We start from the raw sequence: 144,179 nt of genomic DNA, 5'->3' as shown, positions 1-144,179 counted from the left end.
TGATGCCGTTCGCTCGGTGCCCCCAGGCGGCTGATCTGCCAGCAGTGAAGGGGTTAAGAAGCAGGGATAGCCCTCTTTTGTCTCTGCGGCCCTCTTTGCCATTGTTGTGGTGGAATTGAGTTCGGTGCACCTCACTTGACCACAGCAAAGCAATAAAATGGCCTCTAAGTGCTGTAGCCTCCGTAGTCCTCTGATGTCAGCTCTCTTCCAGCTTCTGCTGCTTTATTTTTTCCTTTTTTTTCCCCATGTCTCTGTGTGCAGTGAACAGGATGTGCACGTTTACTGTACGTTGTTGCGTTCTTATAATCACCATTTACTGTACTATTGTTAAAATAGTCTCACAAACATGTTCTCTGTTGAAAATGTACATTGCATAGGAAATTACTGAAGAATATTTTGATCATTTGCATGCAAACATAAAAAACATATGGTATTATTTGAATAAATACTAAAATAATATGTAGGCCTTATTAGCTTTTATCATGCACATGATTTTAATTTTAATACATTAAACCGAGTCTTAATTTTGTGTTTTTAACACGTTGTGAGCACATGGAGGGAAGTCCCTGTCGTTCTTGCTTTTTGAATGAATGTTTCCTGAGCTTTGTATCTACGCACCGTTGTTTTTATTGTACACTTTTCCTTTAGGTGCTATTATTACCTGCAACATCGATGCAAATAATATGCGTGATAATTTTAATTGTCAGGTTAAGGCTGAATTATCATAATGCATAGTGTTGGCTGGTGGTGGTGGTGGCGTGTTTGATTGCACAGATGATTGTTTATAGCCGAGTCCCACCTCTGCAGACATTGTAATTAAAAAAGAAGATATACTGCACGTGCGTCTGTCGCCATCCCATCTCCTCTCGTCAAATGAGCGCCTGGCGTCGCGGCGAGCGTGTCGGCGTGGAGTTATGAAAGATATCTGATTGGATGAATTATAATTGGCACTGTCTCCAGTTTAAACCGTTCGTGCCGTACAGACTGAATATTACACCACACTACAATCAAGCCGACACATTGTCAGGGCCACAGCTATTGCAGCTCTGTTATTCCGTTCTATTCTAATCTGAAAGGTGTCTCTGTCTCCTGTGCCTTTGCCTCACCCTCCTCCTCCTCTTCCTCTGCCGCTCTCCTCCTCATCCTCATCCTCCTCCTCCTCCTCCTCCTCCTGAAACACGTGTGATTTCCTCTTTGGGTCTCACTGTACCTCCCAACAAATGTGCTTTCTCATTTTCCCGGTGTTAAATGAACACACATGAGGACCTCGGTGCCTCCATAATAAATTGATTTCAGAGAGGCAGTCACCCACACAGCAACACCAAAAACTGGATATGCACTGTGTGTGTGTGTCTTTAGCCTGAGGAAGAGGCATGCTCTGTTCTCTTTATCTCTGTCTGTCTGTCTGTCTCTCACACACACATCCACAAATGTATATATATCCAGTTTTAGAGTATTTCATGTTAGCGTGCTCTTCCTGCTGCTAGTATTATCTCTACCTGGTTTGCGTTTTAGCACCCAGCTGCTGCTGCTGGTCTCAGAACAGCGACGACGATGGCGTCGCGGCGTTAACATATTGGACACAGAGCCCTCTACAGAGCCCTCTACAGAGCCCTCTACAGAGCCCTCTGTGGCTGTTTGGTTTTCACTCTGACGTTCACTGCCACGGAGCAGAGATTTGGTTGAGGCTGGAGGGGGCGGGGCCGGTCCCATGGGGCTGACACGGGGCTAGACGGCCGTGACAGACTGGTGACCTCGGCTTTGTGACGTCACCTGCCTCGTCTGGTCGCCATGGCGTTCATTTTCCCTACTGTTTAATGAATGAACCGGCGCAGGCTATTTTTGCAGCTATTGATGATGATGATGATGATGATGGTGATGATGATGATGATGGTCTGTTTAATACAAACACAATAAGTCGTTATACTGAATTACAGCAATGGCATGAAATTAAAACAGCCTCCAATTGTTTAAGGTTTAATTAAAGGTTACATTTACTTCTCCATTTGACTCTTCTGTTTTACTCAGGTGGTCACAAATAGAAAGTGAGCATTGTTGTGTGAAGCGATAAAATAAAACACACCCTGGCCACAAATCGGAAGTCAGCCTGAGGTAAGAGCTGGGTTTTAAAAACGGATAGAACAGTTACAGCAGTTTTTCTCATCTTTACATGTCGAGTACCCGTTCTTTGACTCTGCTCTGCATTTTCTCTCTTCAGCTACCATTTTATTCCCCCTCAGAGCAACGTTAAAGCACTTCCCGTCTAGAGCTGCACTAAATCATGTGTATTTGATTGAAGTATTTCTTAAAAAAATGCCTTAGAGATTAGGTATAATCTGGGCAGCATGTCCTCAGTAGATTATTGCACTTGCAACACAGGCAAAGTGCATATCTATCTATCAGTGGGAGCGTGGCTGTAAAACAGGATTCTCTTATTGCTTTTTGTTGGAGCCAGGTGTTTCCTCGTGTTGGATCATGCCCTGATAGGGTACAAGAGGCCACATGGCAGGTGAGAAGTGAGGTTTTTATATGGTTAGCTTTTTGTCTTTCTGGCCACGAGCAAAGCTCAGTAAAGTCGTGTGAGCGAGTGGATTAACACAGGAAAGGAAAGAAGCAGTGGTGTGTTGTTGCTGTGGATGAAGTGTGTGTCTCTGCACCAGGAGCAGGACAAGTGTGTCTTTGCCTTTGTTTACACCAGAGAGAATATGGGTTTGGTGGAAAAAGAGAAGGAGAGAGGCTGTTGTCTGGGTGGAGGAGGAGGTGGAGGAGGAGGAGGAGGTGGGGAGGGCACAGACACCAGGCTCATCACTTCCTTCCTTTACATAGTTTTTTTTTTGCGTGTGTTCCCAGAGTTGCCATTATCAAAACAACAGTAGAAAGAGGAAGTGTTAAACTGTGACACAGGTCACATGAAACTAATGCATGAGAACTGCATACAATAATGAAGTTATAGCACGTTAGACACTTGCTGATTGTTAACCTTTGTCTCATCTACCTGCTGGATTCACTGAGCAGCATCTAAAACACTGTTTTGACCTGATCACTCCTCACACTGTGCAGACCGTTGGCTCTGCATGTGTGTGTGCGCAATTTGGTAGACGACGGTTTATCGAGTTGCTTCCTGTCTTCCACATAAAATGACTGTAAAAAAAAAAAGAAAAGAAAACAACAGCCTGACACCTGCACCCTTTTGCCTGTTGAGCCTTAGTCCTGTGGTGAGGGCAAAATGTTGCTCTCACACGACAGATGGCTGCGCGGCCCTTTGACAGGAAGCCTGGCGACACTGTTTCGCAATCTCCCAAGAAACAAGAACCAAGTACCCACTCACTGCATGCTGTGTAATAGATGCCAGCTCGCCTGCAGTGGGTACAAGCACACGGTGGAGGGAGGGGAGGGGAGAGGAGGGGAGTGGAGGGGGGGTACCCCGGTATAAGTGGACCCCCGAGACTTCCTGGAGGGGTAGAGGTGTGGCGAACGTCTGTTTTGGGCATGGCTTGTGTCAGCCTGTTTAGTGTTTGCCTGTGAGGGCATTTATATGCAAATGCTAAACAACCTATTGGGCTGGCTAATTACAGCAGGGCTTTTGTGTGTGTGTGCCAGGCAGTGAGACGCAGGGTGTTTGGAGCATGCCAGGCCTGGACTTCCCCTGCTTGTTTACTCATTGTCTTTCCTTATTACCCCCTCATTGACACTCCCCTTGTGTGTGTCTGTGTCATTTGCCTGCACGGTGGCTCCTCCCCTCGTGGTGTCGGAGTTAATATAGTAGATTAAAGAGGCAGCACTCTGTCGGCCCTGTTTACTTCCTCTTTCATCTGGTGGCCCAGCTCAGCTCTGGTAGCCGCGTCCCTCCTGGAGTTTCAGTGTGGCCACCACCCTTTCAGGAGGGTTACAGGCTCGTAGTATACTGCACACCTCCTGCAAACTAATACTCAACTAATTACTTTGGATGATCAAAATGCATTTAGGTCATGTTCTAATGCAATGCAAATTTATGAGCAGGCAGAAGGAAATATTAACTTGTAGAGTCAATGACAATCATTGGCTGGGGACAAAGGTGCAGCTTCCTTAACTGTTAAATATGAATGTTTTCTTTTGGTCAGGAAACTGAGGACATGGACAGCAGATGCACTGAAAATACTATCACACATTATACTTTTTATTTATAAAGCCAATGTCTTAAATATACATTTTCAGTCACTTTTCATGTTTCCTCTTGTTGCAGACAGAACGGTCTAGTGTGTAGTAATCAAACCACGATCGTGTTTTTGTGGTTAAAGGTGTGAATCATACTTTCATATTTAGAGAATATTATGAATACTGCAAGTTAGAAAACATGCACACACTGAGTGCATTCATGCATGTGCGTAGGTGTGTGTGTGTGTGTGTGTGCATACACTTTACAATTGCTTGGTGTAACTTAAGTCGTTGCTCTTGTCTTTTGGTTTGTTCAGAGTGAAGCCTGATTTATTACAAGCCTGCACACCTGGATTAGTTGAGGTGGTGCAGTCCTGCTTTTGTTCCACGTTTAAACAAAATTCCCTCGATTTTACAGGAAACTGTCCTTTTTTTTTTTTTTTTTGAAGACTTGGTGTTTCCACATTGTGTGAGCTGCTCAGCTTTATTATTTGCTCGTCCCTTTCCCTTTCCCGTGTCCCCTCCACAGTGTGTATTCTAAAATCTCTGCTGAATACACAACCATATCAAACTGGCCCGGCTACATTCCTGTGACATCGTTTGCCTTGTACTAAAACAAAGAGAGAGGAATAAAGCAAAAGCAGGGCTTACTGTTGCTTCTCACGTCTGTTTGGTTTCGTAGTTAGCTACACACTTGTGCCTCATTAATATGCCAATGCTCTGACATACATACAGTAAATCCTGATACACATTAATACATATACACATAGAGAGAGAGAAACATGGCCGGCCAAGGAAGACCAACTGGATCAAGGGGCATAAGTCAGGGAGTCGTGGTACGTCGTAGAAAACAGCTGCCCCCTCGCTGTCGCTGCTTCTCACCCCAGCCTGACAGCAGCCAGAAATATGAGGCCTCTCCAGACCTCTGTCCTGGGAAACAAGGACAGGACAGCACACACACACACACACACACACACACACACGCACGCACACACACACTCAGAAAAGCTTTTGTCTCTGCTCACTCGCTCGCTCTCGCTGGCTCTCACAGACACACAAAGAGCAGAGAAAGAAAGCCATTTGTCTATGCTCATTCACTCATTCTGCCACAAATAGAAATCTTCGTTTCACATATACACTCCCTCTGCCACCGTCACAAAACCATTAAATTATCACATGCTTGATTTCTTTTTATTGTCTGTTTGTTAAACTCTTTCATTAGCTGTTTTAGTCAATTTGGTGCAATTTGTCTGTCAATCTTACTCTCCGTGGGCCTTTCTCTCCACATCTCAACATTGTGCCTGCTCCCGCTAAGACCCAGGCCTCCCTTAACACTGTCTGACGGCGCCCTTTCTTCTCCCGTAGCCTTGTTTCCACCTTTCCTCACCACACGTCTGGGATTTCTCCCCCTCTGCTCTGTTTCTCCAGCATGTTCAAATTCTGACAGAGAGTCGAGAAAGGTATTCAGCTGCCTAATCCGGGCTCCCTCTATCAGGAATGTTAATACATGTGATTGTGTGACCCGCTCAAGCTCAGCAACATCTGCAGGAGCCTATGGCGTGAAGCCCCCCCCCCCCGCCCCCCCCAGCCTCACACACCCACCCTGCCCCCTGCCTTTGAGCGTTCACCCGCTGCTATTATTTCATTGTTTCACTTCACGCCTGTGACTGGGCGATGCAGTTAACCCTCTGCTGCTCAGGCCTCCTGCTCGCTGCAGTCGTGATCCAGGGGGTTTCTGAGCACACGCCTTCCTCCTTTTGCTCATCTGGACCACGACATGTAGCTCTGCACCTCAGCACACTGTTTACTCGTGCATTCCGCAAGTCGTGAAACGTATTTATGTGTGTGTTCATGTAGGTCAACCTAAAAGTGTGATCTCTAGTGAGTTGAGGCATAATTACAGGAATTTGCCTCTGTGTGTAAAGCCCAATTTATACTCCTGCGTAAAGTGCTCTGTGTAGGTTACGCATAGTCCTCTGCGTCGTCTCCGACTGCACAAAATATTTTTTAAGTGTCCGTCACTCTCCGTCAAGGGACAACGGAGACGGCAGGGGCTGCGATTGGTCCTCAGGACAGGCCGAGATAACGCTGCTGCCGGCTCACAGTGCGCACCAAGCGTCCACAGACGCGGAGCTGATCACCGCCTACAACGTCGCTGCCAAACTATAAATACGTCATATCTCATGATACACACAGCACATGTTTAGACTCTAAATGGCTAATTTCTCTCCTCAAATGATCTTAAAACTGCGTTCCGTGACACAGAAAAGTGAGAAACGGCCACCGTTTCAATGTTATTCAGCTTCAACAACAACAACAACAACAGTCTTTCTCTCTCGGACGCCATTGCTCACTGTAGCCAAAAGCACAACAACCTTGCGTAGCGACCCCTACTGATGGGGCGGGAAATTGCAGCGCGTATCCACGTCCATGGCGCAGAACTGTGAAGGCTGGAGGGGTCTCCGTGGTTACGCAGTCGGAGAAGTATAATGAGGCCTTAACTCTTGAACCTGATATAACAGAAGAGCTTTCTCTGTCACTGTGACACCAGTAAAAGGAACACTCTCTGACGCTGTGGTGTTGGTCAACGAAAACTTTGTCGTTAAATTGTTGCCGTCCCTCTTTGCCAGGTATCGGAGTTGAAAGGCATTGTTGTTGGGATTGTGTCTGTTTTCAGAAAGATGAATTACTGGTAAAGCACAACTGACAAAGTGAATCTGTGTCAGGCTGGAGTGCTGCTGATTGAATTACCCTTCTCCCCAGCCTGTGTTCAAGCTGCTCCATGCTATAGACGAGCAATGGGACAGATTGGTTGTCTGTGTGTGCTTCGCTCACGTCCTAACATTGAATTATTGAATTCTTATGATTGTTAGATCTGTTAGATTTCAGCACACGTGTAACATGTTTACATATTCCACATACATTGCAGTTTTAGACGATCATAACTGGCTTTAAAATGAAAGTCATTCTTACCTGATGGATAGAAGTGAGACTGATGTGAGTTTGGCAGTAGAGGCAAAGTGAACGCTGGAGTTTAAGTGTGTAAAAAATGCGACTGTTGAATGTTGAGTTTGCTCACTGCCTCTGTGGTGGATATGTCAACACAGACGCTTCGCAAATGTAACACACATTGAGAAACCCACACAAATAGTGCTGAGCTGCAGCGTCTGTAGTGTTCACGAGGAATCCACGTTCAGTCTGTGATCATGTGGCCATTTCTAGAAAACACACACACACACACTGCAGATTCCCCTCATGTTGGAGCGGTGATTTTGTTAATAACACAAAAACATTTGTTTTACTAAGCAGGGCCTGTGTTACTATGGCGATGTAAGGGATGCATGTTACTTTACTTACCAACAGAAAAACTCCACCATTTCTGTTCAACTCTGGCTTGTGTCTCAAACTGCTTCAGATCCAAGAAGCTAAAAAAAAAGAGGTTTCCACTCGTCTCTTCCTCTCATCTCTGCTCTTTAGCTTTGGTTTTCTTGTCGTGCGCTGAAACAGATTGTCGTACAATTCAGCAACAGTAAAAAAAAATTATGATTTCCCACATCCCTCTGCTGCTGAATGTCATTTCAGATTTTTGTATTTATTCCTCTAGCACACAATGCAGCCAGATAATGATTAGTTTGTCCATCTGAGCACAAAAAACCCCATTATTTTTTAAATGAAAGTGTATAATTATTGTAATGTGTACGAGGGTGTGTCTCAGTGAGAGTGGTTATAGCTCCTGATGACTCTTGTATAACAGTGAGTTGCTGTTTTTTATTGCTCTCATCTGGCTCTTAAAAAAAAAATGAAAACTGAATTGAATATTTATGTCACAGACAAATGAGCATTATCTTGTGGTTAGAACATATTTTAGAGGAAAACTTGTAGAAAAATCAATGATATATTTTCTCAGCTTTTACTAAATTAAAGTCCTTTCAAGATGTTGAAACTGTTCAACTAACTCAACAAATCAATTCTAGGAGTTAGAGAATGTTTAAAGTTTGTTTTCCAGTTTCCCAAATAAGTCCATGTGTATTTCAGTTTAACGTCTTTGGGATAACATTTTTCTTGTCCCCTGCAAAAATGATTTAAACTGAATATGAGCCACAGGGGAATAGAACATGTCTCTACTATTCCAGTTCCCTTGATGGCTCATTGAAAGGGATTGAAGGATATATCGCCAAAAAAAAATCAAACTCCATATGTGAACAGGCCGAGTATGCATTTACATCCAGGACAGCTCGTGATCATCCGTTCTGTACACACACTCTGACATTGTTTGTAATCCGTACATTGGAGGTACGTCCTGTAACCGCCACAATAAGATATCGGTGTTTGATTAAAATAGCAGCAGATTACAGCTCTCCTGTTCCTTTGTTTACAGACATGTTGCAGGGTTTTCGAGACAGTTTAAAAGGAATGGGCTCTGCAGAGCCAAATTGGATCTGGGTATGTAAATACTGCTCTGATGTTTAATGAGAAACAAAGTTAGCTAATTATAGCAGCTCTGAGAAACATGAGGAGGACAGTGGGAAATGTTTCCATCACTCCCCAGCTCTATAGATTACTGCCTAATTGCCTCAATCGAATCAGGCGGAGACATTAGCCAGAGAGGCAGAGAGTGAGAGAGAGAAACATGGGGATGGGGCTGATTACACATATCTGTCGGTGGCTCTTAAGATAGTCCAGCAGAGGACCGGCAAGTTGTGCTTCCTGACATAGCACGAGCCTGTCTGTCTTCTGTAGCCTGCATGTCTCCAGCGTTTCTCGTTCCCCTCCCCCCCCCCCCCCCCGTGTGCTGTTATGAAGGTGAGGATAGCAGGGTGCTGTATTCTCTCTTGCCACGCCAGCCAGCTGCAGAGGTGATTCATGCTCCCATGCGGAAGTTTTTCAACTATAATTATGTACAGTTCTGACACTTGTTTATGCCTGATTTTACCAGACAGCTTGTCCACTAATGGCACGGTAGAGTGCATAACATCCTCCCAAACATTTGTTACAACAATATTTTTCTACCTTATTTTTTTTTTTTATGTGGTAATTTTAAATACTAGTAGGTGCAGTGCTATAGTTTGGCCGACCTGTCGAGAACCTGAGGGCAACTGTTACTTTTCCTCTGTCAACACATTTTATTTTATATCATCTCCTTTAGCGTGAGAGAGTGAAACCTGAGGCAGCAGCGTTTCCTTCAAGTGTTTTTAAGAATGATGCACATTTGCCTCTTTCCTCTTATTTATTATTTATTTCTCTATAAAAAAGATGATGAGGCAGGAAACTGACATGTTTACTTTCTTCAGCCAATTCCTGTTAATGCTTTTTCAGGAGTAAATAAGGAGACTTTTGTGTATATACGACTGGTGCATTTGTGGTGGTGGATAAGAGGCTCTATTGGCTCCGTTTCATCCTCGGAGCACAATGATATTGAGGTCAGCTGTCCAAAATGATCTCATGTTAAGGAATCGGCGAGTCAGCAGGGTCAGAGGAGAACCGCCATGACGACACTTTCTCCACAGTGATAACGCCGCTCTCTTCCCTCCCCTTCCCTTCCTCTACAGGGAAAGAGAAAACAGGAGTCTGAAGCGTATCTGTGCCCTTTTAGTCTGCACCAGAATGGCACTGCCTTTGTCTCCTCGTAGAACCAGATACAGCAGTCAGGTGAAGTTGGTCTTGCTTAAGATTAATTGGGCCTTTTTACAATTACTATTCAGGGCTGCGCGGCTAATCCTTCCTGCTCCTCGTTCCCAAACAAACATCTGAACTGCTGAAAATAGCCAACAGAAAACAGCTTTTTCCTGGAGGTCATAGTCGTCACTGAAAAAAAATCCCTCTCTCGAGTTTCCCAGACAGGGTTTCACAGGGCACGGTGTAGGATATGTGTGTAAGAATTCGGAGCGGGGAACCCGGATCCCAGCAGATTCCTTTTAACTGTTCCGTTGGGAAAGTGGCCACTGTAAACAGATAATGGTGCTTGTGCAGAAAGGGCCGGAAGTGGGAGGTATTACGAGTGCAGACGTTTACCATGAGCTCTCCTGGTGTGAACCTCTGCAAAGTCACAAGGCAGTGATTGAGTTAGTCTTTTTGCATTGATGCTGCGGCCACTGGGTTCAGTGTAGGTAGACTTGGCTTCGAGCCTGCAGATAAAGCACTAATCAAGTTGGCTTGAAGTGAATATTGTTGGAGCATATTTAGCAAAGCTTCCACACTGTGTCTGTGTTGCTCACCAATGTCAAGTGAATGTGTGTTTGCAGTTTACAGCTGCTGTCTTATTTTCTATCCTGAAATCTTTCACTTTCTCACTCGTTCACTACTTTCCCACCCGTTTACCTCTGTTTCTGTCTCTCTCTGTCTTACACACTCACATGTTCTGGTAATTTATGGCTGCCGGGTCCTTGATCAATTGATAGCAGGGAATCCTTTGGTAAATAGAGTTTTAGACACATTGCCAATAGACCTGGGCTATTGATTGGAGTGTAAATTAAAAACTTAATCAGGTCTCTGAGATAAGATTTATCTCTGCCCCGAGCAAATTACAGGGCTGACTTGGAGACATAAAGACAGGCCGGTGGGCAGAGGGAGCGCTGCCCTTTCATGGTGCTTGGTCCTGCCAAGATTCTCCGGTGTCTTCCCCGTTTGTTCCACTGCTCGGTGCCATTCTCTACCAAGGTCTGAGCTCCTTTCTGTTCTACGAACAGACGATGAAGACTTTAAATGAGACATATTGGACGAAGGCTTGAGTTGTAATCGAAAACAAAACAAAGAAAACACAGTTGAAAACATCTGGTCGTCATATTTAACCAATAGTCCTTGTGTTCTGTGGTGACTTTTTGAACGGCTGACCCATGTAGGAAGTAGTTTTATTTCTTCATTTTGTTCTGTATCACAGTTTGTCTTGTTCTCTCTTGTCAATATTTCTCCCTCTTTCTCACTTTATGTTTAATCACGTACTTTCATTGTTGTCTGTGATGAAATATGTAAATCATTTCGTGCAGCTTTTATCTGTTCAATAATATTCTCATCTTGTTGGGGTCATTTTACACCACGGTAAATTCATACGCATTCATATGCACATGTGCTGTTGTGTCTATATTTTATATGTATTAAGACAATCTTTGGGATTGCTCATTGATCAGTGTATGGATTTCCACAGTAATTGCGGAGGGGAAATTTTCTCTGTCTCTACTCTTCTTCATTATTAATATTGGGAAATGGGTACACATTTAAAATGTCTCTGAGTTTAATTTCATTTAAAAATAACGAGAGCACGTTTAATTCACGGTGGCTTATAGAGAGTGCACACGGAGGGTTTTCCTCAGGTTTCACAGATAAGAAAGACTCTCACTGAGGATCCTGGGATCGGCACCTCATAGGTATCCGTCTGGATTTATTTTTAGTCAGTAATTAAAACATATACTTTTTTTTTTTCTTGTAACTAAGGCTGGTATTAGGCTCCTCTTGGGGATTATAGCATTTCCCATTATCTCTGCTTATAGTGCTCATATGGAGAAGCCGTAGAAATGACATTGACCCAGAGACAGAGGCAGACAACAAGAGAGGAAGATGGAGGTCGCAGAGGTCACAAATCCATTAGCAGATAACCATAAAATACATAAATATGAAACATTTGCAACACCCCGGAGGACGGTATGTTGGTAGTAAATATATGGACACAACATTTTGGGTTTGTGAAGTGCTGTGTCAGTGTTAGAGGTCCCCAAAACAGCCATGCAAACAGTGCAATCCAGTGGCAATATAATGGTGGCCGACCTCTCTTTTTTGTTTAGTTGTGGGGGAGGCTGAGACCGTCAGTAATAGGTTTTTTTTGCCCGATAAGCCTAGAAAATACTCGTTTAGTTAGTGAAAGTGCAGAGGGATCCTGGCCTGATAAACCTGCTGTTTCCTTCTGTAATACCCAACAGCTAAAATCAATAGTTGGGATAATTCTCCCGCTAGTCGTCCAGTCTCCTTTATCTGAAGCCTCTCTCAACCTGTGGGTGGTGGTTAACTGGAGTATATCCCTCTTTGTATATTAGAGGTTATATCACATGCAACTCTGCCTTTTGTCTTCACTGCTGTTGCAGTGGTTCATTCCTTCTGTCCACTATCATTTTCGGACATATAGTTCCTGTCACTGTCATGGTGGACGTGAAAGTGTAATCACTCTTTTTTGCATCCTCACAATAATAGACTGACCCATGATCATTTCACTGGCATAGAGGTGCTCATAACGTGAGCTGAACGCTCACCTGTCAGTGCAGGTGTTGTCTCAGAGTGAGTGCATGTATAAAAGTGGTGGGAGGAAGTGGCTGTCGGCGCTAAATTCAGCCCTGCTAAGAGCTCTGAGTTCTGTCAACACAAGCTCTATGTTCTGACACGGGAACCTGATTAGTTTTATAAATACAGCCCAGGTAGTGCTTCTGACACAAAAGGTCTGTCATAGGTTCAGGATGAAAGATGCAAAAATGATGAACCCCCAATCAGGGTTTAATGATAAACCACGCATTTTACTGAACGTTTCATCTCCGAGATGATCCGTCTTCTCCACGCGCGTCTGAGGAGGTGAAGTTGTGAGCTGTGACTATGATAAACACAGAATTCCCACATGTCACACTGTGTCACTGTAGCCCAGTGTTATCATTTTTGCTGGCAGGTTCTCCTTGAGTTAGTTTCTCTGTAATCTCTCTGGCCATCGCGGCAGCGCTGTAAAATATGGCCTCAGGTGTTAGTAGGCAGGGTGGTTAGCCTGCGACACCGTTACCTAAAGTGCAGTGTATTAAAAAGCAGTCAGGGCCCTGGATCACAGTATATCACAGGGGAGAGGCAGCGATAAGGCTCGCCTGCTCGCCCACAGATCAATGAAGGTTACTGACATCATATCACAAAGTGAAAGCGAGCAGTGCACCCCGAGCTATTTGTCAGCACCGGATCGCACATGAAAGAGGTGGAGGGGCGCGAGGACAAGACGGGAGGATGTCAGGGCCCAAGCCCCTCCCCTCTGACCCTGACTCCTCCTCCTGGACTGTGGTGGCTCACATCTGACAAAAGATTGACAGTGACAACTTTTTTCTGGCACGGACGACCACATGAGCCTTTTGTCTCTTGTTCTTTGCATGTCGCGTTCACTTCCTTCCTCTTTACTGCTCTATAATTAAAGGTGCATTATGTAATAAATCATAAAATCCTCCTAATATGTCACAGAGACTCAGGAATAATGTTCATATAACAAACTGAACTCACCAACAACAACAGTACAGACAAAATATTTGCATTAAAATATATTTTTTGCAGACTGCAAATCATGTTTATGTTTTGAAATCCTGTTTTGGCATGTGGCGACACCTACCGCCGTCTACCAATCATTGCAGTCAGTAGAGTCTCAGCTGCAGAGCAACCATGGGTTGAACAGTTACGTCAGAAAACGAAACCTAAAAGACCTTGGTATTTTGAATTTGAATGTAGTAACTGTTTTTGGCCACATTCTTACATATGGCACCTTTAATTATATACGAGTATTTTTGAGGTCGTTGACTATCAGTGGAATTGTATGGTAACATTTTAACATTAACATGGTAAATGTTAGACTTTGCTGTATGTATGTATTTTACATCATAAATTGCAGTCATGCGTGTTAGTTTAGAAACAGACAAAGTGTCTGAGACAGAAACACAAGTTTGTTTTCTGCACCGTACTCTTACTGCACGCGTAAACCCCATTTTTCCTTCGCTCTTTCTTCAGCGTTATTGGTTTATTGCATTACATATCGTAGAGTCCCTATTCTCTTCACTTATGTCTACATTAGCATGGTCGTATTGAACTGCGTGCACGAGTAAACGCGCTTTTTGCGTGTCCACGTGTAGGAGATCATGCTTCTGGGTACTGTACGAGTTCCATTTATCAGCTGCCTGGGGCACAATGTGGAGGATTTCCCCCAATGGTTTAGTGCGTAACTGCTCTGTCAATACAAGCTTGTCAAGGCTGGGAGAGAGAGTGTGTGTGTGGGGGGAAAAGGCCCCTCAATCCAAGGCACTGAAGCCACTTATTGAGCAGCCAATAGCTATTTACCTCTTGACGGTGGCAGGCGGAGAGAGGGGGCCCGGCCCGGCAACAGGGACTCTGTGGTTCATTCCCCGCTCCACACACCAGGGTTTGACTCCTACAGGCTCACCGTGAACCAAAGCCTATCCTGAGCCAGGATGCAGACCTCGTGGCTCAGACAGGAGACAGGGAGGTCTGTGTTTATGTGGAGCAGGTTGTCCTCTTCTGGCTCCTGGTCTTTGCAGGTCCTGGCTGTATGCGCAGCTTGCTGCGCATACAGCCCCGCTTCCTCTCTGGAATCTCTGTGTTGACAGAGAGCATCTGGGCCCTGGGAGAGCTTCCAGCCTGCTGGGTCCTCACATGTACACATACAAAGAGGGATGGGTTTGGGGGGTGGGGGGGTTAGAGAGTAGGTTTCTATGAATACATTGTATAGCGACTCTTAATATAAATACGTACTTTGCTATGTCTACTGACCTGTACCCTCGGATCTGCCTGTCGCTCTCCTCCTTTCACCACAAGAACCAAAAGATGGTATGTTTTATGAATGAGTGTTTTGATGGGTGTTTCTTTTCATCCTCACTTACTATGGTTCAACAAAGAAAAGAATGTTGTCAAGGAGGTGTTCGTCTTTCCTCTTCTCTTTTGTTTTCTTAGTCCTTCTTGTTCTCCTGAAAATCCCCCTTTTTTTTTTTGTGGGCTGAGCAAATCCCCGCACCGTGTGTTGGAGTTATGGGTCGCCTGTCAGGACATGTCCCATATACCTGAGTCACAGAGGGATTAGTTAACCCTCACACTACTATTAAGGAAGAATCTGCCAAACTATGCACAGCTGGGATTTAGCTATGAAACAGAGCAGAGGGAAAAGGAAGGGGGGGGGGGTTAACCCTTACAGTGTAAAACGTGCCCCACATCAGTTCATTTCCACTGGTTTTAACATCCATAATGTATTCAAAGTGTATTACACTGAAATGAAAACTCAATTTTGCTCAGAGTAAGCCATACAAGAGCAGCGCGGCGAATTGTCCCGCTGTTAGAGAACAGCTGTGCAAATAAAGCGAGGTGGAAAAGAACAAGAAATAACACATTATATCAACATTTAACAACAGTCGCTCTGTAATCTGGTATTACTTCCACAAGCAAAGGAGAGACTCTTGTTAGGCCAAAGTGAAACTTGGATACTGTTGTGTCAGGAGGAAGCCAAGTGCTTTCAAGAGGTTCGCCCCGAGATTTGAAGGTCCAGAGACTCATCTTAATCCAGGAGGCTTGTGCTTAATCACTCTTGATGTGCATGTGAACATGACCTGCTTCAACATTCCAGCACTGACCATACCAAGTTCAGAGGACCAGGGCAAGGCTGAGTAGAAGGGCAGGGGTGAGTGGAGTTGGGGGGTGGGGGGTTTGGCTCCGGCTCGCACTAATTGGCTGCCAGGCTTGTCTATAGAGCCTGGGGCAGAAGGAATACCCTCCACCCTCCACCCTCCCAGTGTCTTCCGACCGTCCTTTTCCAAACTCCCTTTCTTTCCCCCAAACCCTGCTCTGTTCCCCACAACTCAGAATGTGTTTTTTTTGCGTGCGTGGTTGTGCGCGCACATGCGTGTACGCGCTACACTGTGTAAGCTGGCACATTATTAAGGGGGAATTCCTGTGAAAGAGAGAAGTCGAACAGAGAAGTGTCTGTCCCCGAGGGTCTGTGGTGGGTGGCATCCTCGCATTCTTCTTTGTGTGTGATTCCTGCCCACAGTGACTCCATGTACGTCTCTGCTGCAGCCAGTGTTGTGTTACTGGCTGATGGCACATCCGACGCCTATATGGTGCACGAGGACCCCCCCCCCCCCGTTGTGTGCTGTGAGTTGAGTTCACTCAACCTTTATTGTGGAGGTATGAGAAGACTTGGAAGTGTTTTTTAGAAGCCGGGCTTTGGGAGAGGACATTGAAAGGATTTGGCTGAGGCAGGCAAGGGCTTTGCAACAAGGCAGTCATCCAGAGTGACAGAGCACAAAGATGGAAAGGAAAAGACGAGGGTAATAGGAGCAACAGGGGATTAACAAATGAGAAGTCATGACTTGGCATCGGCAAGTGTAGTTCACACACAGTCGTACACACACACACACACACACATGCACAGACACTTTATTACAGAGAGGAGGCTGGCACGCTGTAACATTTTGCCAACGCATTGGCGAGAAGTGCAGGCTGTGAGTATGTCTCTTCCTGTTTTGTTCCTGTGTGTGTGTGTGTGTGTGTGTGTGTCTGCTGTAGAGTGGTTCAGGTGCGGTTAATGTTGGCACCAGATCTTCAGGCCCGCGGCAATAAACAACAGAGCAGGCAGGAGGCCAGATGCAACTCAAACGCACAAACTTTTAACCTCTCCCTCAACTAATCCCTTGCCACACTAGTAACTCTTTTTTTAAACTCATTCTTTCACCTCTCACTCTTTCTCTGTTCGCTCTCTCTCCTCCCACTGCCTTCTCTTCTCCCTCTCTCTCTCTCTCTCTCTCTCTCTCTCTCTCTCTTCCACTCTCCTTTTAAGAGGAGTCAGTGTGCTGACCTCTAAATAAAGGCTGTAACACTACAGCTGTTACCAACTTCAAACAGCCAATGGCTCAGAGTGGAGCCTGTGCGGGTGTTAGGGGTAGAAATAATGTGCCTATTAAAACTAACTTAGAGCCCTCTTTACTCTCAAGGCTCCCTGGGTCTAAGCTGACCACACCAAACCAGGCCAGATACTTAGCACAGCTCAGTGGAGACAATCACGTTGCAGCCGGCCTAACCCTAACCCAGTGTGAGATAAAGAATGAGCTAAGACAAAGACGCCGTTCACTTTGAGTTCGCGGGATCAGTGTGATTTTCCACTCTTTGATATTGAGATTGAAGGGCAATAACAAAGGGCCACCTACGCTTTCCTTGCAACGGGCGCCAGTTACATCACTGGACTGGACATCACCCAAAGTGGCCTCATGCAGACGCACCGAGGCCCCCGAATGGTTCGCCAGTGGTTCGCTCTCCATCAAACACCAGGCTTTTATGTCTCTTTTTTCCTGGCACACACACACACAACGGTCAAGCAGGAGAGAACAGTGAGTTCATGAAGGGCACAGTTCATTATTTTTTTTTTTATTTATACAAATGAATGTGGGCCGGTCACAGTTGTTGTTAGCTATAGATTTAGATAAACGGAAAACGTTAACCTCTGCATTCGTGGAACAAGTTAGGCTGACAAAATCCAGGTCTGCTTCACAATGAATCATTCACATCAAGCACATATTAATAGAACTTGTAAAAATGGAAGCTGTCTTTTATCCAAACACTTTGAGAATGTTTTTATGATACAAGGACTGAGCCAGAACCAAAATGGAAAGAATCAGGATTAGTCACCCCACGCCTATGTCTGTGGGGGTAATAATCGCTCTTATACCCTGACCTGCCCCCCCCCCCCCCCCCCCGACCTAAGTAATTTTTAAATTTAGACACTCAGCGTTTGACTCATTTCTTTAGAGATCTGAGCGTTGCCCCGTAGGCCCAGCTGTGTTGATGTGTTTCCACTGAATGCTGTTGTCTATCAAAGTTCATACTTTCCTTGGGGCCTAAGGTGCATATAAAAATATGGAATAAAACATCGCAGTGCGGCATGAGCACATTGTTTATTATACCGTCATGCAGTTTTTTGTTTTTTTTTAAACACAGACGAAATAATTCAGTAGTGAAACTATGTTTGTAGTCAGCGTTAATCTAAGTTAACACCAACCGCTGTCCAGTGACTGCTGTAATGATGTCACAGTGTCTCATGAAATGAGATGTTATAACCTGGTTATTATGACATTGGTATGTCACACGTGTTGCATATTAGTTACTACATCTTCTCGCGAACGCTGCTGCTCGTATTTAAAGCATTATTATCGGCGAGCACTCCTTTTTTTTTTTTTTTTGTGCACGTGTTTTGCGCCTATGTGTCTGTGTTTGTGCTTGTCTCTTGAGAAAAAAATAATTACAAGTTGTACAGGTTGTTATTATGAGCCTGGCCTTCCCCCCTGACTGCATGGCTGCAACAGGTTAATTACACGTCTGATATTGGTGATGTCACCGTGTTGGCGACGTTTTTCGCAGTCGTGCGGACGCGGACTCACCACGAGCTGAACTCAGGTCTCAGTGCTTAGGATTTGAATGTTAACCAAAGAGAGGCATTTTTTTTCAGAGCTGTTTTTAAAACCTACCACAGCCAATCATCTCGTGTCTCAGTGTCTGACATTTATTAGAACTTTGCTAACATGCCTGTCCAAAACATACAACTGCAACATGAATGAACTTGTGCCAAAAATATACGGGAAACATGTACCTGTGTTTGTGTTGTGTAACATGTGATTCTTCACGTGTCCCCTTTGACCTTTTTCTGAACAGTTTCAAATCAACACAGAGATTTAAAAGTAGTAAAAGTATCAAAAGACACACGTTGCTCTCGTTGGGGGAAACTAGTTTAGTTTAAAAGTACTAGTAAACCTGAAATACATGTAGAATGCATTCCACGGTGAAGTGCGTGAATGAGGAATGGACATAACATTCCTTATGGAACACCTGAGAGCTCAGGCGGATGGTGACTGTAAGCGAAGAGAACGCTGAGTGCAAATCTCTGTCGACAAGCTGTGCCTTCAGTTCTGCTCCACCTGGAGAATGTGTTACTTAATGGGCCACAAAACTGCCCGAAGACCACTGCTCTCTTATCGCTGATATTAGATGACCCTGCAAAAAAACAGGAATCCATCACGAGGAATAAGACCCTCACAGAAAAGCAGGATTGGAGGCTTTTCTCCTCTTCTGTGCACAGAGGGAAAGAATGGCTGGTAATGTTATCTTGTTCACAGTTACAAGAATCCTGCTTGCAGAGGCTATGGGTTTCGAGTTTCTAATATGTATATAAAGTTTCACTGCACAATGGATCTTTTGTCTAGTGCAAACTGAACACTCCCCCTCCTTCTTTTGCTCCTTTCTCTTGTAAAAAAATGCATTCATGTTCTTGTGGGACTGCGAGGACTCAGGTTTCTGCTATCTTTGTGTGCCATGTCGTCACTCGCCCCCGCGAGTTGAAATGTGCATCTTTGCACAGGCAGGCGCACTGCCAGGGCTGCTTCCAGCCATGGATTAGGGAGAATCCAGGAAACAACGGACTCCTGACAAAACAGCAGCATGACAGGTAACTGAAGTTGCACTGGGGAGAGAGAGGAGGCAGACGATAATTACAGAGCTTTTTGTTTTCTGGGCACTCTTAGCTGGCTACTTAAGTGCCTGATCTGAAATCTGTGCCTTGTAATTACAGTAGTGGGCCCCATTAGGGCAGAGGTCTTGGTGGGGATTATTCTCGTTCTCTTCTCTCTCTCTCTCTGCATGTGTGTGTGTGTGTGTGTGTGATAGAGACCTCCCCACCTCCTCCTGCGTCATGTAGAAACCACAGCAGTCAGAGCAGAAGGAGGAGCAGGAACTAGCCTTCCTCATGTCTGTGTGCAAAGAGTCACACTTGCACTTACTGCCGCATCCCAGAGCCACTGAGCTCATACTAAGACCTCAGTCAGAGCGTTGTACTAGTAGGGAATCAATTTATTGAATGAAGCGCCTCTACTATGCTGGTTTAGCATGTGGCTAGTTGTTAGCATGTCAGACAATACATTCCAAGTATTCCTGCCATCTATTAAGTTTCAAAAATATCCTATTTTCTTTCGCTGACGGAGCATAAACAAATCCGTCTCCACGTCAGTCAAAAAAAATGTCTGTCACAGTTTTATTCTTCTGTTTACCGGCTTCATCTATTATTATTACCTGAGGTGGAAACTTAATGGCACATAATGCTCAGGCCAGTTTGAATCCGATTCTGATCCGTCTAAAGGTTTATGGGGACTGTATATATGTTCCCCGGGGGTCATATACCTTACCCTAACCCTTTACCCTGGAGCTCCACACCCAGGCTTCCACAAAGTGGGGAACATAAGACCTTTTTTGGGAAAAACGGGGAACATAGGTACGACCCCGGTTTATGCAGTAGTAGCTCAACTCCCAACTGTATTAGCAGGTCCGATATTTAGGAATTTACAATATCAGACGTTTACAAGTATATTAAAAGTCTGGGTTTAGTCATACTAAACACAATCATTTCTTTTTCTAATGTCATGTAAACATATTGACCGTGTCTGCCTTACCTCCTCCCTCCTTCCTCCTCCTGCTCTGTAATACCTTTGCTCCTCGTGCTGACACTGAGAGATTTGTGTTGATTATGACAGGGTTGTCACAGTGATGAGTGTACAGCGTGCCGTGTGTCATGTCGAGCTGACGAGGGCTTTTGGCCTAAACACAACCAGAACTGTCAACTGCTCGATGGAGCGACGCCAAGAGATTTGCTGGTGGAATTCAGAGGATAAAACCTCGGTGACACTTTGCCACATGAACGTACTGTTTTGCCACCAGAGAGAGAAATGCAGGAAAAGGCAAGGCAGAAGTGGTCGTGTGACTTGGAGCTGGGCTTAAAGTGGGTTAGTGTAGAAAGGGTCATCTAATGCCTTCATCCTGTAGGAACTGAAACACAGATATCACAGTCACCATGAGATAGATCCTGCCTCTTTAAGCTTCTTGCCTTCCCTAATAGATTCTTAAGCACTGGCTCTAGTGCATGTTAAACCAGGATTACCCAATCAATTATGGTCAGTACAAACAAGGATTACTTAAAACAGTACATTTTTCTTGTTGATGGGCTAAAAGCAGAGCAAATGGAAGAAGCAGCGCTGCTGTTGATGTGCAGAGCGAGTCACGATGGGGTCATGATGACCCCAGACATGGGCACCACAGGGAGGAGATGAATCCCCATCTTTATCTAATGGGACGATTCAGAGCTTCGCAGAGGAAGCACTAACGTTTGCAAAATGTCTCTGCTCCAGTTTTGTTTTTCACCGTCAGCCCGTGGCACATATATGCTACTCTCAAACAATTTCAGCAAAACGCTGTGTGCGTTTGTGTGATGTGTTAAGAAGGAGAGTATTTCAGTGGGTGTGGAGTCGCGAGCGAGTTGACCAACCCTCAGACTCGCATACTCGCCCTTTGTCTGAACTCGGCTTTTGTTTACATTTTAATCACAATCAACAGCTGTAACCTCCTTCACAATACCCAGCAAGTAAGGACATATATATACTCGCCAAACCAGATCCCTGCGCTCATGTGTGTCTGTGTTTACACATTTGCTCTCTGCTGAGTGCACTACCACACACTTCTGAGATACTTCACATATCCAACCAGAGCTTTTGTATGTGAGTCCTGACATATCAATAAATGATTCTTATTTGAAAAGGATATGCAGTAGATCTCTGCATATGTCAGCCTGTCTTAAGAAAACAGAACATGTTGAGAATGCTTTAGTATCTTACCTCTCTGTCACACTCACTCCCTCCCTCCTTCCTGCTCTCATTTAGTTTTCCCCGTGTTGTCAGTCAGTGCTGAGTGACGGTGACTCACAGCCCTCTCCTGTGTAAAAGGTCAAGCAGGCTCCTTGGAAAGAAAGAGTTGGCTGTCTTTTTTGAAAACAACAGTTCCCAGAGCAGCCAGTTTGTCTATCAGTGGGACATCTCTGATCAGAATACACCGTTAAAGCTGGGGAAGGATCTTAGTCACAGTCGCTTTACATGGTCTATGTAATCATTTTATTACAACAGTCAGACAAGAAAAGAAATACGTGATCAAAAGCTCGTGTTTAGAATCGCATCTTTCTAGCATCACGGATTAAAGGCGCCATATGTTAGAATGTGGCCAAAAACGGTTCTGACGTAACTGGCAACCCATGGTTGCTTGGCAGCTGAGACTCTACTGACTGCAATGACTGGTAGACGGCGGTAGGTGGCGCCACATGACGCCAAAACATGATTTCAAAACATAAACATGATGATGATGTTGTTGGTGAGTTCAGTTTGTTATATGAACATTATTCCTGAGTCTCTGTGACATATTAGGAGGATTTTATGGCCTTTAGTTGCTTTAGATTTATTACATAATGCACCTTTAAATTGTTATCATTTATATAGTAAATTATACACATCTCTCTGTCTGGTTTGGCAGCAGACAAATAGTTTGAAACACCACCTGTGTTCAGACTATGAAACGCTGCAATGCTAAATGCTAGTTTCCTGGTCCCATGAACACGTGATTCACCAAATAAATGGATTTAAATGCGATTCAGAGGTGAAACAAGCGCCTCTCCCCCCTTGAAAAAAGTGACTGTTTGTCCCCGTTTTTGAAAGGAATCTTGCTTAATTAAGAAGCACTGAGAGTGCACAGATAGCATTGCTTAATTAGCGTAAGCTGGGCGCTGTAACCAGATCCCCTGCATTAATGACAACACAGTCGCTGTGAAAAGCATCATTGTTCTCAAGATAATTGTCCTTTTAGTTAACGCGGCCCAGGAAGGGTTCTCCTTGTTAGACGAGCTGGCTGGGACCAAGGACAGCCGGAGGCTGGGAAGCGACAGGGACTGATACTGGCCCAGTGCCCGATGTGACAAGCCCACTTGTGCCCTCTGCTGAAATCCCCTTGGTATGCGGTGGAATTGGCTGTCCCCAGGGTGTGGCACCGAGGGGGTTGGTCATTAATTATATACCCTGAATCTTAACGAATGAGGAGCAATCAATAAAATAAAGCAGATGTATGCAAATAGCATGCTGATTATACTGCCTAATGACATGTCATGTTGTTGGCAGGGGAGAGCTCAGGGAATAAATGTGAGGAAGGAGCCGGAGCTACAAAACGAGTCAAAATGGCAGTTTTGTTTGTGTTCAGATGCATAAACATTCAAATATTCAAGTATTTTACTGCATGTTTTAGAGCAGCATATTTCGTGTGTTGTGCTATGGACCTGCACTGTTTCATTAGTGTGTTAGATTCAGTTTCAGATCTTATCAAAGTAGTTTTATGTTTCTCAGAGAGACAGGATGCAGTGACTGTCAGCCAGGAAATGGTGTGAGAATCAGGGGTTGGGTCAGCTGGAATTTGAGCGAGATACAGTAAAATTTGGTGTAGGGGTGTTAGTGGCCATGCTGTTGGAGGACTGATAAGAGCTATAAGGGAGAAGAGGAAAGGTTAGTTCACCTGCGTGGAGCTCTGCTCCTGCACTGAGATCTCCATTGTATCCAGCCAGCTGGAGCTGTTTGAAACTCTATACCTGCCTTTAAGCAGAGGGAGGGCAGCCAAGAATTAACTGCTGCCTCATCCTGGCAGCCGTCAAGGATGCTGTCTGCCTCCATTCAAGGCGAGTGTGAGAGGGCACTGAGGGGAGAACAGAAAGGGAAGGGAAATAAACACTGCTGGAAATGTGTGTCACATAAACCGAAAACAAAATGGGGAGTTAATGGGAAAATATCGTCCTCTGGTTCTGAGCTTTTCTACGTATAATAATAGAATAGAAAAGTGCACATCTGCACTTTGTCAAAGAGAACATGGCTCATATTGGTCAAGTGTCAGTTTCATGGCCCAGCTGTGGCTCAGTTTGGACTGTACTCTGATAAACACCATGCAGTTCCCATTAGCATGCAATGAAAAGATTTCATATTGGTATAAATGGATCTGTCGTCAACATAGAAAAGGTCCATATTTGTTCTTAATTGACAGAAACACTAGCACTAGTTAGTTTGTTAACTGATAACCTGCTCATAATGTGCCATATTTTATTGCCATGGTGCCTATAGACCCAAGGTTGGATTACATCCCCCCATATTCTTCAGATGTTCCTCAGTACAGTGAAATCCAAGACCTGGGGACTTCAGGAGGCCAGGACAGTCCAAGGAGAAGCCGGGGAACAGGTGGTGACCCTGTGCTGCTCGGGAGTATATTATTGACCAGGGTCCAGTGGACAGATTGATTACTTTATTGTATTGCCATGAACCTCAGTGGCCAGAGACCTCTGGTTGACCCTGGGCGGACAGAGCATCGCAGTGACCCTCACCTTAGCTAAAGAGTTATGTGGCTTTGACCTGGTCCCTAATGGGGAGGTCTTGACCCGCTCAGCCACTCAGGCCTCAGCACAGAGCTAAAGTGGGCCCACGTCTCTCCCTCCGTGGTGTCAGGCTCGGTAATTTAGAGGCTGGGGGGTAGGCCAGGGTCCTGTGGGGGCCACGCTGTTTCTGGACGGCTGTGTCCTGATTTTAGACCTTCCTCTGACCCACCGGTGTTCATTGTGTCAGCAACGTAGGCCCGAGCAAGCAAAGATAAGTTAATTAATCTTCACCAAATTACACAAAAAACTGGTGGGAGATCGATATATCTATCACATGTGCTCACCTCTACCTAATGGTTGAGATAGATGGGTCACGGCGACGCGGGGTGATATTTTAAATGCAGCATTGCAATGCTAAAAAGGTTTACTACACGTGTATGAATCAGTAATAATTTCAAAAAAAGGTGTAAATAAAAGAGTTTTATCGTTGTCTACAGGCTGTACTTTGACACAGTCAGTAAACCTTCTCTGTGCAGCAGTTTTCTGGGCTGGAAGCCACGTTGACTAACCTTGTGGTCTGTATAAACAGGGAGAGACATCAAGCAATACAAGGGAAACATCCTTTACTCTGGTAGAGGCTGTTTCCTCTACCATCACTTCCTACTTCCACTTAGCTGACAGACAGAATATCTGTCAGGCAGGTTTTTCCTGTGCACCGCATACTTTTTTTTTTTTTTTTTTAACGTTGTCAGTTGTTGCATCCCATCAGAAAACAAACCCCCAAAAAACATGCCCTAAACAAGCTGGGTAAATAGTGGGTTGTGTAACGTTTCTCTCCTTTTACAACCTCACACTGTCTCTTCATCCACTGCCGCTTTTTAATTTATTCATGTTTTTTTTCCACTGGAAGTTTCCCAAAGACTTCCATCAAACGATGTATTGTAAGAAAAGAACGCTTAAATGTTTGAATATCATCATCTTATTTTTTTAACAATGTGTGCACATCACATCAGAGCCGCTCTGCACCTACAGAGTGAACAGCAAAAAAACATATTCTCACTTTACAATGCAGATTTATTTCTCATCGCCATTTTTTTTATTGCTTGTTTCTGCCCAATAAATAGCAGGCATGGCTGCTGAGTGGAGAGCAATTGATTTACTTTCTGTTTGAAGTGGATACTGTAGTCCTGTTCAAAGCAGAAAGTGAAGGCCACTTCTCTTAAAAGAAGCAGTGGCGAGGAAAACCTTGTTGCATTACATTTCGTTTATGTAAATGAACTGTCAGCGTTGGCCATCGTCTACCTTCACTAGTTTAATTCCCATTGTCAGTTCACATGCAGCGATGCCTTTGCAGCCTAATGAGACAGTGAGTGATTTGTAGTGTGAGTTTCAGACATGGTTACATGTATGAAAAAGTCTAATTTTTCAGACCAATCAAACTAGGTTCAGGAGGTCGGTCAGGGGCAGCAGATAAGGGTTGGCAGCGTGTTTCATAGGTGCTTCCTTCATATCTGCTCAGAGAGGGGAATTAATTGCAGGTGTTGTAGTTAATTACCAATAATCGTATGGGAAAATCAGGCAGGAAAACCAATGTTCATATACGTATATATATATATATGTGTGTGTGTGGAAACATTTCTTATAGTCAATTAAACACGAAAGCCATCAACATTAAGCAGCTTTCATTAAGGCTCCGTAGAGCATTTCTGATGCATCACGCTCCACCACCCGCCCTCTTCTTAGTGTGTCCCAATTAACGCTCAGCCCCATTACATTGATTGGGAGAGGTGTATTATTGGTGAGGTGGGCCATGAGCGCATTGATTACGATCGACTCGCCGTGTGAGCCATGGGAAAATGTTGAGCTGCAAATTTTTCACTCCCAGCGGGTCTGTTGAAAAGAGAATACCCGTGGACACGAGGCTACTGTGTATGTATTTATCGTTTAAGTGTGTTGTTTATGTATGTATGTATGTACACTACCATTCAAAAGTTTGGGGTCACTTAGAAATGTCCTTATTTTTTGAAGGAAACGACTATTCTAGGTGCAAATGTCTGGTTTTTAATGGAATATGTACATATGTACACATGTATAGAGGCCCATTTCCAGTGTTCTAATGGTACATTGTGTTTGCTAATGGCGTTAAAGGCTATTGGATGATTAGAAAACCCTTAAAAACCCTGAAAACAGTTTTGCTGCTTCTTTGACCAAAGGGCAAAATTATTATTTTGACTAAAAATCATTATTTCTAATCTTGTCAATGTCTTGGCTATATTTTCTATTCATTTTGCAACTCTTTTGATGAACAAAAGTCTGACTTTTAATGGAAAACACAAACAAATTGTATAGGTGAGCCCAAACGTTTGAACGGTAGTGTACATACAGTATGTTGTACGTATGTATTTTTGTGTATTTGCACATAGAGGCGGCTGCTCAGTGTTGTGACAGGTTTTACTATTTGGGCTTTTATGTGGTTTTCAGGACGTAATAGGCACACGCCACTCCTAAACTATATTCTTTTGGGGGCACACTCTATAGAGGTGTCATGTTCCCCCCACATCTAATCCTCTGTAACCTCTTACACACACACACACACTTCAAGCCAGTCAAAGGGCAAACCACTACCCCACCTCCTGAAGGTGCACCTGGCATCTGTGAGTCCACTCCAATTACATCTCCCCAATTACAGGTTATGAACCAATTAGTCACCCTCTCGTTTTACACTGCACCCATCACTCTCCCTCCTCATCGCTTCGATATGGAGCATCTGTTAGAGATGGGGGCAGAGGGTCCTCTCATCGTTGCTGGTCAGTGTTGCTCAGGGTTGAGATTGCATACTGATGTTTTTTTTTTTTCTTCTTCTTCTTTTTTTATGGGAAGAGATAATGGTTGACGTGTAAATACCTCACCCCCGAGAACAGCTGCCCAACAAACTCCAGCATGTACGTGCACTGTAAGAAACATGTACCAGGGATAATTTGTGCTGTCAACTTGTAATTTGTAGTGACACTCAACTTGAACTTTTCAGGGTGAGCCAGTTGCTCTTGCTCTAATTCTCACCTCCTCGCTAACAAGTTTCTTTCTGTTTGTATGTGCGAGGAGGTGACCACAAATGTGGATAAACACGTTCAGACTCGCACACATGATTGAGTGGGTATCTTTTATGTTGTCATGTTATGTGTTCTTTCTTTCTTTCTTTTTTTTTTTTTTTTACCTTCTCTTTCTATGTGGTGTGTGTGTTTGTGTGGATATGCTGAGCTTGGGTTAGAGTCATAGCGATGCCTGGTACACTGGCACAACAGCCTAAACAGACACTTACAGTTCCACAGCAATCATTCATTTATATAGTATGTTTCTGCTATTTAGTGCCACATGTTTATGACAGGATGCGTGTACGTTCACACACACACTCTGCTGCGTAGTTTGCAGCTCGGTGCCATGTTTTGGCTGGAATACTTACAATTTCTATACAATTTCTTGTATATGGGATTGAATCATCGCTGTCAAAGGCAGAGTTGAGATGTTTTGTCTGCAGTATCTGAACATTCTGTTTCCTTTTCGTCTTCTGATAATAACACATTTCCCAGCACAGCATTTATCTCATTTACTGACATGCTTTCTCAACGTCAAAACAATGACATTAATAATTTATTGTGTATTAAAGGCACCATATAGTAAGAATGTGGCCAAAAACTTTGAGGTTTCGTTTTCTGACGTAACTGGCAACCCGTGGTTGCTCGGCAGCTGAGACTCTACTGACTGCAATGATTGGTAGATGGCGGTAGGTGGCGCCAAAACATGATTTCAAAACATAAACATGATTTGCAGTGTGCAAACGATTTTAATGCAAATATTTTGTCTGTACTGTTGTTGTTGGTGAGTTCAGTTTGTTATGAACATTATTCCTGAGTCTCTGTGACATATTAGGAGGATTTTATGGCCAGTTGCTTTAGATTTATTACACAATGCACCTTTAAATGTGCATTTCATTTCCAGCCCTTGACCATATCCCGGGATTTTGACCGGCAACCCTCCGGTTACAAGCCCCACCTCCTTCCACTTGGCCATCGGGCTGCCCGTGTTGACGTGTCCCCCTTTGACTGACTGAATCAATGAACGTTATGTGTCAAAGAAGTATGGCCGTGGCCCTCTTCACATACTGGCTTTTTCCCTGTGAGAGGCATCTGTCATTGGCTTGAGCCCCTAATCCTGAGGCTAATTACCCAGCAATGTAAATTACAGTCGGGTTGAGCTCAACATGGACTGGGCTCACTGTCCGCCTCGCTCCTTCATTTATGTGTTCTCTCTCTCTCTCTGTGATTCAACCCTGCTCTTCACCTCAACGCTCCACTGTGACTTTTTTAGCTATGAAGAGCAAGGCATCAGCTACACAATCCTGCAACTTAATCCCATGCAGATGACGTCTTTATCTTCAACCTTTAGTTCCCTTTATCTCGTTTTGCCGTGTTGTTCATAGTGATTTTCTTAGACTGCCTTTGTGACTTGTGTGAGAATATATTTCATACTCGAAAGTTGAAAGCTACAGCATAGACTGGTGACGGGTTGGGAAAACCTGAGCTCTCAGCTGCTTAAATATGCTTTCACGTGCGCGATGCATCAATGATGTGTGCCTGTCTTCTGAGGAATGTGTGAGTTCTCTTGCGTTGTTTGACCTTCAGACCCCAGACTCGCATGACTCAGATTCCACACACACACACACACACACGGTAGCTGGGTGCATGTAAAACATATAATGTGCTCACACAACGTGCACCCAGCTGCTTTTATGCCACGCTCGGAGATGGAACCTCTTATTATTCATAAGCTCATATATCAGAAAGCCCAAAGACAAAATGACAGCAAATGGCCATAAAAATCTGGATTGTTTTGAGGCTGTTGATCCCGATAAAGGATCCGTGTAGTGTGGGTGCTCCAGTGTTCCTATGCCCAGCCTCGGTTGTGCTACGCTGTGCTCAGCAGGCAAACCCAGCTGGGGCCCAGATGTGGCAACCATGTCAAGCGGAGCTGGAAGGCAGGCGATAAGAGGCCGATCATAGGCCGGCTCCTCGGTCTTGGGTCTGCTCCACAGCGGTTCAAACTAGATGTTGCGGTTGGTGCGATCTGAACTCTGACAGCCCCATGTCATGCTTAATGCCTCACTTCCCAAATACAGCTCAGTGGGGCTGATTTATATCTACCAGGTGCTACAGTGTGCGAGCAGCTCTGGGATGAGAGGCGGCATGTGGCCATTTCATTAAGGCAGATGAACAAGGGCCTACAGTGTGTGAGCGTGACAATGAAGGGGCAGAAGGCTGGACTTTGTCAAATATAGCTCCGCAGCACTGGAGCTGTCACAACACTCAGACCAAGCCAGGACTGGGGCGGAAGAGAGGGAACTTATTAACAGAATCCTCATTTCTTAAAATATCACACCAGCTTTTGCTTCCCCCGAGCTTCCATTCATCTGGTTCCTCTGTCTTTTTCCTTTTAGTCATAGATGTTTTGGATTTTAAAAGCACTACCAGGCCATTGGCCTCTGCCTCCATTAACGTGCCTGGACCAAATGTCACATATGTACTGTTCTATTTACATTTCATTACTAACATGTTGATAGATCTCGATAAACTATATGACAAGCCCGTTCAGAATGAGCTGTTTTATGCGACTTTCTTCTTGTACAGGGTATCCGCGGGGTCTTAAAAAGTCTTAAAAAGTCTTAAATCCAATCATTTGAATTTAAGGCCTTAAAATTTCTTATTTTTGAGGATGCGATAACAACAATAACTACAACACGGAACTAAAGTAACCCACCTGTGCTGCCCGGGGACAATTTATCGAGCACCAATAGCTAGTGTGCTGTGCGAGCGCCGCGGTGTCTTACAGCTTAGCTTAGCATAGCAGCGGAGAAAACTTAACGAAAGCCCACAGCTAAGCCCAATTGCAAGTTCAACAATTTGTGGTTCCAATTTTCCTTCATGTCTTTAGTACTATTTTGCCAGTATGGATTTGAAATGGGTCTTAAATTGTATTCATTATGGTCTTAAAAAAGTCTTAAAAAGTCAATGTCAATGTTGATTGGAGGAACTGTCTGAGAGGTGGAACCTGAGCATTTCCGTATACAATATTATAGCATTCCCTTATTTCAGTTACATGATTTTTGCATGTCCTTGTTTCAGTTGTTCTGTGAGTTTCCTCTGTGTCAAACCAGCAAACGTCTCTGGCCTGGACCATCACAATCCAGAGTTGTCCATGGCTTCTGTTGCCATATGTTAGTTTTATTTCAGCTGCTGTGCTGTAAATATTCTTTCTTTCCTGTTGCTCGTTGGCACAGGCAGGCACACGCCTTTCAGCGATACAGCTCAAGGGTAGACTTTATCCATTAGGAACTGCTTCATTGTTTAGAACTGTGCTATTCTGCTTCCAGTTTCTCTTTTAGTTTGATGGCAGCCGTTTCCCTCTCGTGTTAGACCGGCTTCTCTGGGGCTCAGCTGAGAACTCATATTTGGTGCACACACACACAAACCCTTAGGATTACAACTGCAGCAGGAACCGTCTTGTCTTTCAGTCGTATTTTATCCTTTTTTTTTTTATTTCCCGCCGAACTGTTGTGTTTTCCTTCACACGCGGGTCTCTGAACACTCTGGTCGGCTCTGTCGGTGCCGAGTGTAGCTACAGAAATGCTATTTGATGTTCCTCGCACACTTCAAGTGCAGAGGTGTCGTTCAGCATTGCCCTCCAGGCCACCGTGTTTTACACTTAACAAGTTGTTTTCTTTTTGTTTCTCTTCCCTTTTTTCCCCTCTGTTGACAGTCCCTCATCACTGCTCCACCCAGAAGGAATGAACATCACCTTCCAAGCTCTGCTCCCCCTTTAAGATCTGATTTATGTGTTCTGTTGTAGTATAAGTGTAGGCTTCCAGTTGCATGTAAACCAGTGCTCGGCGGGTTTTGTCTTCATCATAATGAAAACTCTCCAAGATCCCGATTCAACGTCCAACATTCAGTTTTCTCTTCTTGGAAATGAGAGTCATTTGAATGTGATCAATGTAATTCCACACGGAAGATTCCATTCAGTTTATCACCAACAAAGAATCCTGGTTTGCCACAGAGCACGTGGCAGAAGTGGCTCATGTTGTGACTAAGGCTGGCTTTACACGGCAACGCTCCCGGGTGAATCCGACAAAACGTTTGATCAGATGTGCCTTTCGTTTAGACGGCGACGGCGTTTTTGGGGCTTAAAAACGCAACAAAAAAAATGAACCCACCCCTCCAGAGTGGAAATCTTAAAAACGCTCCTCTGTCGCGTTCCCGTCTAAAGGGTTGAAAACGCAAAAGTGTTTTCTGAGCTGCTCACGCTGGCACGACGCTGAAGTTGGCACCACATTCGACACTATCCTCCTGCACGCGTTGACGTCAGATCCATGTGCAGTACAGACAAACAACAACAAACATGTCGGATTCGGTCCATCAGTCGCACATACAAGTCGCCTTAGCTGCTCTGATACCGATTTCAGCAATTACGCCGAGTTAATGTTGTGGTTTTTCGACTGTGGGCGACTAGAGAGAAGTAGAAGGACGTTTCAGCGCATGCGCGCGCTCCTGGTGTTGTTGTATGACAGTGCCACCTAGCCACCTGGCATGCATACTACATCAAATTCCACACACTTTTGCGTCACCGCGTGCGTGCAGATTTCCACCCAAAGACGCTCGTCTAAACGCGAAATAAAAAGTGGGAACGCAACGACACTTTTGCAGGTTTGTGTTCAGATCGTTGTCGTGTAAATCTAGGCCTGAATGTGAGCAATAACTGGAGACGTGTGCTTTTATGTGGCATAAACATAGCAACATATACAAAGTCAGTGATGTCCACCGAGGTTAAGGATTAATTTCGTATTAATAGCAGGGCCGTCATCATGTGTGACTCTAAACCATGACGTGTTGTTTTGTTTTGTTTTTATAGTTGGCAAATATTCCCTCTCTTTGCTTTGTTTTCCAGTGTCTCCACATTTCTTACTCACTTCCTGTTTCAGAACTCAGGGCACATTATTTTCAGTTTATTAACTGTCATGATTCAGCAGGGGAAGGGGGCAATAGAAAACACTTTCCCCCTGAGGTTTATTGTTTAAAACGGGTGCAGTTCTTTCCCAGGATAAGAGCTTCAGCTAAGCAGAGAGGAATTTAGGCCAGGCCTCGTAAAAAAAAAAAAAAAAAAGAAGTATTTGTGTAGCAGAAAGATTTGAGCTTTTCCTTTCTAAATCTTTGTCATTAATGACTTTAGCAAATGTGAAGTGGGGAGTGAATGCTTTGGCTGTGCATGGTCTTCAAAGGAACCCTCTAATTATTTATCCAGGATATCCTACTCTAGAATTAGAGGCCAGGTCACCATTGGCTTTCATGCCTTTTTTTTTTTTTAATTTCCACAGAATGGTTTGACGAGGACACCCTCTAATCCCTGTTCTATGTACATAGTGTGTGTGTGTGTGCGTGCGTACACTCGCACACATGGTCGAGCATGTGTACACACAATCATCGCCAGTATGAGACTTTTCCTGAGACAATTCCTCAGTAAAAGACATAGCAAGTTTCCATTTTTCCACACATGATGCTGCATGACTTTGCTCATCTCTGCTCTCAACACAGACACCGTTCATCCACATTACCAAGGTTTCCTGGTCATTTGGCCTTCACGTGTAAAAAAAGAGATCTTATCACCGTACTCAAATTTAGACGCTAACCAACACTGGTCCTAACCCTGTAAGTTCGTGGCTCTGCACTCGCTGTTTCACACTGAATCCACCCTGTAGTTTCTCATATTTGTGATAGATGTTCTCCTTTGTCTTGTTGTAGCTTAGTTCAGTGTGTTCGCATATGTTGGAAAAGAGCGTGTCCCTTTAAGAATGAGCTGCAGTGGATATTTATTTATTTTCAGGTGCCAGTCAAGCCTGTGTTTTACCAGGTGCACGACTGGGTCATTACCCAGGTATTAGTTTTCCAGATTACAGAGAAAGGCCCAGGATTATAGACATGTTATCCATGTCCTGTAAGTGAGGCCCAGTTCTGTGTTACTTTTTTTTTTACCAGGTTGACGTGAGCGTTCCCTTTACTACCGTCTCCCTGTCAACACAGGTTCAGTATGGTGAGTGTGTTGTGGGCTATACCATACGTGTTTGTATGCAGTTGGAGGGTGGGGGGCTGTCACTTTTAGCCGAAGCCCATGCTGGACCTCTTATGGTCTCGCCAAAACATTTACGTAAAGCCCACAATTGTGATAATAAAGCTTTTTATCATCGGGCTCTCGATCAATAATGTGGCTTCTTAAGGTTTAATATTTCAATGGTATTGATCATTTTAACAACTGTGTCTGTGGTTGACTTGCCTTAACTGCAGCGCTGCGGGAAGGTGTGTGTGTGTGTGTGTGTGTGTGTGTGTGTCCTCTCAGGTGCTAGTTTTCCAGCTCTACAAAAGCAGAATATTCCTATATTCTATATTTCGCTGAGCCTTGCATTCTCGTGTTCTTTAGCGTTTGTACTTTAACAGCAGCAACTTTTGCAAATAAGTTGTAGTCATTAGTTCTCTTAACCCCGTCTAACACCCTCATCCTGTTACTACAGAACAAACGGAATGGATTGAGTGCAAACATAAGCTCTAAAAGCACTGTAGTTAGCAGATTTTTTACTTCCATCCTCTCTTGAGGGAACGTCTGATTCCCACAGATATAAACAGGGGAAGATTTGATAATTAGTAGAAATGGAGATCCTGGAGCTCACAGACTTTGATCAACACATTTCCCCTCTCGTCCCTGACCTTTCTTTGGACATGTGTCTTTGGTGCTCTCACCTTTCTATCTCAGTCTCACTCTCGATTTGTCTTTTTTCCCTGAGAATCAACACAAATACATACCGTGCACTGTATGTACACACATCTTTAAAGATATTTTACATTCAGAAACGCTGTTTTTAACGTTACAAAATCTTCCCAGGGATCACGATCAGTGTGACTCTTTTTTTTTCTGCTTGATTAGTATCAGAGTGCCAAACAGAACAATACACAAAGTCTCAAGTGTCCTCTTCGCCTTTCTGCATTCCGCACCATGGGAAAGTCAGCATCGCATGTTAGTATCTGATGTCCTGAGTCAGACTGTTGAAAATCATTTAGTATCCGTGTCCGCTGTCCATCTAACTAATCTGATAACTCCCTCTCTGTCTTAGCGTGTGTGTGTTTAGCAATTTTACAGACACCCTGCTGAGTGTATACTGTGTGTGTGTGAGTGTCTCTGTGCACTGTGTTGCCTGGAGGCAAATGTTAGTCTGTGCCCGACAGCCCTGTTCTGATTATACATCAATACTTTAATTCCAAGGATAATTTATGCTCTTATAAATTACAAAAGCTTTCTAAACAAACCACACGGGAAACTGATACAGTGCAGCATGTCAATATGCTTCGGCGGTTCACATTTGTAATTGAAATAGTATCACTCTTTAAAATCTCACTGTGATTTTTGGCAAATGTTTTTTCCTCGCTTTACAAAAAATATTTAAATGGAATGTATATTTTCTGCTCTCACTTTATCAATCCGCTCTACTGAGGTTTGGATAAAAAAATGATATGCAAACCTTCCTCACATTTGTACTCCTGGTGTTCCACTGTAGCCCCCCCGCCCCCTCCCACCACCACCACCACCCATGCTGGTTGCTAATTGGCGGGAGACTGGGAGCTTCCTGCTGTGTGTTCGCTGCTTCCCTCTGGTTCGCCACCCCACCAGGTCTTTCACCAACACTCGGCAGATCCCAGTAATTAACCCACAGCTAATTAACTACTTCTAATTACATCAGCCTGCTGTTTCTATCACACCCTTCAAAACTGAGGAAACGCTCCCGTGCCATGTGTAAATCCCTTTTGACTGGTTTTGGGAGTTAGCTGAGCTCCAGTCAGATCATTTAATCAGACCAGGCCCTGTATATAAGTGTATGCACAGGGCCTGACCACTGCTTTGTCTCAAATCACTCGTCTTTCCCTTCTCTAACATTGCATGGATTACCAGAATGTAATGTTGTTGTGTGAAGGGTTAAATCATTCAAGGTTCTATTTCAAGTATGTTAACAAAGGAGGCAATTGATACTATAAACAAATCAATTTAGTCTTTTTTCTGGCCAGTATTGCTCGTTCCAAATTGTTACTAAAATTGAGTGCTGTGAAATTAAAACAATCAGCTCACTGCCTCCCGGGTATTTGAGTTTAACTCGAATTTTAATCAGCAAAAGAATATTTTAGCCGATATATAATCTTCAGTATGTGTTTCCAATTTAGCTCGGCGCACACTGTACACATAACACACGACTATAGCATGATATTCAGTACCTCGGGTCTCAGGATATGGTGCTTATGACTGTTCCTCAAGCTCGTACAGAGATGGATAAAACAGCTTTTAAGTTTTTTGCGCCGTTTTCATGGAATAAGTTGCAGAAGCAGCTCAAGCTTCAGGATCTAATAACTCTTAACGAATTTAAGGCTGTTGTCATGAGTTTGAAGTCGGACTCCATCGGAAATTGTGAATCTTATTTTTGATTTTTATGTTTTACTACCGCACTTAATACTAAAACTTGTATTTTGTATTGTGTTTTATGTGTAACTGTGTTCTGCTGCCCATCCTGGCCAGGTCTCTCTTTTAAAAGAGATTTTAATCTCAATGAGACTAACCTGGATAAATAAAGGATAATTAAATAAATAACCTCTAGGTTCTCAGTGGCTGTGACGTGACAAAAAAGCTGCATGTCTCAGTTTTGCAATCTGAGAAATGAGCCCAGACGTGGCAGTGAGTGACCCTCTTTACTTACGCACACTCGTGTAAACACACAGCGCTGCTCTTCCCCGGCTCAGACTCAACACAGCCGTGGCTATTTCTGTTCCACAGACTGATAGCTCCCACTGAAGATCATTGATTTTACGGGAAGCCCTGTTTACAGGCTGAGTGCCATCGACCTGAGGTGACTTTTTGCCTCCTGCAGTTGGAGCAATACTGGAGCATCCTTACATCTGAATTAGCAGATAGTGGACAGAATGCTTACAGCACGCACGAGACAACATTGTCTTAGATGGTTAATTATCTCATTTATAGCGTTAGAGATTAAAGACAAAAATAACTTTTAATATCATTGTTGTTTTTTGACTGCAGTGTTATTAATATTATCAAAAGAGCATTGATGAAGTTAAATATGTGATTAGTTGTCAGTGTTGATAGCCAATTATAATTGCATGCATTTATTTTGTGTCATTATCGTCTTATGACCCCATTCTGCTGCTGCAGGTCAGAAGCACACATTCACGCTTACGTGTTGTGTAATTATATATATACTCGAATAGTAAAAACCTAATATACAAGAGCAGTAGGAGACGCTCGTACAGCCATTTTCTAATATAAACCTCCACACTGTAAGAACACGGTGCTGAAACTATATTAACTGGGCCGTGTTGGGCATTTAAATGGACTTAAGTCACAGTGTGTATTGCATACGTGCCCTTTATTGGGGATTAATTGGAACAAACCAAGGAGATAAACATGGGCCTCACTCTGCCTCAGGACTACAATGGTTCCCCCATCAATGAGCATGTCCCCAGTGCAACATCAAAGGCCTTCCCCTGCTTTATCAATAAGAACCCTTCCTTCCCACATCTTCCTGTAACTTGCTTAGCGTTCATGCCATTGATTTTCCAATAAGCGCCCCCTTACCCTGCGGTGGCTGGCCAGGCTCAGTGATGGCTCAGAGAGGCCAGACACAGACAGGCAACATGACAGAGGAACAATTGAAAACCAGGTCTGGTTTACCGTTCCGGGGTCCTCTAGGCCTTTTCTGGAACAGTGGCCTTCCTTTTTAAAAAGGTGTTTCCTCACTGCTGACGTGTGGTTGAGAGTAAGGACCAGGGCTGCCTGATGCCCATAGCCCAGTAGTATTTGTGATAAATCCCTCCGGAAACCCATGGAGGGAAGGGTTCTCTGGGGGTTAGGGCAGGCCTTCAGGCAGGTGATCGGGCACACTTATAATCAGATGGGTTCCTAGTCTTTAATTCCCCCCACAGTTGGCTGGTTAATCTCACCTAATAAATGGACCCATAACTTAAAACTTATCTCATTTTCCATCCCTGCCAAACGATATCCAGACCCTCTCTCTGACAGTGTTCATTAGAACTGAGGCCTTTTCACGAGGTCCAGCCTTATCTGTGTTGTTACGATGGTGGAAGGAGTTTCACTGTGACTTTTTGTGTGGGGTTTTTTTTTTTGTCATAGAGAAAAAGAAGGAGCGGGGAGATCTTGGCACAAAGCCTTTGAAGGCAGGTGGCAGCAGGAGTGTGAGTTGTGCAGTCAGGATCTGTGCATCAGCATGTTCTCCCTCAGATCAGCTCAGGAATCCGGCCCTTTCTTCTCGCTGATTATCTCTTATTGTCGACTGCAGCCTGTTTTGGCTGCTTACAGCCTGCGTATTGTCAACCGAGTGAGCCCACATTTAGAATTCTGATGGAGCACATGTGCACAGGCTGTGGCTGAGGATCATTTGTCTTATGCGTTAAGAATGCCAGTAAATATTTTGGTTTTACATGTTACATTAGCGTTCTTGTTACCGCTGAACAGTAGTTACCTTTGCTGGGCTGCTCTATCACTTTGATTTGTGGTTATCAACACAGTCGGGACACAGAGACACCGGCCTCTTCCACTTCCCCTCTCCTTCGACCGCGTCTCTTTGTCTGTCTCCCGACTTGTTTAGTGCCTCCCAGAGATTAAAGCTTTTCCTGCTTTAAACAGGTGTCACTGAGCCAGGCAGACCTTCCAGAGACAAACAGCGTTGTATCAGTTGGTCCATCTGCGACTTGCCGACTCCAGACAATCCCATTGCTCATCAGTAACCACTGCAGGTTATTGAATTACACCATCTTGATTTTAAGGGCAATCCTGTTTTCTGTAAGCAGTGTGCACACCAAACTGGCTCAGAGCTCTGATCAAGAGTCGTTGTGTTATCCTGTCTTCTTCTAATTGCTTCAGGTATCTTACGGCATTAATGGATGATTAGATACCCCGAGTACAGTGCACTGTTCAGGCTCATCAAGGCGGAGGTGAAAGTAGAGAACTTTAGAGGTCATTGTTAATGAGCAATCTACACGACTATAGTTGCACGCACGAGTACAGGGTTCGCAGGTTTGGACAAGAGAGTGGAATCTTAAAAGCTTCAAATGCACTTGCCCCTTTTTTCAACGGAGGATGTCATTTTGGACAAGTCGCACACACTTCCTGCTTTAACGCATTTCATTTTCTGGAGTTTATTCACGTACTTTGGTCGAAAGGATTACTGTCTGTTTGACATGTGGCGTATTGTTCTTGTTTCTTTTTTTTTTTCCACATTACTCTCACTCTCCCCGAGTCCATTTGTGTGAAATGGCTGTTGAGCTCATAGCCTCTTATTAATGGAGCGGATAATAAATACAGACCAGTAAGGGCTCGTATCCCCTCACTCAATATGGCAGCCATCTCTAAATCATGTCTGGCTATATAAAGCAATCTTGTTAATAAGCCAGCCGGTCTAATATCTTTCATTTTATATGCAAAGCAACACGAGGGTCACTGGGGTTAGCAGCTGCAGTGTGTAAACAAAAAAGTCAGATTGACAACACTAACAGCAGACGCCTGTCCCGCTGTATTATTGTACTAATATTTACATTGTTTTCGCCGACATGTTTTGAATTTCTTTAAGTTAAGTGATTGATTTATCGTCGTTGTGTGTCGTTCTTTTCTTGTTTCCTTTTCTCTCAAGTACAAAAGCACATGTTTGAAAGTGGAGTGTGTTGTGTTTATTGTAGTGCGTTTAGCTGCAGAGGTCTTAGGTATGTTGTGTGGGAGGTGAGCTTCATCAGACATTCATGAAGAGGCAGACAGACATTATCAATCTCTCCTCTCCCTCAGTGGTTATTATGTTAGGGCATTGGGGGAAGACTCCATTCTGATCACAGCCCAAATTTGCATCCCTAAGTAAATAAGTAAATAAATCAAGTGCAAGCAGTGAATGTGCTAATCAACCGGGACATGGCAGTGAGCTCGGTGCCGGGAAACTTTGCTCATGTAATATTCAGTGATGGTGGGTTAAAGGGCAGCCCGGAGTTATTGGTTTCAGCCCGATTGCCCCCTTTAATCAATGTTGGCTGCATCCCTTTAATAAAATTATTAGCTCAGCAGTATCTTGTGCTATCATTTTATCTCTTCTGCACTCTAAATTGCAGCCTGTGTTGGGCCTCTCAGATGCTCGGGGCATGGCTAGCTCCCGAAAGCTCAGCTCCCATTTATTATTTCAGAGGCGGAGGACGGCTGGAGTGTTTGAAACCAGGCTGAGCAGAGAGGTTATTGGATGTGAGATCTAAACACAGCTGCAGTGTCCCAACCCAGCTTATGTATTTTGGGCTCATAGAAGCGTATAGAAACGTATTTCAATAATTATAATAATAGTGTTTCAATAATGCACATGTGTTATATTCTTCTCATATGGACTCAACTCGAAGACAGAACAAACACTGTTAAGAATTTCTCTATTTAAATGTCTGTCCCTTTTCTTCCAGTTATCTAAATGTACACTGTGCTGATGGGTGGCTTCTCAGTGTCTAATTATCTCACAAGAAATCTATTTGATCCATTAAGTTAGGCTGTTTCTCCTTTTTTTCTGTCTGCAAGTTAATTAAAACGGATGTAGGATTTCTAGAATATAAGATTAGGGGTGTTGTTTGGAAGGTGAAGATAAAAGATGGTACCTTCCTGATATGGCAGGAAGATGAATCATAGATGGCTTATTATCGCTTGTCTCAGGCATTGTGTTTAAGTACCTAATCTAGTGAAATGAGCATGGTGTCATGTTTTAATTGCATCTTAAAACATTTGTCTCATACCCTATACACCATGTGTTGATATTGTTTACCAAAATCTCCTATATATTTTGCCCCGTTCATGTATTTTGTATTTCTGTATCATTTCTTATAATACTTTTAACACTGAAAAGTGTCAACACAGCAAAGTAAATGATGAGTTATGTGTGTTTATGTATAGTTTATGCAAGACTGTGAGAAGTGAACAGCAAAAAATGCAGCAACAACCTCTAACCTCATCTCATTTGTGTCTCTGCAGGCCTGGATGCGATGAACGCCTCATGTAGGCATCAGCATGGACAGCTGTGAGTCTCCCGTGGTTTCTGGGACAGACGATGGGCTCAGCTCCTCCCAGCAGCAGCAAATACCACAGCCCTGGAACGATCACTCTAGCTCACAGGTCCCTTGTACCAACCAGGCTCCTTCCCTGGACCCTCTTTCTCTTTCTGCTCCCTACCCTTCTCAAACCCAAAACCCGAGTGCACCTCATGACGGGATAAGAGAATTACAGTCTCATCATCATCATCATCAGCCAAAGCAAACATCGTCCCAGACCCACGGTGATAGCGCTGCCACAGGCCAGCTGCATCCCAGAGGAGAGGGTCTTGAGGAAGAAGAGCAAGAGGGAGTGAGCTGTGGTGAAGAGGAAGAATCCGAGGACTTAGATGACATGGAGATTGACAGCTGTTTCCCAAGTCTTCAACCCTTCCCTGGGGTGCCAATGGCTTCGGGTGGAGGGGGCATGCCCACTCTTCTGCGACATCAGCCCACACGACAACAGGGAGCACCTGAGAGTGGGAGTGAGGAAGGAGATGAGGAGGATGAGGAAGAGAGTAGTGATGTGGAGAACCTAGCTGGAGAGATAGTCTACCAGCCAGATGGCTCGGCCTACATCGTAGAGAGTCTCAGTCAGTTGATCCAAAGTGGTGGGGGCATGGTGCCCGGCCTGCTTCCCACAAACTCTCTTAACAGTGGCGGAAAACCGGGTGAACCTGCTGGGACTTCATCCTCGGTCTACCCTCAGATCATCAACACGTTTCACATAGCCTCGTCCTTTGGGAAGTGGTTTGGCAATTCAGACCAAGCTTTCCCCAATACCTCATCTATGGCAGGCCTCAGTCCTGTCCTGCACAGTTTCCGTGTCTTCGACGTGCGGCACAAAAGCAACAAGGATTACCTGAACAGCGATGGGTCTGCCAAGAAGTCCTGTGTATCCAAAGATGTTCCCAACAACGTGGATTTCTCCAAATTTGATGGGCTAGCCCTTTATGGCAAGGGTAAGCCCATTCTTATGTGTTTTCTCTGCAAGCTGTCCTTTGGCTATGCGCGTTCCTTTGTCACCCATGCCGTCCATGATCACCGCATGACACTGTGTGAGGACGAGCGCCGGCTGCTAGGGGACAACCATGCATCTGCCATTATCCAGGGCATTGGGAAGGACAAAGAGCCCCTCGTCAGTTTCCTGGAACCAAAAAATAAGAGCACTCCTTTGCCATCTACCCTGCTACCCATGAACTCTGGCCAGAGCTTCTATGGCACATTTAGTGGTGTCCATCTGGAGCCTGGAAGTAGTAGTGGGGGCAGCGAGACTCTCCTGAACAAAGACTCTGACTCTGGCCTCCAGCAACAGCAGAAACAACAAACCCCACTAAGCTCAGTCCTCTCTCTTGGAGGGCTGAGCATTCCCAAAGCATCCTCTCAAACCTCATCCCCAGGCTCTGCCAAAGACTCCAATGCCCTGCCCAAACAAGGAGGGAGAACAGAGGAGGCTGTTGGGAAAGAGTTGGCATGTAAGGGAGAGGATGGGGACACCGATGGACACGAAAGCAAGGCACACCTATCCAACCAGATGGTGGGTTTTGAAGAAGAGGAAGAACTGTTGCTAAGGCAGGAGGAAGACGAGATGGACGCAGAAAGCAAAGGAGTGGCTTGTGGTGGTAGCAGTAGCAGCGGCGGTGGTGAAGCGAGGGAACCAGCTGTCTCAAACCAAAGCATTTCCAAATCTCCTTTATTAATGCCTAGTAATGCTCTCCAGCATTCTGCCTGCACCTCTGTGGCCAGTTCCACACTCAACAGCAAAGCCCTTGCTTCCACTTGCTCCTCTGTTAAGGAAGAGGGTTCAGCTGCAGACGGTGGGGGGAGAACCTCAGAGCTCCCTCTGAGCTTTAACTGCCAGGGGCCCACTGTCCCCTTGGCAATGGCGGCAGCCGCCGTCAGGAGGAGCGAGGATGACGCTGCTGGCACCTCCTCCTCACCTCTGTCCTCCAATGCTGCTGCTGATGAAAGTGCCAATCGAGATAGTGCCACAGCTCCAGAACCAAATGATTGCCCAGCAGAGGGTGAGGAGGAAAATGGAGCCCTTCTGCACCATCACCACATGCACCACCATCTTCATCACCTCCACCCTTCATCTCATAGCCACGCGCTCTCCCTCCAAGGGGTCTCCTGTGATATGACAGGAATGGGCGAGTGTTCACAGAACCATGGGTCTGGTGGACTTGCAGGAAGTGGGGTAGAATGCCCTAAATGTGACACTGTCCTGGGTTCCTCTCGCTCCTTGGGTGGTCACATGACTATGATGCATTCACGCAACTCTTGCAAGACACTGAAGTGTCCCAAATGCAACTGGCATTACAAATACCAGCAGACGTTGGAGGCCCACATGAAAGAGAAGCACCCAGACTCTGGAGGCTCCTGTGCTTACTGCAGCAGTGGTCAGAGCCACCCTCGTCTGGCTCGTGGAGAAAGCTATACCTGTGGATACAAGCCTTTCCGGTGTGAGGTGTGTATCAAAACCTTTGAAATGTTTGCTTGCATTAACGCTGATTTTGTGTTTATTTATATGTTTTGTAATGTGTGTAGTTAAATACAAATTGTTGCATATTTTATAGGTGTGTAACTACTCCACCACCACGAAGGGCAACCTCAGCATCCACATGCAGTCGGACAAGCACCTGAACAACATGCAGTCACTGCAGAACGGAGGCTCTATCGGCTCTGCACAGGAGCAGGTGTTCGGACACACCCCAGGAGGAGTGGTCGCCGTGCCGTCAGTGACCCAGGCCAGTAGCCATCACCCACCCCACCACCATCCAACACAGTCCTCCACCCATATGGCTGGACCGTGTGGGGCCCCCTCCCCGACCAAGCTGAAGAGCAAACCTACGTGGCGATGCGAGGTATGCGACTACGAGACCAATGTGGCACGGAACCTGCGCATCCACATGACGAGTGAGAAGCACATGCACAACATGATGCTGCTGCAGCAGAATGTGACTCAGATGCAGCACAGCCGGCTTGGCCTGGGAGCCATGCCTTCACCCTCTGAGGCTGAGCTCTACCAGTACTACCTGACCCAGAACATGAGCCTTCCACCAGGCCTCAAGATAGACCCAGCCGGAGCCGAGGCCCAGTTCCTGATGGGGAGTTTTCACCTGGATCCCAGCATGGCTGCCCTGGCTCCTGCACTCGGTGAGCCCCATTTTGTCTCTTTTGCTCTGAGAAAATGCCCTCGCTGATCAGTTTCACTTCATCTTGATGCCGAATCCTACAGTAACAGTAACATAATTTACCTTGTGATGATTCAACAGCAGGGATATTCACACATTGCCCCTCTTTGCATTTTTGTTGTTGTTTTTTCAGCTGCCTTGCTTTCTCATCCATTCAGGTTTACCCAGTGAGCTTGACTCACTGAGAGAGAGAGAGAGTAAAAGAAAAACATATCCATTTAGCCCATTTTCCACTGGTCAAAAAGCTCATTAACATCAGCCTCATTACCAGCCTTGGGTAAAATGGACAAGTGTTTATCGGCTCTTACCACGATAGGTGGTAATGTAAACATACAATGAATGTGTTAGTGTCTTCTTCTTCTATGACTCTGGCAGCCTGTTTGCTTAGTCTGCACCTTTCCACTATGGGGTTATGACGCATACTGTTCATGCAGTGATCTAAAACTGTTCAGTTGCCACCGAATTTGAAAGAGGAACTGAAGTGAAAGATGGGTTATAAAACATGGTAACTGCACTACATATTATTCTTATTTGCTGCTTTTGTCCCACCTCCTTGTTGTCCATGTTGAATCCATGATGTTGAAAATGACTCATGGAGGAGAAACAGAAAAAACGGCTTTCTCAACTGCCTTTTTGATTTGCCACGGACTCTCTTCATATTTTAATACTGATAGTGTACATGAGTGTAGTGCCCGCAGACTGCTGCTGAATGTCACTACTGGAGTTCTTCATATTTTAATTGCAGCTATAAATTTTATCTTGGTCAAAGAGTTCTCAACATTGGGTAATTCAGCAGCATAGCAGTGTTTGTGTTGCCAGTTACTACCACACAGTTTGTCTTAAGCTGTCACTGGTTCAAAAAACTAAAAATAATTGACTGATATGACTAATTCTTTCTTACGTCTTCTGCCATCTGGTTCATTTTCCTCTGAGGTAGGTTGTAATAAGCATGTTACAAGGGAGGCACTGATTACACAGTCTGGACCCATAAACTGCAGTGGTGTCATCCTCTGGTGCACTTAAAGGAACTTTAGTTTGAAAGGGTATCTCCCTTTAGGAGATTTAAGGAAATAAAATTAGAGTTGCTCTTTTGTGCTCCCACAATTTATTTTAGATTTTTGAGTGTTTTTTTTCCCTTCTTTTTCTTTTTTTTTAATATAGCTGGCAAATGTTGACCTTGCGTGATCTTAGCCTCCTGGAAATCCTTGTTTACAAGACTAGACAAGATAAAAAGGTTGTTGTAAAGAAGACAATCGAGACATTCATTCAGATTCCAATTGTTGGCACATTTTTGCCTGACACTTCATGCTATTTTTGTACGACTATGGATATGAGTTGACTTATATATCTTCACAATGTTGTGGTTTCAATATGCAAGAACCCATGTGGAAATGCAGGCTCTACAAATCATTGTCTTGGTCTAATGGCCTATAGCTAGAATTTAGTGAGGAACGAGATCCAGGTCCGTGGTAAATCATGGAATCTGCGTCGTAATCGAGCATGAGAGTCGGGCAGAAATGAGAGATGTAAGGTGCAGGAAAGGAAAGGACAGGAGCGGGATTGCAATTGGCCATGTGTGCACATCTGTGTGTTTGTAAGAGAGCGAGAGTAAGGTGCTATGTCTCGAGAGCTGGGTCTGTGACTGATTTCAGAGGGCTTCTCAAAGGTCTCCCTCTCCTGGCTATAAAAACTCAGGTAATGGAGAAAAGTCCAGAGCAGGCTGCATACTGCAGCGATAAATAAAAAGAGGCTGCTGGAATTAATTTAGTGTAAAGCCAGGAAGGGTCACGCCTGCATGCTCAGTCTGGGCAGCGAAAGATTAAAGATCAGCAAGCAAAAGCAAAAAAAAAGCACTTGCCGCTCTTACCTCATTTTTTTTTTAGCATTCATTTTTAAAGTCACCCTAACCTTTGTGCTTAGCCTACTCTCATAGAATATGTGTTTGCACCTTTTTTCCACCTTCTATCTGTTAGACGTCCATGATGATTTAGAGGTAATCTGGAGATAAAGATGCAGAGAAGTGGATTGTTTTGTATTATCAGTACAAGAGTGTTGGACACAGTAATGTGTATTTTGGAACTTCTTAGTTGTTCAGTAATGATACAATAACTTGTGGAGTTGATTTACAGACAGGCCATGAACATGCACCAGCCCAAACGGACAATATCTATGTTTATTCTCTTTTTGTCACCATGGAAAACTTTCTTCATTTCCACGCTCAAATCGAGAATAGCTGCAGCCCCATACATTTAACCATGCACCATATCCTTGATGCAATATCATACCAACAGTCAGAGTAGCAGCTTCAGTTTACTCAAGATATTATGAGTGGCACAACAATGATTTAATTCCTAAGAAGAAAAATCTGTGCTCACTAACTAAGCATGATGAAATAATAATGTAAATCACTGCAGTTAATTACTACAGGTTTAAGTGCTCTCTTTGAACATGTGTAGACTGTAACTAATATCTTTGACATGATGATAAACGTATGTGTGCAACCATCTAAATACCTTTCTTTACTCTTTCCACTCGCCCTTCCCCTCTCCTTGTTTTCCCTGCATGTTCTAGTAGGTGGCGAGCTTCCCATGGATGTGCGGCTGGGAGGTGGACAGTTGGTGTCCGAAGAGCTAATGACCCTCGGAGAAAGTCTATCACAAACCAGCGATCCCTCCCTCAAGCTCTTCCAGTGCGCCGTGTGCAACCGTTTTACAACTGACAACCTGGATGTGCTCGGCATGCATATGGGAGCTGAGCGGAGCCTACCTGAGGAGGAGTGGCGCGCCGTGGTGGGCGACTCTCACCAGTGCAAGTTGTGCCATTACACCACTCAGCTCAAGGCCAATTTCCAGCTGCACTGCAAGACGGACAAGCACGTGCAAAAGTATCAGCTTGTCGCCCACATTAAAGAAGGAGGCAAAGGCAACGAGTGGCGCCTGAAGTGCGTGGCCATAGGGAACCCCGTACACCTGAAATGCAACGCCTGTGACTACTACACCAACAGCCTGGAGAAGCTGAGGATGCACACTGTGAATTCTCGTCACGAGGCTAGCCTCAAAGTCTACAAGGTTAGTGCTTCTTTACTGCACCCACCACTCAACTTCATTTTCATATTATGAATGAATGAGCACACAAGTGAGGAGATGTAAAATGTGTTGCTAAAATTGTGCACATCGTAGCTAAGCCGCAATATGTTGGTGCTGGTATATTATTGTACTAGTGACTGTGGAATATTTGGCATAAAATATATACTTGCAAGTATTTATGATCCAGTTGAAGTTTCATGCAGTTTTGTGTCTTTTTACTCCTTCCCAAAATACAGTTAAAACACTCTAGTGCTGCCTTTACCATTATTCTCTCCCAAATAATTGAATGATAGCTTTCTTATGTAACTATTGCCTTCCCAATAGTCATAGAACAGAAACAGTGCTGCTGTGAGAAGAACATGGCAGGTGGAGCTGGTTCGGAAGCTCAGGGCCTGAATCACTTTGAGACGAATGAAGAAGTGTGAGGAGACAGAGGTTTGGTGCTAATACTCCTCGGAGCGGGAAAGGCTGAATCGTTCTCGACAGCTGTATTGATTTTTGCTGGACTTGGAGCTTCACCTTCTCCTCTAATCATTCCATAATAGCCAATGGATGAACACTCTCAGAACAAATGGCCATAAATCTAACAGGCCTGATTCCATTTAGGTGCCTATCCTGTGTGTCTGTGGCTTTGGCCACTCTGCACTTAACCCAGACTGGCATAGTTGCACACAGACATGTACATACGTACAACACACACAAGAAAACATACTAGCAACACACTCCTCGTAAACCTACACCGCACACACACAAACAGTGAAAACTATTTGAACAAATGTTCATTGACACTAAAGTGCCTATAGAGTGTTACTATATTTCAGGGTGACTTGTTTTTGGAAAGGGGTTAAAATAAAGGTGCTGCTTCAAGTTGTTCAAGTGAAGTGGCCCCTCTGAGAAAGACAGTGTATTTAAAACCATCCATCATTATGAATGGCTCCTTGGATCCACGGGCCGACATGTTTCCTCTCCACAGGGCTGTCCCGAAATAATTGTAAAGGAGAGAAATCAATATTCAGAGCTTTGTTTAAGGAGAAGGTGGGATTCACAGCGTCTGGTCCAGCTGTTGAAAGGACAGGGTTGTTGTTGATGATAGATAATGCAGTTTGGCTTCTCAGCCTTTGGTTTGCACCGGGACGACAGAGGGCACGGAAGAACGTTTATTTTTGGATACAGCGTGAAATGTGCAACGTAAATTGTGAAGTGTCAACTCAGTTGTGAGCAAAAAAAAGTATAGTAAGATATGGTATTGTTTTTCCAGTAGATGGTCATTCTCTCTTGGCCTTAGCTGTTGAACTTACTGGCCCAGATTCCAATGACTTTAGACCAAAATAGACGAGCACTGACACGCTTCACACCTTTCAAGGGAGCAATACAGTAGCTTACAGTTTGTATAATTTTATATTTACACTTTCCACTTAACTGTAAGACCAAATGGCCCCTTTGGCCATGATGTTTTTTATGAAAGCGTAGACGTGTCATACAGTGGGCTTAAATATGCACATCCATGATCCTTTTTTATGACTTAAATGGCTCCATGTTTTGATCTTCCGGGTCAGGATGTGTGCATTTGTCCAGAAATTACCTGCACACTCAATCCAAGAGCTCTGCATTCCCCATAAACTGTCCTCATCTCAAAAACAGAGATGTTTGAGAGCTGACATGAATTATTACAGTGCTTTATAACTCACAAATGTGATTAGCGGACAACAAGTACATGGTTGTAAGTTCTCTTGGCAGCACTTGCTCCGCGACTTCACGATGTCACTGTATCTGTACTGTGCTGGATTTAGTGTCCTGGTAAAGATACTGACAGACAGAGAACCCACACTGGGCCACAGGCCTGTAAACCCAACTTCGTATATTAGGCAAGGACGAAAAAAAGGGAAAAATCACCATTCATTTATTCCTCCCCGAAGAAATCTGATGCAAATAGCACCATTTTTAACCTTTTGGGGGAGAAAATAAATCATCAAGTCAGCATAAACAGGCTGTAAGATGTGGGAGATGCTTGGGACACTTCACCAAAATCAAACTGGTTTGCATTAAACAGGCCCTTTGTGCGCACAGCTCCATATAAATTGGAGCCTGTAATTACTGGAATTAAAAAGGAAGGTTTAAACTGAGGGCTAAGCTGGATGGGATAATTTGAGAGTCTGTGGTATGCGGCCCATATTAGGGCTTTCTAAAAATATCACCCCCACCAACCCATGTATTGGAATGTTCCAAAAGACCACAGAAAGATCCAGCAAGCCGTCCTGACCGCATGGAGCAGCACACAGTGGGGGGTGATGCTGTGTCCGTCCCTGTGCTCTGTTCGAGTTACCCCTTCTAATCACGACGCTCTGCCAGCTCACTGTTGCACTCTCTAACGCTCACCCTTTTTTTTGCTGCTCTGACGATAGCAGGACGGTCGCCCGTCCTTTCCAACAGTGGTCACTCCTAAATACAAACAGATGGATTTTGTTGCAGTGCAGATGACCTAAACTTTAGTTTGTGTGTTGTTTCCTTTCTTTCTTTCTTTCTTTCTTTCTTTCTTTTTTATACACATATGTCGCTCTCGCAAAGTTTTAGCTCTCACTTTACAGCCGTCCACATGTGAATACGATAGCCCTTATAACACTAACAGTGAGCCTCAGGGCTTGGCTATGTGCTCGTGTGGAGGTGAGATGAGTGGCACTAATCCAACTTTCAGGCCTCGGCTTCTCCGGCCAGACAGAATGGGTGTGGCCTAACCAGGCCCGGCCACAGGCCTCAGTTTCCAGTCAAGGGTTGGAGGAAAGGGGAGGAGCATGAGGGACTTAGCTGGCTACCTTCCTTGTCTCGGGGGCTGGTGCAATTGGCGGTAATTGAGATTGATTGGATGTTATTTTTCCTCTTGCAAATGTAGTCCATTAGCTTGGCACATGCATAATCAGTTTAGAACGCAGTTAGCTGAATGTAATCATGTTCCTCGGTGTCTGCTAGCACAAAATCCACTCCAGATGCCGCTTGGCCATGGAAAGAAAGGGAGAAAGTGCCGCCACTATCAGATGGGGAATCTGTATCCAAGAAAGTCCTGTCACCCCCCCCCCCCCAACCCCACCCCCCCGTCCTGGTCCCGCTCTATTGAGCTCACACATAGCTGTACAAACTTTTCATCTATCTCCCTCACTGCCTTACGCAGTCAGTCACATATGAGAGCAGCAGTTGGGGTCATACGCCCTGTACTTTTGAGTGCACTGACTCTGTGTTAAGTGGAGCCCATTAGCAAACGCAATACATCTGTATCTTGGATGTAGTTACTGCTCTTATTTTACCCTTCAGTGCAATACAAAAGAATTGGTGAGGAACACTGAGGAAAAGCAAATGTCTACACTGTGCAGAAAGCAAATAATCACAAGGAAACATAATAGAGGGGGGAAAAAAAGAGCTGTAATGTAAATGAAGGGATTAGTGGTTACATGAAAAGGCATTAAGGTGTTTCACTAATGATCCTACTCAGCAGAAGCACTTGCTTTTCAAACTCCGGAATGCAGAGCGTGATGACCTCTTCCCGTTAATGATCGTAACGACCACGATTGACTTCAGTTCTCCTGCATGTTATGTTGTAGTTTTGCAATCAAATAAAGCACATTTTCTAAGTTAGACTTTGGAATGATGTCGCTCTTCATCCCTCAGGCAGGGTTAGACTTATCTGTGCCCTCTCTGAATCGCTTGAACACTTCTAGATTGCCCAGGTTACTTTTTTGATATTTTCTTAGTGGTAATAGAATTTGGCTAGACAAAGTCCAGATTGTCTCTCTGCCCAAACGTAAAAAAAGACAAAAATCACTGCAGATAATGTGAAATGTCTTCTCTCTTAATGACATAGTGTGGACTCCCCGGCCATGCCCACTCACCCAGCAGACATTTCAAAGTACAGGAGGAATAGATGGATGGAGACACACACACAGGAGGATGGGGGGTGTGTGTGTGTGTGTGTGTGTGTGTGTGTGTGTGGGGGGGGGGGGGGGGGCGGTGGACCAGGAGGGTTGGAACGATAGATACTCTGCTAATTATCATGGCTAGCCTATGATTGTTCAGTAATAGTGCTCAGTGGGAAAGGTTGCAGCAGTTCCAGGAAGAGCTGAGCTCTGATTTACTGGTACTACCGCTCTAATAAAGCGCTTGCTGCACATCCTGGGAGACAGCCCGTTCTCCCCTTTCACATGCACAAGCATGTGCATGCACGCACACACACACTCACACACACGCATGTGCACGCATAAACACACACACACACAAAGCAATCTTGAAATCTGAATTGCCACAAAATGACAACATACGCCTGATGAAATGTATTGTTTTAGTTGCTCAAAGAGAACGTCCTAACACACGAGACGTGATATAGACGGTGTAACATCACACTGAGGAAGTGTTTAAATTCTGGGCCCATATAACACCTCCTTAGTCACTGCGGTCAGAATCCTGACTGCTTTGCTTGGTGTTTGTGACAATGGAGGAGTGGCGTACGACAAAATAACAAGGGTGGATTGGAGAGAAGGGCTGTCAAACAAATAAGGGAGGGGCCAGTGGTGCCTAGTGTTTGGCAGTGTGCAAGAATTTCACAACTCTTATAGCTCCCACCCCTTGAGAAGGTCAGGGAAAAGGTCGGGCTTTGACCCTTGGCACAGCTGCTGCTGCTGCTGTTGCTGCTGCTGCTGCTGATAGTCGGAGCAACAGCTCTGTCATGGGTTTTAACAGATGAATGTTTAAAAATGACAGTGGGAGATAGGAAATATAAAGAAGTATGGGTTTTGACAGAGAGGCCGGTCTTTTACTAGCTTTTTTTCCAGTGGTTGTTTACCACTGTAACCAGAGTTAAAAGGACCCACTGCATTACAGACTGTAGGTTCTCCATCCTGTGTCTGTGGTGGACACAGATATGCACCGTCTGTATTCTGTAACACAGGGCAGAAGATAATGAGATGCATTAGCTGAGGGGGTGAAGATTCCTGGTCATGGTGTTGATGTTTTGTTTTTGTTTTGTTTTTGACAAGCACAGCAGGTGATCGCCAGAACATGCAGATTGGTATTTGGGAAGGAAAAGAAATTGGAGACAAGCTCGTGTCAATTTTTTTTTTTTTTTTGACGAGAGTTTAGCATACAAGGCAGAGACGACTTCCACTTTGTGAATAGCAGGTGGTTTTGGCTGTAAGCCAGAGCTGCATATTGGCACATTTTAATATGTTGCTGTGCTTTAAGCAAGGCGATATATTTAGATTTATTTTCCTTACTTTTCTAGACAAAAAAACAACATTATAAAAATGACCGTACTATGTAAACATGCAGATTGGGGATTAGGTTAATTGGACACTCTAAATTGTGAGTCTATGTTTGTCTGTATTTTCGAGGTTCAAGGTTTTTTATTTGCCATTTGTGCTTAAACAGACACATTGGAAATATTGTGCGGGTTCTGCGAGTCAGTTTTAAGAAAAAGGAACACAAACATAAATATAAATGTAGAGCACAATCTATACAGAGTATGAAAATATTAAAATAAAAGCACCTTTATAAGAGAGAGAACTGCAGTATTGCACTGGGATGTATTTTGCACATTTATCAGGGATTTATTTTGGCCCTGATAGCTTAGTGACCTGTCCCGCGTGTTACGCAGCCTTTCACCCTGTGTCAGCTGGGATTGGCTCCAGCCCTCTTCAACACTCATGTGGTGGGTGAAGTGGTAGAAAGAGAATGAATGTTGCATTAACAATCTGCAGTTCTCTTTGTCTAGAGAGAGGAGTGGAGGTGAGAGGAGGAGGTTTGGAGGCTTAAACACAACACAATGTTGATGTCTCTCCTCAAAATGACTAAACACACACACTATACCCACAAAAGACTGGTGTGATGGTGAACCAGTGGGATATACCTGATGTTCTCCAACAACACTGGAGAACTAAACGCACTCCTCTTTCCTCTTTTTTAAAATCTTCACCTTAAAAACACATTCTTTACTGTAATTGTCCACACACTGAATCTCGCTCCAATATAAAAGAGGACACATAAAGCTTTCCAGGCTCAAATTTGTCCGATTTCTTTTTTAATTTCCACAAATGGTAAAACAACATTTTTCACTTTGAAGTAGGAGATGTGGACATTAATGTGAGAGTAATTGCATCTTGAAGAAACTTCTGTCTCCACCACCCAGAGGGTCTGTGTGTCTAATCTGTGCTATAATCTGACTCTGCCTGCCTCTATCTTTTAAAGATGATATTACAGCTAATCAGTCAGGGTCCTGTCTTTTATTCTTTTTTTATTATTATAATTATTACCACCAACACAAAACCCTAACTGCAAAGAAAGATACCATCCTTTTCGACTTGTGCGTGAAATCAGTGTCCTCTGCACTTTCCTATAAGCCGATCACACATTTGGTCGTCATGTAGAAAAATGAATTTCCACATAACTGCCATTGCATTTACATGCACAGAAATACTTGGAGGTCAGATTATATGTGACTGCCAGACACAAGTATTTATTATTATCATCATCATCATTATTATTATTATTCATTTATTTGAATTATGAATATATAACTCCTGCTCCGTTTAGTAAGTCTTTAGGCCAAATGGCCAACATGTCTGTCGACCTATTGCCACCACACCTGAAAGACTAACCGTCACAGTTGGCAGGTAAATGCTGCTTTGATGAGGCCAGATGGCAGCTCCTGTGAATCTATGTAGCTGCTAAGCTGAAGGGATGGAGAGAGTGAGGCAGGCAGGCTTACCGGCTCTGTGCCATCAATACATCAGTGGCTTAGCCACCAGATTAATGGCCCCCGAGTGGTCGGGGCCACAAAACTACTCCACTGCTCTGAGGTCTGTGTTCAGCGGAGCTGTACATGAAAGCAAGTTTGGGTGAGGAGACGGATGAGGAGCAGGGAGGAGGTCTTAGGTACCAGGATGAGCACACGGGGACCTGTATTCTGTTTGGCTTCGGACTGCAGAGTAGAGTCATGGGACCGATAAATTTCAGAAGATGATGGATATGTGGCCCTTACTGGTGTTTTATTCCCAGAGACGTGCAATTTTCTTTGTCTATGTCCAAAATAAAGTTTGAGAAGCTGTAATATCCCGGCCGTACTGAGCTGTTTTCTACCCATTATACAAATTCTGTTTCTTTTTAAAAAACAACATACGGTGCATTTGACAGCTCTTTTACTAACTAATACAACCTGTTGTTTCCGGAAGCAGAGTTTAAAAGTTGTGCTTAATTTACAGTCACACAGCAATTTAAATTGCCCGTAAGTGTGCAGAGCTTGTGCTGTTTTTGTTTTACTTGGCTTTTTTTCTTTGTTTAAACAAATCTGCCCCTGAGGTCTTTCCATTTCGTGGTGCATCGATTACTGTTGGATTGCAGAACTTCAGCAATTTCTCGCCGGGATTTCATTGGCTGCGTGTTGTTAATGATGGGTCAGATGGATTTCGATGCCTCTAAGCATGATCTCCTCAAAGCCGCTCTTATTAGACGCGGTTATGTTGTGCAAAAAAAATCTGAGTTCAAATACTTTGCACGGTGAAAAGTCACTTAGCTTTGAATCTCTGTAACTACTGTCAAGGTTTGAAAAAAAGGTTTAGTTTGAAAGAGTGAGGCCTCAGAGGCCTTTTTTTTTTTTTTTTAAAGTGCCAAGAGAGAATAGCCATCTCTTCCTGAACTTCACGGAGCCGGTTGTCCATCCATGTTTCACCTAATTGCTGCGTGCAGGAGTCTAGGGTTAGAACTGGGAGCTGTAAATCTATCAGTGCTATGCAGACAATGTTTTCTCCAGATGTAGAAGAAAAGATTTCATCCTTTTGTAATTAAGCAGTGCAGCCCAGGGTGTCATGTGGTTTTTACTGGGGGCTCTGGAAAAGATCATTTTTGCACCTTGTTTTCTCATCATGCCTTTTATTCTTGAATACAAAAGATGGATGAAGTGGAAAGATCAAAATATATAAAAACACACTAGCAGAGAATAGAATCCCTTGTTTAAATTATTTTATGGAAATTACAAGGCAGTGATGTAAGAGGTAGTGATTTGGAGTGTGGGGAGGAAACACTTGGGGATAAAGACATAATATTGGAACCAAGGCAATTACATATCTCTACAGATGAAGAATATCTGAGAGAAAAAAAAAAAAGGTTCTTTTTTAACCCCAGGAATGTTCCCAAATGTTATCTTTCCCACGGGTGCCGTCTTCTACACCTGTGTTCTACTTTACTGCTGCAGTGAGAGAGAAGACGAGTGAGCTGAGGAAAGTGATAGTGAGTGAAAGAGGAGGAGACAGCTTTAAGAGTTGGGGACAAGAATGCTCTTCAGTTTCTCAAGGGCACCGATACTTTATGGCCTTCACATTCCTTCATGACAAACCGATGCCCAGAATAGAAAGAGTGGTGATGAGGGGAAAAAAAAAAAAAAAAAGTTTAACTACCAAGGCTTCAATCCCCTCAACCAAAAACACCATCTCAGTTCCTTGCTCACCTTTACCTCACCTTGCTTCGTTTATGTGGCAAACCTTCGGGTCACGCTGATTTACTTTGACGATAACCAAAGCGAGTGAAAGCAAACGACTGAAGTGCAGGCTTTTGTTCAGTGTTAAGGCCACATGACTGCGTAATCACGGAGACGGAGGGATTCGCGCTGCCCGATCAGTAGGGGTCGCTGCGCAAGGTTGTTGTGCTTTTGGCTACAGTGAGCAATGGCGTCCAAGAGAGAGAAAGACTGTTGTTGTTGAAACAGTGGCCGTTTCTCACTCTTCTGTGTCACGGAATGCAGTTTTAAGATAATTTGAGGCGAGAAACTGGCCATTTAGAGACTAAACATGTGCTGTTTGTGTTAAGATATGACGTATTTACAGCGATGTCGTCGGCGGTGATCAGCTCCGCCTCTGTGGACGCTCGGTGCGCACTGTGAGCCGGCACAGAGCAGCTATATATCTCGGCCTGTCCTGAGGACCGATCGCAGCTCTTGCCGTCTCCGTTGTCCCGTGACGGAGTGACGGACACTTATTTAATATTTTGTGCAGTCGGAGACGACGCAGAGGACTCTGCGTAACCTACGCAGAGCACTTTACGCAGGAGTATAAATTGGGCTTTAGCCAGCACTTTCACACATTTGTGTTTTATAAAAGTCCTTTCAATCTCACGTTGATTTACAGTAGACTCTTTCCTCTGAGATCCTCCTCAGAGACTCAGACAGTAGAGGAAGTCTCCATGGCCAGTGAAGTCAAAGGCTCACTCCCAGATATCATCCCTCACTGCCTTCCCTGCCAGCGCCACTCATTTTTTTTTTTTCAAAATGTCACCACATTCCATCAACACTAGCCCTAAAATTAAAGACTGCTGAATAATTCAGACTTGGCTCCTTCCTTCAGATGGCCCATGTCTGTCAATAGATAGGAATTTTTTCTTAATTTATGCTTGTTATGTTGGAATAGTCATGTTGAAATAATTTGAGGCATAAGGACCGTCTGTGCAGCTACTGTTTAAATGAGGATTCTGGGGAGCTGTTAAAGTTTGAACATGGAATTGTGAGATGATCTGGAATGCAAACTGTTATTCAAATGATCAATGTATTCATTTGCAGACTGAAAGGAGGGAGGGAGGGAGGGAGGGAGCAGCAGAGATATTATTTGTTGATCTTTCAGGAGTCGGGGTGTATTAATTTTGCAGTTTTGAGAGACACGGTGACCCAAATTTATCTCTCTTTCTCACGCACCTTAATCATTATCATCATCTCACAGGAAAATAAACTGCCTTTGTGCTCAGTAGTGTTCAGACACATCTTGCTGTGTCTCAAACCTCCTTTTACAGCAAACTTCAGAGATGATTCTGTCCACACTGATTGGCTGATTTTGTTGGATTATCTTTTGGAGTTTTAATTTTCCGAGTCATCGTATCACCTGTGGAGTAAATGAAATTGAAAAGAAAACATGTCTGCTGTGAATTTCATTCGAATAATGTATCACTGAAGGATTGAGTGGTCATATAGCAGAACGCTAACCACAGGAGTTGCATGTAGTTAAGAAGGATCTGTCGTTACATCTGGAAGAGAGGTTAGGTTGAGGTTTATTTTAAACGAGAGATCCAGCAATGGCGTGTTCCCAGTATTCAACTTTTAAATCATTAAACATGATGAAGCCATCTCCACAAAGTCGGAGGTTTATATACGAAAATCAAACGCCATCTGCCATCTCTGATCAGGAGCAACAGCCATCAGGCCAGGGTTACCAAGGCAGAACAGGAAAAGCCATTAACTGCCAATCACTGCATCGATCGACAAGCCGGTCCACCACCCCTCCCTACCCTGTTACCCCCCCCCCCCACCACCCACCCGCCCTGCCCACAGACACACAGATTTTAAGTGTACAGTGCACACGCATATCGACACACACGCGTGTGCACACGTCGTTATGTATGCCACCCTCTTTCTCAGAGACAGAGCAGGCGTTTGGGGCCCGATGCATTTGTCTCTCCCACTTCAGCCACTGTTATCTTTTAAATGATCTTGAGTCTCGATTGCAGGATCAACAGTCTGTTCAGTTTAGATAAAGGTTGTCTTAGTGAACCCAACGCTTGCTTGAAGCACAGTTGAGATGCTGTTCAAAAGACGTTTCCTTCGCTGCATAGGTTTATTCTCTCCTCAAAGAAATGTCTTCTTAGTGAAGTCCGACGTCGGTATCAGCGTAGACTCTCCGTTCTGTTCTGTTCAGCCTCCTTCCTGCGTTTTTTGGAGTCAACCCTCAGATAAAAAAAGGGAACTAATAGAGTCTGTGAAGGGCAAAAAGGGGAAAAAAGAGATTGATTTTTACCCCCCTCTCCTTTTTAGATGGTGTCACTAGAACTTACTAGGTCATTAGACGAATATTTACCTACATCCCAATTTAATAGAGATGCTGTATATCAGAATGATCTGGATCAGAGGTCAGGACAGGGGGGAGCAATTAAAGCATATGGATCCAGAAGCTGGAGGAGCTGCCCCATTGTGTGTGTGTGTGTGTGTGTGTGTGTGTGTGTGTGTGTGTGTGTGTGTGTGTGTGTGTGTGTGTGTGTGTGTGTGTGTGTGTGTGTGTGTGTGTGTGTGTGTGTGTGTGTGTGTGTGTGTGTGTGTGTGTGTGTGTGTGTGTGTGTGTGTGTGTGTGTGTGTGCTGTAGCCACAAACAGATAGGTGAGCTAAAATGGAGGCAGAGGCAATAAGTATTGAACATGACTGTTCTTAATTTATTGAGCTTTGTTACTGATGAACTAGTGATATACTAGTAAGGAACATGGCTGTGTGTGTGTGTGTGTGTGTGTGTGTTGACATTCATGGGTGTGTTCATGTTTGTGTACAGAAAATCCACTAACTCATATTGTACTAACTCAGATGTCAAATTAGTGATGACTGATGTTTGGTTTTCTTTATATTTTCCTCCACCAAAGAGGTTTTTGGCCACGGTTTTCTGTGTTTCTATTTTTGTGAATGTAGTTTATGGCACAAGAAGGAAACGCTTAGTTCTTCTGAATCCAGATCCGAATTCGGAAATTTATTTATTTTAAACAATTGTCAAGCTTACGAGATAAGAGGTTTCACTAACACTGTGGGAAATCGAGCAGCCTTGGTGGATGTTTGTGTTCTCAGAGTCCTTTCTCTTGTTTTATTTTGTATTCATAGAAAAGGTGCCGCCTTGGTTGGTTTGGTAAGGTCAGCCTTCTCTCGGGCCACACAATAGCCAGAGACAGAGCAGATATGATGGATGTGGCCTGGGGCCTATACGCTCACTCTGCATCTGCGGTGGCCTCATCCACACATCAGCCACAGGGAGGGGTGGGTGGGGGGGGGGGGGCAGAGATACAAACCAGACCAGCCATTTTCCTCGTTCCGCTCATAAATATTTGTGTGGCTGATTTATAAACAGCGGAGCAGGAGACGAGATCAAAGTGAACTGTAACGCTTATATAAAACAGGGGGGGCTCTTTCACGACGCTGCCCTCCACACCATGCCCGTACCTATTAAAGGCAAACGCTATATATCACGAGGCATATTGGCAAGAGCAGTGAACGGCCACTCACATTTAGGGCTCGTTCTCCCGGCGGCTGCGAGCGTAGTTCTTATCGCAGCACCCTCCAAGGTTCTCAAACACAAGTTAAAGGCCATCAATATGTGTTATAGCTAAACCTCAACCTGCTCTCGGCTTGTGTAAACTCCCCCGAGGTCAGTGGCTTCTCAGATGGATTTTTAAATGGCTTCAGTGATGCCGGGGCAGCCGTATTAAAACGTTGCGATGCGATGCAAGAGTCACCGTGTCCTGATCCGGGTAGAGCTGGGCTGGACACAGTGTAGACGGCTGCACATGCTGATTCAGGCAACAGGATGGTCAGAACCAACACAAAAAGCCAAGTCTCCTGTACGGCAGAGGGGTGAGACACTGTAGTGTGTGTGAACTGTATATTTGTTTGTTTTCTGCAGTAAAGCACTGACTTTGCATAACTTCACTTGTCCTCACAGTGGCACAGACAGACACACATATCCACAGTTATAGTTATACTGTTGGTTCCTCTGCTCCCGGAGCAGAAATTCCACACCTACAAGCAGTGTTTACCCCCCACCCCCAGTTATACATGTGCACACACACACACACACACACACACACACACACACACACACATATGTATTAACCGTTCCATCCCTTCACCCACCCCCCACCATTCATTCCCACAAAATGTGGGGGAGAAAGAGGTGCTCTCTTCTGCCTTTGGCCCTTCTCCCTGATTAATAGCAGTTATAGCTGGCAGATGCAGAGGAGCACCAGCGAAGATGGCTGTTCACTGACCTCTGTGGGAGGGAGAACAGCATGGGTAATGGCAGAGAAAAGAGGGCCTTTTTCAAAGGAGATCCACTCCTTTGTCCACCAGCAGGACAGGGTGTGCTCAGTGCGGTTAGGCCTGGGAGAGTTGCTGCTAAACAGCCCCGATTCTCTCTGTCAGTCTGCATGCGAGCGCCTGGAGACATCTGGTTCCCTCGCTGTCAGAACACGGTGGCATTATTTTTATTGGCACCTCACACCTCGTACTTGCATAATTTCAGGTACGCGTGTGGCTGCTCCATGAGGAAACGTTTTTGTGTGACTGCGCGTATATAGTGTATTTATAAGTGGCCTTATATTGCAATGTTTTTGAGGACATATTTATGTATAGACGATCTGTGCAGTCAGTGAAAAAATGTTTAATAAAGAATGCAAATCTGTTATCACAGTAATATGAAGCTATTCTATATTTAACAGCAGTTAGATAAAGCATCCCGTGTCCTATTTGTTGCTGGCGTTCCACCTATATCTGTATAACAGGTAGCAGCAGCTGTGTGTTGCAGAGAGTGCAGTGCAGGTTGTTTTACCCCTGGTGTGTCTGAGCTTCTGTGTGGAAAGTTCAAAGTCCTGCTGAACATCAGAGGGATGATGCTGAGCGAGGCTGACTCGCTGAAGCCTGTGGTCTGGGGAAGGGTTACTGAATTATTACTGATGGTTTCAGGGGTAACTGCCCAACCACGGGACTGGGGAATATTAATCATTTATTTGATTGTCCGCATGTGCTGATTAATCAATTTGAGCAGGATCTGCAGGATTAACTACCCCCATTATTCCCCTGTAAGAACAGATAAGAGATAATACTTTAAAATATCATATTCCATTTATCATTTATTTTTAGGTCCCTGCTGATGAGGGTGAAATAAAAACTGAGGTGAGATTAGGCAGAACAGCAACAAGGGGAGAGTGTTTGGAGAGGAGGATAAGAGCAGGAGGGATGGGAGTGAAAAACGAAAAAAATCCTTTAACTGCAGATTTGAGTGTTTCAAAACATGGAGGAAAAGATACATCTTTGTATTTCTTCAAACAAAGCACAGAGAGAAAACTTGTGCAGCTGGGAGTGAGAGAGCAGAGAAAATAGGGGGTGGAGAGACAAGAGGAACAGGAAGTTGATGGGAAAGTGATAGCTGTCTCCACCTGGAGCACAGCCTGAGCTGTGTGTTAAAAGGGAAGGCAATGCAAGGGAAGGGAAAGGAGGGAGCTGCTGGAATTGACTCCTAACTTGTGCTCTGTTTTAGGTAAGTTTGGCTCTCGTACCGAGTGTAGCTGACTGCGCTGATCCAACAATGGCACTTTTCACTATCTGCTCAATCTATAAATTCTAACTCTGCCAACTGTTTAATGTGTTATGTCATGTGGTAATGCCTTTGATTCCAACATGCCTCCGTTTGTAAATACAAGAGGCACTCAAAAGTCTGTGGTTTCTTTACAAGCATGGCGCCCCCGGCGCTCTGGTTGGGAATGCACTGTGAGGGAGGATTGAAAGAATAAGGGAGGGAGTGAGTGAGAGGTGGTTTAGAAACTGTATACACTTCCCGTTGCTCTTCTGCCAACCCCTCTCTCTCTCTCTCTCTCTCTCCCTCTCTCTCTCTGCTGCCTCTGGTCGTACAGGCAGTGAGTGAGAAATGTGAGAGGGAGGAGTGTATTCTCTCTTCTGGCTGAACACGGCATCGTAATTACGCACTTTCCAGCAGGTTCTACCTTTAACACTTTCCTCCCGGGGTTGAGATTAGTGCTCACCGTGCTTGATTTACTGCACAATTACTGAACAAGAGCTTTATCTAATCAATAAACAGGAAGGGGGGGGGGGGAGTGGTATACTTTGAAGTATAGTTTGAGATTTTTTTTGCACAATTGAACTGTGTATATGGTTGAGCCGGTAAAAGGCAGCCTGTGAAACATCTATTATATCAGACTCATGTCTTTTCTTCACCAGCTCTCCAGGTCGTTTTTACCGTGCTCAGCCACTGGAGTGGAAAATGACATCTTATTTTTTTTCTGCCCACTGCTTAACTCAGAGGTCAGCAAGCGTATTGGATAATAAGGACATTACTCCACAACACAAGGTGTCCTATAAAATTCAGGCTTAATGTGATCTAATAATTTATGGGCAGAAGTTACATGAGAAGGGATACAAAGCGCTCCTGTGTGGTAGCTGGCTCTGCCCTATTAGATGTCTCCACATGGACAGGCAGGACAGTGACCTCTGTGATGACACTATTGCTATTGGCTTGAACAGTTATTTTGGGACTGACTGGAAATCACAAGTCTGTGTTTCTGGGCTTTTGCAAAGCTTTTTTGCCGGCGCGACCGAGAGCAATAGGCTTCCTCCAATTAGTCTGGTCTGTGTTTGATTTTTAGCGATGACAACTATATCTCAGCTGCAATTACGCTGCACTGGAAACGATGAGGGTTTAGGTTATTGATCCTGCATCGATTGCTCTGATCAATGAGCACTTTTGTTTCTGTTTTATGGAAAGTGGAGTTATTTTTTTTTTTTCCTTTGGCTAATTAGCAGGGCCAACAGAATGACCCTGTAGAGAAACCAATGCTAGCAAGGCCTGTGTGTATTAGTGATGGAGTTGGCTCGTGGGAAGCAGCGGGGCACCATTTTTCAACAGAAGTGCACTATCTCCCTGTGGGCATAGGTCAAAGGCTACGATTGGTCTTATGAAGCAAAAAAAAAATCAAAGTTTTGTCCTTATGAGGGAGCAACAACAGCTGTGTCTTTCCATCCGCTAGTTACACCAGTCTGATTTGTAAAGGTATAATGTCACACTGAGGAATGAACAGCGCTGTTCAGATGATATGAAATTATTATTCTTTATGTTAAACATTCTGAATGCAATGCTATTATTCATACAATGTTAACAGCGCCATATGTAAGAATGTGGCCAAAAACGGTTACTGCACTCAAATTCAAAACACCGAGGTCTTTTAGGTTTGGTTTTCTGAGACGTAACTGGCAACCCGTGGTTGCTCGGCAGCTGAGACTCTACTGACTGCAATGATTGGTAGACGGCGGTAGGTGGCGCCACGTGACGCCTAAACATGATTTGCAGTCTGCAGAAACTTTTTTTTAATGCAAATATTTTGTGTTGTTGTTGTTGGTGAGTTCAGTTTGTTATGAACATTATTCCTGAGTCTCTGTGACATATTACGAGGATTTTATAATTTATTACATATTGCACCTTTACGCACAAAAGTGAAATGTTGGAGTTTCACTCGTCACAGTTGCAGCTTTTTTAGTTACCGCGTACGGAGGAGAGATTACGGGTGAAGCTAGTGGGTGTTTGGTGTGTGACCTGCTTGAAGAACCTTCAGCAGCGGTTTCACTCCAACGAGCTACTCCGTGTTCCACATATAGACCTACTTTGTATATTCAACTCCACTCAACCCCACTCATTAATTTTCATTTTAAAAAAAGAGCACCTCTCAAAGCTTGTGTAGCTCCTTCCCTCTGCGCGACGCTACTAATAAAGATAGCCGAGTTAGACTGGGTTAAATATTGACACTGGCTGAGCACATCATCACTGTTCTTAATTAGCTAGTGTCTCAAGCGAGCTGGTGTGAGGGCAGTGCATGAGCAAGTAAACCTTTCCCTTTATGAGTTCTCGCACGCCCTCTACCCCAAAAACACATTTTTTTTATACGTTTTGCATATAAAAAAAAAAGATAGAGGCTAGTCAGAAAACATACAGTGTTTCAGCGATCACAGCCTTATTGCATAGCCCGAAGCAGCAACCAATTATGTGGTAATGAAATATTTACACTACCAAACTGAGAACGCCAGGGGTGGAAGCTAGATAATACAAGCCTGAGGAGACTGTATTCTGTGTCTCCTCTCTGCCGTTACGTCAGCGAAAAAGGTGGAACAGGAGATCAGCTAATGACAATAGGCTTAGAGGCAAGAGCGTGGGCAGACCTGCAGTGCAGTAAGCATTGGCTTTTGGTTATCCCCACTGCTGTGGACACAGTAAAGGGCTCTTTTTTTAAATTTATTTTTTACCTGGATCACAGAAGCCAGAGAGGTTTGCAGGGACACATCATTCTAACACTGATGCTCTTGAAATCCACAACTGGCCTGATCATTTTACCTCCCTTACAATGAACGGCAGTGAATCTGCATGCACAGCAGAGTGTGATGTTTGTTCTCGAGGACTAATTGTGTTTGGGTAATGTTCCTGCTCTGAATTTAATTCCCTCTGACTGCATTAATCATTACAAGTGGTGTTTGCCAGTATCTTAATCCAACCACCTCCCTGTGCCATGGACTCACCGTCTTTACGTCGTTCTCATATCGGCCTCTTCTTTCTCCAAACTCTGTTTCATCCTCATCTCGTCTCACAAGTGGCTCCACAAGGCCGTGCCGACCATTGTGCGGCTGGCAAGTGACAAATGAGAAGCAGAGAGGTGTTGGAGGCTCGTGTCGGCTGTGATTGTGCAGAGCTGCCTCTGCGTTTTCTCCGCTAACACGTCGATGACCTACTGTGCATCCGATTCCAGATCGAGTCTGTCGTCTCGTGTTCGTATTTATTATGCAGACACGGTCGTTTTGACAGTTTTGTCTGTTCAGACGTTCAGTGCGATGAATCCTCTCATACGTTTGTGCGAGAGAGATTTTGTTTGGTTGATTGCTGGAGCTTAACGTCATCACAGACGACATGTGAAAAAAGCTCCAGAGTGAAACAAGCGGTCCATAGTGTAAGGACAGTTGTCACGTTATATGTAAATACGTCTTGTGTTTCTGCCCAATTTCTTAGCCGGATGACAAAGGGCTGTCTGTGTTATAACATTAGTAGAATCTGGATGCAGCCATTTTAAAGGAATCTTTTGATACCAGGCTGCAAAAAGGAACATTTAGACAGAACGCTAGTGTGTTCTTTGCACACACCTGCTTCTTTACTTTGTGTTTTACTGTAATCTCATTGTAGTCTTGAGTTAAAGGGATATCTGTTTTTACAATAGTATTACAGGCTTATTACATCTCAAAACTGGTTCCTTCTTTTCTTACAATGCGAGTCATCAAGTAAAACACAGATTCAATTACCTATTATTGAGATTTTTCTGAACATCCACGTCTGCCTTGTGCTTCCTGCTTTGCTGAAATGTAAAATCTAAATAGGTTTCTTCCCCAGCTCTGTACGAGTAATTAAAGTCACCACTGTCCAAAATGGAGGGTTGTTATGTTGACACAGTGCTGTGGTTAATGGAGAGAAGGGCCACGGCAGGTCCTGATTTGCCCCCGTTCTGCTTCCAGATGGTACCTTGCCAGTGCTCATGTCATGAAAGTGGCTGGAGCAGTTGTTTGGGTATCCCTGTGCCTACATCCTGCTCTCGCCTCCTGCAGGCAGACTTGTTGTACTGCAGTTTTGGAATGCCCCTCCCAATGTGGCTTTCATAAAGGCACCAGGAGGTTAAGCTGTTAATTAGCTACTCAACGAGGAGGCCAACAGCTTGCTGTTAATTTGCTTTACTTGTTTTTTTTTTTTTTTTTCACCCGCTCCTTCTTAGGTATGGATTGACATCATTTCCTGCCTGTTTTGGAGTCATTGCAGTGTGTCACAAAAGCTGGACCGAGCTCATTAAAGAAAAGGGGGCGGTGCACTGTGTTTATCTGACGACGATTAAAAGCGCACATTATGTATGCACGGCCATGCTTATCCAAATGTTCTTAATGAGAAAGACCCTGGACGCCAGTGTGGGGCTCCTGTGGACGCAGTCCTGGGCTCGTTATCACCGCGCAGGGCATTGATCTCTCTGCCGCTGGCTCGCTTGCCCCCCCCCCCCCACCCGCCGCCCCCCCTCCACCCGTTTCAAAGAAAGTGACTTGCACATGAATTATGTGGACACATTGATCAGCTGATTGAGAGCTATTGTTTAAAGCCCTGGGTCATTATTGAAGGAGGGATTACCCAACTCTTGTTTTGTGCGTGTGCGTACGGGAGAGTGTATTACTCAGCTCCTTGTCACAGCACACACTCCCTCCTTAGCTCACCTAAGACCCGCCGTGGCTACACACATGCACACGCACACACATACAGCAGCCTACACAATCAACATGGCCCAAATGACTGCCTGCATTGATTGCCTTCCCTCTGCAATTATGTTCCCTTTGTTTACTTTCCAGCATCTTACTCATTCAAACGGAATTCAATAATTATTGCTTTATTTAATGTTAAAGTAAGTAAGAGTGGTGGGTGTGGAGCGCCAGTCGCTGCATTGTCTTTAAGTGTCTCCATGACTGCTCTTGGGCTACTTTGTTTCACAGGTCTATGTTAAGTCATCCTCTCCAAGGACACCTACAGTGATCCGTCTTACCTTTACCCTTCCTCACAACACAGAGGACCGTTTTGTTTCTCTATTTCCTCTCAGAGACAAAATATGCAGCCTGTTTTTATTCACGGGCAGCGATGGATCATTTCTATAGCTGAGCAGTAGAGGAAGCGACTTAGTACAATATGGACCTTGAGAGAGAGGGGGGGGTGGAGGGGGGGGTACCATGGATTAGGAAGCGTAAAGGGGAAGACAGGACAAGGGTGGGGGTGAAGCTCAGGAAACAGGTAGACAGTTTGGGCCTGGAATACTCAGTCCCCTTAAGCCACAAGCTAAGTTGGAGGCATGTTGCAGCTTGCAGTGGCTAATTCAAAGCAGCCAACCCACACTTGGCACCCAGTGGGGCCTCTGTGGTTGGAGCCGTTTTTCATGCTGCTGGCAGAGAGGGAGGCACAGGCCAAACTGAAAGCCCTCGCTCACACCGTTCACTCTTGCTTTGCTTTGCTTTGCTGAATATCCTGCTTACAGATCGAGGGGGAATCCCAGAGTGCAGACGTATGGGAACCGAGTTCTCCGCAAATCCCACACACAGTGACACGTTTTCATGTGAAGGAAGGGGTCATTAAAGAAAAAAAATAATATTTTCATTCTTTAATCGTTGAAATAAACTCTTTTGAAATGTAACTTCCAGATTTGTAACTTTCAGAAGCAGGCAGTATTGTGTGTGTGTGTGTGTGCGTGTGTGTGTGCAAGTGTTTACTATTTCCACAGTTGACACTTCAGTGAAACTGAAGGTGTTTTCTGTTCCCTTTTGGCGACAGTGTGTTTTTCAGGCCAACAGGCACATCACATTGTCTCCATTCACACGCAAATGCAGTTACCTCATTGGTTATAATTACGACCGTGACATCACTGCGCTTGAAAAACAAAGGTGTTGTTCGTCTTAAGGCCACGTTATACTTCTCCCACTACGTAACCACGGAGACCCCTCGAGCCTTCATAGTTCTCCGTCGTGGTGCCGGATACGCACTGCAATTTCCCGTCCGATCCTTAGGGGTCGCTACGCAAGGTTGTTGTGCTTTTGGCTACAGTGAGCAATGGCGTCCGAGAGAGAAAGACTGTTGTTGTTGTTGTTGTTGCAGCGGAATAACATTGAAACAGTGGCCGTTTCTCACTTTTCTGTGTCACAGAACGCAGTTTTAAGATCATTTGAGGCGAGAAATGATCCATTTAGAGTCTAAACGTGCTGTGTGTGTTAAGATATGACGTATTTATAGTTTGGTGGCAACGTTGTTGGCGGTGATCAGCTCCGCCTCTGTGGCCCGGCACAGAGCAGCGTTATCTCGGCCTGTCCTGAGGACCAATCGCAGCCCTTGCCGTCTCCGTTGTGCCTTGACGGAGCGACGGACACTTAAAAAATGTTTTGTGCAGCCGGAGGCGACGGAGAGACTCTCCGACAGGCTCTCCGGCGACGTGGAGGGGTTTCCGTAACCTACGTAGAGCACTTTACGCAGTACGGAGTATAAATTGGGCTTTATTCTTGTGTCAGAAACTAGTTTGTATGTTTATCTTGTGGGGTTATAATAAAACAAAAGCCTGGTCAGTGATTTCTGAGGATGTAATCATCTGTTTCTATACTCTCTTGCACTGCAAGGTAGCTCATGTGAGAACACATCTGTTTATGCACGCACACACCGACACCAAAGACGAGAGGAGAATGAAGAAGACAATTACAAAGCAATATTCCATGGCTCCCTCTCACAGAGGGAATTTGGCAGCTCTCTCAGAATTGATAGCTGTTGTAATGCATTCATTTAATGCTAGAACGTAGGGTATTATCATAATGGTTACCGTACGTGTTCATGTGTGAGTGTACCGGTTTTTAATCTATATTTTTTGTATGCGTTTGTTTGCGTGTACATGTTGTGTTGTGCTACTCCATCGGGAGCCGTTCTTTCGGAATTACCGGATCTCCGTCTCCCTTCCAGTAATACCCACCTCCATCTTGTGTGAGTTGGACTCTCTCAGCAGCCGCACTGTTTTGTGTTAAAGGTGCACTTTTACTTTACATTTAAATGGATGGAAATGCAGATGTATGCACTGCTCCGGGTGGGTGGTGAAACTGATACAGGCGTATATTGCCCACTCAGAGATCAAGGTGCACTTGCAGAGTTGCGAGAGAGAGGACGGGGTGGTGCCCACACCGCTCCCGTCCTCTCTTTACCTGAAAAAAAAGGCATTAAGCGTGAAGCGCTGCTTCAGCCTCCGCAGAAAGAGACAAGGTGCTCCATCGAAGAGCGAGAGGCTCGGGAAATCGTGAGTGCTCGTTTTATCCGTGAAAAACCACCACGGTGTGAAACAAGGCTGAGAACTGGACTTTCAGCAGAAAAGGTCTAATTAAAAAAGATAGTTGGCCTCATCATGTTTGATGTTATTATGCCTTAAATCTCCCATAGAGTGGTCCTGTTGCACATATATGTTAGTTATGGAGGTCTACTTACATACATTATATTGTTTTTATGCTCAAAAACCTCCTGGTTGCCGTAAACGAGCCGATAGAAATCCCTCTTTTCTGACGCTGTTCCTGAGCCGCGATATTTCAGACATAAATCTCAGTGTTTAAAAATAGCTTCTTCACGACTCCCCGCCACAGTCCCTTTGACGACCTTTGACCCGGAGTCAGACCCGGAGTCAGAAGACACTGTCGCTCGTGAAACACCTCCACAACGGACGTTATTCTTCTTCTTCTGTGGTTCAATGTACGCAACCGGATGTGCCCGGACTAGTGCCCGGAGCAGGAGGATCTGCTGTTCAGGAGAACCGCTGTTTACGTAACCGGACCGGGTTTTTTCAGAGATCTCGCTGAGCCCGAGATTACAATAAAACACAGCGTTCTTAGCAGTGGCTGAACTGTTTGTTTAGAACCTTCAGGGCTTCGTAAACAAGGTAATGACGCAGATACACACTAAAAAACGGCGTTAATTGGAACTTCCGGTCTAGGTCTACTTTAAAATATATAAACCACAGGTAGCTAAAAGCATCACTTACTTATCTGTCCTTCATGTAGATTCTGAAGGGACTTTTGCATCTTATGAAACACAGCAAAATATGATACGTTTAAAGCACCATCAATAGCATCGATGTGAAATTTACCAGTCACACACCTGCACCGTGTCGTGTACAACTGCAGTAAATTCCCAGACAGTTCAGCGGTGTTGAATCCACGCCTGACCCAGCAAACCTTCCTCCATTACTCTCTGCAGCTCCCTTCTCGCTGGGGCCTTGATAGGTCGCTCAGAAACCCCAGAGTTGGGCCGTCCAACTCGTCCCAGCTCAACATGACTTTTTCATTAGGCTGCCAAATTCCTGCTCTCCAGTTGGAGGTGATTTATCAACGAGGGGCTTCATTGCAGGTTCATAGGAAACAGACATAGGCCCCCGTTCCTTTGCATTATTATGTTTCAAATTAAAAGTATATATATGCGTGATTGAGTGAGTGAGTGAGTAAGTGGGTGAGTGAGCACATGTGTGCGTGCGTCAGCAGGAACTTAGTATTCTGTCACGTTAATAATTTCAAATGAGAGCGTATTAAATCCATATTAGAGAAAATGTTTGCATGTGAGTTGTTTGTTGTTGTGGATATAATTTTACCTCTGTGTTCTTTGGGACACCAACATGAGCAGGAAGGGATGATCTCTTACCCTGTCCACTGACTCCCTGAAAAAAACCCAGAATGCCTTGGGTCATGGCCAGTGCAGAGCTGGTGAAAGTGGTGTTTTACAGGTGTAAGCGTTTGACTTTGTAGACAGAGCTACAAGCACCGGGGCAGGTCAGCTTTGGCCCTGTTAAGGCCATTTTCCTGGATAGTCAGGTTTATCGTGAATTACGACAGATTCTGGGGCAGTTTCAAGTTCACTCCTATATAAACCCTGTGGTTTTTATGGGAAACTATAAAACTCCCAGATTTTTTTTTCTACCTCCTGAGACTAGCTTTGAAGTTTTTGGTCAGGTGCTGTCATTTTCTAAAAAAAAAAAAAAAAAAAAAAAACTTGTCTTCTTGTAAATTTTTGCAGCCTTGAGTCATTTGCGGCAATTTTAATTCAAGACATCTGCTGTGGCTAAAAGCAGTTAGCATGATGGATTTGGTGTTATCTATAACTGAATCTGTCTCTCAGGTTTCTCTCTACCTTATTTCTGATGCAATATTTGTGCACGGAGGAAAAGGAAAAGGAGGAGGAGGAGGAACGGCTCCCACAATATCCCGCAACACCTATTCATGACATCATGGATGGCTTAAAAGGAGGCGAGAAAGGAGAGCACACAGAGACACACGGTCTTTTGCAATCACCTAATAACTCTATTACACCAAGAGCTGTGGGGCTCACAAAAAGGAAGGGAAAAAAAAAAACTCCTATTCCTTTTCCTGGAAGCGGTGTCTTAATGCACATTTTAGGTGTAGAAGTGAGAAATATGAAACCAAAGAGAATGAAATACAATAGCTCAGAAAACCCCATAGCGATATTACAATATTGCCAGAAAATTAAACATTAGGAGAAAGGGACAAGAGCATTTTAGGGAGGCTTTAATATTGTTATGGCTTTTTTTTTTTCAGCAGCCTGTCAACACCTGATTTAGATGTAATGTGGTTAAATGTCTAATGTTTCCATTGCTTTTACATTTGTCAGCCGGCTAAACACGAGGAGGACTGTTTAGCTTCTCCTTGATGAATGGTGGAGTTTTCTGAACCATTTAAATCAAAGTCATATTTAAAGTAAATGACCACAGGGAAGTTTAGCATGTAAACCCTGATTGAGTATACTCAGCTTTAATTAAAACCTTTCAGTTACTGTTAATTACATGAGGAATTAGCTTCTTTTTTTTTTTTTTTACTGCATGTTCATTTTTGTCAATGCATTTAACCTTTTTTTCAGAAATAGCAACTCGTTTTGGGGGAAAAACATTATAAAATATATATATATACGGCTATTTTTTATGTATTTTTTCGGTTCTCGGTATGTCTCGCAGGAGATGTGGGAGCCGAGAGGAAGAAAGAGAAAAAACTTGCGGTGATTGACATTGATTGCAGCCGCAGATATCCGCATGGCAGGATTTGATACAGGAGAAGCACACGGCTGCTGTGACACAAGTGGCCGTACTGAGTCTGAGGGATTTTACTGTAAACATGCAGAAAACCATCAATGTGGCGCTTTAGGTGGTTAATGGTCAATAACTCTGCTGCTCACACCAGGCCCCCCGGCCATATTGTGTTGGTCTTGCGTCATTGATTGAGCCGTGCAGGAGGTGATTAGACTGGAGCTCTGTGGTGGTATCGTGTCACTACTGGGTGTTCGGAGTGTTGTGACACCGTGGAGGGTCAGCTGAAAACTGGCACAGGCCTACTACTGTTGGAGGGTCAATACCGGCTCTGATTCAACCGTCCTTGGAAGGTTTGCGTCCTCCTGTTGCGGAATGTTCCACTTTCTTACAGAATGCACTAAGTCGGCCTTTTCTGCCTCGGCACCGTGGCGGACTTGGCCTCTCTTTCTGTGTAAGAGAGCGAGGATTTAACTCGCCGTGATCAATATTTAGCATCCCATGCGTGAAACAGGCAGATGTTTGGAGTTTCCTTTTCAGAGACGGGGAGGCTTCTGTTGAGTGAAGGGGATCAATGCTCCCCTTCCGTCTGTGAGGCTGTAGACCCTCAGCTTCTGAAGGGTGGCTGATGTGTCCCCCCCCCCCCCGACCGCCCGCCCGCCCTTGGGCCCCCTGAGATTTGCATGCCTCCCAGGCCTCTCCTGTCCTTTTTAGTCCGCTGATACAGACACTTGCGCGGGCAAAAAGTGTGCAGTCCAAACAGTTGTCCTGGAGTGGAAGAGGTCTGGGTGTTAAACAACTGGTCTGAGATTGGGGAATTGATTTGTTCATTTGCCAACTGTGTGAGTGAAAGTGACTCAGTAGTGCCTCGACCAGCTATATGCCATCCACAATAACCTTTCTCTCTCTTTTCTCTTTGTTCATTTTTCTCTCTCTCTCTTGCTCTCTCCCTGTCTCTGTCTCTCGCTCTCTCCATCCCCTCCCACAGCACCTGCAGCAGCACGAAAACGCGGTGGAGGGTGATGCCTGCTACTACCATTGTGTGCTGTGTAACTACTCGACCAAGGCCAAGCTCAACCTGATCCAGCATGTGCGCTCCATGAAGCACCAGCGCAGCGAGAGCCTCAGGAAGCTTCAGCGCCTGCAGAAGGGTCTGCCGGAGGAGGACGAGGACCTGAGCTCCATCTTCACCATCCGCAAATGCCCTTCTTCAGACACAGGTCAGAACCGGCCACATTTTGTGTGTGTGTGTGTGTGTATAATCTTTGTTTTTGTTTTTCTTTCGATCTTTCCTCACATGTTTTCTGCCTTTTTAACACAACCGAGAGCTGTCAAAGTTTACCCACGTTTACCATGTTATTGTCTACAGAATTATCGTTAGACAATATCATTTGTGTTCAAATCACAACAGCATCATTATAAGTAGGGTTTGTTGTTGATGGTAAACACAACAGAGGGATAAAGTCATAATTAATCATTTAGTTCTGAAGGGAACAAAAAAGCATTTCCTGTTCACAAAGATGTCCTTTTTTTGACCATATAAGTCATATTGACACAGAGCATTAAGGCCAAAAGAGGAGGAGCTTAACAGCCACAGCAACTGCAACAACAACAACAACAACAACAACAGCTACAACAACACTAGCATGTTTGAAACAAAGTGCATCGACTGCTCATTTATTATTGACTAATTAGAAAGAGTGAGCTGTGGTCAATTAACACTCTTTCTTAGCAGAGATTTGGTTTTCTAATCACTTTAACTCCTGTGCCCTGACAAAGGCGCTCTATTGTGTGCCCCTTCCAAGAGGGAGCCATTACTTCCCTCGCACACATACTCGCTGTCTGTGTTATGTAGGGGGAAAAGGCCAGCCTGTGAAGATGCTTTGTTCCAAGGAGGCAGGGATAATGAACCCGGCGGCCGGGAAATTGCGCAGAAGGCAGTCACAGATCTGAAGCAAATCATTAGAGAACATATTTAGCTGAGCAATTAGGGGCAATTAAGCTTTCTGCTCGCTGCACTCCAAATATGTTAATGACTACAGTACAGTGGACAAACCAACATGCAAAGGCAAGAGAGGAAGGACCGTTTAGGTTAAAAGGGTTTGGGGGAATTTACTTGTGTGTGTTCAGACAGGAGGAGATGTTGTGCTGTTTGCAAATAAATGTGTTTATCTGCTGGGGGTTTTATTTTTTTTAATGCTACATGCCTATGTGTGTGCCACAGTGAGGAATCCAAGCCATGTGTTAGATAATAGGCCCTTTCAGTGTGTGGGCAGTACCATTACACATTACACAGCTCAGTCAGCTTGTGATGATGATGGTGATGGTGATGGTGATGCTTCATTATTGAGACTGTTGTTAATGCCCCTTTATTGCTGTCCTTCATTTGGTAGATACATTTGTAGACGTATATAAACGCTGTTGTGTCACTAATTAGAAGCCTCCATATTGAGAATTGCATGTTGTTCCTCGTTATTTCCTCTTAAACCAATGATGTAATTATATTATATTACATCATCGTTTAGGACTCAGTCAAACCTTAAATCCAATTTTTTTTTACTTTTCAGATTGAGTCAAATAAAATAGTTTTAATAAAATAAAAAAAAGTTAATAGTTTGGCGGAGCATCATGACCTAATTACCTTATTAATAAGCAGAGCTGTTCATTTAATCATTAACACTGAAATTGCCTTTTCACACCTCAAATGTCAGCAGCATCAGTTGCATCAGTCCTGCTCAAAGCTCCTCCCTGCAGCACGGCCGCTGAACCATTCTCTCCCCTTTTGTAATATTTAATTTCCTCTTTGCTTGTTCTTCTTGTGGAACGTGGTTCTTTTTTGTGTGGTGGAGGCAAAGCTAACGTCGCTAAAGTGGGGGAACATTCACTGGCTTGTTAACACAAAGTTGCCCCTGGATTTCTGGGTCACCTCGACAGTAATTCCTTTGCCTGCTGCTGTTCTGTGATCGTGGTTCACTTCTCCCAGACCCCAAATACAAGTAAAACCTGCTTTTCCCCCTTAAGGCTCACAACTATAGGACGGTGGCTTGTAATCATAGAGTAGCATAACATTATTTATGAATAAACAAAGCCAGAATCATTTTTGACAACAATGTCTTTGATCATTTGCCCTTAAACGGGAGGTAACTGATTTCCTTTCTGACTCTGAAATGTAATAAAGTGGTATATTCAGACCCCTTATATTAAAGTGTATGTTTTACACTTTATATTGCTATTAATATTAATGGTTCTTATGATGATGCAGCAAACACAGACTGGGGGGATTTGAAGCCACATATCTCCTCTGGGCTGGATGTCCGAGAAGAGCAAGGGCAGCAGAAACGAGCTTTCTTGCCAATTAGACTAACACAGGGATAACAGACCTGCATTGTTTTAATTCTTGCTCACACTGAGAATGTGCTGCTTAGGCATGTTGCTCTGTCGCTCCGCCTCCATTTGTCTTCTTTAACCCTTCTTTATCTGTGGGGAAAGGAGAGGAGGCCTCAGAGGGAACCACACAGCTGCCCCCTGTGTGCAGACATTACAGCTGCGGACTCGAACAGATCACAGATTCTGCACCAGCTCTGGCTTTTATCGCTTTAAGAAGTGGTTCTGCGTTACCAGGTGGAACATACGTACACACGTGTGTCACATATAAGATATGCTCTAGTTTTAGAGGTTACAGAGGAGATGTAATACCTGATGTCATGTTAATGTCAACGTTAGGGCTTAATGATGTCTGCTGACTCCTGACTCTAACATAAGATAAGATAAGATAAGATAAGATAAGATAGTCCTTTATTAGTCCCGCAGTGGGGAAATTTCCAGTGTTATAAGGATAATAAATAATAAACATGCATTGCCAAAAAGTAATACAATAAGTACAATATATAAAGATATTAACACTATTAAAATAGGTTTAAAAATAGAATGTAGAATGTACATTATAACCGGTCTGCAGAATATACACAGTATGCACATGTTATTCACAGTGTAAGGAAACAAGGTTGAGCTATTAAATAAGGATATTAAATAGGGATATGGATATTGCACTGATGAGAAAAACGACAGTATGAAAAATGACAATATATTGAACTTGAAAAATGTCACATGTAAAGCATGGAGGTGCAGGAGCACTGTACAGAAAATACTTGTGGAACAAAAGCAGAAGTGGGGGAACAAGTTTAAGGAGCTGCTGCATGTGTGTTAGTCTGACACTTGAGTGTATGATGACCCTATTTTGTATGAGTGATGTTCACCAGGGCATTCAACTCAGTGACACATTGAGGTTTCTCATTTCTTAACATTTAATCAAGTGAAGTTATTTTCTGATAGCATAGACTGTGGGATTGCATCATGCCCCTAAAGAAAGGTGCATGGCCCCTTGGCGTACGAGTGTGTGTTTATACGTATGGCAGCGATGGGCGAATAAATGTGGCTGTGACAGTGTGGATTAGCGCCCTGCTGTAAATCTGCCTCAGTCACAGATGGCAGGCCCTTGATCGCTGGGCTGTGACGGCTTGGCTCTCGTCGCGGGAGGAAATCCCTGTCTGTGAGCCTTGAAGCTGGAGAAGGAGAAGGCTGGGGCTGAGGCTGAGGCTGAGGCTGGAGCTGGAGCTGAGGCTGAGGCTGGGGCTGAGGCTGAGGCTGAGGCTGAGGCTGGGGCTGGGGCTGGAGCTGAGGCTGAGGCTGGAGCTGGAGCTGAGGCTGGGGCTGGGGCTGGGGCTGGGGCTGAGGCTGAGGCTGGGGCTGAGGCTGAGGCTGAGGCTGGAGCTGGAGCTGGAGCTGGAGCTGAGGCTGGGGCTGGGGCTGAGGCTGGGGCTGGGGCTGGGTCTGAGGCCGCCTGGGCCTGAGGCCGCCTGGTCAGCCACTAGTCACTGTCTCCTGTCTGTTTCACCACAGACCTGAGTATTCAAGGGCAAAGAGCAGTCTGGGGAGGGGTTATCTCACTTTGACTCTGCAGTTGTTTCATCCACCACACCGCGAGAGCTTGTAAGTGGAACTTAAGCCCCCAGTTTAGATCAGCATTACTTTTAATGACCAGTTTGAGAAACTGGGCAGGGGGAGCTGTGTGCATTATTAAATGGAAATGAGACGAATGGATGCATACAAATTACCGCATAATAGTGGTATCCAATATGAGATCCATGGCTTGTTTTGCTAAAAGGGGTGCGCTTTCAGGGTCACACACCTAATAGCAAGGCCTGTCCTGACAACAGAGGCATTTCTCTACCCTCCCCACATCCCTCCCTCCCTCCCTCTCCCTGCCTCATGCATAATTCTTGAGACAATCTGAAAAAGCTGGAAAATGGACTGTGACATGGAAAAATGCACCAACGGAGCAAACAGGGAAAACCCACTTATATTTTAGGATTTCCATTAACAACGTGCAAGCTCACATTGGGATTCAATGATGGTAGACGTCGCTTTACCCTCCCCCTGCTCATCATATTTAAGTTATCTGTATGTCCAATGGCTGAGCTAAAGCTGTTAAAGCCAGGTAAAATCAGAGGTGAGCCAGGTCACGCTCTGATGGCATGCAAAGGCCAAAGCTCTCGCTCTTGCCCCCCACAGGCAAAAGCAAAACAGACGGTCGCCATTTCTGGAATGTCCTCTTTTATTCATGCTTGTTAAAATGCAAAGTAAACCTTTTCCAAAACAGGATATTGTAGCCCCTAACCATCAGAGCCATTCTACATGCCACATTATGGCCAATCTGAAAGTAAGTTGCACAGACAGACACTGCTGCAATGCGCTTTTAATAAAGGCTGTTATTGCCTTGGTGATGCAGAGTGGATATGAGGATGAGGACCATGCAGGCCTGGATGAGCAGGGCCCCAGAGGGCCCACAGCTCAGTCGGGCTTCCGTCAGTCGCCTGCCTGCTAATCCTTGTCCGAAGGGCATCAAAGCAGCATAGGAAATTGTTTGCTGTCCACGGAACGTGCCAGGAAATTCATAAATGTATTACTTTTCATTTTGAAAATATTACAAAAGACTTGACGTTTATTAAAAAGCCAAAATGATGGCTTTATAGATTTTCCACTTGTGTATCAGCATTCGTTTGACCTTGTTGCTCTAACACATGCGAGCTTCTTTCCCTCCCTTTGCCCCTGCTTCAGTCTCGCTTGGAATTCCTCTGCTGGCTCATCCCGCAACAGCACATTGACCTGAAAGCAGCCGCTCTGTTCTGAGGCTGCGAATAAAAACGTCTGGTGTCCAGATTTTTTTTTACTACCTCCTGACTGAACCCTCCTTCTGTAAATACTGGTAGCTTTGTCCTCGGGGCTGGAAGGTGGGTCGAGTCTGGATATGTGAATGCCAGCAAGTCCAATAATCGGCCGCGGAATAGAAGAGAAGCAGCAAACATCAAAGCGTTTGGACAGAGAGTGTTTGTATCGTGAGACAAAGAGATAATCAGAAAAGTAATGCATTCAGTAACGGTATAAGCTTGTTGAAACAACAAAAACAACCCCCTTAAAAGTCAGTGAAATAAACATGTAGTCAGGGGAGACTGTTGACTGTTGGGGTGAATTCCAATTCCTTGCTTAACCCTCAATCTCAAAAATGCTCTCCCTCTAGTCCTAGTGCTGTCCCGATTCTCAGAAAAATTCAGTTGAGGAGCTGTATCGCCCTCAATATCGAGATTTTCCGAGACCACCCTTGGGAGCAAGGGCTACCCAGAATGCATTGTGTGTTTTCGCATAAGAAAGATGGCGCCGAAAGCAGTGAAGCGAGTGCGATACAAATGAAGTATTTTCTTTGTTAATAGAGATATAAAAATGATCTTAGTTTAGGTCCATATTATGGATTACTGACGTCATTGTTGCGTAACATTTATTTTTATTTTACCATCTTTTGTCAATAGTCGGCCGGTGTGGTTTACTTTTCAATAAGTCGTGGTGTGTGGTAACTGTCAGCTGAATATTTGTATGAGTATCATCTTATAACTAACTGACAACCTAATAACTTGACTGACAAACGGATCAGAATAAATAATCCTGATGTAAATGTCTTCTTCTTCTTCTTCTTCTTTTTTGGAGTTGACAGACTGGACGCAGCTTTGGCGTTATTCTGCCCCCTACAGTCTGAAGACGTATCTGCATTTAAGGGGTGTCCTATTTCTAAGTAACAAAATAACCCTCAACACTTGGTTTTGAGGCCAGTTAAGATTAAGGGTTGAGCTTGAGGGTTAAGATAGGAATTGGAATTGGCCCTTGGTGCTGCTGAATTCACCTTGCATGTGCTCTGTATGGTTTTTTTTTGCCCCGTGTGGGATTCTACTGACACTTATAGCACATGGGTGTCGATAAGCCATGGATTTTATTTTGCAAACACACTCAGCCATGCAGCATGTGAGCAGGCTCATAGGTGTCCACACTGTGCACGAGGCTCTCCCTGTCATCAAGCACTTTTTCAGAAGAGACGGGGCAGCACATTATAATATTGGTTTCCCTCTCTCTTGTCATTACCGCACACTCTCCTTGAAAGCTGATCCAAAAGATAGACAGTCCATCAGGAGACAGTCATCTCATTTGTACTTACTAAACGTGTTAATGAGTTCTATTTTCGGGGCCTCGAGGCTTTGCTACTGGATATCAGAGCAGAGGTGGCGATCGGTGGTGTGAGGTACTGGTTCAGTAGGATCAGGAGGAGCTCGGAGGGAGGAGGAGGAGGTAATGAAGTCGGCCCTCTGCCCCTCATGTCACTCACGCGGAGTGACCACAACCACCATAGGGCCTGTCAGTCAGAGCTGAGGGCGGGAAGCCTGTGGTTAGAGATGGACACAGACAGTGGAGGAGAGAGAAGATTAGGTGACAAAGACACAATGGCTGTGATGGGTTTAATTATAGCTGCAGTTATGTCACTTCCATGCAGGTACATGGAGTGAAAGAGGAGTCCATTTAAGAGTCTCTGCTCTTTAATGACTGATTTATAGGAAAATGTGATAGAAAGCTGAACTTTCTTATTAGAGAATATGATTTTTGAACAGAGCCGGCACACTTCTCCTGACTCTTTAAATGTTATAATTAGAAAGAGACGGCTGTGTCTGCTTCTCATTATCAAATCAACTTTGTCTACGACAATGAATGCACAATTTACACATTTTCTATACAAGAAAACTGTGATTGTGAGATACAACTTTCTCTTGTTTGTCTTTACTTCACCAGTTATATGTTGTAGTAGTGTTTTATTCTAGGTTTTCTGCATACAGCTTACTCCTTACAGTGTCTCCCTGAGGTGCACATTATCATCTCAAATACAGCATGTTCTCATCCATGATATTGATTGCAAGTGTTTGCCAGGTAGGAACTAAACCCGATAAATTGTTGAATGCTTAGATTGCTTCATTTGTTCCTGTGTTTTGGTATCGGACGAACACAGTGCTGCGTGCTGTCAGAATTAGGCTGCTCAATTTTTTACCACGGGCAACATCAGAGAACAAGCTATGGGGTAAAGTTTGGGAACTATTGAGTCAAGGCGAAGGAAAGTTTTATCTGGCCCTTTTTCATTACGGCTGTTTGTAACCCCCAGCGAGAGCCGGTGGATCAAAGGGCACGATCTGCGCTATGGATATGTTCACCCTGGCTCCAGCGGAGACGATTGGGCGCGCTGACAACAAAACAAAACAACAGAGTAAAGGATGCCCGATCCAGCAGCATGTTGCCCTCACACTCTGCAGGCTCCATTAGAATGAAGGCAGATGAAACAGAGGCTGCACGAAAACAGCGATCTTTCATTATCCACTCTCTAATAGATGAGTTGTGAGCTGTGTGTGTGCATGTGTGTGTGTGTGGGAACAAGACATTCTTTACAAAAAGACACGGTAACACGTTAGATTTACCATTAACTAGGTGTTTACTAACATAAGTAGCATACTAGCCCTTTATCAGTAAATATTAAGCACGTATTAATCTTAGGAAAAATCTTAATTCATGTGGTAATAGCGGTAGAATAAGTTTATGTAGAATAAGATGTTAATGCATGCTTAAAGGTGCATTATGTAATAAATCTAAAATCCTCCTAATATGTCACAGAGACTCAGGAATAATGTTCATATAACAAACTGAACTCACCAACAACAACAGTACAGACAAAATATTTGCATTAAAAAATAATATTTTGCAGACTGCAAATCATGTTTATGCTTTGAAATCGTGTTTTGGCGTCACGTGGCGCCACCTACCGCCGTCTACCAATCGTTGCAGTCAGTAGAGTCTCAGCTGCCGAGCAACCACGGGTTGCCAGTTACATCAAAAAACGAAACCTAAAAGACCTCGGTATTTTGAATTTGAGTGTAGTAGCCGTTTTTTTGGCCACATTCTTACATATGGCGCCTTTAATGATGACTAATAAAGGGCTAGTATGCTACTTATATATGTTAGTAAGCACCTAGTTAATGGTGAATATGTGTTCCCTAATCTAAAGTGTTTACAAAGACACACACAATTTAGGCTACCAATCATAATTATAATAATAAAGATAACTTTATTTGTATACCGCCTTTCAGTTGTACCTGCAGTGAAGAGAAGGCCATGCAATAAACGTGAGTCTTAAGGAAAGAGATGACATTTTAGAATCCTCAGTGTGGCTCTGCTGCATGATCTTATGTGATATGTGGACGGATTGACATGAAATACACACTATATGCGTTTATATTTCGACCGCATTAGCAAAAAATAGCCCCCGCTCAGCTAAAAGCAGCCCGTCTGATGGACACGATGAGAGAAGTGCAGAAATAATTCAGCAGCGAAAACCTTTCTAACCTTTACCTGTGGGCGTGAACAGCAGTCATTGATTGGCTGTGCTTGATGGTGCTCTACACACCACCTGAGGAGGGCGAGGCGAGGGTGGATGAGGAGAAACGGACGAGTTTGGTGAACACACAGAAAATGTGATGCGAGTGGGACGGAGGCTCGTCTGTGTGCAACGTAACTGATAAATATTGGAACGCATCCTAAGTTTCGTCACCTCCATTCCACTGGATATAAGCGACAGACAAAAAATAAATAAAAAATGAACACACCACTTTGTTTGTCAGCTGCTGTCAGACTCTTACAATCCCATTCTGTGGAATTGTACATTAAATCTGATGCACAGAGAGACAGTTGTGGTGAGTAATGACCTCATTAATGCTCTTTTTGTTTGGAAAGTCGCTGTCTAACGAGATCGCCTGCCCAGTGACGGCCGCAGACAAAATAGTATTTGCCTTGTGACCGTCCTGGACGGTCACAAGGCAAAGATTTACAGTGTTCCTCCTGGTCCAGTGGACGACCCCGGATCTTACAGTTGCTTTTCATCTGGCTGGAAATGCTGCTCTGCCACTGCTGTTTTATTAGTTGTCTGTTGAAATATCTGTCCGTTTGAAGCAAAGGAGCTCGGTTGAGTGTGGTTATAGATTATATTTAAATAAGGAACTGTGACTAAGCAGCCATTCGCTCTGTAAACACTGCAGAGATTGTTTACTTGGGCCCAAAACATTTCTGTTACCGGTATCATTTATCAAAGGCCAACACGATTCTTTATTTTTGTTTCATTTCTTTATTTTTTCTCCCTGTGGAATCAAGTGCACAAGTGACCGATGTTTTGACTCATTAGCTTGTACAGTTTTACCATAGAGTTGATGTTAAAATCCTGTTGTCATTGAAATAGATGTTATGTCTGCTGTCAGTTTTATGGGCCTACGTTTTTTCCGTGCATTCATTTGTGCATCCCTTTTGATTTATTTTTCCCATCACCTCACCCTGACCAATTTTGAAGCATTAAGATGAATACGCCACTGTTTAAAAAGCAAGCAAAGGTCAATTTCCATGCTGCTAGCTCTGTAAGCTTACAGAGGAGCATATCGAGCCAAGTTACAGCATCAAGATGGAAGGACATGCAGTTTTATGTTATTATTTGTATTGCAATTTGCTGAACCTGGAAACATACGAGAGAGATTGATATATGAAGTTTGTTCTCACCAAAGTGTGAAACTAAGAGTTTAACACAAAACCACACGTAAAAAAACACAGTAATTGCCATTTGCAGCACAGACACTGAACTGTAGCTTAATTGTTGTAATCATTTAAGACACTTTTCTTGTTACTGTCTATTACCAGAAGCATATGCTGAGTTGTGATTGCCCTAAAGCCATGTTGTTTGCTCTATTCTAAATTAGGAGTGATTTCTTGCAATGGAAAACACGTCAGTTATCGACGGCATGGGGATATGAACGCTGGTTTGAAACGTACGCCTCGCAAAATCAGTTTTTCACTGGGAAAAAAAAACCACACAAATTCTCTTCATGGAAAAAACGAATAGAAAGCGTATATTTCGCGATGACCGGTCTTTTTGTGGAAATGCCTTTCTCTCGTCTATATGTTGAATATTTCGAGCACTTGGGAAAAGCTGAGATAGGGAACATATTTGTGTGTCAGATGCCGAATGGAGAACACAGTGTTTGTGTTTGAATCCATGTCACAAGTCGTTGACAGTCTTAACACACAGGCCAGCACTCTGAGGCTTACTCCGTTTAAGGTGGCACAGAGGCCAGAATTAGGAAAAATGGCCTCTGTTTTTGTCATGTTAAACTGGGCAAAAGAATCTAATTGGATGGGGAAGAGTGAATGGAAATGCCTTCTTTGTTTAAGGGCCCTCTGCAGTCACTTTGTGGGACCTATTGTGCATTGACCACAATAGCATTAGCTCGTGCTCTTGTTCTGGGCTCTTGGTTTCTCTGGATTTCTGCAGTCGGCTCCTGTCCGTTCCACTCTGTCTCCGCGCTTCACTTCCGCGCTCCGCCGTTGCTCAGGAAGGGATTCAGAAAGGTACCCCCATCACCATCACCATCACCTCAACCTCACACTCTCTTTCTGTCCTGCGGGCCCCATTCAGACTCGGTATAAAACAAACGTCCGTCTCTCTGCGAGATCCGGTCACGAGTGGACAGCGTTAAGACCAGCTGTTCTCTCCCGACACAAACATGGCTCCTGGATGCATCTGCTGTGTTCACATTTGATGGAGGCTGTGTGTAAATATACACACATATCGTTTCTGTTCACAGGAGCAAAAAAAATGTGATACTTCAGATCGCTCTGAATGGGTTTTTTTGTTGTGGGATCTAAAGACGCATTCAGGACACATTAGCTGTGTCCAGTGTGGCTCTGTCAGCATGTGATCGCTCAGGACGGATGTTAATACCAGGTCTGAATGGAGCCATAGTATCTCACCATAACCACCCTGCTATCTCCCCTGCACGACTCAAAGGAAAAAGATAGTAAAGGGAAATAACACGTTTTTCTGTGTTCTGTTTAATTTTATGTCTGACATTTTTTTTCTTCTTCTTCCTGTTTTTGCCTTGGGAAGAATTTTCATATTTTCTTGTTATCAGTTTTTAAAAATCAAATCTTTTAATGAGAAATTATTGAAATTGATTGCTGCATGAGTTCAGACAGTCTTGCCAGAAGGCCTCGCAAATGTGCAATGAATGATTTGTAGTCATGAAAATACATGTCTAGAATCATCAAATAATAACTGAATAACTGATGTTTTAAAGTTATTTTTCTTGTCGTGTGTCACCGTCAGCCTACAAACACCGAAAATAAATTTAATTGGGGAACCGGTGGAGTGTACGCCAGTGCTCTTAATGATTCCTGAGAGTTCCATATTATTTTATCTGAAGATGGGGAATTGCTGTGCTTGAGCCAAACAACAAAGATCATCCTTTAATTTTCATAGTGTCTTCTTCACAGAGCTCATATGTTGCTTAGTGACCAAGGCTGCAACCTATCGTCTCTGAATGCATAAGAGGAACAAATCCGGTATATAACGGACATCGGTACGGTTCAGCATAAGGCATGACACGCTTCCAAAACCATGCATCTTTAAGAATATGATGCAAAACGACAGCAGTTAGCAGCTAAAGTGATGAGGACGCTCTGGGGGTCGTACCTATGTTCCCCGATGGGGGAGCATCGGACCTTTTTTTAAAAATGTTCCCCACTTTGTGGAAGCCTGGGTGTGGAGCTCCAGGGTAAAGGGTTAGGGATGTTCCCCGGGTCCTTTTGGGTGAACAGCGGGGAACATAGTACCCTTTTTTAGAGAAGGGCTTTGTATGTGACCGGGGAACATAGATACGGTCCCACGCTCTGCAGGACGAAGACCTTGCTCACAGCCCTTCACCACTTCCCACAAATCCATGTGCAAATTGTGCAACGGCTAACTTGAGTGTATTTAGTGCACCGTTAATGGCCTTCTGCCTTGTGAAGGTGTAATCATGCGTGATAAAACCCGGGCCCAAGTTACTAACCTAGGAGCAATCTTGTGTGCATTAAAGTGTCCTTTTTTGTTGCAAAGGTCATTCATAACTTGGTCGCGTTGTTGATGTACAGTGAGAGATATTGATTGATTAATGCATTAAGTGCTCACAATCCATTAGGTTCTGTGAAAGGGACCAGAGAGGAGACCTGCTCTCTTCTATTCCGCTGTGTATTTTCACCTCTCCCTGTTGTTCAAAGGCCATCATCTTTTCCTTGGCAAAGTTTAAGGGACAAAAGCGTGAATATCTGCCAACTAATGCATTCAAAAGAGCATTGGTTCTCATAAGTGTCAGTTCAATTACTCTGAAAAGCTTTACAAGGAGTTGCTCTTACATTAGCCTCCTGCTCGTGCTGACCCAAAAAGAATATGCTGTTCATCATCATCACCGATGATGCATTCTTCAGCATCTGGAAGTATGAAGACTCACCGCCTCACATCACAGTGTTAGCACAGAAAATACTCTTTAATCGAGGAGTGCCAATAAACCGTGTTTCCACACATTTTCCATCTATTGATTAAATCAGAGTAGACATGAATGACAGAAATGCTTTTTTCCCATCCCCTTAAATCTGCGTTCGTCCTCGGGGTGATTTTTTAGAACCAATGAGGGCAAGGGCCACGGGATGATCAGAGTGCATTCTGCTTAATGACAAGGAATAGGACACCTTTATCGTTCAGGCCCTGAGAAGGGAAGCCCGTGAAAGAGGCCTGAGAGTTAGTCATTACCTTAGAAACATGGGCTGCATTAGAGATTCATAACAGTGTGCCATCTCTGCACCTTTCATCTCCACCAGGGCCAGCTCCATTAGGATCTTTTATCTTTGTGCTGATGGCTGCTCTTGATAATGGGGCTGCCGAGAAATCCCAAAAAGTAAAGACTCAACTCTGACACTATTGGCCCTGCCCTTTTTTTTTTTTTTTCAAGCAGAGCAGTGAGTCTGAGTACAGTGGCGTGCAGACGGAGACACATGTTTATTTGTTGTACTAAATCCATTTCTTTTTCTAGTTAATGGTCTGTGGCTTCACCACACCATGGCTTTTGTTGTTCATCTCATGTCGTGATGCAAACATCCTTTTTATGCACGCTATTAATCAGCCTGGGCTGCACATGTGACAGGTAAACTTTGACGAGGTTATAGTTTAGCAAAAAATATTGGCACGGTCTGCACTGATGGCCCCCCTGAAAATGCATTAATGTTATTTCATGCAATTGAAAACGTTGCTTTTGGGCAGACAAACACAACAACATAATGTTATATTAATTCATGCACGCCAATGTTTTTCAAATGTTACAGTAATTATGAGAAATATTCGTACTTTTCCCCCCACATAGCCGCTGCAGAGCAAATCTCATTTCCAAGGCGAAGCGGGAAGGAACACACCGAATAATCATTGTGTTTAATGCTCTGGTCATAATCCCAGGTTTTATGATGGTTTTCTAATGATTTTCTAATGATGTTAAATATTAGTAGAGAGTACAGCCATAATTTGAACACAGCAGTCGTTTTTTCAATGCTCTATCAGCACACCCGATTGCAACTACAATGAATATTGCGCCGGGAATGAGATTTAAGAGCCGTCCCTTTTGGTGTTTTATTTTGCCGTCTCCCCCTCTGCCATAAATCCTCATCGCGGTGCTCTTGAAGCCTCCGCCCTTGCCTGCTTTCCCCAGGTGGGAATACAATTAGGTGCAGGGGCCATTTCATTCAGTGCCACTGTCTGTCCACCGCAGTCATTCGTAAAAAAAATGCTGGAGCTGTCCCGACGGAGAAAACAGTGGACTCCTGGGAAATATAAAAAAACAAGACTAGAGGAGGGAGAGAAACAGAGGAATAGCGTAGAGATGAGCACAAAGACGGGGAGAAATCTCCAGAATTGCTGTCAGAGGAGATACAAGCTTGGCCTCAGATGAGTGACAATATTGAGCAAAATATGTATTGGAGACAAAGGCTTTGTCTCCTTCCTGTGCCTTTTCAATGAATTACACCTCTCCACCCCCTACCCCCAGCTTTTTAATTAAATGGCTGCAGCTCCATCTCTCTATCCGTAGCTCCCCATTACAGAGGCTAGATAAGGGATTGCTATCTGTAGCATGTTAAGAAAGGCTGCTGGGCAGCCAAGCCTCATGAAATTTGTCACAAGATCTCATTTTCCTCATTGCCAGACGTGATGCTTATAATTGATGTGGAGGCAGCAGTAATTTATTGGCCGTCCACAATTATCATCCCCTTCTAGCTGGGGGATGTGACTGCAATTTTTATGGGTGTGTGTGTGTGTGTGTGTGTGTTGTTGGTGTGTCTGGGGTTTGGGGTGGGGGGGGGGGGTGTGGGGTGACACTTTTTCATATAAATTAATGCAAAAACGTGGTTTTCCCTATTGCATGGTAAGTGTGAATGTGTGTGTGTTTACCACTTAAGAATGCAAATGAATGACAGGCTCCATATCATAAACAATATGGGGGGGGGGCCGGGGGGGGGGGGGGGTAATGCATCCATGTTCACTTTAGGTGTTAAAGCTGTCAGTGTGCCAGATGTACTTTCACACACAGCAAAAGCAAAGGGTGGAAGGGCAGTCTGAAGCCTGGGAGGTGGGAGGTGGGGGGGTCACAGAGGGCGGGCCACAGGGGCAGAGGGGGCTGGTGCTGCAGCCCTTTGTCCACAGCTCCTCCTTATGTCTTAAGGGTTTGTTTTTCACATAGTAAAAACAATGACCCCGGGCGCAGACTGTTAATAATGTTCCTGCCTGAATAGTGAGACTGTCACGCGTAATGCAGTCGGTCATTCGCTTGTGTTTTAATCAATAAATTATTCTTCTCTAAAATTTTCACTGCCACATTCGCGACAATGCACGTTTTTTTGTCCGGGGGCCATTTTGCCTCCATGATTATAGGTCCTGAAGTGAACTGAAGGGAATAGTGATGACGGTAAACGGCAGAGTAACGCATACCTGAAATTGTTAATGATTTCTCTTTTAATTACACCCGTGTTCTGCTAATATTACACCATCACAAACTCTACATGTTCACCTTTCCGTGATCTGCAAAGACTGCATTAATAAAATCTGCATCCATTAACAAAGGGCCATCATTAGTGGTATCAAGGCAGCACTTCAGCTCAAACACGAGGCAGTTTGTGTGTTCTGTGTGATTCAGCAGGCAGAGGACAGTCAGTGCTGTCCACACATTAATAATGACAGCTGAGCTTTTCTTTGGAGTGGGTGTATCTGTTTGTCTTCGTGCACAATGCACTTTATTACAGAGTGACAAAAAGACTGAGTTTTCTATAAATGCACTGTGCTTTTCAGGAGACCTTATAATTTGGGGCCATTTGCTAGACAAATAAATATTCACGTTTGTGAATAATAATAATAAAAAAAAATCTTATTCAGGTCTTATTATCTTTTCAGGGACAGCATGAGCATTTTAGCTGAGCGTGCACACAAACAGACACACACACACACATGCACAATTGCTAATGTAAATGAGGGTAAGAGTTAAGAGTTACTGCAGCGTTTGTTCCTCTTTAGGCCTCGGCTGTGTGGATGAATCACAGGTTCAGTGCTGCACAGGTTTTCCTGTTGCACAGCGGTCAGAGTGGATTGCTGTCATGCCACGGTGGGGAGAATGAAGGAGATGAGGGCTGTCACCAGCAGCCACTCTGAGCATGCTCTGTTTGTCTGGGGAGATGGAACCTGTTTGTTTTGTCTACCTGCACGCCTGTTGTGTGCAGTTGCCAAATTAGACTTTCAAATCAAGAAGCCAGTGGGAGACCAAGACTCTAGTTTTCTCCTTCCCTTTAATAATCATCCCTGTTTACTCTTCAGGGAGTCATCTTTATATATTTTTTTTCCCCCTTAAATGCGTCCTCTAAGCAGGGAGATTGTCTTTAATAAAGCAAGCAGGCAGAGTGCCATTCCAACATGTGAATTGCACAGGAGAGAATTGAGAGATGGAAGCAATAGAGGATCACCAGGGGAGTGGGGGCTGCTGCCACTGCACCCTTCATGCTATTATCTTTATGGCATAGCAAAACATGCTTCAGGCAATCAGCATGAAATTGTTAATTGCTCAGCCCACTTGTGCGTTGCTCTGGGGACAGGGGCCTTCAGGAGGTCCTGCATCATCAGAGCGAGGGCTGTCCGACTAACTGCCTGCACGTCTGCTCTCCCACATCGACACAACACACCGTCCAGCAAACATGTCGCGTCCTCTCGTTCTCCGTGACCTTCAGATAAATTGCACTGGAAGTCACGAGAGGCACATTCCATACAGTGTGTTCAAGGATTAATCACAGCTACGCTATAGGATATGTGCTTGATAAACAGTTTTTGTTTAAAGCAGACCTAGACCAGAAGTTCCAATTAAGGCCGTTTTTTAGTGTGTATCTGCGTCATTACCTTGTTTACGAAGCCCTGAAGGTTCTAAACAAACAGTTCAGTCACTGCTGAGAACGCTGTGTTTTATTGTAATCTCGGGCTCAGCGAGATCTCTGAAAAAACCCGGTCCGGTTACGTAATCAGCGGTTCTCCTGAACAGCAGATCCTGATCCTGCTCCGGGCACTAGTCCGGGCACATCCGGTTGCGTACATTGAACCGCAGAAGAAGAATAACGTCCGTTGTGGAGGTGTTTCACGAGCGACAGTGTCTTCTGACTCTGGGTCTGACTCCGGGTCAAAGGTCGTCAAAGGGACTGAGGCGGGGAGTCGTGAAGAAGCTATTTTTAAACACTGTTAAAACAATGTTTTGATAATGAGGAGCAGTGCATCCACCGCTCCAGAGGGGGGAGCTGCGCTTCTGAGAGCTGGTGTGCTGAATATACTGACCAATCACAACACTCTGTCTTCTGGGTGAGAGAGTTGAGTCTCAAATCAGAAAAGAGGATTTCTATCGGCTCGTTTACAGCAACTCGGAGGTTTTTGAGCATAAAAACAAGTTAATGTATGTAAGTAGACCTCCATAACTAACATATATGTGCAACAGGACCACTCTCGGTCCGCTTTAACGTGTATGTCTGTTTATTGCTGTCTGTTTCCAAACGTGATGCCATTTGGTTGATGAATTATACATGTAGTGAAATCTAAATAGTTTAGGCTGTTTTTGTGGTCACCACAGCATGATTGATTTGGTCCAACATGCACTGACGTCGCTCCAGGTGACTCAATGGAGGACGCCTCTTCCTCTCTGTGGCGTTGTCTGTTCCGTGCCCAGTCAAAACGTAACTCCTCTCCCTCTGGGCTATCGGTTTTGTTCCTGTTGGAAGAGAAAAGTCGAAGTTACACGGGGCGTCATATTAATGGGGCCTGTCATGCGCGTTGATCTTCTTAGGCGCGGAGGAGGACGAGCGCTCGAAAGGTGTTGTCTTCAAATAGGATTTCTGCAAGTGAGACGTCCTCGTTGGGCGATATCCCCCCTCAGAGCAGCCACTTTCTTATAGAATGATCTGTTATTAAGCAAATGAAGTGCTGCGGGCCCAACGGTAAATCCCTCCACTTTGTCATGGTGTGCTCTCAGTCATCACACCCTGCTCCCTTTATTCATTCCTGATGTTCTACCAATTTCACCATGTTATACCAGGGCACAGCAGCCTCGTATTTGAAGTCATTCGCCTTGAGTTAAGTTAAGTTAAGCGTGCACGACACAGAGGATTCCAAGTTATAATCAATGACTTGACAAAAGGCACATTGATCTTATATAAAAAGGGAAGTCTGAAACTAAGAAGGGATTTCTTTTTCCCCCCTGAGTAGATTAAAGTTAAAGTCCCCATAAATGTAAATTAAAGTGTAGACCAACTAACTTACGATTCTTCTTTTTATTTCCTCAAGAGTATCTGTAAATACTGAACAGATAAGGAAGCAAAGGCGTGGAATACGGCTTCACTGTCTTTCTCTCAGAAGTGTATTGTATGAACGTTGCGCCTCCTGTGTGTAATTTCAGGTCTTTGAATCCACTGGACTTCTCTTACTCGTAGTCGATAGATTAACCCGACATGTTAACATCGGCCCAATCAATCCACTGTGAAACTCCCGTTTAAGGAACAATTAGAAAACGTCTAAATAAACTTAAGTTTGACGTGGGCGTTTTGTTCCAGTCTTCCAGATACATGATCGGAGAGAAAGACGGGGCGATTGCACCGGGGGGGGTGAGGTCGAAGCGGGGAATGGTAACTGCTTGACAGAAATTGATTACATTAATTGATATGCCAATATGTAAGCTTGTTACATCCACCATTGCTTCGGATGATGGCTAACAGGTCCTGGTGATCAATGGAACCAATAAAGGCTTCATTCATTAATGAGCAATGTGGTAATTAATGTTATCCCTGAACCAATTACCTCGGGCAGTGCATCTACAGGAAAGCGCAGCAAATAGTCCGACCAGGTTATATCTGTTATACTCTCAGCAGTTTTCTCACACTGCCTCTTCACCACCATGTGAATTAAGGGCGCTTTCACACCAACAGCAGTTGGTGCGCACCAAACGATCCATTCGAACCAAAAACTCTAGTTCGTTTGGTTTTCGTTGGTGTGAAAGCATCAAATCAAGCGGACCGAGACCGCTAAAAAGAGGTGGTCTTGGTCCGCTTGACTCCGACACCAAATGTCAGACTCTGGTGCGGTCCCTCTGGTGAGAACGCAAACTCGGGTCCAAACCATATTCTGCAGTAAATGCCATGGACATACCCTACCTCGTAGGTCTTTGGAGCAATCTTCGTCACATTCATGTTAATAGCGCGTCTCCTCTGACTGAAATGACGCGCTATATACGTCTTCGCCGACTCCAGCGCATCAGCAGATTATTCTCCAGACGCAGCCGCGACTCGTTCTCAAATTGGATATTTTGCCAAAAATGGCCAATGCAGAGAATGTAATAAACGAAAGATCGGAGCAAGTTGCAATGTGCGAATGTGTTGCTCCATAGTGAGTCAAAATTGGCGCTTTTCTACCGGAAGATATAAACACATTGATGAAACGTCAATTGGGGCCAATTTTGGTTCGTTTGCTGGTGTGAAAGCGGACCACACCGGAGTCATATGTTACATAATAACAATTGTATTGCCTGGTGCGGATCAAATAATCGAACTAGTGGTGTGAAAGCGCCCTAACATGGCTGTGAGGCTGCACTCTGGCCTTGAAACTCTACACATTCAAACGCAAACGCGCAACGTCACAACTTGTTCTTTCCTATTTTAGCTTAAAAGACGATTCTTTGTTCAGGAGAGTTGAACAAAAGGTTGAAATGTCATTGGCTTGCCATGCAGGCAGTGTCAGTTTAATAACCATGCTTGTTGGTTGTTAAATCCAGAGTTATGTCATCATTCCAACCTTAAGTGTGCATTATGTGCAGTGTTGATCATGTGGTGAAAAAAAGACTGTGTGTAGTGTGTATCCACAGCCACAAAACCCTGATTGTCTTGACAGTTACAACAAAGAGGATGCCAGTGAGTCGGAGCCAAGTAACAAACCACAGCTTTATCGGACAGACGCACTGTCTGTACATAAATAATAGCCGGCTTATAAATCAACGCTATTGTTTTAGGTTAGAAAGTAAAAAATAATCTTACCTGGAATTCATTACCTCATTCATCGCTCAACATTTTCAATTATCTCATCTCCATATGTTATGAATCAAACAGGGTTTCCTGCATTTTCGTTCACAATTACCGTCGGTGAACAAAAGAGGAAGTGTGGCGTGACAGTGCAGCGCTCAGACGCTGGATTTGGAAACAATAACGTGTTAAATGACATGTTATTCTCATCGCCGAGCCCTGCCCTCCGTCTTCTTCTTAACACGTTTTCACTAAACGTGTTTCATTCGTTGAGCGTGACATGACGGCTACAGTTGGTTTCAATTCGTTATACGGCCTTTCTGAAAAAAAAAGTTTGTCGAGTGGAGCACAAGCGTCACTTCGGCGCATTAATGTATTTAATCAGTAACACCTATATGTGGGAACGGTGCTGTATTTAGGCGTGTGTTATGTGAGCAGTTATCACTTATGTCTCACCTTATTATGTGGGAAGCCAATTATAAATCAGTTAAAGGCGCCACATGTAAGAATGTGGCCAAAAAGGGTTACTACATTCAAATTCAAAATACCGAGGTCTTTTAGGTTTCGTTTTCTGACGTAACTGGCAACCCGTGGTCGCTCGGCAGCTGAGACTCTAATGACTGATTTGCAGTCTGCAAAATATTTTTTTTAATGCAAATATTTTGTCTGTACTGTTGTTGTTGGTGAGTTCAGTTTGTTATATGAACATTATTCCTGAGTCTCTGTGACATATTAGGAGGATTTTATGGCCAGTTGCTTTAGGTTTATTACATAATGCACCTTTAAACAAAACTCTCACCTTCGTACTCGAAACATTCCTGGCCCGAGCCGACTCGACAAGAACAAGGAACAAAACTAAGTGTGAGATGATGACTTATTAGTTGGGACAAGCCCTTTAGAGCAGAATCCAGTTATGTAAAGGGTGTTGCAGAAGTGCAGAAAGGCCCATCTGTCTCTCTGCCTATTATCCGAAGCCTTAATCGGGTCTTACAGCAGGGCAGGCTAAATAAACAGTAAGTAAGTTGTCTTGGGTAAAGGAACGTCAATGCCTGCAACTTGCTCAAGCCTTTGCCCTGAATGGTTCTGTATTGACCCCTCAGGACCCCTGAGGATTCTCTAATTGAAAATTAATATTGAATCAATGCCGCGGGCCATTTGCATATTGATTATAAACATCCAGGAAGGCACCAAGTATGTCTGGGATCAATAGGGCCCTTCTGCGGCAGGCCGAGTGCACTACATCACATGGCAGCTGCCTGCTCCTGAGGTTAATGACTGCTGCTTGTTAAGGAGCTCTTGTCAGGTAGAATCCAGCTGCAGGGTCTTTCTGGCAAAACCGGCAGAAGGTGAACTGTGCAGGTTTTTGGAGAGAGACTGTACAGGAAGTCTGGGATTTGGGTCTAACCCTTTGTTATTAAGCGATGTGGAATCTGAGTTAATCTCTGCATTAGATGTTTTTAATGACTGGAGACGTGATTGTTGCTCTTTACCTGAAATAATTTATAGGTCCTTTTTGTTTTCTGTTGTGTCTGCTTTGAGGCCACGGCACCCTAGATTTGAACTCTGACTTCTTAACACGTGTTTATATATATATACATATATATTCATATAGAGTCATATGTTTGTGTGCGTGTTTATAGGTAGATCAGGAAAGCACGCTGATCAAAGATAACACCAACTATTTCCATCCCCTGAAGGGAGAGACGACAATATTAGGGAGATCAAAAGGCCCTTTTTAATTTGAAATGAAACTTTCACAGCATTACAAGACAATCCCATAACTCCCCGTAATAGTTTCCACATGTTGAAGAAGATGCTCAGAGGTGGAGGAAAAAAAAAAGAAGGGGGATGGCACTGGAGACAATGAAGTGAAAAGGTTAGATCCTGATAGAGGGAGATAAAGGAAGAGATCTCTATCAAGCCACTGTTACTGGCAACATAAGCATAGGATCCCACAGAAACCTGGTTTACTGGAAACACTGAAGCCTGGTAAAAAAAAAAAACTCTGAAACTGGAGGATGCTGTGAACCCACAGGAGACAGCAGACCTGGTGTGAAGCACATGTGAGAGCAGCTTATCCTCCAGTATATGAAAGACAAGGTCTTGAATTAATGCATCCATGCAGTCTGTCCATTCTCCCCTCACCACCACCACCACCACCACCCCCACCTCAACCCACACACCCTGCACTGGGAGCGAGGGTCTGGGAGCCGCGGATGGAGTGCCGGGGCCCAGAGAACCAGGCTGCATCTGATTGCTTCATTACAGGCCCTTTCATTGACTTGGTTGCACCGAACTGATGAACTGAGGCAGTGGACAAGACCACATAATAGGAAGAAATGAATTCTTATCACAGCCTCCTCAGGAGGCCGCTGGTCCTGGCTGGAGTCAACATAAGCCACGGCTGAACGGGAAGGAGGGGGCTGCGTTTGGGCCCATTCATGAGCCGGGAGTCGGATCTAGAGTGAGGACATGATGGAGCTTCAGGATGTTGGATCAGTACACAGGGGAGGAGCCATAAATCCACAGAGAGGCCTATTGTTGTAGGCAGCTTGTTTTAATGATTACTTTGGTGATTAGTGTTTGCTTTCTCGTGATAACTGACTCCTACAGCACAACATTTTTTTTTTTTTTCAATTGTTTATTCCGGCGGTCCTCTAGAGACGGACCTCTGTTAGTTAGAGTCCCTGCTTTAGGCCCCACAGCAGCACCCAAACACCAACCGCTGAGATGAATAATTAATTTTGTACCTTATTGGGCTTTCACCCCTAACTCTACAACCTCTGGCTAATGAGTGAGAAGAGTCTGCTGCAGCAAGGACAATAACAGCAGCCATTAAAAAAAACAACAGCAACACTAACAACCGCAGTCGTACATACAACAGAAATGCAAAATGTGATGTATATTATGATCCAATTTAGCAGCAGACTTGGTCTCCGTAGGGCAGAGGTTATTTATCCCCGACCGTGTCTTAGAGAGGCTGCAGGGACACGGACGATTCTGACCGACCTGCTCATTTCCACGTCGCCGTTAAACCCAAGAGGGCGTTTTACAAATGCTGCATTTGTTACCCTTAAACAGCGACTTTTAAAAGCTTAACTTATCTTAAATAATGTGATGTTGTGTTCCCAAACTAAAGTGCATTATTTTAAAACTATTTACACATCAACACATTCTCAGGGATGTGATTGCATGTCGATGGCACTAATTACGACTCTTCATGAGTGGCATTAAAACACATCCTGGATGCGTTTATTGTGATCTGTGTTCACACTGATGTCCTGATGTTGTTTTTGTCAAGTCTGGCTGTATACAGATGTGTCTGATGTCGACATGTGTCTCTGTGAACGACAGAAAAGATCAGCAAAGCTGTGTAAAATAATCCTAATCCTACGGTGATCAATATTAAAGCTGCAGCTGAGCTGAGGAGGTGGTCTGTAATCCGTCCCGAGGACAGATCGCCTTCATGCAGCTCAGGAATGTGGTCACAAGCATCCTTATAAATAAATGTTTGTGTTTGTTTATTCTGTTATCAGATCTGAGGACGCACACAGGGACGATTAGGAGTGTTCAGACATGTGCTCAGAATGATGTCAGGTGATTCATAGGTTCATGCATAACCGATGTTAATAATGGGTTCAAACTGGGTCATATGTGTCAGTCAAGTAACACCTACCGACTCTGCTTATAACTGATCAGCTGGCGCAAAATGGATGTCACAAATCAGTTTCTGCTAACACCAGGGCATTGTGGGTAGGAGGCCCGGGTTTCAAACGCATCATCAGCTCCATTTTTTTTCCCTTGTCTGTCTTGGTGCTCTTCCTCTCTCCCATGGCTGAGCCGAAGATAACTGAGCAGGGCCGTTTCTAGCTTAGTTTGGGGGCCCTGCGCCAGATACTATTTGGGGGGCCCCTATTTTTTCAAACATTCTGTGACGATGCAGCAGTTTACAGTTACATTTTAAGAGGAAAGCAGGCGAGAGTACATTCACAAATGCAACAGATACGGTATGTTCTTGAAAAATGTTTAATATAAACTTTAAGGTAGCATAACAAGGTGGCATAACAAGGTGGCATAACATAAAACAGTTTTAACGCACGATTCAAAAACAGTAAAAATAAATAAATAACTAAACTTACTTATAAATAAATATAATGGATTATAATGGGATTTTTACCTGATTACGAACACTTACATGCTTTGCAAATAATATATGCATAATGAATGCATGCAATACATGCAAATAAAGACAGGTACTTTTAATTCTCAAAAAAATAATAATATATGAGTCTGAACTTGCAGCTTGGGGGCCCCCTGGTGGCTGCGGGGCCCTCTGCAGCTGCATAGTCCGCATATAGCAAGAAACGGCTCTGTAACCGAGCGGCGGTATAATCACTCCAGATCTCTTTCTCTGGAGAGCAGCGTCGTGGGCAGCTTTCAGAACCACTTTAACGCCGTCGTGTGACGCGTTCGTGAAGAATCGGACAAAGGCAGGATCTTCTCTGCTGTACTTTTACGTAACAAATCTATAGCGTTACTATGTCGTTCTGTTCCGTCGTTTTTTTTAGCGACGAACGCTAATCAAACTGCGGTTTGAAAGAGAGCAAATTCACCTCACTGAGAGGCTGCACTCGACGGAACGAGTGGCAGAGGCAGTCGCTTGAATAAACTTAACAGTAAAAACAAAAGAAGCCCTCGTGCAGGCTGAACTGTGTGGGCCTGCTTTGTCAAGTGTCATTATGAGTCATTTTTAAATCTCAGGTAAAATTAGGCCCAGATTAATGCAGTTTTGACGCACCACTGAGATTAGAAGCACACGTATCTTTGAACGGTGGTTGAGTTGGTGCGTTACATCTCATCATCTGGCTCAGTCTAGTTTGTAATTAATATTTTAAGGTGTGCCCATAATCAGATAAATAAATAAATAAATAAATGATGTCAACAATGCCGCCAGGATGATGTCATAATAAATTAAAAGATTGCAAGAAGTGAATAAAGCAGCAGCTGATTGCATGAGATGAGGCTTTTTCATTAGCTGTTGAGAGAAAATTGTTTGCATTACAAGCCATAATATGAAGAAGCATAAAGTATCGTATCAGGAAAAGCATTGCGGTAGACATCTCGTCATTTTTTTCATCTAGTTGTGATTTTTGATCATTTAATCTCTGTACGTTAAAACCAGCACTGCGTCTTAAAAGAGAAATACTGTACGTCATAACCCAGAGAAAGGTGCTGACCTTCACTCTGTCTCTGTGGCATCACGACAGAGCAGTCGTACTGCGTGTTGTTTGCATGTTGATGGCGATTTGACCAGTGTTTTTCTCCACCTTTCGCCGTACGTCACCTTTGTTTGGCTCCATCTCCACGTTAGCCTCACGTTAGCCGAGGATAAAGCAGTAGACAACGAATGCATCTACTGCATCAGGCTTTAAAGGAGATATAAAACAATGACTAATTACTTCTGTAAGATTTCACTGTAGATTGAGACATAACCTCAAACCTTTATATTCACACATAAATAGATAAGTGGTTGCAATATGGATATTCAGTTTTGTTCTCTTTTTACCTATTGTGAGCAAAAAAAAGAAAAAAAAAACTTGGTTAAATGCATCTTCAATAATTGCACTGCAAAGTTGGTTGATTATTTTGTACATAATTACAGTGGAAAACAACCTGCCTATTAAGCCTTTAATGGCAGTAATACAGAAAGCAATTACCATTACTTTGCTGCTCACGCTGAAAATAAAAAATTCTCTAAATTAAAAGGATCCTCTGACTACTGCTAATTGTGTGGGGTCTCGTAGAGACATCGGGTTGTACGTCATTTGTAAGGGCTAAATGCTGATCAGTTAGAAAGGCTTTTACAAGCTGTGTCCTATAAGTGTGTGTTCTTGGGACTGCTTTGCTGCCAGGGAGTCTGATAGCTCTTGAATTATTTATCTATCAGGCTGCTGGACGGTAGTCACGGCGACCTAGGCCCCATAGTGTTTGTCTGGCGACATCTTTCTCCAGCGGTAGCCATTGGCTGACGGGTAGGGATGCTAATGAGCAGGGCGCAGCGCATGGGACCAGAGTTTTCCAACCCTCCAACCCCTTCCTCGCAGAGTCTGAATTAAGACGCGGGGAAAGAATTATAAATATCTGAGTGTACAACTTTTTAATTAGGGACAAGATGAGGTTAGAGAAAGAAAAAAGATTGAAAACGGAAGATAGAAACAACCACACGTTTTCCTATTAAGGAGAAAATGTCAAGCGAGGTGGTGAAGCAATAGTCTGTTTGCATCCCTTTGTTGTCCTCCCTGACATTGAAGGCTAATTTTTCATGGTTATTTGAACTGGAAAATGAAAGAGAGGTTTGCGATTATTTCCTATAAATGACAACACAATCGCATTACGCTTCAGTACAAACACGGAGAGGATATTGCCTTTTCATATTTCATGTGAAAGTAATGGATGGGCTATGCAAAGAGGAACAGAAAGAAAGACAAATGGTGAAAGAAAGCCGGCCGTGTTTGATTTGTATTAGAAACAGAATGGATGGAGGTAGCATGAGTTTTTTTCCTGCCCAATAAGTGGTAGCACTTTCATGGACGTTTTTTAACTGCTGCGCGGTGTAGTCATTGGATTTCTTTAGCAATTAGCTTTGAGCAACCAGCCAAGCTGAAAAGTTGGCCAGTATTTACTCGGAAAAATATATATCTACTGTATTGTAAGGTTTATTCACGCACACGCTTTATATATCTGTGTAGCTGTATTGTGGTAATAAATAAGATTTATTTTTTCTTCTCCACAACTATTCTGATACATCAGAACTTATAAGGCTGTTACTTTTAACTTTTAAGAGCAAACACGTCAATGATACGCCCTGTATTTCATATTTAAAATGTAATTGATTAGCAAACATTGGTATTCATGACCTTGTCATATTCCGTTTTATCTCAGCCTACGCTTTCATAAACAAACACCCAGTCAGGCGCAGGGCTGTGGACGGATGAATCAGGGAGGCAGGATGACCATCGAGGTGGACGGCAGAGCAGCCCGCGCTCTGACGGGATAACGCTGAGAAACGTGTTTGTGTACTTTAAGTTTTGCAAAGATTGAAGAACTGTCGGCAGAGTCTCTGCCGACAGGACTCGTGTAAACAGGATCCATGTGGGATCTGCGAGCCAAACTCCTAACACGCGCCGAGGTACGCGCTACATACGTCCATCCATGGCAACATTGATTTTCTGAGCTAATACCTCCACAGAACAGTCCACAGGCAGACGGATGCACTACAAAGATATGCAAATGGCGCATTCGATAAATCGACAGGCAGAGATCTTTTTCAGACAGTACACTGTACTGGTCTGCAGTGCCTAAAAGGAGAGATAAACAGATAAGTACCTGTTAATGGACATAGACACACAGAAGTGTGCACACTCAGACAAACACACAGGCACCTGCCTGTTACCTGGGAAACTTGGATCAATACATTTCATGTTGAGCAGAACTGCACATCAAATAAAGCCTGGGACCACATCACATCATTATTGTTATTTTTTTTACATGAATGTGCTATTTTTAATGTGGTATATTCAATTTTTTTTTTCATTCAAGGTTTTCATCAAGAAAGCTTTTTGCACCGTATCTTGTGTCTAATAACAAAACAAACTAGTCATATTCCGTGTGCTTATTAGTCAGATATAAAACAAAAGCTGCGAGCTGTGTGTCATATATAATAGATGTGGGCTGTCTTGTTAAGCCCAGCAGGCTGAATGTGGCTGTGTCTCTGTGGAGAGAGCGGCTCTGAAGCTTCACTGTACCTGGTAATTAAAGAGAGTTTGTGGCAAAAGCCAAACATTCGGGAGAGATGAGCTATGAACAAAAGAGCTGTGACAGTTTCAGGTTATATGATTTTTGTGTGTCCCTTTTTTTTGCCAAATGAAAAATCAATACATTTTCCTCGGGTTATACATATTCAGAGTGTCCACCGTGCTTCCGCCCTGATGGAGAGAGAGGGGCGGGGGACTGTGGGCCAGAGTGGGGGGAGCTGCCTGTCCGCCTGTCATAACTGTACCATCGCATTTTCCAACCCACTGGTGAATATTTCAGAGTTGATGCAATTGCCCTTCATGACAGTGGCGATGCTTTTTTTTTTTTTTTTTTTCATTCTCTTTTTTTTTTTCCAGCCCCCCCACCCGCCACCCCACACACACACACACACACACACACTCTGTCAACCCACCCCAGTTCTGTTTGGTCCCTTTGAATAGCTGCAAAATAGGTGCAGCCATTGTGATGTGTGCACTGGAGGAAAAGGGAAAAAAAAAAAGAAGAAGCATTAATAATAGGAGGTTGATTTAAGAGGAGGCAGCAGTGGAGAGGACGATAAGCATAAATGCATGGCGGGGGGGGGTGACAGAGAGGCAGAGTGACTTTTTGTGCACAACAGTGTCCCTCAGGCAGAGTAGATGGAAGAGCACTGCCCGGTGATGGCTTTTGCCCCCGCTATCCGGGCTTTTAGCTCGCCGTCCTAGCAGGGAAATGTGCAGCTTGCATCGTCCATTGTGGACGTAATGTGTGTTAGTGAGCGGCCATCATCTTGTTCATCCAAGGAAGTCTCAGTGTGTGCGTGTGTGTGTGTGTGTGTGTGTGTCAGATAGGCCAGAGGAGTGAGCAGTCCCTGAATGCTCAGTCCCTGTGTAACCACATTAACCTAGATCCTCTTGTCTCCTTCATCATTCAAGTAAAACACAAAGAGAAGAAGAAGAAGAAGAAGAACTGGAGCGCGCTCACTTTATCCACTTTATTTGTAATGTATCTAAACATGCCATTATCGCCAGAAGTATTTCTAATTAGTCTCGTTTCCCAAGAGGTGCCACTTAGAAGGGAAAATTAATAAATGGCATGCAGTTTATTAACTGTTCTTAATTTACTAAGTATCAAGATCACACAAAGAAAAAAACAGTTAGCCATATTCAGCTCGTTTCTTTTTTTTTTTCTCTCTCCACGCAGTGAAAACTATTTAAATAGTTTCTGCATCATTCATTAATTCCTCCTGTATGCACAGAACATCCTTTCAAATGGACAGTGTGTTTGAAATTGTGAGAGACCTGTGAGTCTGGTTTGATGAGGAGGCTCCACAGGGAGGAGGAGGAGGAGGAGGAGGAGGAGGAGGAGGAGGGGGCTGCTGCAATATTGTTCTAAGGCAGTGTGAGCTATCACTGCTGTTTGTGATTAACTTGCCATTTTAAGTTTTTTTTTTTCGGTATTAGCTGCCCTAACCCCATACCCCTCCTCCATCTTCTGCACCTCCTCCTCCTCCTCCTCCTCCTCCCTCCTGCCCTCAGCCCCATGGAGACACAAAGTATTCATTCACATTTAGATCCTGAGGTCACAGCAGGGCCAGCAGGGAGAGGCCAGCATGTCCCCCGTAGACAGGTCAGGAATCTAACATGTAACTCTGACCAGCGGCACCGAGGTAGCTCACTCTTCTTCACTTGCAAAATGTGAGAGTGTGTGGGAGCGAGGGAGGGAGGGAGGGAGAGAGAGAGAGAGTGAGAGAGTGTGAGAGCGTGGATGAGAACAAAACAGACAGATACTCTTTCAATCTGTGTGCATGTGACCAAGCTAGAGTTTGGTGAATTTGCATTGATTATAATATGTTGCTGTGTGTGTTTTACTGTACATTTACTGTCATTTAAAAAGAACTGACGCAGTGTTTTGATGGTGGTGGTTGTGTTTAGGTTTAGGCAGCTTGTGAGGACACTGTGTGTGTGTTTGTGTTTGTAGAGGGGGGTTATAATGGCTGGGAGTGTTTTCCTGTGTGTTGTGTTTTTAAAAGTGTGTGTGTGTGTGTGTGTGTGTGGGGGGGGGGGGGGGGTCTTGCATATGGGGCAGAGAGGTGCTGATATGAGGAGCAGGCAATGCATGAAAGCCCTCAGCATGGGCCCTGTGTCTCATTGTCCCGTGGTACCCTCCTGTCACTTTCATTTTGCACCCTCCAGTCCAGAGTCAGTGCAACTTTGATATCAGGAAAGGGTGCAAGGGATGATGGGTGGGGAGGGGGGTGAGGGGGGGTGAGGGGGTTCTAAAAGAAGAAGTAAGAGGGGGGGGGGGGGGAGATAGAGTCTGTGAAGTGTGAAATAAGATTGCTTTTTATCCGACAGTGCAGAGCTAAAGAAAAGGAAGCTGTCCAGGCCTGGATAAAGCAGGGGAAGCACACCTCTGATTTACAGTGTGGTCCTGAGACCCCTGGTTAAAATGATAAGAACGGCCTCAATAACAATAATGATAGTAATGAGAGCACAGACGCACAAGTGACGAGCAGAGCTCAACCCTCTCTCTCCTCCTGCTTCAGATCTGGGAAGAAGAAGAAGAAGAAGAAGAAGAAGAAACTTCTATGTGAGCCTCTGCACAGGTTCTTCAAACAAAGAGACGCAGACACAACGGTGTTGTTGACCGGTCGTGTTGTGTTGTTTTTCACGTTGTCGTCATTACGACGCACTTTAACCGCAGTTTGAGGAACACTGGAGGGCGTCCTCAGGTAGGGCCTGTGTTCTGCAGTTATCATCACAGCAGTATATTGTGTTGGAGGCTCAGGATGAAGGAGGAGCCTGACCCAGTGAAAGATATCTAGAGTGACTATTATTACTTGTTGCCGCTCTTCTCTACAGTCTGGGAAGGAATACTGGAAAGTGCAGTGGTTACCATCAATTATTTATCGGGCCGTTTGTGCCTGTCAGTCTGATTAGCATTAGTGTAATCACTGCTCTTCGGGGGAAAGGAAGCCTGTTCTCTCTCATCTGAAGGTAATCTTGCCGTTTGCAGCGTCTCATCTTCTCTGGACGCCTCTTGCACAGCATCTGCTTTTGTCGTCTGCACATATTTCTTCTCTTTTCCCCCCCATTCCCAGTGTGTTTCTGTCTGTTGCCGCTCGCTCGGCCCCCTTCCCTTCCCTCCCCCCCCCTGCACCTCATTAATGTGTGTGAGCAGACGCTCTCTCCCAGCTTGTAGAGAGTGACACCTATGGGCCTGATTAAGCCTCTGCACTCGCTGGCAAAAACACAAGAGGAGAGGACGACCGAGCGTCTGGATGGTGTGTGTGTGTGTGTGTGTGAGCAGATTTCAGTGTGTGAGGAAACCATGTCGTGTCCACACTGACTGAGTAACGCTGATGTTTATGTGCTTGGAACAAATGTGTGTAATCTGTGTGTGTGTGGCAATGAGCTTATTCAGCTCGCATGATTAGATTAATGGAACTGTTTCATATCATCGTATTAGGAATGGTTAATGACAACAATTAATTAGAAGACAACCTTCAGGCTATTGTCCTTTACATCTCCGAAAAATTTGGGTTAGAAATGGCCTGCTGCCGTAGCTTTGAGTGTTTCCTCCAGTGTCTATTTTCAGAATTAATCTACGGTTACAGTTTTAGTGTCTCTTCCATTTACATCCTACTCTTAGGCCACTCGTGACCTTTCATTAATTATGGTCAGCGTGGCTTTAATCATTCCGTAATACCGTTAGAGATGAGACGAGAAATAGGCAAAGCCATTTGCCACGTGAAGATGGAACGCCGCTGCTGGAATTAAATGTCTTCATTTCGGCATAAATTATGGATGTGCTGTGTTGTGTGTGTGTGTGTGTGTGTGTGTGCTAAAAGTGTCATAGAAGTTGATTAAACAGCTAAATAAAAACTTATATATAAAACACATGAAAGGGGAAACACATCATGTGTGCTCAGGAAATTAGGGGCTGGGTGAACAAGGACGCTGATTGGCATCGAGACGGTGATGTTTAAGCACAGTGTGTGTGTGTGTGTGTGTGTGTGTGTGTGTGTGTGAGTGTGTAGGTGGGGAATTAGTTTCACGACTGGTGTCACATTGCGAGGAAATGACACATTGCCTCATTTTCAAGGTGAAAATTTATCTAAGGATTATTTTGTAATCTGAGCACCTATGCAGCTGTACAGTATCTTAGCTCTTGTGTGCGTTTGCGGAGATTTACGCAGACGGGAGTTAGACGGGATTTTTGGGGGGGATTCGGCAGCAGCAGCAGCAGCAGATTCCTGGTTCTCTGGTTCTCTGTTGAAGATCTGCCTCACCAGCGTTGGACTGGCGGCGCTGGATGGAATTGATGGGTTGCCTTGGAAACATAATATAGCAACACGGTTAAAAATAAAAGAACAGAATGTTAGTAGTCGGTGTGGGGATCCTGGAAACACTTGAATTAACCGGGAGACAGTCAGACATTTAAAAAAACATCTTTATTAAACATTGGTTCACAGAATGTAAAAACAGTGAGAACACAGACGAAATGTCTGCTAGTATTAGGACGTGGAGGATCCTGCTTTTGTCCTCACAGTAATGATAAGGTCTTTATAGCAAGAGTGAATGTAATACTGCTTTTTTTTTTGTATTTCCGTTTAATACCATCTAATATTCCATATCAATGACCGTGAGAACAGACGTGTGGTTCAGACACGGAAGTGCTCCTGCGATAACAACATACCAGAGAAGCACGGCTTCGAACCCGGACGCAATAAATGCAACATTTCATAACGGCCCGGGATAAACAGTGAGTGTTGGGGATAATGTAACATCATAAAAGTGGTTTTAGCTGCGGGTAGTCGTGTGGTGAGCTAAGATTGGATGTGTGATGACTGCAGGGCTGAATACTTGAGCAGGATATTACAGTAGCTGTTGTTGCATTGTCGATATATCAATAGCTCGTAGAATAGAGACCTGAGCATGAAAGCATTTTCAAAAGAGCATTTAAGTACATTTGCCCGAGAATTAGCTGACTTGTGTAATAGCTGATAGGGCCTATTGACCGCGGCCTAGTTTACTGTTGTCAGATCAATGCTCTTGTATGCAAGTCCCGCTACTTTTAAACAAACTTAACAGGCATAGGGAATGTTCAGGGGGGCACTGTAGGGAAATAAACAAGATTGATGCCCTTTTTATTATCTGTTTTTGCTATCTTTTCCTCTGTGTGTTACTTACAAATGGCATTATCGGATATCCATTGTTTGGACTTCAATGCTCCTAAATGGCCTGATATATTGAGCTGAGGCTTTTAAGGCGGTTACAGGGGATTTCTGCCTTTGACTTGGCATAAAAAATACAATGAATTGTGGCTTTGAAAGTTTTAAATATTTATGATTTTTTTTTTTGGCAATAGCATAGTGCAGAAGAAGAAGTGAAATGAGTCTTGTATTGTTGGTAAGTACCATAGCAGATTGCAGCAGGGGACAGTAACGTATGTGTGAGTTTGTGTTCGTGTGTGTGGGAAAGAGAATGGACTCTTCTTGTCTGGACTAAGCTCTTTCTTTTGAAGCAGATTATTTTTCCATCTGTCCACTTCAAACCACATGTGTGTGCAGTTTGCTTCCCCCCCGCCAACAGTTTTTAATGTTCACATTAAAAAGAATATGCCACCATTTGTGTTATAGTCATGAACAGATAGGAAAAACATGATCGATATATTTACACCACAACAATAAAACAAGTGTTAATAATACTAATAACAATAATAATATCATACATTTGCAGTGGTCTTCTCTGATACTGCAATTCTTTTTTTATATATATATAATTCCACAGTGAGTGTCAGAGAGCACAGGACAGAGAGCAGAAGGCAGATTCTGCCCTCTTTGTCTGCTGTAGCCTTGCAACTGTGTGTCAGCAAATGTAATTGTTGCGAGCTCCTATAGAAAAAAACCGCCGCCGTCCCTTTAAGTGCTTCCACCAATTCTGATGGCGTGGTGATTTACATATCCCGTCCTCCCTCCCCCTTCAGGAGAGCTGAGCGAGGATGTGGAGGCTGCTAGTGAGACCACCACAGACCAGGAGGACCAAACCAAAGACAGAGAAAGTGGGGGGGAGAAGGAGCTCACCAAAGGGACAGGTAAGGCCAATATTTACACCACACATTTTTTTTTAAAGGGAAGACTATTCACAGGAAACACACGTGTGGCCCTGCTCCTGAATGAGAACTCTTGTGTGTAATTGAATGACACATTTTTTTTTTACACACATTTATTTTTCTTTAAAGCATCAAACTCCCCAAAAAACTCCCTGGATCCTGTTCTGTTTCACACAGGCTCTGCTCTTTCATGCTTCATGTTTCCATGCAGTAAATCCCATCAGATACAATTAAGGTGAAATGTTGAGGTGAAAGTGAAGGTGATGGAGATGAAGAGAGGAAGGCCTGTTTGTGTCACACACACACACACACACACACACACACACACACACACACACACACACACACACACACACACACACACACAGTGCAGATGAAGGTGGTTCTATGTGTGGTCCTCTTTATTTACAGGTGTAGGTGTTGACTCCTTAAACAGGGGGTTGGGCCTCGTGGAGCTTGGGGGCGGAGCCTAAGGCCTAAACAATCTGTGGCTAAAGGCCGATTCCAGCTCCTTAGTGAACACTTTGAACATTTTAAGATCTGATCCGACAGATGTTTTCATATGAGAGGATGTTTCCAGGTTGAATGATTCATTGTGCATCTTGATGTTTAGTTTCGTGTTGTGGGGCCACAGCTTTAAACTCTCAGTACTGTTTGGAGATTGTTATTTCTACACAGTTTGTACAGTGTGAGATGATGGCGTTGCTGATGCACTGTGAGCATCTGTGCTTCTTAAACCACTTGCAATTTTCTTGTTGTTCTGCTGCCGTTGGAAGAATCATTTTTGAAGGCATAACTAAAGTCATGCACTCGATGCTAAAATATGTTTCCTGTCAGATGTTTAAATTTGAGAGAAGTTGACAGTGATTCCATCAATGAAACTTCCATCTATTTATATATATGTATATAGTGGTTTTTGACTGATTGTCTTCAGATTTCAGTGTAAATAAAACATTGTTATGTACATTGGCTGTCTGAGAAAGCGGTGCTGGCAGTTGAGACATGTCTTTATTCAGTGGAGAGGATCTGTGATGATAATGACAGTGAACAGTAATGGGCCTGGATAGATGCTTCTCACTTGTCTAACTTCTTGTGTTACTGCGGGATGTTTTGATTTACACGAGTCAGGTCAAAAGCTGGAAAACAATTCAGACCTTTTGCATACCTAAGTTTTTTTTTTTTATAAAGTGCGGGAGGAAAAAAAAAAAGAAAAAGAAACTTCATCAGAGTGTTTGAAGCTCTGCCTTTGTAAAATGTCTTTGATATTCGAACTTCTATTTTAAATGAGGCTGAGTTGTTTGTGCTCTTTGAAAGGGCGACACTCGTCTTTGATGGGAGAAATAATGATATGCATGCCTGACTGAATATGGCTAAAAGTATGTTTTAGCACATCAAAATAAAGCACTTTAAAAAGCATTAAAATGAGCCGGCCGATTAATAATTCACTCATACCTGTGGTGCACAGGAAGACGACTCCTTGCATTAGGATTCCTCCTTTTTGAAAGGCATGCAATTTGATACAAGCATATTCAGTTCCTTTCCTCCCCTCTGTCAGTCGCTAATCACCAAATAAGTGTGTTTCTGTGTTTTCACAAAGGAAATGCGTGCTTGCATATGAAAAATTTACAGCTTCCCAGCAGCTTATTAGAAACGCTTAGTTAAAAATAGCATGTGCATTAGGGAACTAGGTCTGAGGCTGTGTTTGATGTCAGTGAAAAGGTGGGTGGGGTTGAGGTGGAGGGTTCAACGCCGCGCTGTCAAGAGTCAGGCTGACGTTTAACGGAAGGGTCGCACTTTTTTTTTTTTTTTGGAGCACAAACTTTTTTCCGGGATTGAGGAATTGAATTCCCATTCAAAGCAGGCGCAGAAAAGCTAGATTCAAGATTCAAGAGGTTTATTGTCGTTATGTTCAGTTAAGACAGACAGTACATCTCCCTGGTCACAAAAAAATAGAGTAAAAATGAAATAAAAATATATATATAACTTAACAGTGTCAGAAATATAATATATAATTAAAAAAAAAGGCTACAATAAAAATTTACGTAGAAAATGTACAGACTAAAAATATAAACTTAGGTTTGAGAGTGATCTTAAACTAAGGTAAACACTTTGAAATACTAAATATACCAAAGTATAGAAATGCAAGACAAAAAAATTGAAAATTGAATCTTAGAACAGATCCAAGAAAACCTATGTGGTAGAAAATCAGCGAGGAAGACCCTCGCGATGTGTTTGGTAAACAGAGGAGAAGCGGTTTGGGCCTGTGATCGACTCAGGATGTTTGTACAGCAGATACACGGAGGGCGTCTGTGTTGGAATACGGTGCAAAACTCGTCGCGGGCAAACCTGTTATTTATCTGAAAGGTGCTCAGTCTCCCTCTGTCTGAGGATGAGCCGCTTCTAAGGTCCATCATTAGAAGTCGTGGAGTATTTCTTCTCGTGGCTGTCATGTAGCTGTTGGAACAGAGCAGCACATTGTTCCTTTACAAATGACAGTCACTGTCAGACAGACGGCATTAGTGAACACAGGAAAAAAAAAAGGCTTCTTCCCTTTTTTAAAGCCACTGTCAATCTTATTCCCTCTTTCTTGTTCCACAGCTCCTCAGTATTCATTAAAATCATTTAGAGGTACACCAGGAGCCTTTGTAAAATGCATATGTATGTGGCGCGTCGTCTCACCAGAGACGCCTTCATTATTCGCATGTTGTTGTTGTTGTTTTCTTCATTTATTTATTTATTTATATACCTCATACATATATGCACACGTGCGTGCATTCAGACGTATGTAAATGTCGCACATGCATTCAACCCCACAGGCTGTAACTTTTTGTGAGTACACAGTTTATTATCATACGTGTGCAGTATGTCATGGATGAAGAAAATACAGGAGAACAGTGAAAGTCATTAGAAAAGGAATACTAAAACCTTAATGTACGTGGTCAGTGAGCTGCACTTTAATCATTCAGCGTGATTAGTGATTCACAGGGTCATTTTTAATGCTTAGTATGAAGCATGCATTAATTCGCACCTAAAAGAGAAGAGCTCCCGCATATACAGCCGGATCCTCACCTTCATTAAAGCAGGTGGTATATTTTATGCAGCAGCTGAATGTATAGGGATGCAGCAGCAGCAGCAGCAGCGGCAGGAAGGCGAGGGGGTGGCAGGTATAGGGGAGATAGGAAGGTGACTGAAGGCTGTTAATGCACCTGCACAATTGCACACAATGTGATTCGACATGTTTGGCGTGCACGTATGAAAAAGGTGGTATTGAAAGTTGGGGAGCCTTTGTGAAGACGGGGACGGAGACACCGTCTCCATTCTGCTGCTGCGAGGACGGGTCGTACCTCTGAAATTTAGCTTGATAAATAATTCTTTTCGTACCTCGTTCCGTACATTTAATTTATTTTAGACGGAGCAGGGGAGGTGAGGAATTATACTTCAGGCGGGATCATCCGCCTTCTGTGACCGGTAAAACCTATGAACATCAGACAGACTTACAGTATAATTAGAGAGAGAGAGAGAGAGAGAAAAAAAAGGAAGGTATCACATGAAAGATGTAAAAGTAGCTGGAAAAAGTAGTGCAGCAGGATAAAAACAGATTTGTCCACTTTGGTTATAATTCACTGTTATAAACATATTTTTAATTTTAACATCCGTTCTGAACAAATCATGTAACGTGGCGTGTCACAGTCTTGGCTCCGTACGACACACAGTGAACACATCCACAGCTTTTTTACTCTTTATTATCACTTTCCATCCAGGACTTTGTCTCTGCTCGCCTGCTCTTAAATGTTAGTGTTGTTCAGGTACAAGTGTGTAGGAGTATTTTTTTAAGTACCAATTAAAAGTGACGTGCAGGCTCCAATTTAGCATGTGCTCAGCTGCTGCACACGGTTTTTACAGTGCCTGCGTGCAAACACTGCCTTTTCTTATAGTCATTATATCCAATATATATATATAAGTGTGTGTATATATGTGGTTTTTGCTTCTCATAGAGGGCTTAATAAGTCAAATCCAAATTTGTGTTGTACATATACCTAATTAAACACGTGTGTTGCTTTGACTCAGAAAAAAACCCCACAAATTCTAGACTTGTGAGAATAACTATGAATTATTTCTAATGAGCAAATTATTATGTGTGAAAACCGGACCCAGTAACTTCCACGTTGTTGTTTTGGACCTTTTCTGCACAGGATGTTAAAAAGCTGTGCAGTTGCTGTGTTTCTGTGTTTCTGTGTGTAACAGAGCTTTTACTGTAAAACTTCACACAGAAAAAAAATACTCGCTCCAAACGGCAGTGTTTTCAGTTCAATGAGTTAAATGTTGAAACAGCAGCTGGGTGAACTTACTGTATCCTCCAGTGCGTGCGCGTGCGTGTGTGTGTGTGTTCGTGTGTGTCTACATGCAGCTGTTTACATGCAGGTGTGCTGTGTTGTGCTGCAGATGCTACTGTGCATTTCGTCTGTTTAATGAACTTGATGATTAGCATCCCCTAGATGCAGCACGGTGACACTGCAGCCTGCTCACTTTTCATGGTGCTGCACAGTTTTTGTGTGTTGTCTTTGGTGTTGCTCACTCACAAACGCTATAAATTGTTCTCCATAAAACAGTGCAGATGTGTAGATTTAATATCAGCTGTAGCCGCCGCTGAAATTACATGCTCATGGTTAGTTACAATCAAATTATTCAGCTTTATGTTATTGTTACTCTCAGCTGGGAGACGTTCAGTGCGGCGGTGATTTGTTATTGCTTTTAAAGCCTAAGTAGTATAAGGAATCAGCAGACAGAGCAGCGAGAATGTTTACATATTCATATCACGTCCTTCGAGTGCTTGTCATCCCTCAAATTATAATTCCCTTTGTCTTTGAAGATAATAGGCCATAAATTGTCCTTGTTTGTGAGCCAACTCCCTGAAAGCTGAGTGTTTATGGGTTTTACCACAGGATGTCTAATGGCCAGGCAGCAGTGCTGTGTGTGTGTGTCTCAGCGTCCTATAAAGGTGAACATCATCTCATCCTATTGTTCACTGGCCTGGAAATTATTAATGCCGCAGCTAATTAATAACTAGCTGTACATTTCTGCCTCGTGGATTGGTCCGCCTTGCAATCATGTCATTAGACTGCATCGCCCTCTGACACTCTTATATTATGCAGCTCAGCTCCTCAAATGCAGATATGGACAAGAATAAATCCGGTGTTTGTTTGTTTGTTTGTCCTTCGATTTTCTCAACAACACTCCTTCTGTCTTATTTTGCACATTTTAAAAGCAGAATTTAAATCATAGTTAGCTGTGAATAATAAGTTGCGATCTCATATGTAGCTTCAGTAATAGGTTTTAGTTTTCCTCCACTTCCCTCATTAATGCAGAATAATTACTAGAGAGACACATGATGAAATAGAGCATTGGCCCTTATTGCTCTGGGCTCTGGCTCAGGCTGTAGATTTTTTTAAAAAATGGCCTAAAAAACGAGAAGAAAGAGACGATATCCAGGTATTGTTTGCATAGCATTAAAACAGACTGACTTGTAGCACAGGGGGGAGTTGAATCATCTCCATATTAATGGCCGGCTTTGCTGAGGGAACAGAGGTGAGGAGAGGGGAGTCGGAGGCCGTGAGCGATGTGGACGAGAGCCGCGTTCTGCTGAGGAACCTTGTTTTTTCACCGTGCTGAGGAATTGTGGGTGTGTTTAAAGTTTAAGTCTAAAGTGATTGACAGACCGTGGAGCTACCCAAGCCTCACTGACTTGGACAAACTGGATGATAGCTTATGTTTTTACAACCGGAGGAACCGAAGCTGCCACGGCAAGACAGGAACTGTGGTAATGAGGGGGCAGGAGATGATGAGGACCCCATATCATCAGTGTAGGAGGGGAATTCCCCTTCCAAAAACACCGGGATTTTTCCCCCCATCCTTCACCTCCTTGCACAGTGTTTGTTGTTGTTATTCGTATTTTAGGATATATATATATACATATAACCTTTCCCAAGGACAAAGTAGGTTAATGGCAGCTGTGTGTCGGTCACTCTGTCCAGCAGCCATCTTTTTCTCCAGGGCGGTGATTGCAGTGTGCTGACAGCCCTTTTGCTCCTTGAATAATACAGTCCAGCTATGGGAGGTGAGACAAGGTGCCAAAGTCCAATTCACTTACGGGACTCAAGAGCACAAAAGCCTCTGGTTTACGGAAAAGGGACATGAATTAATAATCACCTAATTGACTTTTAGTTTTTTTTTTTTTCCTCTTCTTCTTCTTCCCCTCTTGCTTTTGCCTTTTGTGCTTTCAACCAAAAGCCCACTCTGTGTATCTGTCAGAAGAGGTTTGGTGTGTGGACGAGCTCTGTGTTTAATGACCAGGCTGCAGAGGTCAGGGTCACACACTCCTGACACGTATTAGGGTCACAGACGGAGGAGAATGGGTTCCATTGAAGTCTGCGCGTTAATGGGATCAGCATTGTTCACTAAACCATTCAGGTGTAAGATATTTATGTCAGTGAAAATGTGATTTCAATCGTAATTGCAGGAAATGCTCCCGTTCCTGTCACAGTGAGGAGTTACAGCAGTTAATAGTAAACATATCATCATAAAAGTATAGAGAAAATATTAGATATTAGATGAAAAATGCATACAATGTAAACTGTGTTTAATCCAAAATATGTACAATATGGACTCATTAATTACATACAGTACATTACACATTTATTACACTGATCAATTTATTTATACAGTACGTTTCATGCATTGTGTCAACAGGTGTGGACACAGTTTGGTCGAGATAGCAACCTCACTAGGCCTTGAGGTTAAACTCCACATATCTACATGTGCAGCCTTATAATCAATCAATCAATCAATCAATCAATCAATCAATCAATCGACTTCTGGTCTTTGACTGCACTCTGTTGACTCTTCTCCTTTTGCACAGTTATATTCAGAGGTGGAAAGTAACGAAACACATTTACTCAAGTTACTGTATTGAATACTTTTTTTGTGTGTATTTTGTATTTTTTAAGTACAATTTAAAATCAGGATTTTGTATTTTACTTGAGCACGTATTGACTCAAGTGTGTACTCGTACTGTTGTACTAATTCAGCACAACGAAGACCTACAGGAGGGAAAATATACACCAGAACCAGACGAACGATGACGTGTTAGCACCAGCACTGGCGCGTCAACATAGAGGGCGTGGCCAAAAGTGATGTCATATCCTGTGTCCCGCCGGGCGTCAGCTCCAAAATAGTTTTGGATTTCTGAGCCGTTGTCATATTTCTACTACACTCACACCCCACGCAAAGTAACTAAGTTTTTACTTAAAGTGCATTTCAAATTAAATACTTTTTACTTCTACTTGAGTACATTTTCAGATGAGTACTTTTACTTCTACTTGAGTAATATTTCATCAAAGTATTGGTACTTTTACTTGAGTACAATATTTTAGCACTTTTTCCACCTCTGGTTATATTTTAGTTGATGTTCTGATCAGATTGTATCTCTGTGTGAGCGTCGATGCTTTGATTCCAGAGTACAAACCGCTCTGTAAGAGTGTTTGTGTAACACACACACACACACACGCTCGCGCGCACACACACACACACACAGTGCAGTTGTTCTCTATTTCACTCTCCGCTCTCCAATGTTTCGGTCACTTTTTTTCATCACCGCCTGACAAAGTAAAACAGGATACAGTAGTTGGATGTTAGTCACGGTGCCGCTGACGGTGTCGGGGGTGGAGGATTCTCAGGAGACGGCGATTGATCAGATTTATGAAGTCCTAATTGGCCGTGACGAGGGACTGTGTCTGAGTGAACCAGCTCCCATCTGTCCCCCCTCGTTCTTTCACACTCACACACAAACATAAAACATCTAGAATGCCGTGTTGGGCCCTTTTTTACAGCAGCAGCAGCAGCAGCTCTCCAGTGCTTTAGCGTAAACAGCCACTCGTTTCACCTCTCGGCTGCTAATTGAGTAATTGTGCAATGGCAATATACTTATAATCAATTATGTTTATCCTCTTAATCACGGAGCTGAGAGCATACTTGTGTCTACTTAGTGTGTGCTTTATGAACCGTACTGAGAAGTGGCTGCACCAGCACTGTTTTACTGAAAATTTAGTCAAATGGCGTCCTTCTTCTAAATGAGTCGCAACACTGATGGAAACTGCACGTGAGTTTGCACAATGCAATTTGTTCAAGTTCAGTTGCTAAGATTTAAAAAAATTTCAATTTTTAAAGGCGCCATATGTAAGAATGTGGCCAAAAACGGTTACTACATTCAAATTCAAAATATCGAGGTCTTTTAGGCTTCGTTTTCTGACGTACCTGGCAACCCGTGGTTGCGCGGCAGCTGAGACTCTACTGACTGCAATGATTGGTAGACGGCGGTAGGTGGCGCCACATGCCAAAAACTCTGCAAATCTTTTTTTTAATGCAAATATTTTGTCTGTACTGTTGTTGTTGGTGAGTTCAGTTTGTTATATGAACATTATTCCTGAGTCTCTGTGACATATTAGGAGGATTTTATGGCCAGTTGCTTTAGATTTATTACATAATGCACCTTTAACTACTAAAAATGGACATTATTTTACTGAGATATCACAGCAGTTTATAAAATAAAGGGCAGGTTGTAGGTTAGAGCTGATTGGAGTAGGTGTGGAGAAGATTGAAAGCGAGAAAGAGATTTTTTGGAATCATTATTGCAATGAAATGTCAGTAAAGGAGAGTGAAGTTTGTGTTAAATTTGCACATGGCAACAGATCGGAGTTGGTTTTCCTTTACTGTGTGAAAAATCACATGAATGTAGGTTTTAGGGTGATGTTTTCATGACCAGAGGAGGTCAGGAGGAGCAGCAGCGGTGGACTGAAGTGGAGCTGAAGTGCAGCGATGGTCGAGGACAGTGCCATGACTGAAAGGTTAATGTCAGGGAATGGGAGGTTCCTTTTGTTTAACGCTCCCTTTGTTTATTGGCGGATGTGTTTAATAGGATTGACTGTGACTGAGCCCTAATAGAGCCTCCTCGGCTGATCCTCGGTGTCTCTGGGAGATCTCGCAGGCTGCTCCGTCCAAAGCCAGGTCCCCCACTGGGGTAATCAGCTCAACTGCCCTCGTCCTGATTGGAGGTGACATTTTAATGTCTGGTGCAGGAGCGTTGGTCAGCGCTGTTTAACCTGACCCCCCAACCACCGAACCGGCCCCCCTCCCTTACCGATCATGCCCTCTGTTCTCAATTTGCCCTTCCAGGACTGTAGAAATCAGGCCAAATTTAACTCTTTATGGGCTTGTTAGAGGTGAGCGAGACGCCTCCTTAAGTTTCACAGTGAATTCTTTCCGTCGGTGACAAAGTGTGTTGTGACTGCAGCTCCATGTGGACTCAGCTCCTCTGTGAACCTCGACTCACCGCAGGTTTCTTTTCTTTCCCCACAAGGCAAAACATTTATAAATTAGTTGGCACGATCTGTCGTCTCTGCAGATATGAAATATATAATAATGTGCATTAAAAATGTGCATTAATTGTGTGAATTAGAGAAAAAGGTGGAGAACATATTATGAGGATTTTATGGCCAGTTGATTTAGATATATTACATAAAATCCACCTTTAACTGCTAAAAATGGACATTATTTTACTGAGATCTCACTGTAGTTTAGAAAATAAAGGGCAAGTTGTAGGTTAGAGCTGATTGGAGTAGGTGTGGAGGAGATTGAAAGAGAGAAAGAGATTTTTTGCAGAAAAAAAAAACATTTATAAATGAGTTAGCACGATCTGTCGTCCCTGCACATATGAAATATATAATAATGTGCATTAAAAATGTGCATTAATTGTGTGAATTAGAGAAAAAGGTGGAGTACTAGGTGGGGTACTTTCCACAGACTGAGCACCAAAGAACAGCTATTTCCTCGAGAATATGCCTGTTATGACAAATCATCAGTCTGATGCCATCTTTGAGCCCAGTGACATGTTTTATGTCTCGGAAATCCCAGAGTTAACTGAAAGCCTGTTGTCGTATATGCAACCGAGCTTTGAGGAAATAGGGAGATTTGCTCTGGGGTTTTCGAAAAAAAAAAAAAAGGTTTTCTAATCTCACTGTACTATTTTCCTTTGTCACAGTCCACTTGCACAGAACTACAACACACAGGAGAAGGCTTAGCTGCTCAGAGAAGTGCAGGTCAGACAGAGGCATCGACCGCTTATGGAAACAAACAGAGCTGAGGAATAAATTGAAGACTCTCCTTGATTTAAAAAGAATATTTCTCTCTCCTGATCCCTGTTTGTTTCCCGATCAGTTTTATTCAAATCAAAATTCTAGTGAGGCAGAACTGTTGCTTAAACCCCCGCGACATTCACCTCAGCCACTGTTGTAGATTTGCGACAAGGACACGATCATTATAGTCGAATGCAGAAGATCATCGGGATCATTTTAATCACACAATCAATTTTTGTTTCAATTGAATGAACTCGCGAACTTCGGCGCGAAAACGCTGTAAATTGGTTGACATTTTATGCGTCAAATGTGCGTGAAACACGACGAGCCATAAACGCATAAAAGCACAGATTAAGCACAGCTGAGGAAACATAATTACAGCCACAAATTGTGTTTCTCTTTACCCTCCTTACTGTACCACGAGGTCTGGACATGTTTGTGTACCTTGTCTCATGTGGACCGAAAATATGCGGCGGTGTGAAACCCAAAGCTGCACCCTGTGGCAAACTAATATTTGTATTACCTGTTTATAGTGTTGCATGATATCCTGAGCAGCCATATTGGCCGTGCAGCGGCATGGGAGACACTCTGCCCATTTCCTATAAAATGCAGTTATGTAAAAGACATTCCAGAGCCCTTTTATCCGGAGTTATTGACCGACCTCCTCTCAGGCCTCTCAAGTCCTCACCTCGTCTCTCGTCTGCTCTTCTCTCTCGTCTTTGTGTGTCAATGTGCAGCATTGTCCAGTCACCTGGAACGGCACCAGGCCGAGTCCCCAATCCCCTCCAAAAGGCCCTCGTCCCGGTCGGAGACGTCAGAGAGCCCTCTTTCCCCGAAGCGTCCCAGGACGACTGAAAAGACTGCTGCTGCTGAGCAGGTGAGTGGGAAACGCTGGTGCCTTCATCACATGTTCATTAAAGACACTTAAAGGTGAAGTAAGTCGTTTATAGTGACATCTAGAGGAGAGGCTGAAATTTACAACAGCTACGGTGTTCTCAGCGGGTCAAATGTCGTCCTCGTCGTCTTTCTCCATGGTGCGGGCGTACGCTCAGGTACTGGTGTTCCTTTATCCGCTGTAAAACACGTGTGCTCCTCAATTCTAAACGCGTAAAAAGATCCGCCCTCAGTCTCGTCTAGGCGCTCGATTTGTTCTCTCGGGTTTGTCCTTACAGGCTCCCGTAGAAACATGGCATCGCGGCAACGCAACAGCGAAACACTACGAAACTATTATACAGCGACTAGACAATGCAGGAGCACATAAAGGGCCAATTCCAATTCCTATCTTAACCCTTAATCTTAACTGGCCTCAAAACCAAGTGTTGAGGGTTATTTTGTCACTTGGAAATGGGACACCCCTTAAATGCAGATACGTCTTCAGACTGTAGGGGGCAGAATAACGCCAAAGGCGCGTCCAGTCTGTCAACTCCAAAAAAGAAGAAGAAGAAGACATTTACGTCAGGATTATTTATTCTGATCCGTTTGTCAGTCAAGTTATTAGGTTGTCAGTTAGTTATAAGATGATACTCATACAAATATTCAGCTGACAGTTACCACACACCACGACTTATTGAAAAGTAAACCACACCGGCCGACTATTGACAAAAGATGGTCAAATAAAAATAAATGTTAGGCAACAATGACGTCAGTAATCCATAATATGGGCCTAAACTAAGATCATTTTTATATCTCTATTAACAAAGAAAATACTTCATACTTCTTTCTTATGTGAAAACACGCAATGCATTCTGGGTAGCCCTTGCTCCCAAGGGTGGTCTCGGAAAATCTCAACATTGAGGGCGATACAGCCCTTAAACTTGGCCTCAACTTAATTTTTCTGAGAATCGGGACAGCACTTGCACTAGAGGGAGAACATTTTTGAGATTGAGGGTTAAGCAAGGAATTGGAATTCACCCTATATGTATACAAAGGTGGATTTTGGGTCATATAAACCCATAAATAATACACAGTGTTCCTTTAACTCTTTGAAGCAATAGTTCTATCTTACACTCAATTACCGAGCCTACAACTTACTCATTAATTAAAATTAAAATGTAAAAATGTGCTTTAATGATATTTGGTTATTTAGTTATATGAAGGATTTTTTTTTCCCCTCCAGATCTGATCTCAAAATTATTTGAGCCTTTCTTGCTGCACTTGCACTGCTAATTGTGTGTAAGGTGGAAAATCAATATAGTATTTGACAGATGAGAACACTTTGAAGTGGTTGCCAAGACTCTGGGGTTCTCAGTATTAGACACTTGTGTGTGATCAGAGGGACGGAGTGAGGAGGGAGAACTCGGCACTCTTTCCCCTGAACCTGCAGCTCCTTCTTCACCCGCCGCCACACCCATGTCACCCCCGTTAACCCCCGTGTGAATCTGCCCCCCCTGACCCTTCCTGTGTTTCTGTCCTCGCCCTCCGCTCAGATGTACCAGTGCCCCTACTGCAAGTTCACCAACACGGATCTGAATCGTCTCAGAATGCACGTGATGACGCAGCACTCTGTCCAGCCCATGCTCCGCTGCCCGCTGTGCCAGGACATGCTCAACAACAAGGTCCACCTGCAGTTCCACCTCACACACCTCCACAGTGTGGCGCCCGACTGCGTGGACAAGCTTATCGCCACAGTAAGTGCTCTGATGTGTGTGTGTGTTTGTCCAGTTTTCATTTTTCCAATTTCAATGCATCTTTCAAGGTCACCTGACTCTGGTTTTATATCAGATTTACTACACACTGTTTAAAGTAGTAACGTCGTCCCATAGCAATTGAAACACAGACGTATTCAGGCTAATGCGTTCTCCACAGTTTGTTAGTCAAATAACATTTGACAGAAATACCACAGTAGATGAAATTATGGACCGTTGAGGTAATTTTTTATTCAGTCTTACAGTCACATTGAGATTAAGATCTCTTTTCCGAGAAAGACCTGAGGACGGAGAAAAAAAAAGGACAATTATAAAACAAACGAAAGAGGGCAAACCTCTCTTTCCCTCAGTGTCAAAAAGGTGAATCGTGTTCATATCAACGCGACTGATCTTCTCACGTCTTCACTGAACCACAACCTGCATCCTCAGGAAATTTCATCAAAATCCACTCTTAAACTTTGCAGTTATGCTGCTCATAATCAGACCATACAGATAAACAATACAATACAATACAATAAAACTTCTCCATCTGTGTCTTATGTGTCATTATTTTTTAGAAACCAAAGTCAGTGGAAGCTGTTTTGTTCTTTAGGTTTTCAGCATTTAGCCACACATTTATACACAGCAACAGTCAGGGAGATCGTAGAGAGTGGGTCAGAGCGAGGATCCAGTGTAAAGATTCAGCAAACGCCAAGAACGTGAGGCACTCAGACGTTATCGCTCCGTCGCCCTGGAGAAGCTGAGCTGTGGGTACAATTATCATTCCTGTCTTTGCTCCTAAATTGCCAACATTCAGTTCTTCATCATACACAAAGAATCCTATTCATTTTAAAATGGCTGCAGGCGATCCCATCGGCTCCTTGGAATAAATTGGTGCTTTTTAAGATGCATATTTTCGCCCCTTTTTTTTAATTGTCTTAATGCAGCCACTGTTAAAGCGTCTTGAAGAGGTGTTTTTATTTTTTTTTATATTTCAAGATGAGCAGATCTCTTTGCTCCCAGTTCATTTATTATCACACTGACACTCTTGCCATGTCTGCGATCACCTGTGCACCAGTCAAAACAAAGCCTTTTGTTATGAATAAGGCGAAAGAAGCGTAACACAGATTACTCAGGGTTTAATTAGCAGAATAATGGCATCATTCTCCTCATGTCGCGTGAAATCAACTCTCTTAAAGACGACGTTTGACGGTGGATAAAACAACACAGTTATGTAAAGTTGCGCTTTCAGCTTGAATCACGTGACGTGTTGAGTTTCATGTCCTACAGTTAGATTTAAATCAGCTGCGATGCACGAGTGCACCCGTTTCTGCCATAAGAGAATACTTTACTTGCTTCCTTTAATGCTCATCAAGGGGGAATAAAATTTTATTTGCCCTCTTTTCTTGTAAATCACTGAGCAAATCTTTGTTCTGTTCTACCCTGTGAAGCTAAATAGCTTGCTGGACAATCTGCGAATAAAACATGGCTCTCTCTCTCTGTCGCTGCCTCGCCATCTTCATCCCCCATCTAGAAAGTAAATGGCAAGCGCATTAGTATGGTAGACGGCAATATTTATTTCTTTTATAGGAGGTTGTAATGTACTGAACCACTATGAGAGTATTGTGATAGAACAGAGGTAATATAACACGCATTAAAGCAGCACCTTTTCTTTATAACTGCTGAATGCAGATGGAAAGGTACTTCATCCCTTTCACGTGTCTAAGGAGAGAAGTGTAATTAATTCTGAAATAGGTGACTTTTATTTCTTGTCAAGCACGCGTAATGATGCATTCACTCATCCACCCTCCATCCACCTATTGTCTTTGCTGCCGCTCCTCTCTGCCCCACGTGCCTCATGTCTGGCTGTACCATATATATCGTCCTTATAATCAATGCAATATATATGCATGCATATATATATATATTTGCACATTCTCCGACCTCTCACTGCGTTTCATTCTCAGTCTATATAAGATATGATTAATGAAAGTAATTGCACTTTATTAATTTCCATGTGTGGCTGAATGACTCTGAACCACGTTTGCCAATTAGAACATCCAAATTAAAAGTGACCCTGGGATACTGTGTTCTTTCCTCTAATTGTCAGTCGAAGCGGTCGTCTTGAAACAGTTCGCTTGGTAATTTTTTTGTGCATCAATCTCTCGTTTCTCATTTTGAGGAGAGCGAGAGCGAGAGAGCGAGGTAACAAAAACCAAGCGGATTGTTGGGTGTGCGACGTGTCAACCTTGAAACCCTCGTTGCTGGAGGATGATGCTGCTGCTGCTCTGTTTGGATCTGGCAATTGGCTTTATGTCACGCTACAGTACTTCCAGCTGTTTTTGCACTCTGTCTATCAGAGGAGTAATTAGAGAGCATATGGTAGATTAACCAAAGCGTCAGACATAAAGGTCACAAGTTTGATCTGAGACTTTTCAGAGACAGTGAAATTGATCCAGACCATTGGTCCACAAAGGTTTATTCTTTTATTTGTTATTCAACCTATTCAGTTTGCCTCATTTCAGGTCACTTGAGTAAATGGTAAATAGCCTTTAATTGTATAAACTCTATCCCTTTACCTAAGAATGAAAGGCGAAGTGTCTTTAAAGTGTCCAAATTTAAATTATATTACAAAACAGAAAAGGTAAATAGTGGAGATGAATTTACCTGAAGGAAAATTTAAAAGACAAGATCCCAGTGTGAGCTGGTGAGTTTTGGGCATGGGAAACAGAATAATAATAAGAAGAAGCAGAAATAAACAGAGGTTACTGTCATGAACACATTATACTTGACCTCAACGTTTTAAGAGCACTCACAGCCGCAGCTCCACTGATGTCCTTGTTCAATCAATAATTATTCATCCTTGAAATGTTCTACTTAAAAAAGTACATTTTCTTATTTAATATGAATAAAATAAATAAAATCAGCAATGAAAATGTTCTGATTTTTTCACCACAGTTTCCATTATTTCATTATTGCAATAGCAAGACTTTTCAATAGTCCTAGTTTGTTCCTAAATAAAGGTTTCAACAATCAAGGTACCATATGACATTAGGAGCATCATCTGATGTGATGACATTCAGTGCAAAGTCAATCATGAGGCTCTGATTATGTGTAACCACATGTTCTTATTGAGGGATTAATTGCTTTAATTCTGTTTAATAATGTCCTTACTGCTGTATAAAACTGTCATTTTGACTCAAATGACTGATCTGTTTAACCACCTTCTTGGCGACTACTCCGTGTATCCTCTTCCTCGTGTCTGTAGTTTTCCAGGAATTTGACCGAAATAAAGCATCGTCTCTCAGCAAGTTAATTAACGCCAAGCGTCCTTTTGTGTTTTGTTTTTTTCCAGGTGACAGCAACTGAAGTACTGCCAGCATCCATGTTCATACCTGTACCGAGTCCAGACAGGGAGTCCCAGAGCGCCACTCACGCCACAGACAATTCTCAAAACTCTGAAGACACAAAGAAACAAGCTGGTGAGAGTCTGACACTGTCGGAATGTGAGGGTAATTTAAAAGAAATAGTGCTGCATATTTATTACTTAAATAAATAATAATTATTATTATTATTCAGGTATTTTGATATTATACATGTAATGTGCTGGTAACTGTTTCATTACATTGTTCTGTAATGAAGGACAAAAGCACTTTTTTATACTGAGGCCTTCAATCACAACGAGAAAACGTGTACTATAATTGGTATTATGTTGTTATTACTCATTGGTTTTCTATTTTTTTCCTCACATCCCTATTGCTTGGTGTATTTTATCTTTTTTTTTCTCTGTGAAAATTTAGGCACTTAATTCTATTATTTTTGTCATATTTATTCACAGATGCATCAGATGCTGATCCAGGGAAGGGGGCATCGTTCCCTACGGAAATAACCGAAGCTCGCAAGTCACCTCTCGAGGATCAACAGCCAGAGAGGGAAGATGCCACAGGATTCCTGTGCTGGAAGAAAGGCTGTAATCAAGTGTTTAAGTCCTCCAACTCCCTCCAGTTGCACTTCAATGAGGTTCACAACAAAAGGCCCCAGTTGCCAGTTTCAGATCGCCATGTCTACAAGTACCGCTGTAACCAATGCAGCCTGGCCTTCAAGACCGTGGAGAAACTACAGCTTCATTCCCAGTACCATGTGATCAGGGCAGCTACCATGTGCTGCCTTTGCCAGCGAAGCTTCAGAACCCTGCAGGCCTTGAAGAAACACTTAGAAACCAGCCACCTGGAGCTCAGTGAAGCTGATATCCAGCAGCTTTATGGGGGCTTATTGATGAATGGAGATATCATGGTCATGAGTGACCCATCGCTGGGTGAGGAGCACGGAAGTCTGGGAGAAGATGACAAAGAGGGAGATGAAAGCGACCCTGAAGAAAAACAAAGTCCAACAGGCAGCGACTCTGGCTCACTGCAGGAAGACTTTGGATCTGAACCTAAACGTGCTTTGCCATTCAGAAAAGGCCCCAACTTTACAATGGAGAAGTTTTTGGATCCATCTCGTCCTTTCAAGTGTACTGTGTGCAAAGAGTCTTTTACACAGAAGAACATTCTTCTGGTTCACTACAACTCTGTCTCCCACTTACACAAGGTGAAGAGGGCTCTTCAGGAGTCCACTACTGGTCAACCTGAGCCGACTAACAGCCCTGACAACAAGCCATTTAAATGCAGCACTTGTAACGTGGCATATAGCCAGAGTTCCACTCTGGAAATCCACATGCGCTCTGTTCTACACCAGACTAAAGCTAGGGCAGCCAAACTTGAAGCAGCAGGAGGGATTACTACCATTGCAAGTACTCCTGGATTAACTTCTACACCAAGTCCAAACCCAGCGACTAACTCAAGTACAAGCTCAACCAACCACAGCTCTTCTGGGTCTCAAACAACGCAAAGTATTCACGGCGGAAACCATAAAAGCCAGAGTCATTCTATCGAAAGCCTGGGAAATTCATCAGTGAGCTGTCGTTCTTCACCATCCGAGAACCATGAGGTTAAAAAGTCTACATTTGCAGATATGCTGTCAGCAAGGGGTCAGCAGCAACAGCAGCAACAACAGCAACAGCAACAGCAACAACAGCAGCAACAGCAGCAGCAACAGCAACAACAACTTCAGCAGCAACAGCAACAACAACAGCAGCAGTTGGCTCAAGCTCAAGCCCAAGCTCAAGCTCAGCTTCAGCAAGAGCTTCAGCAGCAGGCTGCTCTATTACAATCGCAGCTATTCAACCCAGCACTTCTGCAGCACTTCCCAATGACAGCTGAGGCACTTCTACCCCTGCAACAACAGCAATTGCTCTTCCCTTTCTACATCCCTGGAGCAGAATTCCAGCTGAACCCAGAAATCAACATTAGTAACTCAGCACTTGGCCTCGCAGGATCCTCCACTGCCTCACGACTGGAAGATCTGAAAAACTCAGCGCAGCAAGCCCAGCAGAGTTGTCTGCAGCAGCAGTTGGTGCACCACCACCTTCAGCAGCAACATCAACAACAGCAGCAACAGCTTCAGCAACAGCAGCAGCAGCAGCAGCAACAGCAGTCTCACTCTCAGACTCAGATGGCATTGCTGCAGCAGAGTGCAGCTATTCTCCAACAGGCTGAAAAAAAACATAAGCCTCCGTCCTCTCACAATGAGAAAGACAAAGAAATACAAAGAGAGAAGGAAATGACTGGAAAAAATGAGGAATATGTTAACAGGGATTCTATGGACAACAAGCTCAAAGAAAAGAAGGACATTCAGCATATTTCAATTAACATAAACCATGATTCTGGATTGCCTCCGCCAAGGATCGCCTCGGATGCTCGAGGTAATGCAACCAAAGCCTTGCTGGAAAATTTTGGGTTTGAGTTAGTCATTCAGTACAATGAAAACAAACAGAAAGCTCAGAAGAAAAATGCCGGACCTACGGGATCAAGTGGTCCAGGTGGGATAACAAGAGTGGTGGACCCCATTGAGGGATTGGAGAAACTGGAATGTGAAGCCTGTGGCAAGCTGTTTTCAAACATACTGATTCTAAAGAGCCACCAGGAGCACATCCATCAGGCTTTCTTTCCATTTCGATTCCTTGAGAGGTTTGCAAAGGAATACAGAGAGCATTACGATAAACTCTATCCACTAAGGCCGCCAACACCAGAGGCTGCTCCTGCTCCTGCCCCACCTCCTCCGCCTCCGCCACCCCCTCCTCCGCCCCAAAGAGCTCCCACACCAAACATCCCAGTGTCTGCTGCCTCACTCACACCTCCGACTGTACCTCCACCACCACAGCCACAAGTTCAAATGGCACAAATTCCCATGCCAATGGATCTGCCACTCTTCTCACCGCTGATGATGCAGTCGATGCAGTCGATGTCTCTTCAGTCTTTGCCCGCCCATTTGACCCCTCAGTTATCGTCCGTTGAGTCAAATCTGGCCGCAGACCTGGCCCAGCTGTATCAGCAGCAGCTCACGCCCGCCATGCTGCAGCAGCAGCAGCAGAACAAGAGGCCACGGACGCGCATCACAGACGACCAGCTGAGGGTCCTGAGACAGTACTTTGACATCAACAATTCACCTAATGAGGAGCAGATTAAAGAGATGGCAGACAAGTCAGGACTGCCACAAAAAGTCATTAAACACTGGTTCAGAAATACCCTTTTTAAAGAACGGCAACGCAACAAAGACTCTCCGTACAATTTTAATAATCCACCAATAACAACTCTAGAAGAAGTCAAAATTGACTCGAAACCTCCTTCCCCTGAACCTCAAAAACAAGAATATTATGGCAGTAAGAGATCGTCCAGGACGAGGTTCACTGATTACCAGCTGAGAGTGCTACAAGACTTCTTCGATGCCAATGCTTATCCTAAAGATGATGAATTTGAACAGCTGTCGAACCTTTTGGGCCTCCCCACACGTGTCATTGTTGTGTGGTTCCAAAATGCTCGCCAGAAGGCCAGGAAGAATTATGAAAACCAGGGCGAAGGGAGCAAAGACGGTGAAAGACGAGAATTGTCAAATGACCGCTATATTCGCACCACAAATCTGAACTACCAGTGCAAGAAATGCAGTCTGGTGTTCCAGCGCATATTTGATCTAATAAAACACCAAAAGAAGCTGTGTTACAAAGATGAAGACGAGGATGGACAGTCTGACAGCCAAAATGAGGACTCAGTAGATCTTTCCAATGAATGCTACACTCCCTCTGGGTCTTCCTGTCACACCCCAATGCCCTCTTCTTCAAGCCTCTGCCCACTCCCACCCTCCACGTCAGCGTTCTCACACCTCTCATCCGCTGAGAAAGAGGAGGCGTCGCCAGCGTCCACCTCAAATCTCTACGATGAGAAGCCCAAGCAGTTACCAGAAATCTCTGCTGATCCACGAGAAATCTGCACCCAAACCTCTATTAAGCAGGAGATTGTGCATCAACCACAGTCTGAGGCCCACCACCATAGACCTCAGAGAGAGGAGAAGGTTCAAACATCTTCCAAGTCCATCAAGCATTCATCCTCTTCCTTCTCTCAGCAGCAACAACAACAATGTGGTCCCTCGGCCGCTCAGACGAGCCAATCCACGTCACAAAGTTCTCACATGAGCCTCAATCAACACTTGACCTCTGCCACACAACTAGCACAACAGATGATCCCTTACCAGTGTGAGCAGTGTAAGATTGGCTTCCCCTCTTTTGAGCACTGGCAGGAACATCAGCAGTTACACTTCCTCTCTGTGCAGAACCAATTCATCCACCCTCAGTTTCTCGATCGTCCACTTGACATGCCTTTCATGCTATTTGATCCCAGCAATCCTCTCCTGGCGAGTCAGCTACTCTCTGGGGCAATGCCCCAGATCCCGAGTAGCTCTGCCACCTCTCCGTCCACCCCCACGTCCACCATGAACTCCCTGAAGAGGAAGCTAGAGGAGAAAGCCGGCACCAGTCCAGGAGAGAACGACAGCACAAACAGTGGAGAAGAGCCACAGAGAGATAAGCGGCTCAGAACCACCATCACACCCGAGCAGCTCGAGGTCCTTTATCAGAAGTATTTATTAGATTCAAACCCCACGCGCAAAATGCTCGACCACATTGCTCATGAAGTGGGCTTAAAAAAGAGAGTAGTGCAAGTCTGGTTCCAGAATACCAGAGCGAGAGAGCGCAAAGGTCAGTTTAGAGCAGTTGGGCCAGCTCATGCTCATCGTAGGTGCCCTTTCTGTCGAGCTCTGTTCAAAGCAAAAACAGCACTCGAGGCTCACATTCGCTCTCGTCACTGGCATGAAGCTAAACGTGCCGGATATAATTTAAGTCTCGCTGAGCAGGAGGGTATGCAAATAAAAATGGATGCTCTAGAAACATCGAGTTACTCTCAAGTGGCCTCTGCAAACAGTGATGGACAAAGCTCTTCTATGTCACCAGTGAACAAAGGCATGGATTTGTCTCCCAGGGCTCTACTGAGCCCTTCATCCATTAAGGTGGAGGGAATGGAAGATTTTGAGAGTGCAGCCATGTCCGCTGTGAACCTCAGCTTTGATCCGAGCAAACTGGATAATGACGACTGTTCGTCTGTGAATACGGCAATCACAGATACGACCACTGGTGATGAGGCTAATGCTGATAATGACAGTGCTGATGCAAAGCACAGCCACAATAGTGGTGATTACCTGTCTAAGTCTGGAGGCTCAGTCCCCAACCTTGAAAATGATGACCAGATGTCCTCGGGGCTTGTAAGCCCCGCAACAAGCTATTATGCTAAGGAATATGAAAATGAACATATAATTGACCACAGCGAGACATCCAGCATGGCTGACCCCTGCTCACCAAGCCCTGGAGCCTCGGGTACCAGGAGCATCGACAGTGGAGATCGACCTGGACAAAAGCGCTTTCGAACCCAGATGACGAACCTCCAGCTGAAGGTGTTGAAATCCTGTTTTAACGACTACAGGACTCCCACTATGCTGGAATGTGAGGTACTTGGTAATGACATTGGTCTCCCAAAGAGAGTGGTTCAGGTGTGGTTTCAAAATGCCCGTGCCAAGGAGAAAAAGGCGAAGCTCAACATGGCCAAGCACTTTGGAATAAATCACACATCGTACGAGGGGCCGAGGACTGAATGCACTTTGTGCGGTGTCAAGTACAGTGCTCGCCTCTCTGTTCGTGATCACATTTTCTCCGTGCAACATATCTCCAAAGTAAAAGACACCATTGGCAGCCAGATCGATAAGGAAAAAGAATACTTTGACCCCGCCACTGTCCGCCAGCTTATGGCCCAACAAGAGATGGATCGCATTAAGAAGGCCAATGAGGTTTTAGGACTGGCACAGCAGCAGGCCATGCAGCAGCAGGGATTGTTTGATAACCCGGCCATGCAGGCTCTGAATCTCCAGTCAGCCTATTCAAATCTGCAAGGCATCCCACCGGTCCTTTTGCCAGGAGTTGGCAGCCCCTCTCTTTCCAGCTTTAACTCGTCTAATTCAGGTACGTCATCACCTTGCACAAACCCTTTACCCCTATGCATACTTGCAAATGTTTCTGTTGATTTGTTCACTGTTATCTCTTTATGAAGCAGTCTACCATGGGATACATATTTAAAAATGTGTAACTAGATAACCTGAGTAGTTTGTTCACTCATCAAAAAGTATGCCTATTAATTCTTATCTTTGTTTATGTTTGCCAAATTTTCAGCTTTAACTCCTCCGAAACCTTCAAACCTCCTGAACATGCCTGGTGCCAGTGTTCCCTCACCAAGCCTCCCCACATCTGGATTGTCCAACAAGCCGCCCTCTTCATCGTCTCATGCCGCCTCCAGCCCAGCCCAGACCAACACATCTGCTTCCCACTCAAGTTCTACTACCACATCGACCTCCTCTTCCTCAACCACCCAATCCAGCTCTCGGCCCGATCCACCTAAAGAACGCGATTCTGAGAAGGTCAGGGAGAAGGAGAAGTCCAAGGAAAAGACAGAGAAACCATCAACTCCATCATCGACTGGAAGCACCCCTGCTCCTTCGACTTCTGCTGCCAGCGCCAAGAAGGAGAAACCAGACACAGCTGTGCCTGCCACCTCTATGCCTACACCTGGCATGGAGTATGTGGTAGATCCTGCTCAGCTTCAAGCTCTACAGGCTGCTTTGGCATCTGATCCCACAGCTCTCCTCACCAACCAGTTCCTGCCCTACTTCATGCCTGGCTTTTCCCCGTATTACAGTCCACAGATCCCTGGAGCTCTCCAAGGAGGTTACTTGCAACCGATGTATGGTATGGAAAGTCTCTTCCCTTACAACCCAACATTGTCACAAGCATTGATGGGCCTGTCTCCAGGGTCCCTGCTGCAACACTACCAGCAATATCAGCAGAGCTTGCAGGAGGCAATCCAGCAACAACAGCAGCAGCAGCAGCAGCAGCAGCAGCAGCAGCAGCAGCAACAGCAGCAGCAACAGCAGCAGCGGCAGCTTCAGCAGATCCAGCAACCCAAGGCGAGCCAAAATTCAGTTCCCTCTCAATCCTTGGGGGATCGTAAAGAATCTGCCAAAGATCCAGCGAAAACAGAGGAGCAGAAGGGCAACCCCGGTAGTGAACCCCCCACTTCCTCCTCCTCTTCCAGCTCCTCTCATAAAAAAACACCCAGGGAGCAGAAAGAGACGGATGGCAAAGCTGGTGACCCCCATCTAGACCAGTACATCGTCCCCAAGGTGCAGTATAAACTGGCATGCCGCAAATGTCAAGCAGTTTTCACCAAGGAAGAAGCGGCCGTTACCCACGTTAAATCTAACTGTTTTTTTGGTCAGTCTGTGGCAAATCTGCAAGAGATGTTGCTGCGTGTCCCCGGTGGCGTAGGTGCAGGGGCCGGAAGTCTTTACGACTGCCTGGCTTGTGACACTACGTTGGATGGGGAGAAAGCACTCGGTCAACACCTGGAATCGGCATTGCACAAACACAGAACAATCAAGCGATCAGCCAGAAATGCCAAAGAGCACGCTACTAGTTTATTACCTCACTCTTCAGCCTGCTTCCCCAATCCTAACACCGCATCTACCTCGCAGTCTGCCACTCATCCCATCAGCAGCCCCTCTACCCCGCCAACAACATCAGCCACCATGCCATCCTCTGCTGTCTCCTCTTCCTTGTGCTCCTCCTCGACGACCCCGCTCAACACCACAGCGACCGGCAAACCCTGGCCCCAGGCCCCTTTCTCCAGAGCTTTAGCTGGGAAGCCCAATGCCAGTCCCTCCTCTTCTTCCTCCTCCTTCCCTCCAGTGTCCTCACCTTCAACGGTTACCTCAAGTTCATTGAGCACCTCAGGAGTTCAGACCTCGATACCAACAGACGTCTTTAGTGACGAGTCTGACTCTGACAGCAGTCAGAAGTCAGCAGACAGGCTAGGCAGAACGGTGGAGGAGCCGCAGCAGCCTGGTTTTGTCAAAGACAGTAGTAGTTGTAGTAGTAATCTTGCTAGTGTAGGAACAGACTCCATCAGATTGTAAAAGAGCTTTCCGTGATGGACAATATTTAAAAAAAAAAAAAAAAAAAAAAACACTTAAAAAAAAGACAAAAAAAATCACAAATGGAAAAACATAAAAAGCAGCAATGTTAAAAATACATTAAAATATACAAACCAATTTCAGAAAAGATGTGTAAAGACTAACTGCAATTCCAAAGCTTGTAACCAAAAATTTAAATGTTAGTGGATTGTTTTCCCATATCAACATGCTGGTTTCCACTTTGGTTTTTTTTTGTTTTATTTTGTTTGTTTGTTTGTTTGTTTGTTTTAGCTTTACTCAACTGAAATACATGCATACTAATATATGAGAATAGAAGAGATCACTGCAGTTATGTTTGGGGTAATGGTATAGGAATGCTGTACTGTATGGCAGTGGACTGCCTCAAAGTTGACAAATGGCCCAAGAACCCTTTTGAAGAAACAATAGTCAACACGCTGTCCCTTTGTTTTGTAATAATTTCTACTTAATAGCACAGTCACAAAAAGCCAGTATGTACTGTATGGGAGAATAGTCTATCATTTTTCTTGCTATTTAAGCATTCAGATACCAATGGCTTGCAAAACTAAAAGAATAATGTAATGTCTATTTTATTCTCAGGTCAAAACTCACCTTTTTCTGTTACAGAAATCCATGTTTTACACCTTTTTTTTTTCTTCCATCAGGAGACGAGCATCTTTTTCTTCTTCAAAACTTGATTTTAATAATAGAAAGTTTTAAGTTGAATTAAATTTTAATAAGGCATTGTTTCTGGGCATTCAAAAAAGGGTCAATGATTTGCCGATTTTGACGTTAAATCCCATTCAAAAGGGAGGAAAACGGCAACACCATTGTAACCCGGACAAGGAGAGCACTGCAGATACAGTAATGGGTGATACAAAGTTTGGATGAAAAGAAAAAAAAAAAGACAACCTTCTGTATTTATGATAAATATGAACATTTTTGGTGTTAAGTAGATTGTTGCATTGGAAATGAATTTAAACAGTATGGTAGGTTGAAAAAACTTTGTGTACATTTAGCTTTTGTATTGTCCAACTTTAAGACGCTTCATTTGATGTTGTCTTGGTCATTCCAATAGACTAGATTTATGGACAGGTAATTTATCTACACTTTATTTCTGTCACATTCACCCAAATGCCCCTCCTGACAAGGAAGGATCCTCTTTTAGAATTATTTAAATTTTATGGAATGGTTGGTATTATTGTGCCCGACCAAGATGAAAAAGATCCTGGGTGAAATATTGAAAGTTTTATTTAATTTAATTTTTGTGTTGCCTCCGTGCACTTATCACTGTCTCTCACTCGACTTGTTCCTCTCTTCGCACTTAATTTTCTCTGCTCTCCTGCGTTTGTAGGTATGTGCGCTACAAAGCAGGCCTTTAGTTCTTCACGTAGTGTGGTTACAGTCTTTATTTTCATTTTGACATTGTTTGTGTCATAAATGAAAAAAAACGTAAAAAAAAAAAAGAATACTAATAATAATTCTCACGCTTTAAGACAAAAAGAAAATCCAAAGACTAAACACTTTCACCATTGGTGCATAAAGATGAGAAAAGAGGCTTCTTTATACTTGAGAATTTGTTGCTGTTTTTAGAGGAAAGAAAACAAAGTTTTAAAAGATAAAGGAGTACGCATCAGAGTTGCCGTCTTTGGTAGCTTTTTTACGTAAATACCAAAAACCAAAAAGGGCCCTTGTCCTTGCATTGTGGAGTAGCACCGTTACAGAGCCATTGCAGTTTGTAAGATAGAGGTTATGAATCTTTCGTTGACTTTTTGTCACATTCAAATGTCCATTTTTTTTTTTTTTTAAAGAAAATGTATAAGGTCTGGTCTTCAAGGACATACGTTTTGCTGCTAATGTAGAATTTTGAAAGAAAAAAAGAGTACCTAGATGCATGCTCATTTTGCTTTTGGCTAAGCTTTAACTAAAACAAACAATAAACCAATTTCTTGCCTCTGCAACACCTTTTTTTTTTTTTTTTTTTTTTCCTCGTTGCAAAAACGGAACTTTGAAGACTGTGAATATATGTTCCAAAGGACATTTTGCCGATTTTCTTTTTTGAACAGACCAATGTTTAAAGCCAATGATCTATAACGTTTGTAAAGACCAGTGCATTCCAAATGTCACAATGGATTTTTCTTAAGCAAGGACTGATCCGATTTCATTTATTTGCGTTTAATTGTCACAATCGTTTTGTTTTTTTTCGCGTTTTTTTTTGCTCATTTAAAAAGTGACTGTAAACTGTTGTGTACTTTTTATTTGTTTGCATCTTTGGTTACTGAACAATGTGACCTCCATATGTCATTTTGTGCTGGTTTGGAACATTGCTGAAAAATCCCTCCATCCAGTCAAGGTTGTTGCTCACTTGTTATAAGCAAGTAATAGTGGTTACCAAAAAATGTATATAATACATCTGGTACTGATGTGTCTCATAGGTTTAGTAACATTTATGCCAGTCAACATTCAACTAGTCTCAGAGGGAAATGATGGCTGTTTTGCTAAAGGTGTCATTGCCCCTTTGTTGGTAAATCCACCAGTGACTTATCCCATGGGTCTGCAGGGTGCCACTTCCACACATAGCTTACAGGTTTCTTAAGGGACATCTTCATTCCAAAGCATTATTTCTGGAAAAGTAGGAGTTTTTTTGGAGATGTCCCTTGTTTTCAAACACTTAGGATGCGTTCATGTCCAAAGAAGTTACCCAGCTCATTTCACTGCATTATGTATCCCAACCTTCCCGATGATGATGATGATGATCTCAAGTTTTTTTCGTTTTTAAAACCAAAACCCAGACGTATTTAAATTTGTGAAGAACTACCTTTGGCCACTACTGTATCACAGATATATCCCCCCCCCCCCCCCCGATAAATACAAGGCACAATCTGAGAAAATGTGCTTCGTCTTGCAGAGATTTGGTGTTAATACTACAGCATGCGTTTGAAAGTCGGTAGATTTGGTCTGAAAGCTTCGTCGTTCTCTGAAGACCGGTTCCCTGAAATACTGTCCATATGTACTTTTCATATGTTTTGGAAAAATCTTAAGTTGTACAGTTTTTCTCATATGTTTTCCTTTATTTTAATTTCAGATAATTTCAGACATGTATTGTTATTTTCATATAAGTATTTGCATTTTCAGTTTCTGTACATTACTTTATCGTAAATTAACACTAGCTTTAATTTGAATTGTTGAAAGTGAGAAACAAAAATGAAAAAATACGACCTGGCCACTTTATGGTGTGATAATGTTCTTTATATTCATTGTCTCGATGATACTGTTTGCTCTCTTATTTCCAAAGTGTAATCTTTTGGGCTCTTTTGTGGAGGACAGATTTGAAGTCTCTGCATTAGATTCAGCCAGCATGGACAGTGTGTTTGAGTTTGTATGTTTGTGTGTGTGTGTGTTTCATAAGAGCCAGCATCAATTCAATTGTTTTTTCTCGTTTGCCTTTTATTTTTATTTTTATTTTTATATGTTACACACGAAACAAAAGGAACCACAAAGCTGGATTATGAACTGAAATTTAGAAAATCAAATTTGAAAGCTAACGATCAGAATGGTGATACTGAAGCACTGAGCAGTTTTTACTTTGATAGAATATACGAATGTGGCCAAAGCTTTATGCAGTTGAAACAAAAAGAAAAAAAAAATTACAATTTGTGCCCCCAGACTAGTGTATATTTTATTGTGGCACGAAACCTTATTGTGGATAATTGGATCCACTGACTTACATTGGGATACTTGATTTAATGGACATTTACAAAGAGAGCGATAAAGAGAAGGTTTTGCTGTGGAGGTCATCTTTTGCCCACTGTGAAAATGAGCGTGTACCTGTATACAGATATAGATATATTTAAAACAAGGCATTGACTTTTCTTTTTTTTTTTTTTTGTTTGTTTGTTTTTGAGATGAAGAAGTAATTAAAAGAAATAAAAAAAAAAGGACTCTGGGAAGCTTTGGAGATCTCATTAGGAGGACGTAAGAGGCTGCGGGCACACCAAAACTGGGCATGGGAGCCGAAAGCAGGCTCAAAACAAGCTTTAAAACCACCTCCTTATTTGATTACTGACAACTCTGTAATGGGAACGGACTCTGGAACCAATGGACATGTGTGACACGGAGAGGAAAAGTCCTTAGATGAAACTGAACTTAAGTGGCTCCAGCTGCCTCCTCCTCCTCCTTTCTGTCTGTCTCTTTCTTTCTCCAGCTCTGCCTCTGCTTCTGCTCTTTGACAGATGTTTTTCCAAAATTTCAGGACAGGACGGACAGAGATGCTGGCTTCATTTCTCCCAGTTCATGATGCTACCTGTTTCATTTCCTCGCGCTTGTCTCTGGTTGACAAGTAAAAAAAAGCTCTCCAGTCAAACGGCGGCTCACGCCCCTCTCTCTCTGCTGATTACATGATCTACAAAAAAAGAGATTTTTAATTGCAGGGAGAAGGGGAAGGGGGTTCTCAACGGTGTCATTCTTAAAGAGGCAGTTACACTAAAAAAAAAGCGTATTAACCAAAATTAACTACCAAACTAACAACCAAACAACCATTTGCTCCAACTTGAAAGATGAACTGTTACTTGGAGCTCTCTGTTCCTTTTGTGACTTCTGGTGCCACAATGTTTTTTTATGCTTTTAAGTTTTTCTTTTTTCTTTTTTTTTTTTTCCTTTAAATTTCTCCTCCTTCGAGCCTCATAAGCATGGCTCTGTGGCTCCAGGCAGCCCATCCGAGGGTAGAAAAAAACAGCCTTGCAATGTACAAAAAAGAGCAAGTTAAACCAAAAATGTTGTTCTTGATGTCTTTTCTATACTGTAGTCTTGTTAGCTTTTTTGTTACTGTAATTATATGATGAAGATTTCCAAACTGTACCAAATGACATGGAACCTAACATACATACAACCACACGGAACTTCAGACTTTTAAAGAAACTTTTGTCACAAAACCTTGTTGTCCTAGTTAAGTTGATTGTAGATGGTAATTGAATATACTCCTTTGAAAATATTTCATCAAGTATGTTTCTTGCTCATTGTGATACATTAAAAAAGTATGAGCATAAATTGCACAAGTTTGGACTCATCTGTCAGTGTGTGAGAGAATAATGTTTTATTTATGTGTTCCTTCAAAGATCCAACAAAATCGCCAGGAAACACGGAAGCGTACGCCACCATCACATCCACCCTCCACCTCTCCGGTGTTTATTCCTTTCAGCGAATGGTGAATCTCATCCAAATTCAAAGATTGCTAACTGACAATGTAGGACATGACTGCACATGATAGCATTTTGCAATTATTCTAAAAAAAAAATCACTCCTAATTATCCGCTGTTGGTAGAACCTTAGGAAAACAACAGATGCCAGACTTCACTCTTTAGTGAGCAGAACATGGAGATTTCTACCAAACAGTTGTCGCTCCCCTTTTGTGCCTGTGAAGCAAAACTGAATTCTTACACCATTTAAGGCTAATGATGGACTGTCAGTGATCAGCAGCGTCTCTGATTGTACCTTCAGATGTGGCGCGTCGCCTCAGTCCTCGTGCGAGGTTGTCAAAGTTCGATTACAAGTGATTGAAAGTGCCGCCGCCTAATTAATACAATTAAAAATGTGAACGTCTTAATCAGAGGTGGCTGTGTGCAACTAATGTAATCAGAGGCAAGAAAGACGATTAAGCCTGAAAAATGCGACCTAAAATGAGACGCGTTAAAAAGCGGATAAAAGATTAAAAATCGCTTTCTGTTAAAGGGCATCAAATATGAGCTCTAATAATAAACACGCGAATGACTTCTTTCTAAATTAGTATGAGAGTAATCACTGCTGTCACCGTGGAGACTATTTTTGTTTAAGTTACGTTGTGTTATTAGATAAACTGACAAATATCAGTTTTGTTATGCTTGTTAAATAAATTAATTGATACTTTTCTGCCTGTAAATTTAAACTTTTGCTGCTAATTCAGTGTCAGTGACAGAATTACTTTTGCATTTTTAAATATGACTCATTGGCACACCACCAAACAAAAATGTTTAAAAAATTATACTCTTGAATATTTATATCCATATTATTTGCAGATAATTAATTGTTTGTTTTCAAAAAACGTTTTTAGACCAATTAGGTGAAATTGGATAATTTCCCGCGGCACACCTGACGATCTCTCACGGCACACTGGTTGAAAAACACTGCTGTAAGAGACACGGAGATCTAGACGGCTAAAATGTGGGGACATAGAAACCCTTAAAGCAGGGGTTCTCAATGTTGTGATACCTGAGGGACAATTTAGGAACCCAACATTGGACTGAGGGCCGCCAAAGGGAAAAAACTGAAAGAAATCCCATTTGTAATAACTATGGCGTCCAAAATTTGACGAACCCGACATACCATACTACGTTGTCCAAAATGTAATTTGACAAAAACGTCATACTATACTATGTTAACCCAAATTTGGAAAAGAAATTCAAAATAAAATTTGGTCCAAAATTTGACAAAAATGACATATGCCGTCCCAAATTTGGTCTAAAATTTGACAAAAACGTTGTACAATACTATGTCGTCCCAAATTTGACAATTTTTTAAAAAAAAATTTGGTCCAAAATTTGACAAAAACGTCATACTATACTATGTCTTTCAAAGTTTTACAATTTTTGGGGGAAAAAGTTTTTGGTCCAAAATTTGACAAAAACGTTGTACAACGTCGTCCCAAATTTGACAATTTTTTTCCCAAAAAAATTGGTCCAAAATTTGACAAAAACGTCATACTATACTATGTCGTTCAAAATTTTACAGTTTTTGGGGAAAAAATTAAAATGCCAAAATTTGACAAAAACATCATACTATACTGTGTCACTATGTCATCCAAAATTTGATGACATAGTAAATACAGTTGTACAGTTAACACTTATTGGTCTGTATCCAGTAATGTCCAATAAACATTTAATAAGCTTAGAAGCTCCTGGATTAAAACTATCAACTGTAATGCATTGCGGGGCCGCCAGAAATGTTTCTGCGGGCCCCCATTGGCCCCCGGGCCGCACTTTGAGAACCAATGCCTTAAAGGATGTTTAAGAAAGAGTCCATCTCGTGTCGGACAACAGGCCAGATTCATCAGCCATGTTGAGCCAATTAACACGCAAGGGCACATCTCCAATGAATTAAAAACACCCTAATCCGATCAGTGTGAAAAGCACAAGGCCATTTCCTTCACAGGCCTGGACCAGATGGCACATACACTCAGACGCTGCATTGAACCAGGCCAGGCCCCAGTCACACAGTGTGAAATTGGGTTAGCGCCTGGTTCTAACGTGGGCCGTAGGCACTGTGAGCTCCCAAACCCATTCTCCCTTGGCCTTAAGGTACAGGGCCCACCTTGCCAATCTTTGGCCCCATATTTAATTATCATTGTCAATGCATCTCAGTAACTCGGTCATTTCAGTCAGACGACTTCCTAAAGCCATTAGTGTCTTTAGACCAGTCAACCTTTTATGTGTCTAAATAACAAGTGACATACCACAGAAGGTTCTCTATCCACCACTCTGTCGGATATAATATCACAGATTCTGTTCTTACACTCTGACCCCAGCTGGGTGGTGTTACCGTTCCGAGGTCTAAGTTCTTGCTTTGCCGCAATTACGGGTTGTTGGGTATTTCCAAAGCTCTTCAGTATCAGCTTTCTTTGCCTTTGAAAGGAATAAATGTTACAAATGTTGGATGATTCTTGTCTGAAATGACTAAAATAGCTGTGGATGTGCTGTGTCATCTCTGGCCTTGTATTTAATCAAAAACAGAGCTCTGTAATGGTTGTTTGGCTTGAGGTTGGTTTACCACTCGACACAACAACAGCAGAACATGAGGAGCAGAGTCTGTGCAGGGGAAACCAAATTACCAAACGTCCCAGCATGCAATTCCACACCGGTGTGTACGGTCAGAGTCTGCTGCCGACGTTAGACAGGAGAGGACCGTCCTCGGTGAAAGGTCTTTGGAATCAGAATCATACGGGACGAGAAACAATGTGATGAGACGTCACCTTGTGCTTCATGTTCATATTTGTGTTTTGAATATACTACAATTATCAACTGTGTTTTTAGCTTTTTAGCTTGGCGTTCAGTGAGGACGATGACTCTGTCGCATCATTACATTCTCACTTTCTGTTTTTCATGTGCAATCTCAGTTACAAGCCGTCATTTCCATGAGTTGGTCATCAGCTGCTCTTTCTATCTTGACGGCATCTTTTTTAAAGCTCCCATAGAGTGGTCCTGTTGCTCATATATGTTAGTTATGGAGGTCTACTTACATACATTAACTTGTTTTTATGCTCAAAAACCTCCTAGTTGCTGTAAACGAGCCGATAGAAATCCTCTTTTCTGACGCTGTTCCTGAGCCGTGATGTTTCAGAGTGAACTCTGACCCCCAGAAGACAGAGTCTTGTGATTGGCTAGTATATTCAGCATACCCGCTCTCAGAAGCACAGCTCCCCCCTCTGGAACGGTGGATGCACTGCTACTCATTATCAAAACACCTTCTGCAAGGGCTGAGGTTCTACCTGGAACCATTTGTTTCTGAAAAACCCTTTCTTCAGGGAAAGGGTTTTTAAAGGGTTCTTGGTGGAACCCTCCAAAAGGGTTCCAGGTGGAACCTTTATAAAAAGGTTCTACCTGGAGCCAAAAAGGTTTCTCCTATGAGGACAAGCCAAAGAACCTTATATGGTTCTACTTAGCACTTTTATTTCTAAGAGTTTAGGCAGAAACTTCAGTCAGAGTTTGTCAGTCTGTCACAACGGATTAAATCACATGTTACAACCCTACACTCTTAGAAATAAGGGTTCCAAAAGTGTTCTTCTACAAGGGTCTGGGTTCTACTTGGAACCATTTGCTTCTGAGAGAGTTCTAGGTAACACTAATGGTTCCATTAAGAACCATTTTGATCCAGAGAACTCTTTTAAAACCCCTTTCCTGAATAAAGGGTTTTAAAATTATTCTTGGTAAAGTTCTACCTGTAGCCAAAAAGGGGTTCTCCTATGAGGACAATTCAAAGAACCTTATATGGTTCCACTTACTACTACATTTTTATTTCTAAGAGTGTAGATGCTGTAGACAAGGACACATTTGAGACCAATTTAAGACCAGACTATGTTAAACTGTGCTATTATGAATATGAGTAGCTTGCAATGCTGTTTTCAAAGGGTGAACAACATCTATCAGGCCCTCTGTCCTTCTCAAGATCTATCTCCAACTCTCCATATGCTTCTTTGCCTTTACCACATTGTCTTTTTCCTCAATCAGTTTGTCAGTAAAATGCAGGTCAAAGTGATTCAATCTAATCTATCAAATAAAATAAAAAGATAGATCAAACAGACATTGAATAGGATGAGAGAAAAAAAAACATAGAGTCAGAGAATTCAGATTCTTGTGATTACAGCCTGAGGTTTCCTGAAGTTGTCAGAGTCAACTTCACAGCCGCACCTGTGCTGATGAAGTGAGCGGCCTGGAAAAAAAAAAAAACCCCTGTGACTGAACCTGCAGGAGGTTCGTGCTGAAGAAGGTGTAGCGGGTTCCCGGGCTGACTCTGGGTTTCTGCCAAAGCGTTTCCCATCCCCTCGAAACGCGGGATCAGGTGTCGCCATTTTCACAGCACCTTCTGGTTCTGTTTAACGGGAAATGAGGTCCATCAGAAGAGCTCTGACCAAAACTGAACCAGAATGGGCTCTGACAGGCAGGAATATTAGCCTGTGACGGCAGTCAGTAATTGAATGATCGCCCCCCCCCCCCCCCCCCCCCCCCCCACCCCCTCACCCGTAATGAAGAGAATATGTGCTGGGAATGTGTTTGTCCTTCTCTATCCTTCGTCTGCCCTCTGTCTTTTTTTTACCCTTTAATAAATCATTTGCGGGGCAGAAATAAAGGATCATTTTGCTTCACTTCAAAGTGCTTCTCATGGTGTCATTTCTGTAACCTCAAAGTGATGATGCATTAAAAAGGGCCTTGGGTGAGCGATGCCGCCTCTGCTGCGCTGATAGTGTCGTGAGAGAGAGAGAGAGCGACTTGAAGTACATAAGAGTTCAATTATCACACCTCATTTTCTTCTCGTATGCAAAACAATAATGGCTGGAGCATGTCAGACCTGAACCATCAGGTGGTTTATCCTTTTCTCCTGAAATGTGTTTCACAGATTGTCTGAGGGGGTCTGCTAAAGCCCTTTAACAGTTACAAAGCAGACAGCAAAGAATTTGGCTTCTCCTTGATCTGTCTTCAAATGTCCCTCGGCGGACGAGATTTAAGAGTGATAAATCAACAGAATAAATCCAACACGCCGCGTATCGCGACACACTTGTAAACACATTGGACGTTTTTTTTTTATTAAAACGAAGCTACCTCGCCTTCCGTAAGTGTATTTTTCTCTGTTTTTCAAACGAGACAGTGCACATGAACCGTAATGGAGGCGCTGGGTGAGTGAAGGTGATGCTGTGGAGGAAGCGGGAGGCTCGACTTTGGGCTTCGGCGTTATATTTCACATAGCTTTGGGGAGAATGTCAGCTCCGAGAAGAATTCTTAATACAATAATTGCTTTGAGACTTGTTCTTATTAATATTTCTCTGACTTTGGTTTTGTATTTTTTTTTTTTTCAAAAACCTTAACCAAAATCAGTCGTAGTGTATTGCTGCTGGAATGCCTGTCAGACTGTGCCCTGACCCTGGGCTGTGCTGCTATAATGATGAGAAGATGAAAGAGCCAGGCCCATTCCCAGGCTGCCCTGTTAGGGGGTGCAAGCCTGTGAAATGGAGAGATAATGGAGACCAGGTGTGCTGTGGATGCCTCAGATACTCCTCAGTCAGTCTGAGAGCTCCTCTCAGTGAAAGGGAGGGTACACTACCACTGCTGCAAATGGACCAGGCCACAGTTCATCACTTCATATCCTGCAAACACAGTCTAATAAATATGTATACGGTAATTATTAAAGTAGCTGAGAGTTACACACTGACTTAGTGGTGCGGCAGTATTTGAAAATGTTCAGACGTACAGAGCTTTTAAAATGTTTTGAGATCCCCGTGGTTTAGGGCCAATTCCAATTCCTATCTTAACCCTCCAGCTCAACCCTTAATCTTAACTGGCCCTCAAAACCAAGTGTTGAGGGTTATTTTGTCACTAAGAAATGGGACACCCGAAAGGATTACCTTTGCTTTGAGTGCTACAACAGGGACATTTTTTGAAAAAATGGGACAGATGGATAATCTATATTACACCAATACGGCCATCATTTGTCTAAAAGTGGATTTCTGCGTCTTTGTTGTTATTCTTTACATTCCCTCAGTAGAGGGTTCTACAGAATATTGAGGTTTACCCCAAAATGTTGTGTTTTTTTCTTTGTTGTTGTTGTTGTTGTTGTTGTTTATTTGTGTATATTATTAGATGGGTGAATGCCTAATGGGTCCTTGCACAATTCCACACTACTTTACTGGGAGCTACAATTGTACATTGTCAGCTGACTAAATGTGAAGTAAGTGTATTGTGTAGTAAGAAAGGTATTACTACTGTTTGTATGGACCTGAAAATCATAATAAAAAAAGAATTTCAAAAAAAAGAAATGGGACACTTAAATGCAGATACGTCTTCAGACTGTAGGGGGCAGAATAACGCGAAAGCTGCGTCCGGTCTGTCAACTCCAAAAAAGAAGAAGAAGAAGAAGAAGACATTTACGTCAGGATTATTTATTCTGATCCGTTTGTCAGTCAAGTTATTAGGTTGTCAGTTAGTTATAAGATGATACTCATACAAATATTCAGCTGACAGTTACCACACACCACGACTTATTGAAAAGTAAACCACACCGGCCGACTATTGACAAAAGATGGTAAAATAAAAATAAATGTTACGCAACAATGACGTCAGTAATACATAATATGGGCCTAAACTAAGATAATACAATGGTTTTCATCATTTTTATATCTCTATTAACAAAGAAAATACTTCATTTCGGCGCCATCTTTGTTATGTGAAAACACGCAATGCATTCTGGGTAGCCCTCGCTCCCAAGGGTGGTCTCGGAAAATCTCAACATTGAGGGCGATACAGCCCTTAAACTTGGCCTCAACTTAATTTTTCTGAGAATCAGGACAGCACTTGGACTAGAGGGAGAACATTTTTGAGATTGAGGGTTAAGCAAGGAATTGGAATTCAGCCTTTGACTACTAAATAACCCTTTAAACAACCAATGATCAATATAAACAAAAACCTTTATTTAAAAAAAAAGACCAAATTAAGTCCCACTTTATCATCATCATTCAGAATCAATGACACCTGAATTGTGTGTCTTCGGTTTCTCTTGACCTTTGACCTTTGACATTTTTCTGGAGTCCATCTGTGTTCAATTCAATCAGATGAGAAGCTTTTTGAAGGTAAACACCTGCATATAATGTCTCACAGCACTGACATCACACATCAGAGCAGAAATCGAGCCAGAGTAACATGCTCAGTGATCACGTGAAGGACACGTTTATGCTTAAAATAAGCAGCCAAAGAAAGGGGTCTTTATTTAAATGAGAGAATGGGGGGGAACTTACAGAGTGATGACTCCAAGCATCACGTCTAGTTCCCTAAGTGAACCATCAGATTCTTAGTCAATCGCTTCCATTTGCTCAGTTTGTCTGATCTGCAATCGCTCTAAATACCCTTTAAACTCATAGTTTCATTCTTTACCACAACAGTCTTAAATCCTGTTTTAGATTGACAAATATGTGAGAAACTGAAGTGATGCGAATACTTCACCTCGTACAGTGCAGCGCTTTAGTGAAGTGAGCGTGTGCGTCTTTGCGGCATCCATAAATATGATAATTTGAGCATTCAGAGCAGCTATTTTGAGCGTTTGCACCTTGTATCTGTCGTTAATTTAAAGTTGAGTAGTTTTAAAGGAAAGGTCAAGCCGACGAGCCACAAAAGTGTTTCTAATTGGAACAGACAAGCACACGGCGCTCTGCTGTAATTACAATCTAATTAGCAGGCAGCCAGCGGAATCCAACACGCCATTTAACATCAACAATTTAACCCCTTCGTATGAACCCTCTGTGAACATATTTCAAAGATCCTCGCAGATCCTGTGGGAGAAGCCGTCTGCCGCACTTCTGTCTTCTACACGAGGTCGGTAAATGTCAATTGGAGTGAGAGCTGGAAATGTTGAAGGGGGCCTCGAGTGAAGATAAGTCCTCATTAAAGCCTTCTCCATAAGAGCTTGTTGAATGATAAATATTAAACATTGATTACACACAAATAGTAATGACTCTCTTATCATCACCGGCTATTGTCTTCCTGAGATTATCCCATAATTAAATCTTACAGGGTCCGACTGAGTCCCTTTTTTTTTTGTCAAGTGAGTGAATTACTCGTTATCCTTACATGAATAAGGGCCAATCACGGCGTCTGCTGTACGAACGAGCAGAGGCTGAGAGAAGACAAACGGCAGATTCCTATTTGATTGACCCTGTCTGGATGTTAAAGTGTCTGTCACTCACTGGACTAAATCGCTGAATGTAGATTTTCATTTTGGGTAAATGACATTAACGTGTTTACTAAATAATTTCAGGGGACACGTTTCACAATGAAAACCCAATAAAGTGTGTGTTTCCAGCATGTGTTGTGAGTGATAATTACACACTTGGACAGGTGGGGGTGGAGGTTCTGTCAGGTGGAACAAAGTCACGTGTGATTACGACAACCGAGCGTTAATTTGTGAATCGGTCGTTTTGAGTTTAAATGTTAGCGTTCTTTAAGGTACGCACCAAGAAAAAAGCAAAGGAAAAATTATTTCTTTTTTCATTTTTTATTATTTTGTTTTATTTACTTACGATAACAATAAATATTAAAATAAATATATATATATATATATATATATATATATTTATTTATGTTTTAATTGGACCTACAGTATTTTAGATATAGGCCTCTACCAAACGGTTGTACAACATTCAGAACAAGTCACATTAGTGAGTTCAGCTTGATGCATTTTTCAATGAGATATAGTGACTTAAAGGTGAATTATGTAATAAATCTAAATCAACTGGTCATAAAATCCTCCTAATATGTCACAGAGACTCAGGAATAATGTTCATATAACAAACTGAACTCACCAACAACAACAGTACAGACAAAATATATTTTGCAGTCTGCAAATCATGTTTTGGCGTCATGTAGCGCCACCTACCGCCGTCTACCAATCATTGCAGTCAGTAGAGTCTCAGCTACCGAGCAACCACGGGTTGCCAGTTACGTCAGAAAACCAAACCTAATAGAAATTTGAATGTAGTAACCGTTTTTGGCCACATTCTTACATATGGCGCCTTTAATTAAAGTGTGGTCGACCAAATGGTTGAGTTGTACCTTA

At 43.5% G+C, this 144,179-nt stretch overlaps 1 protein-coding gene across 1 annotated transcript; it reads left to right on the top strand.

Moving 5' to 3' along the window:
• The first annotated feature begins 40,291 nt into the window (after nucleotides 1–40,291).
• zfhx3b (zinc finger homeobox 3b) lies at nucleotides 40,292–130,568 on the top strand. Its single transcript, XM_083891510.1, has 10 exons — nucleotides 40,292–42,790; nucleotides 42,900–43,479; nucleotides 46,089–46,585; nucleotides 71,802–72,033; nucleotides 105,440–105,547; nucleotides 116,490–116,629; nucleotides 118,179–118,379; nucleotides 121,732–121,858; nucleotides 122,215–127,815; nucleotides 128,023–130,568. The coding sequence occupies exons 1-10, from the start codon at nucleotides 40,304–40,306 to the stop codon at nucleotides 129,819–129,821; spliced, it is 11,772 nt and encodes a 3,923-aa protein (XP_083747636.1). The 5' UTR covers nucleotides 40,292–40,303; the 3' UTR covers nucleotides 129,822–130,568.
• The last annotated feature ends 13,611 nt before the right edge of the window (nucleotides 130,569–144,179 follow it).

This window comes from Microchirus variegatus (genome assembly GCF_963457635.1).
Source record: "Microchirus variegatus genome assembly, chromosome: 6".
NCBI lineage: Eukaryota > Metazoa > Chordata > Actinopteri > Pleuronectiformes > Soleidae > Microchirus > Microchirus variegatus.
This window is presented reverse-complemented; position numbering and strand designations above follow the sequence as displayed.

Excerpts from the sequence above, each read along its gene's own strand:
- zfhx3b (XM_083891510.1), top strand. The coding sequence starts at position 40,304 with ATGGACAGCTGTGAGTCTCCCGTGGTTTCTGGGACAGACGATGGGCTC. Across the intron at positions 42,791-42,899 it reads ACAAGCCTTTCCGGTGTGAG|GTGTGTAACTACTCCACCAC; the intron begins GTGTGTATCAAA and ends CATATTTTATAG. Across the intron at positions 43,480-46,088 it reads TGCCCTGGCTCCTGCACTCG|TAGGTGGCGAGCTTCCCATG; the intron begins GTGAGCCCCATT and ends TGCATGTTCTAG.